The sequence below is a fragment of the Cyclopterus lumpus genome, chromosome 22 (assembly GCF_009769545.1).
Source record: "Cyclopterus lumpus isolate fCycLum1 chromosome 22, fCycLum1.pri, whole genome shotgun sequence".
In the NCBI taxonomy this organism is placed as follows: domain Eukaryota; kingdom Metazoa; phylum Chordata; class Actinopteri; order Perciformes; family Cyclopteridae; genus Cyclopterus; species Cyclopterus lumpus.
The window spans coordinates 1,674,014-1,791,513 of record NC_046987.1 but is presented as its reverse complement, the minus strand read 5'-3'; the positions used below and the strand labels follow the sequence as shown (position 1 = coordinate 1,791,513).

Here is a 117,500-nt window from a genome sequence, read left to right as displayed (position 1 = left end):
ATGTCATATGTCACATGATGTATCATTGACATTAAGGAGATGTGTTGCTCCTACTTTGCTTGTCCATCCAACCATTTCCGCTGACAGGTACCTGTCCACGCATTCTGCTTATTTCATGCACGCAGTGTCTTTTGGCCTCTCGGAAAACTGTCTAAATCTTTTCAATCCCACAACTTCTCATACTTCCATTGGGAAGTGAAGTGGGTACGGATGGATGTTAAATGGGCTGTACTTGTACAGCGCTTTGCTCGTCTTCTGACCACTCAAAACTTCAGCAGTAACGAACATTCACACACACATTCACACACAGCTACGGGAGCGCTTTGGGGTTACGTGTCTTGCTCAAGGACACATCGACATGGACTAGCGGAGCCGGGGATCGAACCCTGATCACCACTGAGCCACACTCCCTTGATGATTGTAAGAGTCGGTCGGCCCATTTTCTGCTCAAACAAGCCAAGACAGGTGATGTCACCCGAGAGCTTTTTCTGATATTTACAAAATATCAGAAACACCTGTGTCTATGAAGCAATATAGTGAAACAAAACCATCATAAAGGTGAATAAACCCCTCTCTGAAACACCAAGTGGAGGATTCATGACAGGACTGTTGCATTCAGCGGCCTCAGTGTCAGCTGGGTGGACCTAATCCACTGGAGCGGACATTCCCAAGTGAGTCTCAGGCTTCAGAGATGCAAGCGGCTCCAGCAAGAAAGAGACCAGGTGTGTGAATATAGTGAAGTGGAGGGCATGAGCTGGAATGGCAGCGGGTCATGTCTGCAAAGACTGAAACGTAGCCCGTTTTCAGCTGTGTGAGAAAGCTGCTGGATAAGAGCTCAGAAGCCTCTGTCCAGGTGTGCTCCTCTCATACCACAGAAAACAACAGGAGGCAGACTTCTGTCTCATTTCAGGGGAAACATTCAGTCACAGATTACTTTGACTACATTGCAGACTGTGCGATGACTGTTTCCCCTGTAGTCTTATCCTTTGCTCTGATGTTAGCATTCACTTAGTAGGAATTATTCAACATTTGCTCCTCATACAGAGGCTTGATCATGACTGTCACTCACTGGAAAAACTACTTTTACATGTTCCAAAGCAAAGAGACATTAGAAAGACAAGACTGCAGTATAGCTGAGGCTGCAGGTTGCTTTATTCTGCACATTGCGTGTGTGTGTGTGTGTGTGTGTGTGTGTGTGTGTGTGTGTGTGTGTGTGCTGATATTCATGCCTTGCCCTCACTCCTTTCTAACTATGATAAAGTAGGCCCGGGTCCCGTCATGGACGCTGCCCTACTCCCACTGCCCAGGCATCTGCCTCCTCTGCCTCTGCCATCAGGACTGGATCAGGTTCAGATCGCCCGTATTCAGGGAGGGGGAGGGGGGTGATCCAATGAGTGGGCTTGGATTTCGTCTCGAAGGCAGTCCCGGGGCCACTTTGGCTGGAGGAGAGGGAGGTTGGGAGGCCGCCATGCCCACATGGGTTATGATGGAGGAGGCGGAGAAGGAGGCGGATGGAGGCGAGGAGCTGAGACATCAGGTGAAGTCGGGGTGAGGCGGTTGAGTCACGTTGGCGGCCACATGCTGCCGTCGGCCCGCTTCCACACGAAACACAGGAACATCACATCCACAGCGTCAGCGAGGGTGTGTGTGATCCCCCGGAGCGAAGGCAGAGATCTCCCCTGCTAAATCCACCCTTCTGATCTCGTCTGTCAATCACGGGATCTTTCACAAGTGATGTGTAGGTGGAAGGGGGGGGGGGGCTGTGCGTGTGTTAGTCGTGAGAGTGATGCAACTGATATTGTCACCTCCAGCACAGCAGATCACACCGGCCTGCTCTACCTGCTCACTGCTAGGTCTCAGGCCCCAGCAGGAAGTGCAGAAGTCCACATCCACAGGGACACACCTGTCTGTCACTGATGTTACCTGTTACCGTGCAGGTAATGAGCATCATTTGGTCGGGGAACCATTGCTTTGTTTGATGGGCCCACAGTTGGATGCTGCTTGGAGTAGATTAAGTCACTACTCTTTGGCACACTTTAACAAATGCATGGATACATGGTTATGGATCATGGTTATCTGGATCCTGGTCCTGCCTGACACCTACTGCTATTATCATTGTTAGTATTAGTTGCATTGCTATTAGTATTGCCAATAGCATTACTGCTTTTATTATCATTATTATTCTACTATATCACTGTTGCTGTTATTTTAGTTTTAACTTTTTAATCATGCTACTACTCTCATAATATGAATAATTTCTGTCCTATTCATTGAATGTGTTTATGTATCTGTCCATCCGGGGAGAGGGATCCTCCTCTGTTGCTCTCCTGAAGGTTTCTTCACTATTATTTGGGAGTTGTTCCTGATCCGATGTGAGGTCAAAGGTCAGGGATGTTGTATGTGTACAGATTGTAAAGCCCTCTGAGGCAAATTTGTAATTTGTGATTCTGGGCTATACAAAATAAACTGAATTGAATAGATATAAGTTAACAGAACATAAAGTAACAGACAATTGTAGGGGTTGTGACAGTGTTTTTGTCTTTTGTTTTTGCTGTTTTTAAAATTAAATCATGAAGGGAAGTGTGTCTGTCTGTTACATTTAATGCAGCATATTTTTGGGGGGTTTCCGGAACCAATGAACAACTGTTATAAATATTGTATTGTAATATATTATGATAAAGAATTAAGGATGAATGTAGCCTGCCAGTGAACATGGAACACTATTGGCTCTTTATTTGATCTGCCTGCTGGCACACTGCCCACCTGAGAGCGAGCTGTCCCTTCCCGCTGCAGTGCACGGCTCAGACTCTACCGCCCCCTTTGGTGGAAAGCAGAGATGACGAGCTCCGTACACGTTCCATCTAAACTAATATATTCAAGGGGAGTCTTGGGGCCAGAAATGATCAGCTGCAGTTTCAAAATGCAAAGGAAATCTGTGAGAAACAGCGACTTGTAATTGAGAATGCAGTTTAGTTACATAAAAAGGTCATTTTGTAGGAGACAGAGTTGCAGTATGTCTGATGTCACATCATCTAACTCAGTTTGGAGGACACTGGCTTTTAGAGTTTCCCTCTAGTATTTGCCGCTGACAAATGAACTATTCCTGAAGCTACCATTGTTTATGGTGATTTGGTCAGTTACCTCCTTCAGTAGCTCCTTATATGGATCAACATGTACATGTGACTCACATAATAATCACAGAGGCAGTGTAGAGTTTGATATGAGGTTTAATGTAATCATAAACACAAGATAACAGGTGTAGTTGTGTTGAAGTGTACTCTCTCTGAGTCTGATGAAGGAGGTTGTGTCCAAGTTTAAACTCCTCACAACGATGAGTGCGTGTTGAGGAAAGGCCTCTCGATGGACAACATTAAGCATCAAACCACTATAATAACTGGAAACAGCCCATAATGCATCCTGTGTAAACAGCCCTCCTGACAGACAGACCTCTGTGTTCACTGTTGCTGTGCACCGTGCTCAATTGTTTCACTTTGTGTTGCGGCTGAACGTCGGCCTGACAATGTTCCTCTGCTGATTAATGCAGATGGAACTTGGCTGAGTTCATGGCTGCTACCTCTGTCAGAGTAATGATGCTACATCCCGACACACACACACACACACGCACACACACACACACACACACACACACACACACCTCGGAGGAGTGTTCCGCAATGCATCACTGTGAACATTAAGTGATGATGGAACACAAGCAAACAGGGATTTGCGATACAAACACACACACACACACACACACACAAACACAAACACACACACACACACACACACAAACACAAACACACACACACACACACACACACACACCCGCGCGGATCTCCAGTGTGAGTGTTGTAGGGAAGGTGGGGGGGGGGGTTGGAGTTCTCTTCATTTCTAGGTGATTCACGATTGAAGTGGGCTCGCAAAATTGCTTTATGGAAAGTGGCGAGCGGCTCGGCGGGAACATTAGGCGGAAAGCAGCGGGGAGGCCGGCGTTTCATTAGGGAGCTCCACTCCGCCTTTATTACCCGGATTTGGAGTTTTATGGTTATCATTATTTGCAATAGAATTATTATTCGCATATATCTGCTAGTCAGCTGTTTGGGTTTGGGACACTGGGACCTAGTGTCTGTGTGACTGATTCCAAGAGTGCTTTTCTGAGGTGATCTGTACAAGGTTAGACATTTTTTCTCCTGTGTGTGTGTGTCTGTGTGTGTGTGCGTGTGTGAGAGAGAGAGTTCAGGTCGTAGTCACGCCGTCAGCTGGTAAAGTCTCAGAGAGGTCCGAGGAGAGGAGGGAGCGGCTGGTGTTGGACAGGCAGCGCTGGGTGATCTCTGACTGGAGAGATCTCTGAGTCTCCATCAGAAACTCGTCCTGTAGATCAGACACAAAAAACAGCATTAATATCAAGAAAACCGACTAATTTATTTGACATCCATCAGATATAAAAAAACACTTTTTTGTTTTTTGTTTTGAAGACAAAAGAACCTCGATCATTCCCTCCCCCTCTCCTTGGAGTGGGAAGTTGAAGTGGGCTGGGATCGATGTTGAGAGGATATCATTATACAATTGTATTATACAATAAAACATACAAATGATCCCATGCGGTTTGGTTTACAGATGTAATATTTTGGAAAAAGAAGGGCACTGGTACTGGACAAGCAACCTTCCATGAGATATGACAATAGGTATTGGGAGAGTAAAAAGAACGTCTGACTGTTTCGTGATGATGTCACTTTTAAGGGGACGTTCCCATGTGGCGTCTAAAAGCGTGTGGAAAACAACAGCCTGTCCCGCCTGCCGTTACTAAGCAACCAGAACCTGTGCCCTGCGATAACAATGGTAGTTGTAGGGATGCTAGTGAAGCCCCGAACTAAAACGATTCACTTCTCCTCCATTGATTTACCGTAGACTAACATTCACGGAAGAAGGAAAAGGTATTTGCAGGCTGTGATTGGACAAAAGTTGAAATATGTTTAACTCGAGAGCAGCCATGAAGAAACGATGCTTGTGAAACACCTCTCGCTCCTGAGCCCGCGAACCTAAGGATGCCCTGATACCATTCCTTTACACGAGTACTTACTTTTGGATACTTATACCGGTACTGAGTAACAATATGAGTAACTTATATGACCATTACAATTCAAACAATGACTTTGAAAACATGTTTAATTTTCATCAGATGTTTTCTCACTTACTTCAAGAGTAAAAAAAAAAAAGACAATAAGAAAGCGTCGTGTCACCTGGTCCACCTCAAGGTCAGCCCACCGTAAGCCGGAGCTGTTGCTAACTCCAGTGCTAACCCTCTTCACTTCATCATCAGCTGGCTCACAAGACATGAGCACTTGGCTTGACTCTTCAGGAGTTTGTAGCATTTATTTGGGGACAAGTAAACTGTACACACACTGCAAGTGCTACGTTCACGGCTCTAACTGCTGATAGTTACTGCTGACTTCACACTCTCTCCATGGGTCAACTGGGGACTGTCTCTTTTTTGTATTCTCTACAGCTGGCGTTAAACAATGGATGAAACCTTGTTTGTGCAGCGGGTTATCGGTGCAGCGGGGCGGCTGACGAGGATCAGCCGACGAGAGGTTAACTTAACTTTAATCACATTATAGATCCTCTTGACATTTTGACCATAAGTTGGAACTTGGGAAACTAATCAAATGTCTAAAAAGGAGAATATATATGCATCAATATTAATAAAATCAACAATTCTCATTTCCTTATGATTTCAGCAACATTTATTGTCAAAAGATACTTTCAACAGACACATAGAACTTGAATTGATCTTGATTGGGAAACAGACAGCTGTCTTTACTGTATCTTGAATTAGTCCTACCACACAATTAACCTTCAATAAGACCAAATCAATTGAATTAAATACATTAAAAGTGCTCCTTTCCGAGAGAGATAAATGTTGTTGGCTTTATTGGAGTTAGAGACACTCTAATGCACACGCTCACTGGTGAGCCTGGAATGGTACTTGGTTTTAACAATGTTCATAGCAAAGGAAGTCCCAAACTCACAGATATAAGTTGATTCAAACATGGTGGTGTTGTGCTACTTTGGGTAATCAGTCTCAGACACAGAACGAGACTGCGGCCCACCACTGTGGTCTCAAGGAAAGGTCATGGAATCATTACAATCATTCAAACTAATCCTCTGGGGAGCCTGAATGTCACACGACCTGACTGACATCACAGGGTAAAACTCTGCCCTGAGATCTACACCTGGGGCCTCATTCATCTGCAATGCCCATTTCACTCCAAAAGTTCCCCTGTGACTATATATTGTAATATACTTTTATGGTTCCCTTTTTACCTCAACCTGCTTTATCTGCTCATCTTCCGTTAATGATTTATACATTTGGAAAAGCTTGACAGAAAGTCCCTCATCGTAAAACGTACACGTGAGCTCGCAGTCACTCACAGACATGAAGAAAAGCACCTCCAAATAACATAGAAAGGCCGCTGCATAATTTAGAAACTAAATATGGTCGTGAGGACGAGAGGGTCAGCGCACGCAGTACAAGAAAAGAGGAGAAGTGACAGAAGGCACCCATGAAAGGGTGGAGAATGAAAGGACGGAGCAGAGGACAGGCTCCTGACTCCTGGCTCGCTGCTGGTCGCCAGAATCACTGATGCACTTTCCCGCCTCATAAATTATCGCTACGATGACGGGTGTGATGCTGTCAGGAAAGCCCAGCATCCCAAAAAGCAACAGCCAGCCAGCCAGCCAGCCAGCCAGCCTCTGTTACTCCTGTCACCACTCTCTGCTTTGTCTTTTTAAACACATGGAAATAGGTTCTGATGCCAAGACAACATTTATTTATTTTTAATCCCTTTATGATCGTCAAAAATGCTGGCTTAGCAAAAGGAGGAAAAACGTATTTCCTATATCCGTATCTTCTGGACAAGCATATCCTGTATCATGTGTGCTGTGATAAATAAATAGAACAATAACTAAAGAATGTGAAAGAGGTCACAAGTTGAGTAAAACATAGACAATAACGGGCGCCATTGTGTGTCGGCATCAGACGGCCGGGACCAAACGTGGGTTTAGACGCCCTGAGAGTGGACGGTGTGACGGCCTGAAAACAGAGCTAGAAGAAGAAAACAGAGACAACTCAATGTCGCTGCAAAGACTGTTGTTGGTCCACTTCAAGAAATCATAACACGTACATCTGAATATATCTTTGAATGTCTCGTAGCCACAGCTCCCATAGCTAACGAGGCTAACACTAGCACCATTCTACACGGAATGAATGAAGGAAATGAAATGCCAACTCAGTCTGGTTATCGTCAGACAGGAGCCTCCTACCAGCTGTGGGAGAAGAGCTGAGAGACAGTCCAAAACAGCTAAAAGGAATATTGGAATACTAATATATGGAGGCACATCCCAAATGTGTTGCTGCTGGATGTGGAAATAGATAGTTGTTTGCTAACGTAATTACGGCTATAACAACTTAAAGTTATACTGTATGAAGCAATAAACAAATAAACATTGTGGCTCTCGACCCTTTAGGCTTGTGTGGCCTGAAAATGAAGCAATCTCTATTGCTAACCCACTGATATCATTTAATTTAAAATATAATTTTAGAAGAAGACCTAAGCAGAAAAAAAAACATTAAGAAAAAATATATTGAGTGACCCCTCGGTGGGGGTCCCCACCCACATGTTGTGAAACCCTGCCACATTTCCTTTGCATCATTAATAATAATTTACTATTGCTCAGCAGTCATGAAACCGCTCCAGCTGCCTTGAAAATTAACCTTTTCCTTTCCAAGAAACAAACTCAACTTTGAAGCCGCAGCATGATCTTCTCTTTTCTCTTCTCTCCCTCCTTTCTGTTCACCTCCTCCCCCCTCCTCCTCCCTCCTTCCTCCTCCCTCCTCCCCCCTCCTCCTCCCTCCTTCCTCCTCCCTCCCGCCTCCCTCCTCCTCTCTGCAGCAGAGCAGTTAATAAAGAGATTGATTATCGGCCTGTCAGGAAGTGACAGTTGGACAGGGCTGCTCTGCGTGAATGACAGAGGGCACGCTCACCACGCAGCAGCTCGCCTGACACACACACACACACGCACACACACATGCACACGCACACACACACGCACACACACACACACACACACACACACACACACACACACACACACACACACAAAAGCACACCTTTGCCAACACCGGGGGTAGATGAGGTGGTGGAGGAGAGGAGGATGTGGGGGGCTGGATGGGTGAGAGGCAGGCATGTGGAGAACAGCAATGCAACCTTCTGCTACTGGAAGTTGTGAGTTTTGTCTATGTGTGTGTGTGTGTGTGTGTGTGTGTGTGTTTGTGTGTAGGAGTGTGTGTGGTGGTGGTGGGGTAGGTCAGAGTTCACAGCCACCGCCTTCTGTAGAGAGAGGAAGAGGGATGCCAATGCTGCCACACATACGAACCAATGAGGTCAGAAGAGAATCAAGAGTATACACACACACACACACACACACACGCACACACACACATTGCTGACTGCTGACCAGACAAACCCAGGATAGGCTCACATCCTATACCAGCACACCCTCAGGTACCCTGGTAAATGACAGTGGGTAACCACGGCAATCGAAAGGGTGGGAAAGGGGTAAAGTCGTCAGAAGAAAACACTGTAGTAGCAACCTGCCAATCACAGTAAGCCCACCCTAAAACATACCCTGCGTTATGGTCTGTTTGACTCTAAATGACCATAATTTACTAAACGGACATCATGCTTTATTGAAGAAGACTTGAAACTAGAGATTGAGACCATAAACTCATGAGGGAATAAATCAAGAGAAGTAGAGTCATTTTATATAGACTTCTATACAACCAGAGGAGTCGCCCCCTGGTGGTCAGGAGAGAGAATGCAGCTTTAACACATGAAGCATAGACTTCTATACAACCAGAGGAGTCGCCCCTTGGTGGTCAGGAGAGAGAATGCAGCTTTAACACATGAAGCATAGACTTCTATACAACCAGAGGAGTCGCCCCCTGGTGGTCAGTAGAGAGAATGCAGCTTTAACACATGAAGCATAGACTTCTATACAACCAGAGGAGTCGCCCCCTGGTGGTCAGGAGAGAGAATGCAGCTTTAACACATGAAGCATAGACTTCTATACAACCAGAGGAGTCGCCCCCTGGTGGTCAGTAGAGAGAATGCAGCTTTAACACATGAAGCATAGACTTCTATTCAACCAGAGGAGTCGCCCCCCGGTGGTCAGTAGAGAAGATAAAAAGGACACTTGTATGAACAATTCCATTGGTTAACTACACCTGATGGAGATCATATGATCGGAAGCTCTGGAAAACCTACAAACTGGCCCTCAGGGTGAGACGGCTTTCTGCTGCTGTTCTGAGCAATTTTTAAAACCACCTTTTGGAAATTCTGATAGAGTACAAAAGAACAAGTGAGTGGACCGTTAGAAAAGATTCTTTTGTCAAACTACTGTTCATGTAATAAATGTGTTTTTAAGAATAAGTGTGGCAATATCTACAGCAGAACTGGGGCCCTGAGCTGGTAATATACATATTTTTCTGGCTTTTTAATATTTTTTAAAATGAATTTATCATTTTACATGTTCACTTCATTTTTCCCTAATTATGTTGTGTTTACAAAGAAATGTTATATGTAATCAACAATTTCAGTTTCCATCCATCTGACAGCCTGGCTGCTGAATTCAACTGAACTCTTGACCTTTCAGTGCAAAAAGCACAGCTGGGGAAATGTATTTAAAAAAGCAACGACAATAAAAAACACATCATTTAATACAATTTAATAAAATGTCATATGGAGAAGCATATTTGACAGCGCCTGTTCATTATTTCTGTGTTCCACTTTCTTAACATGTTTGATTGCTATTAACAATATGCTGGTCTGATGTATGTAACATTGCTCCACATCTCATGGGAATGTCCTCCAGTAATATCGTACCACAGGAGAGAAGTGGCAGACCTTCAGCCAAGCAAAACTCATCCACGGACCCGTAAACACACACGCTGCGTCACTGAAGACACTCTACGTTCTTTTGGACCGCTGAGCCTCGTATCAAGATGGTTTCTCTCCTCCCCATCTTTCACAGCCAGAGGGAGGGAATGAGAGTAGGAGAGGGGGGGGGGGGGGCTGGGGGAGACGCAGATGGACAAGTGCTTTTACAGCTGAGTCTTCCTCTGGCTCGGTTCCACGGCCACAGACTCTCTTTGTTTGCCCGGCGACTAAACTAATAGAGATAAAGGCAGGTTCCTGCTGGCCCTGAATTAGAAAAAACATTAAGGAGTATAAACACACATGGGAGAACACACACACTCACACACACACACACACACACACACACACGCACTGAAATTCCAAACAAACTCTTTCCCGATGCCAGGGGAACTCCTTTTTTTGTAACCAAACAATTACTTCTTTACTCACGTTCTCCTCCATTTTCTGCCACGTCGAAATGCTCATGAGTGTGACAAAGGTTCTGTTTGACTGGTTGATATATAAGTATGTGTGTTTTCTTTTATTAAATGATCCCGTTCTCATTCCCACGTTGTCACATACTTGGTCAGGACCTCTTGGTGTCACTGAGGTTTACTTTACGTGAAGTTACCTTGGCTTCAAATGGGACAGGAACAGCGGTCTCCTGGGTGAAAGTCTCTTTAAACCTGACTTCTGGAGTAGATGCTCTGAGGGTGTACTATTGTCGTGGATGGGTTCAGTCAAGACTTGTCAGTATCAGGCCCAGGGCTGTGACATCACGGGTTGTTTCTACACTTTGAAGCCCAGGAAATTTCAAAGAGGTGTGATTTCCCAAAAATAGTATTAAAGGTTAAAAAAAAAATTGAATAAAATGAGATCAATAAAATATTTGAGCGCCTACATTTTTTTTTGAAGTGTACGCTATATTTAGACTATGTTCTTTACTGTGCCGTCAAACACTCCTTTGATGAATACAGATGTACCTCGAAGCACACGGGAGATGCTGGTCTAGCGCCGCCCCTATCAGGGAGCTTGTTTGTGCCTTTTGGATCCAGACTAACACGGGGTCCACACAGCAGCGCTTTGCTTAGCTTTGTGACCACCTTGGCTCTCCAAACCGGTAGCTTCTTCTTTGGTCCTGTAGATAAAACACTGGTTATGGATCAGTACCTCATACAACACCAGAAGTTGATATGGAGCAACAGCAACATGAAGAAAAAGACGTCAGGTCTTGGGCTTGGATTGACGCTAAAACATATGCACTTTGAGCAAAATTAGAATATTTGGATTCAAATACATAAGGGAGACTACGGGAAAGCTCCAGCAAAAAGCTAATGGTTAGGTAAGAATAAACTAAACTCACTCATCATATGAAAGGGGAAAGTACTCGTTGAGAATGACCTCATTTAGAGTATCATTGCAGGTAGCTTTGGTGGCTCTGAAGAGGGGTTTCACACTTTGACCGTAACTCTCTGTCAAGACCCTCCAGATGGAGGAGCCTCTGATTGGTGGAGCTGGAGGCAGCGCTGGGTGGGCTCCAGCTCCACCAATCATCCATGTCTGCTGCTATATTCTGGGCAACATTGTGGACCATTCAAGAGCTCACAACCTTTATGTTGATGTTCTTCTTCTTCCCTTCAATAACGACTTTAACAGGATAACAAATTGTCCCCGGGAGAAGAAGGATGAAAGGATTCAAACCTCCACGTCGTCCCTGTGTCCCCGCCGTGTCACATGACAGCCAGAACACTGCTGAACCTGGATGTTGAAGCTGTTTTCCCATCCACAAAACCTCAGAGACCCTCGGTCCTCATCGAGCCACAACGCTGGCCGTGGGTGGTTCTCCGGTTAGAGTGTGCACTATTCTGTGCACTTGACTCTGAAACAGGAAGCTGTTCCCGTTTCAATGCAAGCTTCCTGTGTCTTTTACCATGACTGCTGATTGATTGTCTTCTTTTTCAACTGTTGCTCACAGGGATATTTCTTTCTTTCTGTAGTCGGTCCATGTTCTGAACTAAAGCACATGTATTAGTGAAGAGACGTTCTCCAGATGAAAGCTTCAGAGAACATTCAGACAGGGAGAGACGTTGTGGACATTATCAAGCTTTGTGGCAGCACATTACTATTATATATATATTATTTATAGTATTATTGCTGTTAGACTAATACAAATAGTATTTGTTATTACTATAAATATAGATATTACTGGATTATCATGACTAATGCAGTATTTGAATGTTGTTACTGTTCGTGGTGGGGCTAAGTTCAGCTCCTTTATATATATATATATATATATATAGTTAACAACACCTCGTATTTTAGAAGTTGATCATATGCATGTGTATTTTTTGTAAATGTTAAATGTACTTCAAAATCCTTCCACTGCATCACACTTTACATACTTTTGTTGGAAGAAGAAGTAAGGAACGAGCAGGGAAAGGAACAGCAGAGGACTGCTGCTGACAGACAACAAGATGGCAGCAGAAGACAGCGAGTATCCTCATCTTCACTGTTGTTTTCTGCATCTGTGGTCAACAGAGAACCCACATTCACTCACAGCACACCGGGGAGCTTCCTCCTCGCCTGGTGTTTCCACGTGGGATCCAACCCACCATCTCTCTCTCTCTCTCGTCCCCACATTAGTTAAGATGGCTGCACAGTAGCGTTTTAAAGCTGTCCGAGGTGCAGGCGGCTTAAACTGGCTCGTTTGTTAGCTCTGCATTCTAGAAGACAACCACACAAATGCAATCCAATTAATATAAGCATGGAGGGGAAGAAACAACGGCTCCAATCTTTTGGCTCAGGACGGGCCGGTACGCTGAAACACACACACACACACACACACACACACACACACACAGAGTCAACACGGTCAGACTGAGGCTGGTACATGAGGAGGCGTGTGTTGAGTGAAGTCTTATTTTTAAAATCAGCCAGCAGATAACGCCATAAAGAGGGAAGAAGATGGGCTTTGTCGAACGTGAAAACATGTGCAGGTTATGAGGCGGATCAATTTGAACATTTACACACGCACACACACACACACACACGCACACGCACACACAGACACACGCACATGCGCGCACGTGAACAAAACAATACCTGAGCCTAAACCAGGGCTCGCCGAGCATTAAAATGTGTTCAGAAAAAAAAGGGAAAAAAAGAGGAAAACAGCATATGGAAGCCCCGGCAGAGGCATTCTTATTTCTATCTGTGAAAATTCATTACGCATCCTCAGAATGAGTGTGTGTGAGGATTCTCCGTTTGTTCCCGTCTCGGGCTAAACAAAGGCACATGTGCTCATTTTCAGAGCGGGACGTGGCGCGGCCCCATTTCAAAGGCACAACTTGAAAGACGACAGACAGCTATTTACAATATTTATACATTTAGGATGCTGATACTATGCATATTACATGTCTGTCTTCCAATCTGTGTGTGTGTGTGTGTGTGTGTGTGTGTGTGTGTGTGTGTGTGTGTGCTTGAGAGACGACAACAGTGGGGAAGGGAGTCGCTGATGAAAAAAGGTTACTTTGGAAATTCTCTGATAATTGGTGCCTTAAAAGGAGCTCATTTTTAACTATGTCACCACGACTGCTCGATGACAATTAATCTGTTTGCGGCTGCTTCCTTGGCATCTGTGCCAATTACTTTATATGCTAATATATGTAAATGACATCTCAGATGCCAGTTTCAAGTGTTATGCGAGTGGCGTATTGTGTCTTTTTTATTTTTTTTTAAGTCACATTGTTGAGGCGAGTGCTTTATATTTGGAGGTGTAAGTTATTGATTTCCTCCCTGGCTCATAAACATTTACTGACTCACATATGATACATTTCAAATGAATTTCACGATTTGTGTGATGTTGTTTTTTTCTCTAAATTCGTCTCTTGTCAGGGTGTAAAAGTCTTTAAATAAACTATTAATTTACGCCACGGATAATTGCACAGTTTGCATTTATAAGGCCTGGTGTTTTGTAGAGCATGGTCTTAACCATCTTCACAATGCACACAAAACAACAACATCCGTTTTAAAATCGAATTATGCAAAAGAAACATGGTTCATTTGATGAGGTTTGGTCACAACAAGCACAAGGGCTGAGCTTTTGATTATAACTCCTCCTAAAGCTTCCATAACTGTGAAGAGTTAATGCTTATGATATGATCACGCACGCCAACAAATCCTGTGTTACAAAGCGTTACAGTTTAAAGCTGCCTAAATATGTTCAAAACATGGGGAGATATGATAAATAATAATTTACAGCTACATTAAAGAGTGTAGCAAACCATTTCCTAAGAGGTTTATTAATGTTAAATAGGGGGAGTTAAATTAAAGTCAGGGATCGATTCCCTGACAGAGCAAAGTAGACATTTGTCCGTGACCTTTGACCTTCACGTGGAAGTATATTATTGTAAAACAGATACAATACTCTCTAAACAGATTCATAATTTTTGCAGTTATGTTCTCTTTTTTGCCGTCATCAGAGTGACATGATTTTCCACAAGCATCACACCCCTTCATTCAGTCAAAAAGGAGCACATGGGGAAGATATTGGGCTTTTGTATGATGGATTGGAAGAAATATACAGTCTCTCAGCATGTATTCGTGTACATAGCAGTGAATATGTTCAGATACAAAAATGAATACATAATAATACAATATGTTATACAATATAACAAATAATATTATTTATTTTAAAGTTGCCGAAATATAAAAAAAATCCAAACTAAAAAACAGTGTTAAACTTGGTATTTACAAGCTTGTCCACGCATTTGGTGTCAGAAATGTCGGTTATTAAAAACAATAGATTACATTTCCCTACAACAGAGAATCCCACTTTGACTCGGGGAGGTGTTCGATCCTCCAGAGGATGCTCTTAAATGCTTTCAGTTAGACCCTCGTCCCCAAAGAGCGTACGTAGCAGCATTAAGTCAAACAGCTCCTACTGTACAACAAACTTCATCCTTTATTAGCTGAATAATGCTAGTAAATGTTAACGAGCACATTCACAGAGCCTTTTCTCTTTCTATAAGCGGCTGTAATTACCAGTCGACAGCCTCACAGAGATGCTCCTCCATTGTTCCTCCTCTTCCTCCTCTCTGCAGCCTTCCATCACCTCGACTGAAGATGTCACTGTTGTATACCAAATATCTGCCTGCTGAAGGAGTGTGTGTGTGTGTGTGTGTGTGTGTGTGTGTGTGCGTTCATGTTCATCGGTGAGAAACAAAGCTATGTCGTATTTAAGGCGTTTGACTGTGAAGTTTTGACAATGCAGTACAACAGACAAAGAAAGAAATCCATTAGAATAAATCCAGCTGGCTGATCTTTAAATAAGAGATAAACGCATTAATGTAAACACAAATAAAAAGACATTTTTGAATTTCATTGTTGAGAGTTCAAGATAAATGGGTTGAAAGTGCAATTTTAAGGTCTGAATCCTGTCACTTTTCATTTAATCTTGATGTAATTTTGCACCTTATTTAATAGTAAATTTCCTGAAAATGACTTTCATTTTGCGCGTGGCATGCAGTACACATTTATTTATCTATGAAAATATAAAAATAGTGATTCCAGTATTACTCCAGTGCTGAAGTATTTATCACAACAATTATGAACAAGCCGCCTGGTGTTGCCGGAGTGGGAGGGGCCACGCTGTGCTTTAACATACACATGCATTGTTATCCGGCTTCACGGCACGTCTGCTGCACACGTCGGGTTTCTCTTCTTCTTTCTGGTAATTACGGCATCAACATATTTTGAGAAGTTATGATTTGATAATTATATTGAGGTTCACCGGGAGAGAGAGAGAGAGAGAGACGATTAAGAAAAGAAAGAGTCAAAATAAAAGTCACAGGAATGAAAACACGAGACTCCAAAAAGGGTGCGTGAATAACACATGAAATATTCCTCTGACCCCGTGTGCATGAACACAAACACACACATTACTCTCACTGCTGACAGTTGGTTTCAGTACATATTCTATGTGAGGAGACGGATCCAACAGGCTTTTTATAACCTTGACAGACAGACTCTGTGTGCTTTGGTCTTTTGTTAAATCGCTCTGTTGCTGCAGTTTGGTTGATGGCTTTCTGCATAAACTTTATCTGCGGATGTTGGAGAACAGGTTGAACCAGCCTGGCATCTGAATTCATCCACAGCCACTTGGCTTGCAGCCGGTGGATGTCGAGCTTGCACAAAGAGAGTGTTGAGACGTTGATGTTATTGACAGATACTGATATTTGAATATGTATTCATCAGGCCGCTGTGTTTCCCACAGGGACACCAGATCACCAGTGGCCATGCAGACCAGGACCAACTGAGTCAAGACTTATTACCAAAACAATATTGATCTTCAAATGACACACTGACGATAGTTGTTTTACTGTTACATGACAAGAAATGCAGAATTATTAAAAATGAAACGCGCTCTGGGCAGTCAACCCAATTCCATTTCAAATGCTTTCATTTGGCTGTTGGGAAAAATAGTCCCCTTCCTGTTTGTTTGATTTAAATACAGTGAGCAGCTGTTTTAGTGTTTTTCCGAAAAGTACTTATGTATGAATGTCAGAAAGAAGGGAGGGGTTCGTTGACGATATATAATATATAGAATAAAAGCAGTCATATCCATTTGAACCAATTAAATTATTTTATTTCTGAATAAACTAAATATATAACATCACAAGGTAATTATGGAGGATCTGGTTCAAGGCTCTTGTTAATTCCAGCTAATATTATAATTCAGTGGTGCGTATTCACAAACAAATTTACACTTGATTAAATTACAACACATAAACGCAGTTTTCTTGGGGCCTCCGTAGGATGCGGGTTACATTTTGTCATGTGGACCAGATTTGAAACTGACTTCTGGAAAAAAAAAAAAAAAAAAACCTGACGGGCACAAATTATTGATCATATTTTCAAAAGAGATCCATCTAAGGACAATCATACCCAGGACAAATATCAGACTCATTCCAAATGCGGTCAACCTGAGCAGGCACACGCAAAGAGAGGACAACAAATAACAACACCTGATATTTGCCTAAAACACACAGATGTATTCATGCTGACCTGCAGCGATACAGAACAGATTGTATAATATTTGTCTAAAAAGGACCCATGATGACCTCTGGTCTGTGGTTCACTTTGCTGGTCTGTGCATCTCTTTTACCGATATTGTTTAGCGCTCATTTCAGATTTTGGAATCAAAGCATGCAACTCGTATGTTTATGAAAGATATAAGTGCTGCACCAGTACGCCGCTCCTCCCTGACCTCAAAGTGCCCGAGCTCCCGGATCACACACCTAGCAGCGGTCTGCTGCGCTCTCCCCTCTCTCCGTCCTACCGGGTGACTTTCTAATCCCTCTCTTTAGCAGCGGTGTGTGAACACCGACGCTCCTCCGTGTGATTACGGAGGGCTCTGGGCTGCTGATTATCTGGAGAGACCACCGCAGAGACCCCCGGCCATGCTTTCCCGAGCCAGCGCCACTTTAATTCTGCCTAATTGATCGTCACACTGTTCACTTTTCCCTCCCTAACTCCGCACAGGTAGAACTCTGTTTGATCGTTGAGGCTGCAGGAGATTTAAAAAAAAAATTTTTTTACTGGCTCTCGTTGATGTTTTCTCTCAGTTCCTTTATTTAAATCTGAGTCTTGAAATGTGGAAGAATATTTTTGTGAAGTAACCACCCACCTGGTGATCAGGTCAACATTAGTCCAGTACTTTCGTGACCAAATACCAGCCAAACTAATTACACAGAGCATACTGTCTGTTTAGTGATAATTATGGGATGTTGTGTTTACGACGGGTCCCAGTTGAAAAGGTCTCATCGTGATTGAAGGCTTTGGGGATCAGATTCATACACGTATCAGATTCATACACGTATCAGATTCATACACGTATCAGATTCATACATGTATTGTTGGACGAGAGGAAACAGAAGAAGGTCTGGAGGGAAACCACACAAAGCTTATTGAAGGATGTCCGAGGCTCGACCCTATGGCCATTCAATTCAATTCAGTTTATTTTGTACAGCCCAGAATCACAAATTACAAACTCCCCTCAGAGGGCTTTACAATCTCTACACATATGACATCCCTGACCTTTGACCTCACATTGGAACAGGAAAAACTCCCCGAAAAAACAGAAAAAAAACTTTCACAGGGAAAAAAGGGAAGAACCCTTGAGGAGAGCAACAGAGGAGGATCCCTCTCCCTTTACTGTCGTTCCCGACGCTGTTTGGGTTTCTGTCACCTCTTCAGCTCTTTCCTCAATGCCCCCTCTGTGAGGCGGTTAATGACTTAGAGTGAGTCGACAGCGGCCGTGGCGCTACCTGTGACTGGGTCTTTACACAGGTGAATATGCAATCCAGGGCTCGGTGAAAAGCCTCCGGGTCCGTGACGTTTCCCAAATGGACTCCCTGAGGGCGAAACCCACGCCCTTACTGTTGTCCCTGTGTTGTCTATGAGGGCGGCTGAATTACAGACGGTCACACTTCTCACGCTAAACAGATCACCACCCCCCGTTTACAGAAGATGGGAATAAGAGGTGGACTTTTGTGTATGTTGTCTCCTGTTTGGACACAGCCAGAGGAGATGACAAGTGGGGAATCATCAGCTGATAGCAGCTGTTATTCATCAGCACAGCAATTATCTGAGATAGTCATTAGTAAATATATGCAAAGAGTTTTCATACTTGTGTACTAGCAGCTTATGTTGCTGGCTACCATGTAGAATACATAGGAGTGTGTATGTAGACAAACACATTGGACATGCAGATGAAGGAGAGCTTCCGCCTGAGCGGAGCTGCCATATGTTTCGGAAGCGGTTCAGGTGACAGCAGTCGGCCCGACGTGTTCTCCGAGGTCACCGCGTTGGTGCGGACGGAATATAGGTCACGTACACCTTGGTCATACCAGGTCATCTGTCGGAGAGCATCTTCATCACCGTTAATAACCGGCGAGCCATCTGTTGTGATCTGTTCTCACACCAACTGGTGCAACACGCCTTTAAATAGAGACGCGTGTTATTTTGTGTTTTGTAAAAAAGAAGAAAAATCCTTTTATTTATTTTTTTTTCACTGCAGTTTAAAGCTGTTTTGGGGGACTTTTTCCAAGCAAAGAGGATGTTGTGTGTTGTACAGATTGTAAAGCCCTCTGAGGTATTTATAGATGGTGTCAGGCACCGAGGTGAATGTCCTCTTTGACCACTGGCTCCAGGTGGATGACCTTTGCCCTCAGGGGTTGCTGGTTACCTGATGTTGCCTGCATCTTGTGATCATTTCGGTCACTTGTCCAGTGTCCTTTCCCCAATGTGGAGTTCCCTATAACTGCTGCATGTTATGTTGTACGCTACTTTAGTGTAAAGCTCATTAATAAATTAGATGGTGCATTAAATGCATATATTATTAATACTATTCATAAGGTCCCACTCAATGTGGAATTCAAACACACGTTATGTTGGCTTAGTCGTCCCTAGAACGAGATGCTGGCAACAGTCTACGTTGACATTTTAAATATCTGAACCAAAAATAGGTTTCATAAATACCGTTCATAACGGCCTCGTAGCGCGCTTACACAAACACACACGTTAACGTTGTGAAAAGTTTGGTTAGGTTTAGGAAACAAAGCGACCTGGTTGCAGTTATAAAAAAGATGATGGTTTGTGTTTAAAATAATAACACAACAACGTAACTATAATAACTGAATAACAATTGGCAATAGCAAACTTTCTTACATAACGTTACATAAAAAGCATAACAATGTTGTCTTACAAGTGCAGAGTCCCCGTTTACTTTTGTTTTCACGTGGGACCAGAATAGCCGTCTCCTGGGTGAAAGTCCTGTGTTTGTATGACTCATCTGACCCACTGGGCCTCAGTGGATTGTCTTACTTGTTATACAAGTTATTGTACCACCAAATTCTGTTTTAAACGCACGCTTGATATACTTTTCCACTTGGCCGAATGTAAAAGCGTAGAAATTTAACTGTAGAAAACGTACATGCCGTACAATGTCTGTTCTGGCCATCGTTCATATAATACAAAATAATGTGTCTTGTCACAATGTGAACCAGTTTTAGCAAAGACGTCATGGTTAGTATTTCTAGATCTTCATTACTGTTCCATTGTAAATGATATTACATTGATATATTGCATGCTGGTCTTGTGTTGTGGAACAGCAGTCAGCTGGAGGTGGACAGACTGACCTGCATGTTGATGAAATCAGATATAAAGAGATGTTAAGCACTGTTAGCCTGGACATGTGCAGTGGTGGTTTAAAACATAACTACAGTGGAGAGGCTGATTATCTAATTTGTTCTTGATATTAGTACTAAAAATAAGAATTAAAAGGTAAAATAATGAATGACATTGGATGTAAAAATAGATTTGTAGAACACTGAACAACCAACATTTGCAAGACGGAGGTTTCTTTCTGTGTTGTGTTGTACTTCGTTGGACTGTGTGCTCTCCACTGAGCATCTGATAAAGCAGCTGGATCATGAAATAGACAGCAGCTTTTCCTTGCTTTATGAAAAGTGAAATCCACTAAAATATCTCCTTCTTATTAATTACATTAAAATCCATAGTGCAGAGACAAAGGTAATACATGCAGCAAATAAATAAATAATGGCGGACTACTCTGCACTTTTGTTTCCTTAAGGGCACATGCTTTGCTTCTGCAGCGCTATTCTGGTTTTCATATAGATTTAGATCATATCTGTATTGGCCATTTGGGTTACTTTTCTTTTGTGTTTTCTTTTTGTCAAAGCATCGATAGTTCACATGTTTTCAGGTAGAACAGGCTGAAGAGAGATGAATGGTTGGATAGACTGACGACTAGCAAGGCCGCTCATTTTTATATAAACACCAGAGGCTTTGGGAGTACATGCAATGGTTTATCACAACTCAAAGGGATAAGGGTTGGAAAGACCAAATAGCTACTTATTGATTTTAGAAGGAAGAAGGAGAAAGTCTCCCCAGTCATAATTGCGGGTCAGATAGCAGATAGAAATTGTACAGTCACATAAATATCTTGGGGTCTATCTAGACAGTAAATTGAACTGGTAAAAAGAACACTGAGGCTGTATTTAAAAAGGCTCAGTCAAGACTTTTCTTCTAAGCTTCTTGAGGGATCTTAGATCAGCAGAAAGATTCTTCATGTTTTTTACCAGGGGAACTTAGCTAGTGTCTTCTTCTATGCTGTGCTCTGCTGGGGCGGCGGCATTACTGCGGATGATAAAAACAGGATCAATAAGATGATCAGAAAGGCTGGCTCAGTGATTGGCCTTCCCCAGGACTCACTAGAGGTCACTATACAGAAGAGGACAAGGGCCAAGTTAAAAACAATCATTTCTTTTGAAGGCCATCCACTACACTGTGTTTGTAATGGACTCAGGAGGCCTCAGTGTTCTACTGAACCACTCAGAAGGTCTTTCACTGAGACTCAGGAGGCCTCAGTGTTCTACTGAACCACTCAGAAGGTCTTTCACTGAGACTCAGTGTTCTACTGAACCACTCAGAAGGTCTTTCACTGAGACTCAGTGTTCTACTGAACCACTCAGAAGGTCTTTCACTGAGACTCAGGAGGCCTCAGTGTTCTACTGAACCACTCAGAAGGTCTTTCACTGAGACTCAGTGTTCTACTGAACCACTCAGAAGGTCTTTCACTGAGACTCAGGAGGCCTCAGTGTTCTACTGAACCACTCAGAAGGTCTTTCACTGAGACTCAGGAGGCCTCAGTGTTCTACTGAACCACTCAGAAGGTCTTTCACTGAGACTCGGGATGCCTCAGTGTTCTACTGAACCACTCAGAAGGTCTTTCACTGAGACTCAGTGTTCTACTGAACCACTCAGAAGGTCTTTCACTGAGACTCGGGATGCCTCAGTGTTCTACTGAACCACTCAGAAGGTCTTTCACTGAGACTCAGTGTTCTACTGAACCACTCAGAAGGTCTTTCACTGAGACTCAGGAGGCCTCAGTGTTCTACTGAACCACTCAGAAGGTCTTTCACTGAGACTCAGTGTTCTACTGAACCACTCAGAAGGTCTTTCACTGAGACTCAGTGTTCTACTGAACCACTCAGAAGGTCTTTCACTGAGACTCAGTAGACCTCAGTGTTCTACTGAACCAATCAGAAGGTCTTTCACTGAGACTCAGGAGGCCTCAGTGTTCTACTGAACCAATCAGAAGGTCTTTCACTGAGACTCAGTAGACCTCAGTGTTCTACTGAACCACTAAGAAGGTCTTTCACTGAGACTCAGTGTTCTACTGAACCACTCAGAAGGTCTTTCACTGAGACTCAGGAGGCCTCAGTGTTCTACTGAACCACTCAAAAGGTCTTTTGTTCCAACAGCAGTTCCATTTTTAATGAACACCTTTAGGTTTTTTTTTAGATTTAGCATCTTTCTGATGGTCATGTTTTAAGGGGCATTTTCTGGTTTTGTTTGTTCCTTGTAGTGTGTTTCTTGTGTGTTGTGCTCTGTGGACTGTGTCTATTGTTGTCTGTATGAATTTTTGGTGGCAAATGAGTTTCCACACTGGGGATTAATAAAGTTTTCTAATCTAATCTAATCTAATCTAAAGACACGTCAGTACGTAGCTACAGCAGTAAGTGAACGCAGCACTGCTCATATGGCCCAACGTTACCCAGAAGGCCTCTGAAGGTACATAAAGAAGTTCAGCTTTGGACCTTAAAAAAAAAAAAAAACTCTTTGAATACACCTAATGTTTGGACAGGGATTTGTGGCAATCCAAAGAATATTGTTTTGTAGAAAATGTTAAACAAATTACATTTTGAAAATGCTATCATGCATCCAGTCACTCTATCACAGCCTCAACCTGGCATGCTGCCGTTGCCCCCACGCCATCATTACAACCACATTATCACCACTGTCAGCACTGCATCTCACTGTCGTAACTACAGCCATCACTGTGATCACATAATCAGTGCACACCCTGTACTGCACAGGTGCCAGGTCAGCCTCATATCCTCAACACTCTTTTTTTAATATGACACATACTGTGATAATATTAAATTCAAACTGCTCTGCACAAACACTGACATGCATCTTAAATGCTTTCTCTTTTGTACTTCAAATTGATTCTATTTTCCTATCTAACTTATTTTGCCAAGCTACAAAAGGGAAAACATTTCCCATCTCTATATCCAAGCCACTCTAATTCTCAAAACTGGACAACTAATATTTATTTTTGCATTAATGAGTAGACTGTTTAAAGGCAACGTATTGTGCAGGACACTGAGGACATTACTCATTGATCCCTGATGGGGTGAACCAGGGGACAACTGCAGTGAAGCCTAAACTCCAGACCTTGACTTTGGCTGGCCTCCTGTCACTGCTTTATTAAGATGGCTAGCGACACAGTACGTCACAGGGAATGCCAGGACACTGGGGCCTTGTGCCAGCATTGCCCGGAACCACGGCGGAGTGTTCGGGGAGTGTTTCTCTGACCTCTCCAACAGAGCGAAGGGGGGACTGGCATCTGCTTTAATAAGGCTTCCCACTCTTCATTCACCATGTCACCCCCCCCCCCGCCCCCCTCTTCCCCGACACACACACACACACACACTCCCCAAGCCGTGGAATGGGCACTGGCACTGGAGGAGAGGTGGCAGAGGTAACAGCTGGCTGCAGCCGTGGCGGCATGGCCGTGGCATGACCACAGCTTTATTAGTGGCGTCCAGGACACCAGCTGATCCTCTCCCAGGGTCCCTGTCACACTGATGTCTTCATCACTAAGTTGAGTAGACAGGCCAGGCCTGCCAGCCAGTGGAGGTGACAACAAATCCAATTACCTCCCCTCCATGGTGCCCGGACCAGAGTTGGGGGGGGCAATGGGACAGTGGAGGATGTTGCTAGGATAGAGGATGAGGGACATGCGAGACAGGACAGTAGAACAAGAGGCGGTGTAGAGGCTTTCATTTTGGCTGATAAGTCTGGCTTACTATATTCTTTTATTCTGTAACACATCACATTCCGGACTAAGAAATGTCTAAATTGACTTAAAAAGGGCCACAATACAGACCAGAGCAATGGAGTCAACAGACTATAAACAGTTTTTCCTCTGAATTTGATCAGCAATTCGTGGCTGGTGTGGAATGTTGACTAAATCATGCCAATTAAACTTGGATCTTAAAAACGTGAATGTAAGGCCGGGGCTGGGTTTAAGATCACAGGGTCACCTAATTCAATAGGGTCCATCTTCTGGGGACTATGAATATCAACAATACCTGTAATAATGAAAATCGTACAATGTGCGTCTGGGCAAGACAAAAGCTCATTAGTGACACAATGAAAAGAGTTCATCCTCTCTTGAGCATGAATGTGCTCATTGAATTTTATGAGAACCCACCATAAAATATCTTGTGACTGACCAATGTGTCTGAGCTCTGCATGAGTTGAAAACTGAGTCCTGAACCTGGCTTGTACCGTACGGTTCCAGGCACGGCTCAGGTAGCAGAGCTCTGCTGTCCACAGACACAACGTGTCCGCATGAGAGGATGACGCTTGTGCCTATTGCTTTACAAACAAAAGTCTTTTAGGATATTCCACTGTCCGATTTATCGGCATCAACTCTGCAAGGAAACAAAACTTTCTACACATTTGTCGAATTAGGGCAAGCATACCTGGGCAACTTCTACGTTCTATTTGGTAAATCCATATGTGTGCTATGGGAATTAATTAATGAGTTTCATAGTCTGCAACATAACTGGTGTAGGAAATTTAGAGAAAAAGAAAGAAGTCGCTTGTTTTTCTGACTCTGATTGACAAAGCTAGATTGTGGGATATTCTCGTGGACTCTAGCATTAAACAAATTCATTACGATTTGAATATCTTGAAAGTCACTGCTCAGACACTGTCAAATAAAAGCATTTCCCTCCTTAAGGATCCATTAAGTGAGGATGTCTGGCCTTGAATGTGACCTTGAACGTGGCATTGAACGTGCCCAGACCTGCTTCCCCCCATTTAGGTCCTTCTTTTATTTCCATACCAAGCAGGGGGGTGGTGGAGGTTGGCGAAACACAAACCCAATGAGCCGACTCTGGACAAGTTTTTTAATCCAACTTTTAAACATTAACTCAATTAAATCTCCATAAACAAATTGGTTCCCACTGACAGTCTGGGATGTAACATGTTAAGTGCTGATCATCGCGGGCCAATATTGATCTGCGATCGGCACAGCTGTCGTCTTTGTGGATTGAGGTGAAGGAGAAGGGAAAGTTGTCTGGCAGTGAGGAGGTAGGGAGGGCCTTGAATGGAGATAAAAGCAAAAGGAGGCAATTCGCCAAAGCAGAACTCCTCAGCCGTTATGTTTTCCCTCACTCTGTCAGGCTCCTCTTTCCACCAGAGCCCTCACCTTATCATCCACAGAGCTTCGGTGTCGGGAGTTTTGCCTTCAATCGGTGACTTTGGAGCCCAACCGGAGAAGATCATTCACCACTTCCTCTCCTGACATCCCTCCATACAGGGATGGGATGATCGACCCGTGAGTGCAAAAAAAAAAGAGGGGTACTGGGTGGGTGAGCGTATGCTGAGAGAGTTGGAGGGGCTCTCACTCTTGAAGGTGGTTGAAGTCTTGCCAAGATATTTCATATTCATAGTTAAATATTCAGCGCGCATGGTGGACAGGGGCAATTTCTGCATTCAGCCCGCCATTCAAAAGTGAAAGGGATGTGGCTTGTGGATGAAGGGAGCGAGAGCGATAGACACGCATGGGGCTTCATGGTAGTCAGATGAGAGGCTGCCAGCTGTTGATGGGTGACTGTTTGAGCGTGGCGCCTCAGGACATGCCCGTTGAAAGGCGATGCGATCCGATACCCCCACTTATGCGGGGCTTATATACATATGCCCCCTTATGCAGAGGAGGCCCATATCAATTGCAGAACTTCCAGTGTTTGGTCATTATGCCAAGTTGTTGGAGCAAGCGTCTTGCATGTCTGAATGGGGAATGTGGACTTACTGGGCTATGACAAGTGAGAAAAGCCTCCTCTGAATAAACCACCTTGTGACTTCTGAAAGTTGTTTGTGTTGCAAAGTTGCTAAGTGAATAAAGTTTTGATAAAGGAACTTAGTCTCAGCTTTTAAACTGTACATTTGGTGTAGGCCTACAGCATGTTGGCTGGGCTCACTCTATGGATGAGGTTTACTAAATGACTATGAAGTATTACACAGACAATGACGACATCCTCTGAAGTAGGAGTCGGTCTAACGTGTGATCAAACCCTGAAGTTAAAGAGTCCGTTCAGCCCAGTCAAACAACACGTGTGCTCTCTTTATGGCGTCCAGGTTTAAAGATGTCTTGAGTCTGTATGAGTCAGATCATGTAGAAACTAAGTAAAGCACAACACATCTAGAATGGCATTTGATCGAGCAGCTTTAGTTCCTAATAAATTAATTACTAGGTAGTGTGGTTCATATTTAAGGAATAATTAACAAGCAGATACAACATGTATTTGTTACAGTGTGCAAAAAACACCTTGTAACTTAGAAGCTATGGGACAACTGAGGGACAATCATTTCTCTAGAGATTTCCAATCAACACTTGTTAACACTGTGTGCTAAAAGTTGTGTTACAGTTCGCCACTGAGCTCTTTAAAAAGAGTGTTTCCTTGTTCCCACCTGCTCTCCATCACCTCAACTCACTGAGAGGATACAAAAACACATCCCTTCTTCCCGTGATGGTGCAGGTCACACCTCTCGGTTTGGAAGCGTGGGAGTGATTAAAAATGACAAGGCGACGTGTCGAGTGTTATTCATCAAAGAGCTCCACCTCGCTCCGCATCAGAACCCGCCGGTCCACAGGGGGAACCAGGGCGGGAAGTGAATCCGTTCCCCTCCGGCCCCAATCCAGACCCCGAAATGCTGATCCCCCTTCCCCTTCCCCTGACTACACGTCCAAGTGATTACACTACACCCCCCCCCCCCCCCCCCCCCCCCCCACTCCACCCACACACACACACATACACACACACCCCTCACACAGAAACACACACAGGCGCACACACACGCTCAGAGGGGCTAATTAAGGCTTTAATATGCAAATGAGAGCCGCAGTAAATTACACAGCTGGCAAATATGCCTGTTTTTGCCTGAAAATACATCAGGAGTGCAGCGAGGAGTGTGTTGCTGCTGCTGTTGTTGTTATGTTTGCAGAGAGACAGGGGATTGCGCCCCCCCCCCCCCCCCCCAAAAAAAAAAAACCCCAACAACTCCCCCTGAGCAGCCCATGCCCCCCCCCCCACCCCTCATCTGGTGGAGTAACTCATCCAGCTTTGTCCCTTTCAGAGGTATCAGGAGGAAAAGTCAAAGTAATGATGCATTTGAGAGAGAGACACAACAAGGGACACAACAAGGGACACAACAGGAGTTTTGTGGCTTTGAAAATGAACGTTCTGTCGTCTGACAGTATGAAGCTCACATCATCGAGTTTGTAGCTTTGACAGCAGACTGGAAAACCTGACGTGACACTTATTCACATTTCAACAGTTTTACGAAAATGTATTCTTTCTCTGCTACGCTGCCTAGGTAGCGAGATCACAATGTAATCGTATGTTCAAAATGAAGGATCAAGATTTTCAAAGCATTGAAACATACATTTTTTTAATAAGATTAACATCGGTTTACCTTTTTTTAGAAACGAGCATCCTGGTTGCTCTGGGTAATCCACAGACCTCCCTGTAATCGAGGCCATAGCTGCAATTGGGGACACTGAGGTCATGTCCTCCATATTTTTTCTTGGAAATTTGTGGTTTTACAAATCTGGAGACAACACTGGATAACAACCCTGGCACAGCATGAAAAGGCCCCAAGGCTCCAGACCGGGGGCGGAGCCAGATGCTGTAAACATTCGGGGCTCAGCCCAAACCTAAGGGGGTGCGATGCGAGGGCATCCTCCCAAGGGGAGATTTCTTTCTCCTATTCATGCCAGCTATTTTCAAGCCATTTGATGATAAAATGCCAAAATAACTGTATATTATTTGGTAAAAACGTGATAGTTGCCAGGTCACAAATCAAGAGCCTCTATCCTATTATGCATCTAATTGTTCTCCAGTTGTCTTCATCATTCTGAGACCATAACACAACAAATGCCATTTTCACTCCTGCCACCTCAAAAGAAGCAGAAACCGTCTGGTGTTACTATTTTTAAGTTACATAACGTACATCGGTCAGGGCTCAACAGTATTGTTAATCTTGATATCTATTTTCTCTTTACTCTGCTGTTAGTTCACCTAATGAATGTTGAGCTGACAAATGTGCTACAGTTGAATCAAAATGCCAAAATATTCTGCAAATCAAGGATCCCCAAACATTTTTAAATTAATTAAGAGGGCTACTGTCAACATGTAGTTTTAATGCAGCTAATTGAATAAATCAAATTTAGAAATGATTACAAATAATCTTAAAATATTTATTTTCCCAAGGGGAGCTGCTTAGACTCATGACCACAGTACTTTTAATCCTTGCTGTGGCCCTGAGTGTAATCCCTATAGAATTTGTTGGCAGTAAATGACATGGATTATCCTAAATCACAGGGACAGTGTTTCTGGAAACTGATGCCACTTTTGAATTTATAAAAAGGATTTTTTTAAATACTGCAAATAAATTCCATTCACCTCCATTATTTTGGCTTGGTGGCATCTCAGGTTTTAATTTGGTTGAACTGAGGTCCTGGTATATTCAGATACTTCATGCAATACCACATTTTGTATTTGTCGGATAATGTTGTCTCATGTTTTAGATTGTGATAACACCACATATTCTAATTCTGGATTAAATACAGGAAATGTTCAATCTTTTGGTCATCAGAAGTGATTCACTTGGTTAAATGGAAGTTCTTTCCTCTATGCTCTCTGAACTATGTGAGCTGTATTGTGTGGTGTGGTTCCAGTAGGTGACTGACTGATCTGGTAGCAGTGTGAACCCTGCCCCCCCCCCCCTCGCTCGGAGCCGCTCCCCGCTGCCCTCTGAGGCGTTGCTGGGAGGTTTGTTCTGCCTGGTTGCTGTTGTCTGCCTCCGTACTCTGGTCCCCAGAGCACCGGTGTCATCATGATGCAACTGAAACCTGAGTGCCGACTACATGCATGGTCAGGCCGTCCTGTCACCCAGCCACCCTACTGGGACTGACCGTGACAGGAAGGGTGGCCGAGAACCTACCCAGAGACCTCTTTGTTTCACGCTCTTCCTAAAATAAGACTCGGCGCTCCTTCTCACGGCGTCCTCTGCGCGCGGCATTTCCCACAGCAATCTCTCCACAGACCCACACAAACACATGTAACTGTTCTCGGATGTCACTCTCACATTCACAGCGATGTGATCTCAAGCCAGCAGAATACTCTGAGGCGTGAGCAGTCAAGGTTGTTGGATGAAATACAGAATAGCCACAGCAGATCCTTTTAATGGATATCAACACATGTCAGTCATCTGATTTCTAAGGCCATGTTTCATTATGGCTACATATCCAACGCTCACTACAGCCCTTATGTGGAAGGGTACTAAATCGTAAAGATCACAAATACAACATGTTTAAAGAGGGCTGCATCCATTTCGGGGATTGAAGCAAGCCTTTGAAGTATGGTATAGAAGTGTGGTTTAATAGAAAAATAGGTCACTGTATTTCACCCTTCATATTGCTAATTTTCCATAATTTGTATCCAATATTTTTTTCTCTGCTGTTTCTCACTGTAGATCAACCGTGGTTAAACGGCCCTCTGTGAGGCTGTATTTAGCACGTGCCCACAGCTAAATGCTAACACTCTCATGGTGCTCACAAAGACACTGCACATAGAGCAATATAAATGTTTAATCCACTCTGCAATATTAACAACAGTCGGACTGTATTATATTTTATGATAAATATGTGTTTTACATATATTTATTATACTATTACTGTGTGATTACGTATTGATCTAGTCTTTTTTCCTCCTGTTTGTTTGTTTGCACCGTCTATGCTGCTGTAATCCTGTAAATGTCCCCGCTGTGGGACTAATGAAGGATTATCTTATTTTATACCATTTATTAGGGTAAATGATACACATCCAAACCACAAAACTAATACAACATGAATCCAAAATAGATGTTTATTGTATACATCTACATGTGTTTCCTGGCAATGGCCCGCCACACATTAGCTTCAGCAAACTTACGTTGACAAGGCCCCGAGGTACACTTGGTGGCAATAACTGCTCATTACTTGGGGAATATGCAACATGAAAGGACACTCTAATGAGAAAGACCTTGTCTTGAAGCCCTGGGTCTAAATCCAGTGATTTCTTTCAATTGATATTAATCTTACAGGTGCATGTTTCTAAATTACACTATTAGCACAAGTATTCTGATACACAACACATCTGGGGAAGGGTATATGACCAAATATTAGTACTGATGGGTTTGTATGGTTCCATATACACTGTATATGATGAATACTTGGGGGTTCAATAGCGGAACCTCAGCTTAAATGTGCCCTTTGGCCCAGTGCTGGGTAAGTCCGGCCCTGCATCTTGGAGCACCTGTTCCCAGACGAAGCCTGGTTGTTGTTTTTATAACCAGTTTCATAAAAGTTAAAGTTTCTTCCTGTAAATATGACCATATGACCAACAGAGACTGGTTTTAAAGTGTTTAACGGCATCAAAGTCAAGCACTTCATTTCTAATGTGAAAGGTGTCATACACACCCGGTGCACTTTATCAGGTACCTCTACAGTCTAATACAATCCAGTACACGTGTTCAGCCATTTAGTCTCCTTTTGTCAAGCATATCATGCTTTCTGTTACAGTCATAGTTAACTCAATGTTTTAGCATTGAGATCATAGGTAGTGATGGTGTGGCATTATATTTACCAGCCGCCACACCGTGTGTGTGTCTGTGTGTGAGTCATCATGACAGCATGTGGAGCCGGAGACACCTACTGCAGCCGGAACTACCACAAGGTGCCAGAAGTAGAGGGGTGGGAAGAGCGGAAGGGGCCGTTGGCCCCCCCACTTTACATGGTTTATATGGTGTTGCAATTGGTGTGATCACATCGCAAGATGCTCTCTAGTCAGAGGTGTTTCTAACATTCTGACCCCCTTATGTATGTAACTATGAAGAATAAATCATTAGGAACACCTCTCCATATAATGTATACAGTACCACCTTAATAAACACATCATTAAATGTACACAATTCTGACGGCACATTATAAACTTTGTAAAGGTAGAACTTGTAAGAGATTGCACAGGTGTGGAAACCAAGGCCTCCGAGTATAAAGCTTTATTTAACAACATCCAAGTAAAGTTAGTCAAAAATACCTTGAAGCATTAAAATACTGTTGTCCTTTTGGCTTCCTCTCTAAACCCACAACTGCTGCTGTCGCCCCCCTCCACTGGACCACTGAAACAAACCACTGAACCTCCTTCCTGATGCCTCTCCTTCCTGCACAGACACACACACACACACACACACACACACACACACACACAGACACGCTGCTGTAATTACCCCTCAGTGAGACAGCCTCTAACAGCTCCACCTTGCCGACATGCGACATTCAGGAGAGGACACTCTCCAGTGTTATCGCTGAACTCCTCTGCTGGAGGACGGCTGACAGGACGCTCACGCTGGCTAAATCCAAAGCCAAATATTGAACAGGTAAACAGGCTGCTGAGGCCGCCTCGCCCGACCCGCGATTAGGAGAGTTGGGAAGTTTAGTGCATTAGCTGGGTTGACGGAGTCCCCTGATAAGGATGTATAAACAGCTCCACCTTGCAGTGGCTACAGAGAGAACTTGCCCGTCAGAAAAATACTGCTTTCTACTAGGGCCAGGGTGCATGAATATTTTAGATGGGTAAATAATTAATCATTAACAGCAAACAGGCCAGTGATCAAATGGAGCAGCATGGCAACAGACATGAAAAATCAGACTCTTGTAAACAAAGACAAGAGGACCCAGATTTCCTCCCCTCTTGCCACCTTTTTTCCCCCCTTTTAAATATGCGCATCTTCAATCGCCCCCCCGCATCGCCGTAAAACCACACACATGCAAAAGGCGCACGTATGAACACACAAACTCCACATCAGCGACTCTGTCAAACACACACAAAGTGCAGCCATAACCCCTCCGCCACTCACTCACATTCATACCCACACTTATTTTCCTTCAGACGAATGAAATTTTCACGTATTCCTTGGCGACCCGGGGAATGTGACTGAGCAAGAACACTTGATCTGGCCACCCGCTGTTTTCTGATGGAAAGATTTGCTTTTTAATACAATCGTCACTCCTCCCACCTGGATATGCCACGCCAAGACAAATCCCAGCTGTGTGACTCCAAAACCTGACAGAGCTTAAAAATTCCCTTATTACCATCCCTTAAAATATCCAGCCACACTAACTCCCGACAATGGTGGAAATGCTAATCACGTCTCTCGGCGGCTTAAAAGGAGCATGAAAACAGAGCCGCCAATATGGAGGCTTTGGTGCGTGTGCAAACGTGAGGAAGAAGAAGACGGTGGCGACGGCGAAGAAGTCCCAGATTTAATGACACACATTCACAGAAGCGTCATGGCTCTTAAAAGCTGCTTCTCCAAAATCTGTCGCATCTTGCCGCTTGACTTTAGCCAGAGGAGACATTTCATAAAAATCAGACTTAATCGTGTAAACAACACGCAGACAAACAGAAAACCACTGCAAACAAAAATAAAACAACTTTGGAAGCTGTGCACGGATCGCCTTCAGAGTTAATTTTAAAGTAAGCATTCCGTTCCTTGGAGATTTTAATTAATGCTTTAATATGCAAATAAGTTAGCAGAGATAAAATCATGACAAACAGATGGCAAGTGTGGGTAATTATTTTGTGAATCCAGCAGGGGTATGTATTAAAGTTATGGCATCGTTTTCCTCAGGCCTCTGCAGCCATGGATGGTGGGGAGGGAACACAAAACAAGTATCACTGATGAACTGAGACACAAATGACTTACTTGTGTCTCCAAATGACAAATGAGACCACAGTGAGTCTGAATACATCACAAAAGACAAGACGTTAAGGATAAGTAATCCTCAGTCACCAGTACCCCTTCATTCTAAATTAGGACGTGAAATTTAAATGAAAGCACCAACAGTCATTTAAAGGCCTGCAGAGCTGAGACACAACGAGTATCCGTCCTACTGGCTGAGCACCATCGGTAAAGCAGGCAGGGTGGAGGTCAAACCACGATTCACAACACCAGGTCATTTTATGCCTTTAATAATCTCACCACAAGGTCTAATTAGGAGGCAGTTTTCAATTCTATCACATGCAGCAGATGGAGTTGTTATGAATGTCATAGAAGTTTATATTTCCATTTTTCTGAGCAATTCAAGGACTTGCCCTCCATGCTGGTTCACAAGTTAAAATTAGAAGTTCATTGCTTTGCACGGCAGCTGCATCCTTGTGATACCATGAGATATCATCTCATCATGCCTCTGGTAAAGGCCTTTACAATCCTGGGACGTGACGAATGAACAACCTGAAAATGCTAAATACTATTTCAAACTAATTATACCGGCACACTTTTTCAATAAAAGGTTGGCGTTGATTGGTGCAGGCAGAGGACCAACTATCAGGATCCTGTTGACCCAGCGCCGCGTCCGGCAGTCTGTCTGAGGTTAAGTGTTGTCTAACCTACGCTACTTAATGGGAGTTTCCTTTTAGAGAAACGCTCTCAGTGCACAGTTACGCATTGTATTGGTCTAGGGCTTTTATTGTGAAAGGTAAGGAAGAAAGGAGTGGATCTGGTCTTCACTGCTCTTGTAAAAGTGTAATACAGTTTGTTGTCTTGGTGCAGACTACATTGGGTTGTACACTATAACATACTAATACGCATAATATCCGCACAACGTGATTGGTTGATGCCTTTCTTTGCGAAGCGTACATTTAGAACAATCTACCTTAAAATACCGTGAAAAAATGATATATAATAATATTTGCGTTCTGTATCACCAGTGATACGAACCAATCAGCATCTGGCAGCACGTTGTGGTTTAGATGTGTGTGACGCAATGACCCCGCGAGGTGACTGTCAATGACTGTCAATGGTGGCTCCTGAACAGGTTTTCGTAGATGTCTCAACAGTACCAGGATGTTTTCGCTCTTCTCCGGACTAGTTTCGGCAAGAGTTGGATTGACAGATGAGATTCAATCCCCTATCAAGCGTTTGTTCAAGTGCCGGCCCTTTTCCAAACAGTTTCCAATGACGGCTTCTCAGATGGTTCTGTGTCACAAACCAGTCCCTGACTACTTGGCAAACTAATAAAGACAAGATGGAAAGCTCCAGAACAGCAGTGGCCCTGATGGGATTGTGCTCATAAATAATTGGCCCACATTTCGCCACCCTTCCCAAAGTGCTGGGCAATTACCCAGCTCACCTCTTTGGAAACGCCGGCGCTGCTAGAAAGCTAACTGTGGTAGAGTAGAGCATGTAAGACCTGGAACGAACCGCTACCCAACAGTACAGCTCGGTCTACATCATTGCAGACTGTGTTTCAGAGGATTCAGATGTGTAACTACAATGATAGCTGTACCTACCTGCTCCTGTGGAGGTATGTGGTCCAAATCCAGGCTACCGAGAGACCGGTTGATTCTCAGGGCCAGACACAAGGCCATCAGGCCTCCAACCTTTACTTCATTCTGACGGAGGTCCAGCTGCTGAATCTGACGACTCTCTGCAAGGAACTCTGCCAACGCCACAGCACCTTCATCAGAGAAAACGTTGAAATGTTAGAGGGGGGCTAAGGCTTGCAAGGCTAGTTTGACTGTCTTGGCTAGCTACCATAAAGAACCTACCGATGATTCTAACCTCATACCTTAGCGGCCATTTGCCATGTTTTTTTATTTTGGGATTTAAAATATTCAGGTGCAGGTCGCAGGTTTCTCTTGTTTCAGAGAAAGAATATAGTTATACATCATATATTCTAATCTGTACTTTGTGTCTCCTTCAATTGTGAATTCAAATAGAATCACAAAAATGTTGCTGCGCATGTATTGTTGTACCTTCACACGTGATGTTGGCCTGTGCCAGGCCGAGCTGCAGCAGCGAGCAGTTCACCATCAGAGGCTGCCTGATCACCTGCATGCTCTCGTTCCCCAGGAGGTTCTCACTCAAATCCAGGACCTGCAGGACCCTCAGCACGGGCTGAAAAACAGCATCCATCTCCACGTTTACGACTGCGCACTGTTCAGACTGGAACCTCCATCACTGCTTTACTTTGAATTTACCACGACAATGGAGCGCCAGACTCCGTGTAGCGGATACTTTCAGTGTGAAAAGGCTGAGACGTTTTAATCATCATTATTATTATGCGGTGATTATTATTCCTTTTCAAACTGTTTCCTCTCATGTTCAATGCTCAGAACTTCTGTTTCCACTCTCCAGAGCCACATTAGCGTTGAAGGTTGATTAGTTGGCGCATAAAGCTGGGGGTGTCTGGGGCACAAGAGGCCCTTGTTGCCCAACAGCTTGAAGAGGAATGCGCCACCCACTCTTCGGTTGCCCCCTCGCCTCGCCACCCTTGTTAAACTCCTCTGGTCAGCGTTCTGAAGAGAGAGGGAGCGCGGGGGCGGAAAGGAAGCCAGGAAGGCAACAGACAGACCCGGAGAGCCTCTTCTTTTTGGAGTTAATTTGCACCACGGTGACAACAAACACACTTGAGAGGGTCCCCCCCTTTATTTCCACGGCACACACACAGGGGCACCGCCACATCCAACGCGTGGCGAGAAGCTTCTCCGGTGAAGAGGGGAGGAGGAGAGGGAGGAAGAGCATCTCGGATGGATATGCACGAGGGATAATAGCAGACAATTAAAGAGGCGACTGCGTGGTTGAGAGTGTGTGAGAGTCGAGCATGGTTGAAGCCTGTCAAACGTAAACCACAGGAGGGTTGGAGTGAGAAGTTTGAGGGGGGTAAGAGTGTGAAACCAGCAAAAACACAGTATGCTTTCACACATGACATGCTGGCTTTAAACAAAAAAACAGAGGAACTCACAAAGTAGAACAAAACAAGAGTCCTGCATGACATACTCACCTCAGAGTTTCTTATATATATATATATTTTTTTTTTAAGAGTAAATCTAGAAATCATAAGCCAATTTCTAGACCTGCAAGTGGATTTTGGCCCACATCTGCTGCCCTAGTTGTAGTCCTTCAAAACACAGGCCGACGAGGACAGAGAGGAAGAGCACAGAGACCAACCAGAAAGGTTAATAACAGCTCTCCTTGTCATCATATTCGACACGACCAGCTACGGGTCTAATTATCATCATTACGGCCTGCAAGGACATCTACTTATCCCCGTGACTGGCAGGCCGCATGAGCACCCCTCCTTAACGCGCATCTATTATTTAATCAAACTGTTCCTTCTTTTGGTAGCACTGGAGGAGACAGGGGAAGTGTGTGCGTGTGTGTGTTGAGTGTGTGTGTGTTTGTGTGTGTGTGTGTGTGTGTGTGTGAGCGTACATGGCATGCCTTTAATTTCTAGCCTTTTGACTTCCACAGTCGCCGCTCACATGACAGGAAGGTGCAGTTTATGCTGCCAATCAGGCGGAAGGAATGCATGTTATTAGGAGTGTACAGTGAAACGTGTGGAGGCGGGACTTTTTCTGGTTCTCTGGATGAGGCGACCGCAATATAAAAAGCAAAGCAGGTACCAGTTGGCCCGTTTAACTCGGTTTAACGAAGCTATGAGGGCTGCTGTTTGTTACTCAGAACACTCTGAGAACAGCAACACCATCAGTGTCCTTATTCTATCGATGAAGAAATACTCTCCAGGTCTGATAGAACTGATGCTTATGCTGCTTCTGTGCTAACTACCTCTTCAGGAGCCGCCACTGTTGTTAGGAGCCTCCCTGTGTCACACACACACACACACACACACTTAAGCCACACCCCTAGCTGCCGGTAGCTCCTCACACTCATTGGTCTGTGCTCTGGCTAACCAGACACACGTGCATTACTTAAAGCCTGACAAGATGGAATTTAGTGTGATGTGTGATCCTGGGATTCTTCCCAGGATCACACATCACACTAAATTCCTCTGTCTCCTTCCCTGTTAATGTGTCCTTGCAGAGCTGTGGCAGATGGACAGTAACAAAAACTGTATCTCTGTTATTACCCATTAGAAGCCTCATGTTAGCTTCAGATAAACTTTGGAATAAATTGAGCATGGAGTGAGGGCTGTGGATCACTTACATTAGAATAGCATGAGGAACACGTATTAATCTTTTCAGGGTTCAACACAAAAGTCAAGTAGCCCCTGGAACAAATAATTTCTCCTTAGAATGACAAGTACAAGTTATTTTAGGAATGAGAAATGGCGGAATAGTGACTTGGATTGGAGAGTTTTTTTTAACGGATGTTTCGATAGTTTTGCCGTGAAATGCGACTTCCACTTATTTCAATTCATCACAACTTTTCTCTTGTTTGGGATTTTCAGTTCACAAAGGAGGCATGAGAGAAACACAACGTTCTCTTCTCTCAAGAACACCAGGTAACACAGTGAGTAATAGATATACAAATGGTCCTTTTGTGGGAACGTATTCCATTGAAGTTACCTGACGAGGAAAACTGCACTTAGACTGAAGTTTCTGTTGTCCATGGAGAAAATAAAAGGTCTGTTCTGTGGAATACATTAATGCTTATGCTGACTGTTGGCATTAATGGCTTCTTTTGTTTGATTCAATTCAATTCAGTTTATTTCGCATAACCCAGAATCACTCAGAGGGCTGTTACTGGGATCCTCACCAGAGCCTTGGCCAGATGGACCATTCCATCTGCAGTGATCTGGTTGTTCCTCAGCAGTAAGACCCTCACACCTGCCGTCTGCCCCCTCAGACCATCACACAGCTCCTCCAAACCTGCAGAGTGAACCAACAACAACAACAACAACCCAACAACATTACATTATAGCAATGAGCTGAACTGCTTTGCATTTGTAAGCTAAATGGCACTGACAGGTGTTTGTTGGGAATGATGGAGCTCCAGTAACTATGGAGGGTGTTGCTATATGCTTAACCTTTTCACATCTTAAAGCTGGACAGTGCACCCCTCCCACTGTGTTTATCTATCCGGGTGCTTTGCTGTGTTTCCTTGTAAGCTGCTGGCAAGCCAAGTAGGGTCATTCTTTAATGAACAGAAAGTGTTACTAATGATTAATGAGATTACGTGTCTCAATTGCAATCGAGACACGTAATCTCATCTGCCTCTCATTCACACAATGTAAATCATGGAAATGTGGGAATCCATTTCGCAGTGAAGAATGTTTGCCTCAGGTGCAACATTCTGGGAAGTTAGTCTTTAAAACCCTTTAGCTCTTCTCAGGCTCCTCTTGTCACCAACAGCACTGATGCTCAGGAGAAGGTACCAATGATGTTTTAATCACCCACCATGCCAGTTTGTAATGTTTGCATGCAGGATGTTTTACATTGCTCTTATCATGTGGCTCCAGCCCCCCGAATTACCACCGCACAGACCCTGCTCCAAATAATGTCAAGATGGCAGCTCTGATATCTGAGATATTTTTATTTAATTTACAGTAGGATGAAGTGGGGACTCGTCATCCATCTATATATACATGGTTAGCTTAGCTTAGCATAAAGACTAGAAGCAGGTGGAAACAGCTAGCCTGGCTCTAAGGTTAAAAACATGACCTTCAACACCTCCAAATACCTCTTTTCAACTTTTAAGACTGGGTCTTCGTTACTGTATATCCTTATTTTATTGTTATTTTATCATTTATGCACACATATCCTGAATTAAATACATTTCATCAATAGGATGAACCCATGGGTTCTCAATTGGACAAAACCGGATACTGTAGACACAGATTTTTTTGCATATCCATTTTCCCCTGCAGAACTTTGAATAAATATATATGTTGTGTTCTGCAACAAAGATAAACATCCTACCAGCATCTGCTACAACATTGCTGCTGAGCTCCATTGTCTGTAAAGTGGTGTTGTAGCGCAGCAGGTCTCCTAAATGCAGGGCATCCTGGTAGCTGTTCAGCAGGTTGTTGGTGAGGTGGAGCTCTTTCAAAGCCTTGTTTGACTTCAGGGCACCAACTACAAGCAGAGACACAACAAGAGACCAACCAAAAACAAGAATTTACATTAATACATTAAAGTACAATCCCGCTACTCAAACTTTTGAATTAGTTTGACAGACACATACTGGGAATGTAGCATGACTTTAAGATGTGTGTAATGTGTTTGATTAATGAATACTAAATCAACTTTGTCAGTGCTTCTCTGTTTGGAAAATCAATATTCAATGAAGATGCAAGTTGTGCGAGGCAGGTAATCTCTGGTTGTCTTGATATGACATGGGACAAATGTCCCCCTACCGGGACTCTAACCGAAGGCGTTGAGATGTGCCACCACGTTTTCACTCCCAACTCGTCAAATACCACCGCTTGGTCAGGGGTCCTAAACGTCAAACTATGACGCTCAAGGGTCCTCGACTTCCTCTCCAAGCAGACTTTCCTTCCTCTTCATACGTCCGTTGCTCTGAGCGTCTAATAATGGAATGGTTTACATTGGCGTTCAAAGGCCGGTGCGTCATGCAGACGCCAAATGGAGCCTTGGCCGCTATTTGACAAGTTGGGAGTGAGAACGAGTTAGATGTGCAACTTAACCATTGGGTAAACACATTTTATTGTGTGAAGTAGTTCTGAGCAGAGCAGGAGCAGTGGTAGTTGATGGGAAGCCAGTTGGGGACCAGTCCTTGTCACTTGGATAATGTGAAGCTCCCACATGTTACACACAGCTGTCGAAGCTCCTGGCTGGAAGGTAAAATGATCGGAGGCATATGTCTGTCTATAAACTCACAACAACAGAGAACTCAGTGGTGATGATGATGAGGACGGGTGTGTACGGAGATTTGCTCCTCTAACTTTAGATGGAACCAGCTGCCCCCACCCCCAATTAAGACATATGGATCTTTGTAAATTGATATTAGATATGATCCATCCTCGTATGTCCTCTGAGAAGCCAAACATGGGGCCTTCAGGTTGTAACTGTGATAGACTGATTGATGGCGAGTGAACTTGAGCATGAAAACGAAGCACAGCAGGACTTGCCGCCTGCTGCGATTACTGCGGTAGAGATCAAGTGGCACTCCGCCACCATCCGCACACGAACACGCCGTTGTTGGAGAGTTGTGACTCCTCAGCACAGGGGACCTTACAAAACACCAGTTAACCTCCACCGCCCTCTCCAAATGTCGGTGTGTATGCCATTCATAAGGATATTTTCACTTTGGTACTTTGTCACATATTTGATGGTGTTTGGGAGATGTATCTTGTATTCATATTTATTTGTGTAATGTGTACTGTACTGTGGTACACATGTGTCCGTGTTGCCTAGGCCCTCGCGGCCCTTCGCATACAGATCGATGCGGCAGATTTGATCAAGCCTGTTGGGCTGCATGTGGAATGCCAACATTGTCATCAGGCACAGTGGGACCCAAATGGTGGAATCGGTGGGATTGATCTGGTCGAGTCCGCCGCGAGCGCCCAATCCCGCAATCAGAGGCCCCTCCGATCGAAGGCAATGATCCTCAGCCGGGACCCCCCGCCGGGGAGGGACGGAAGGGAGGAGGGAAGGAGGGGAGGTGGCGCTGGGCTCGGCTAAGGCAGAGAGGATGGGGTGGGATGAGAGATGAGCACGGAGGGAGTTGTTGTGAGACCCTAAAATATCAAAGAGATCCAGGAAATGGCAGAACATGTTGGAGGAGCAAGTTGCTGTCGTGAAGAGTGGGCAGCATACTGCGTCCATTTGGGTCTCTGTTTGCTCCTAGCTGACAGGAGATGAGAGGCTGTGTTCACTCGGGTTTTTGTCCCAACAAAAAATCAAAAACAGAGATTGTTTTACCATGACACCTGGTCAAGTACTAGAAGATAAGAAATATTGTGATTTCTTGTTTATGTGTGTGTATGCATGTACAGCCATCAACCCCCCTCTGCGGCTCGGGTATTTATTTGTGTGTATTTACATCAATTAATTGTGTATGCGTGTGTGTGGGTCATGTGACCCTTCCAATATCCCACTCCCCCATTGCCCTTCTCCATCGCCACGGATACAGTTCAGAGAGGACAGCAGCCAACCAAAGGTCAGAAAGGACTGGATGAGTGGATGGACTTTTTTTGCTTTGTTTATGTCAAAAGACCCTTTAAATCATTTGTAGGAATCTATTTAAGTGTGTGTGTGCTGTAAGTGTGTGTGTGTCTGTGTGTGTGTGTGTGTGTGTGTGTGTGTATCTGTGTATGGGTGTGGGAGCATGTGTGTATAGTAAGCCTGGGAGTGTGTTGAGAATCAAATACAATGACACAACATCTATTCATCTAGCTATTAATATATCTATCTATATATATTTGTGTATAGTGAATATCTGTGTGTGTGTGTGTGTGTGTGTGTGTGTGTGTATGTGTGTGTGTTTGCGTGTATGTCCTGGCTGCCACAGCCTTTATAGATGAGTCTAGCGGTGTGTAAAGCGACAGGTAAGAGATTAGAACTGTAATCCGGGTCCAGACCTGCAGAGAGGGTCACAGGTCAAAATCTGGTCCTGCTGGCCACAGAACACACACACACACACACACACACACACTTACAGCACACACACACACAGTCCACGCACAAAAACATGATGAAACAAATAAAAGCAAAAGATCAGGAGTGTTCAGTGACGATGACCTGCGTGTGTGTGTGTGTGTGTGTGTGTGTATGTGTGTGTGTGTGTATGTGTGTGTGTGTGTGTGCTACATACCCAGTGTGTATAGCGGCATGCCGCTGAGCTGGGCGTTGTGAAGGTGCAGCACTGTGAGCCGGCTGGTCAGCAGAGCTTTGGATAGAGACCGGGCCGGGTAGTCAACCATGGGAACGTTACACACGTCCAGTCTGGACAGACGCACACTCTGAAACAGACACACACTCTTAACAGAAACACAGTGAACACAGAGACACACTATGGAACGGACACACACTCTTAACAGACACACAGTGTACACAGAGACACACTATGAAACAGACACACAGTGAACACAGAGACACACTATGAAACAGACACACACTCTGAAACAGACACACAGTGAACACAGAGACACACTCTGAAACAGACACACAGTGAACACAGAGACACACTATGAAACAGACACACACTCTTAACAGACACACAGTGAACACAGAGACACACTATGAAACAGACACACACTCTTAACAGACACACAGTGAACACAGAGACACACTCTGAAACAGACACACACTCTTAACAGACACACAGTGAACACAGAGACACACTATGAAACAGACACACAGTGAAACAGACACACACTCTTAACAGACACACAGTGAACACAGAGACACACTATGAAACAGACACACAGTGAAACAGACACACACTCTGAAACAGACACACAGTTAACACAGAGACACACTCTGAAACAGACACACACTCTGAAACAGACACACACTCTGAAACAGACGCACACTCTTAACAGAAACACAGTGAACACAGAGACACACTATGAAACAGACACACACTCTTAACAGACACACAGAGACACACAGTGAAACAGACACACACTCTGAAACAGACACACACTCTGAAACAGACACACAGTGAAACAGACACACACTCTGAAACAGACACACTGTGAACACAGAGACACACTATGAAACAGACACAGTCTTAACAGACACACTGTGAACACAGAGACACACTATGAAACAGACGCACACTCTTAACAGAAACACAGTGAACACAGAGACACACTATGAAACAGACGCACACTCTTAACAGAAACACAGTGAACACAGAGACACACTATGAAACAGACACACACTCTTAACAGACACACAGTTAACACAGAGACACACTCTGAAACAGACACACACTCTGAAACAGACACACACTCTGAAACAGACACACAGTGAAACAGACACACACTCTTAACAGACACACAGTGAACACAGAGACACACTATGAAACAGACACACACTCTTAACAGACACACAGTTAACACAGAGACACACTCTGAAACAGACACACACTCTGAAACAGACACACACTCTGAAACAGACACACAGTGAAACAGACACACACTCTTAACAGACACACAGTGAACACAGAGACACACTATGAAACAGACACACACTCTTAACAGACACACAGTGAACACAGAGACACACTATGAAACAGACACACAGTGAAACAGACACACACTCTGAAACAGACACACACTCTGAAACAGACACACACTCTTAACAGACACACAGTGAACACAGAGACACACTATGAAACAGGCACACAGTGAACACACAAAGGAACCTATCAGAACGTGTGTGAAGGAGATCCCTCCGGCCTGTGGAGGTGAGTGTTACACTCTAACCTCCCTGACTCACACACTGAGGAGAAACCACGAGGACATACGTTGGGATATTGCTGCTGGTTCGTGTGGGAGATTTGAATCGGTGTAGAATGGTACTGGAAGTAACTGAGCAGAGATGTGGGGGCGATACAAGAATGTTAATTATTTTGTATGATTTGCTTTGTCTTATTTCACTTATCCAGTTGAATGCTCACTACTTCCTAAACACATGCACGCTAAAATAATCAGATTTTAATTTCAATTCAGTTTATTTTGTATAGCCCAATATCACAAATTACAAATTCTCCTCAGAAGGCTTTACAATCTGTACACATACGACATCCCTGTCCCAGGACCTCACATCGGATCAGGAAAAACTCCCCAAAAATAACCTTTCACAGGGAAAAAAGGGAAGAAACCTTCAGGAGAGCAACAGAGGAGGATCCTTCTCCCCGGATGGACAGATGAATAGATGTCATGTGACCAGATGAACAGAGTTACAAAGTTACATAAACACATTACATGAATATGACAATGTATGAATGGGGGGGGGGGAGCATCAGCAGGGCCAACGCGGGACCGGCTCACCAGGCAGGAGGCATCAGACACCGCCATGATACATGAAGTCAAAGACTCTGGGGAGGAAGCAGAGTTAATAAGGTGCAATGGAGAGATGTAAATTCATCCATAAGTAGAGAGAGAAGATGAGATAGGTGCTCAGTGTATCCTAAAACATCCCCCAGCAGCCTATACGCCTATAGCAGCATATCAAGGGGATGGACCAGGGCAAACCTGATTCAGCCCTAACTATAAGCACTTTTAAAGAGGAAAGTCTTAAGTCTATTCTTAAATGAGGTGACTGTGTCTTCCTCCCGGACTGAAAGTGGAAGCTGGTTCCATAAAAGAGGAGCTGATAACTGATGTGCTGTCCATCCGGGGAGAGGGATCCTCCTCTGTTGCTCTCCTGAAGGTTTCTTCCCTTTTTTCCCTGTGAAAGGTTATTTTTGGGGAGTTTTTCCTGATTCGATGTGAGGTCCTGGGACAGGGATGTTGTATGTGTACAGATTGTAAAGCCCTCTGAGGCAAATTTGTAATTTGTGATATTGGGCTATACAAAATAAACTGAATTGAAATGCAATATTATAAAGTCATAACGTTATGAGGAAATAACTCATAGTGGGGTGCAGAACGTTGGTAATTAAATCTAGTGGGGGCTTTTGGTTAAGACGCCACATCGCTTCACTTTACCTCATCAAAACGATGAAAAGATAACCTGAAAGAAAGACGGTATATGTATCTTCCAGGACCTTTGTCTTGCTCCGAAGCCCTTCCTCACCATAAGAAAGAGACAGAGGGCGTTACCGCGGTTTTCAACTCCACCATCGTTTTCCTCATAAATGCATGACTTTATCATCTCATATATATTATTTATATATATACGACCCCCCCCCTCCATCCCCCGGCTCCGTAAGTCTGCTATGGTTTGCCTACAGTGCCTAGTGTTGCCCTCCAAACGTCAGACAGCACATTGAGCTTGCCAACCTGATGAAGCAAATGTCAGCGCTCCACAATGCCAAAGGACTGCAGCTACCAACATAGTGGAGAGAAAACTGTTTGAAAGTAAGTTTATATCAGGAGAGAGAGAGAGAGAGAGAGAGAGAGAGAGAGAGAGAGAGAGAAAGAGAGAGTCCTTACATTTGTGAAGAAAATAATCTTAACTGGGGGTCATGCTCAAAGTCTTGTATTGTGTTCCCTCATCCTGTCCCGCTTTGATCGCACCGACACGGAAGTCAGTCGCTGGTAATATTCGGGCCGATTGCCCCCCCCCCCACAGCTAATCAGTTATGCTGCTAATGCTATCTGTGATGCTGCAGTGATGCGGCGTGCGGTGGCGTTTTGATGTGTTTGTGCTCGTGTTCGCAGTGGGAGAACTTCTCACCCGGTTTGCTCTGCCCTGCATCTTCAAACCATGTAATGTGCCACAAACTCACTTTCTAGGATGTACATTATCCCCCAGAGAAGAAAAGATTACTATTCCACGGCGTCAGCCAACCTGCTTTATCAAATGAGCGAGGGCCCTCCAACACAATGTTCCCATACTGCTGTTGTCAGACATGTCAAGATGGGTTGTAGATTCATAGTACAAAATCATATCCAGCAAGGACGATGCTCCCTGCAAGAGAACAAGAAATAGGGATGGAGAAAAAAATGAAGAAAGCCAGGCGCCAAATTTGACAGGAATGTTATGAAGTTCTTTTGGAAGGAACAAAATAACCTCTAATCTGATACAGGGGAAGGCCTGAATATGAAACTGTATTGGAAAAGCCAAGATGAGGAAAATAAGTTTTGCTCATAAAACTCACATTTTCTTCCAGTTGGGCTGCCTGCAGATTGATGAAATCAAAGTGCAGCGATTTCAGAACGACTTCCAGAGCTTCACAGGAGCGCTGGTCTAATCGCTCACCTTGATAGAGGCAAGCAATCAAACGGGAGATAATTGGAAGGCTGTTTGCTAACAGGCAAAATTGCACGGCTCTAAATGCGCTTTTTTTCCTTTTTTTTCTTCTTCCTGAAAATAACATTTCAGCAGAAATCATGACAAAACAACTTCCTTCATAGTACAAGTTGATCTGTGTGTGAGTGTGTGTGTGTGTGTGTGTGTGTGTGTGTGTGTGTGTGTTTTCTCTTGATAAAGTTCTGAGACTTAATGAGAAACACAGAAAGAGAAGTAATGCTGGCTCCAGTTAGAAGAAAATGATGCTGTTCCTGATTGGACTTCTACGATGTGAGTGCTGCCGCCTTATTGATTACTGTAATCAATTAAGTATTTGTATACAGAACTTCCAAAACCTCAACATGTAGTCGGATTACTTTACCTACAAAGTCACAATTTAACATTTGTCTTTTTAACATTGATATAACTATACATGCTGTATATACATAGACATATATAGTTATGTATACTATATTTGTTTTTTTTACCAGACCCAGATGTAGAACTAGTACATTTACTTAAGTACAGGTCGAAGTTACTTTGATGCTACTTTATCCCTCAACACTTTTAATGCTTTTGCATAATGGGAAGACATATTATTGCTGAAACAACCCATTAGAATATATCATAAATACAGTAATAATATACAGGAACATTGGGTTGGTGTGCATATTTCACTTTTGAAAGTATGATAATAGTATAGATACAAAATAGTTCAAATGTTGAATGCAGGAGTTTTACTTGGAATGTAGTATTTTTTACTTTGTGTTCTTGCTTTCCGTACTGCAGTAAAACATGGTAAATGTTCCATTATTTAATGTTTCAAAATAAAAGACAACAACATTTATTTTCTGAGTTCTCTATGAGTACGATTGATTTCACCACAGTGTGTCTGCACACTGTCTTGTAATAATATGAATAAAGTTATGTTATTCAGACTTGTTTTAAGCCGTTTTCTTTCTCCTTATTCTCTTGCACATTTTTTATATATTAGTTACATCGACATTATTTTCTACCACTAACCCCGTCCTAGAGTTATGATTGTGTTTTCGGAGAGATTATCGTTCTGTAACCTGCTGACTGACCAACATCTTTGTAAAGTCATCTTCGGCGTGTCTGTTGATGCATTGAAGGAAAAGAGATTCAGTAATCTGAGAACTCCCCAACCCTGATGAGGAGTCACCACCAAATATAACTGGGACTCCCTGACCCCTTCCCCTCTTTCTCCCTCTCCTTCTCCTTCTTCCCCTCTCCCTCTCTCTCCTTCTCATTCTTTCTCCCTCTCTCCCTCTCTCCCTCCTTCTCCCCCTCTCTCTCCTTCTCCCCCTCTCCCTCTCTCCTTCTCCCTCTCTCCCTCCTTCTCCCCCTCTCTCTCCTTCTCCCTCTTTCTCCCTCTCCCCCTCCTTCTCCCCCTCTCCCTCTTTCTCCCTCTCGCCCTCCTTCTCCCTCTCCCTTTTTCTCCCTCCTTCTCCCTCTCTCCCTCCTTCTCCCCCTCCCCCTGTCTCTCCTTCTCCCCTTTTCTCTCTCTCTCCCTCCTTCTCCCCTGTCCCTCTCTCTCCTTCTCCCTCTCTCTCTCCTTCTCCCTCTCTCCCTCCTTCTCCCCCTGGCCCTCTCTCTCCTTCTCCCTTTTTCTCCCTCTCTCCCTCTTTCTCCCTCTCGCCCTCCTTCTCCCTCTCCCTTTTTCTCCCTCCTTCTCCCTCTCTCCCTCCTTCTCCCCCTCCCCCTGTCTCTCCTTCTCCCCTTTTCTCTCTCTCTCCCTCCTTCTCCCCTGTCCCTCTCTCTCCTTCTCCCTCTCTCTCTCCTTCTCCCTCTCTCCCTCCTTCTCCCCCTGGCCCTCTCTCTCCTTCTCCCTTTTTCTCCCTCTCTCCCTCCTTCTCCCTCCTTCTCCCTCTCTCTCTCCTCCCTCTCTCCCTCCTTCTCCCCCTGGCCCTCTCTCTCCTTCTCCCTTTTTCTCCCTCTCTCCCTCCTTCTCCCTCCTTCTCCCTCTCTCTCTCCTCCCTCTCTCCCTCCTTCTCCCCCTCCCCCCCTCTCTCCTCCCTTTTTCTCCCTCCTTCTCCCTTTTTCTCCCTCTCTCCCTCCTTCTCCCCTGTCCCTCTCTCTACTTCTCCCCTTCTCCCTCTCTCTCCTTCTCCACTTCTCCCTCTCTCTCCTTCTTCCCCTCTCCCTCCTTCTCCCCTGTTCCTCTTTCTCCTTCTCCCCTTCTCCCTCTTTCTCCTTCTCCACTTCTCCCTCTCTCTCCTTCTTCCCCTCTCCCTCCTTCTCCTTCTCACCCCTTCTCTCTCTCTTCTCCTGCCCCTCTCTCTCCTTCCCCGTGTCTCTCTCTCTCTCTCTCTCTCTCTCTCCTGGGTTAATTCTTATCTCCCCGGCCAAGAAGGGGGAAATGATAATTACTATCATAATTATTTCCAAAATGATTTTTTTTTAACAATAATCACTTAGCTGAGCGATGGCAGAGGGCGTGTGGTGGAAGGGAGAGCCATCTGAAATCCCATTTTTCTAATCCGCCCTGCGTCGGGAAGATAATAAGGCAGCGACACCCGCAGTCAGATGTCATCAGTGCGTGACGACATCACAACTTCCCCTGCAGCTGTGTGCAGATGTGCTGCTGCACTTCTACGTGCACCTCCAGAGGACACTGCTCTGGATCCCAGGTGGGGTTTAGGATTACTATCTGGGATTAGGTTTAGTTTCATTTAAGGACTAGATACTGATTTGGTTTAGGTTACAGATTTGAACTAAGATTAGGTTGAGTTTAATGTAAACCTATAGTTTAGGATGTGGGTTAAGGTCCACATTCAAATTTAGTTTGGGATTAGGATTTAGATTTAGGGTTACAATTTGAACTGGAATTTGATTTGGTCGCATGTAAAGGCTGAGGTCCAACTGGGTCTGGGTTCAAGGTTTCAGGTCTGAATATTGGTTATGCATAATTCAGCTCTAGATTAGGCACCGATTCAGGTTTCAGTGAGATTAACATTGGATTAAGGCCAGAATAAGCATTCGGTCTGCAATTGTGGTTAGAACATTTTATATTTCAAAGGATTTTCTTACCAATGATAGGCCATATTCTGTGTTGTTGCATATATATTATCATATAATCACGACCATATCAATAAAAAGAAACAAGGAGAATTGTCCGCTGATAGTGACATTTTATTAAAACAACCCAGTATCTTCCAATGGGGATTTATTTCCATTGGAAGTTCTGCACATAAGTAAATAACAATACAGGTCACTCATTTCACATTCGGCTAAATCCAAAACATTGTGTGTGAATCTATCCAAAATATACATTTATATGTGAAACTATGTTTTTGACTGTCAATCTGAACATTATAATTTGTGCACAAATTGTCTTCATTTATTTTCTACTTATTCTCTACAATTCCACGTTGATCGAATATGTAAAAGATTACAAAATCAATCGGTGTATCATGGATGTCACATAAAGTCCTCAATCATGTTTAATATTGCCGGAGTGAGGCGTTCGGCTTACCTTGGAGATCCAGACATTTCACACCGCCACCTACACACACACCCTGCTGAGAGAGAGACAGAGAGGGGTAGAAGCAGGAGGTGTGAGGGAAAGGCGCGAACACACACACACACACACACACACACACACACACACACACACACAGATATTTGGCAACAGCAGTGCACCATCCACCCTCCCCAGCCTCTTTCCGCACGGCCTCTCCATCCATGCCACGCTGTACCGGTTTGATCAGGGAGGCTTATTGGACGCCAGAGCATGAATTATGAATTTCACACAGTTTACCGCCGCCGTTGATGGTGACACGGCGTCCTAATTAACCAGTGTATAATAATTAGAAACAGCTGGTCATCAGTTGATGTGTTCATTTGCCAGAGCCAGTGTTCCACATACATCTAATTTGACTGCATCAATCACCGGAGGTGGCAGATTTGTGCGCATGGTGGAAAAACACAGATTATTTTTTTTTTCGACTGACAAGCAAAACAAGGAAAGGGAAGATGGATTTTTTTAATTTTTTTAATTTGTTTTAAGCCTGTTATGGTCAAATGATATTCTGTGACATGTGACCAATGTGAGAAGGGTTGAGCTGATACAAGAAGCTGATTTCTTTAACAAACAATATCAGCATTTTTCACCTCTGACCTGGTGGAGGTTTAGCGACCAAAAGGTTATTTATGTGGATATGTAAAGGCCGTAATGTTTCATAAACCCACCTGATCATGGATCAGGGCAGGCTGAGGGTGAGCTGCTGCCCTGAAAGCGTCCCCAGTCTGCACATGTTGCCTGATGGAGCGGCTCTAAAGAACCGTCCCATCAGAACCAACGTAAGGGAGCTAGTTGGATGTTTAATGACAACTGTCATACGTGAAAAAACAACCACTTCATATTCATTTAAAATATCTCTTGATGTAAGCATTAATTAGAGGCCGCCCGAAACCACCAGGGGGCCCCAAAAGTGAGCAAATTAAAAAGGTGACGTCTCTGTGGGTTCTTCTGTGCATGTGTATTTTTTCACAGGATAGAAATCATACTTCACATATTGTTTAGGTGTTATTGACTTTATTTGATTCATTTGAATGCTTTAATCTGAAGTTGATTGTTGTTTTACACATGTATACATTACAATGCACATTTTGAAGACGTTGTTTTGTAGGGTTAATATATAAAGTGTCAAGAGGAAGTGAAGCAGATGGACGTGATCCAAAGGGTTAAAAAGGCCGGAAAAAATCATATATAAAGATGTTGTCATACATCTTTACAAAAAGGTGGATTTAGCATAATTTAAATCAAAAGGCCGCTTGCAATCCAACCTGATGAAACTGGACCTCCAGTCAGCACGAAGATGAGTCTGTGTAGTTCAACTCTTAATAGATTATGACAAACATTGTTTTTCTGATTATCGCGTATTTAGACATGAATATTTAAACATTAATTTAATGTTTGAGAGCAAGTTTTCAGGGGCTTAAATTGTTTGTTTGTTGCTTTTAGCTTTCAGTGTCACTTCATAATGCTAAATGAGTCAGTCTCTTCATCAACAAACAGTAAACCGGGTGTGGGGAGCCCCGTTTGGCTCAGGGCCCCCAAACCCTCGGAGCCCGGTCCTCTTGGTGTCATCAGACATCGGCCCCGGCCCCTCGGCCTTCCCCACCTCCACTTATCTCGGCTGGCTCCCTGAGCAGCCGCCTTCTTATTGGCGAGCAGCGCCTTGTTTCCTCTCTCCTCGCTAAATATGATTCATTGTTCAAAGGGACACCGGGAGCACAAAAGGACTTGGAAGGCTTTCCTCGCTCGCTCTCCTGCTGCCGAGAGGAGAGCGAGGCGGGAGACAAAAAGACGGCGGCCATAATGTGCTCCTGTTGAAAGAATTAGACAGATCAATGGGACATAAATTGCACTGTTTATGTATACAAGAGGCTGGTGTGTAATTGGTAGAGGTGGTTGAATTTCCCCCCGTAATCATCTTAACTGAGACACACACACACACACGCACACACACACACACACACTCACACACGCACACACACACACACACATGCACACACACGCACACACACACACAGAGACTCATGCTTAAATGTGTCTACATGCGCATAAACACAATTATACAGAGCGGGAATATGTGTGTGTGTATGTGTGTGTGTGTGTGTGTGCGTGTAATTTCACATGCAGTGCTTTTATATAAATAGAGCAGCTTTTCTGTCACCGGGAGCTCAGATAGGAAGGAGGGCAGATGGAATTTTGCCTCATTGGTGACAATTTTATTAATTTGACTAATTACAATAATCCATGGATCTGTTTGACGTCTTTCTCATATATTTTAAATTTAAACTGTTTAATGCAGGATTTTTTGTGTAATACATCCATTAAATTGAAGATGTATTAAACTACAAAACGCAGCACAGTACTCTGGACAGTTATCAAACACCACGGATATCATCTCTCATCTGAAGAATAGAAAGGAGAGCGACAGCTTTCAGAGAACGGATTGGCCGATGCATTGGCCCTCTTCTTTTTTCTTTCATTAATATTTCACCCTTTTAAAAAATGTGTCATATAAGAAACAAAATACAACAATTATGATGAAAAGAAAGTTGCAATTAATAAACATATGGTCCCTTGTTTCTTCATGTCCGTATTGAGTAATTAAAAAAATGTACTTGGAGCTCTGCTGTTTTGGTTGTGATATATTTTCTGCACTCTGCCAATGCATGAGGAATGTTATCCTCATCCTCACACTTACGGGCAAATATTCTATTCCACGCTGGCTCTCAGAGCTGATTGGTGGAGCCCCGCTCCCTCACTGTCGCTGTCTTCAGGTTCCCTCCACCCCTCCAGACCGGGGCCAGGATTACAACAGACCCACTAACCTGGGCCATCGTTTTACATCAGAGCTATTGTACTGGGAGCACACACACACACACACACACACACACACACACACACACACACACACACACACACACACACACACAGAGATTCATGCAGATGCCTGTATCAGTTATCCTGATTAAAGCTGTTCAACACTATGGGAGGTGTTCTGGCTCTGCTTCTCCCCCAATATGCAACTTCATATGGAGCTCCCCTTTCGATTCCTCACACATATGCCATGAGATATTACAATGTAATAGCTGCTTTATTGGGCCTAAGTGTGGTGCTTTAAAGCTCTCAGCATCACTTTACAAAGTGGTCAATGGTGCGTGTTGCTGGGCAGCCATATCCCGTCTCGCGTGCTGTAAACCAGGGGGCGGAGCCTTTCACAACCACCTCGAGCCGGTTGGCTGTTGAGCACGAGGACACGAAAAGTTTCCACATTTCCAAAAGCCTGCTTTGGGAGTCCAGCCTCATCTCTTTCACTGACTTTGTATACGTTGCAGTCACCTATTTATTCATTTATTTTTCTGTGTGGTCTGTTTTCCGGCAGCAAAAAAAAAAACTGTCAGCGTGTGCTGGCGTCCGGCTGGCGTCGACTTGTGAAACCGGGTTTGTGTGTGTGTGGCACCGGGCCAAGGAACGACGCTCGGCAAGGACTTAACGTTACAAGCAACTGGCTGGCTTCACGTATCTCACTCACACACACACACACACACACACACACGCGCCACACAACCACGCGCACGCACGGAGAAAGAGAGAGAAACACACACACACACAGCACTTCCTCCTCACAAGAAATACAGTGGCGGCTGTTTTTCATCTTAATGAATTGGTGAACTTGTTCGTTCCCTCTCCGCTCGCCGCTGCCTCGCGGTGGAAGACGGAAACCGAAGGCGCCGGCTGCCAAATCAATTGATGTGTCAGGAGGGAGAGAGGACAAAATGGAGTGATAAAAAGAAAAGCGTTCCCTTCCTGACACACACACACACGCACACACACAAAGCCGAAGAAGACAGACAGGGGGATGAGGGGGGGGGGGCTGGTTTCCAAACTTGACTTCCACAGAAGGCTTCTCTGGTGCATTCACTGGATTCTTCACTCATCCATCCAGAGCTGCTCTGCCTCTCCAGGTGCCTTTGTATTAAAAACTGTTTGAGTGCACCATTTTTATCCTCTGCCCATTTAATTAACTGACACAATATATATCTATAAATAAATATATCCTGTATGTATTTTTAAAATGCATTTTCAGAGCTCTTAAGGGTTAAATCCCCCCCCCCCCCCACACACACACACACACATTTTCCTTTCAGCATCTTTTCCGCAATAAAGGATAAATTATTTAAAATAACACGACCTTTTATCTCACACCCTTTGAAGGCGGCAAATTAAAAATGTAAATTGGGAGCTAATTAATATGCAAATGTATTCATTCGCTGTTAACAATTAGCAATTAAAGCTGCAGTGTCTAGAAAGAGCACAGACGAAATTAGTAACTTCATTTATCATTAAAAAAAAAAAGATCTAAAAACGTACATAAAATTCTAATTGACTTTCAGTATTTTCCAGCGCCACCGCCTTTGTTGTCCACACTGCTTTTGAAATACATGATCGCCTGCCTTTAGCGACTTAATTAATGCCACTTTGTGTAAAATATACTGTCCTCTTAAATGGCTAATGTTAAAAATAATGTATACATTCAAAGCTGAGCAAGTGCTTGGTTGGAAGGATGTGTGTGTGTGTGTGTGTGTGTGTGTGTGTGTGTGTGTGTGTGTGGGTGTGTGTGAACGTCTGATCCGTGTGTTGCACATCTAACCCTTGACGCAGTTTCTCTCCGTGTGATTCTATCAGCACTAATACTGGAGGGAGGAGAGAGAAAACCACGGAGCATAGGAAGTATTTAAATTTAGGATTGGGCACAGGTTGCTTGTGGGAATTATTTCTGAGAGTGTTTTTTTTTTTTTTTTAAAGATCATCCCTAAAAATAAGGAGTCAATAAAATAACAAGCTCTCACCACAGTTATCTTTGTAACATTTCCTAAATGTAGGATATATATTCTGATATTCTGCCGTGTTCTGGAGGAGGGGCGTCTGTGTTCAGGGATCCTCTGTTTATCGGCACTAACATTTGATTTGATGCGATTCATTTTTATTTTGGTCTTTTAGATCAAATTAATTAGAATCACACTGAAAACAGAAATCCAAGTTATTGCACAGCAACACAATAAAGAATGAGTCTTAAGAAAGAGATGAGCAAAAAGGTGTCACAATACATGAAGTATATATCAGACGCATGTGTGGGCCTGCTAGTCATGTGCATGCAGACATAATGACTGGAGAGGGCATGATCATTTCTACTTCATAATTCTCATATCCATTCAAACACATCTGCACCAAACTGCATATAACATGATGTCTGACTGTTTTTAATATAAAATGGTATGTTGACACACTCGTCAAAGATTGTCAAAGATTGCTCCTCCTGAGATTTAGAAAATGGCAGCAGGCAACTGGGATTTTGATTACATTTCTATTAATTGTGCAGACCCTATAGTCTTCTGTGCTTTGTGGGGCATACAAGTACAAAAGTAGACTGAACATCAAGCCTTTTAAAAAAGTAAAACACGACATGTGGAGCAGCATTTCATGGGTAGATATACATATAGACACGTGCCATTTTGTTTTGTGTGTAAAAACATCAGTCTCACGCTTCATTTCACACGTACATCATTGTTTCACACTTGGTTCAGTCGAGTATGAAACAGGGTTTGGGGTTTGGGCTGGAGAGTTTGCTGTCCTATCGTTCCCTGTAGGACAGGACAGGGGGAGTGGTCCTAAGATGACACATCCAGTTGGTGATGAAGGATCTTCTACTCAAGTGCTCTTTTCACAGCAGGCCTTTATTAACAGAGAACATAAAAAGCCTTCTTTTGCACCACGCCTTTTCCTTCTCTGCCACAGTGGACACATGCACATGCATATGTAGTATTTTCACCCTGAAGTACTACTCTTTTGGGACATAGTGTTCAACAAGCTTCCTCAGACATTCCGTGTCCTTAAGTTATTCTTTGCATTTAAAGGAAACGTCTGGTGGTATTCTACATGTTGTCTTATCTCTAAGAAATGCCACAAAAATACTGAAGCCACGCAGTCAACATTGGGGGGTATTGTATTAGAGATTCATAAGGTACATCATTATCATATCAAAAGAAATCTAGACCTGATATTGTGGCCATCTGTTGAGTTTATTTACATTTCTACAAGTAAACTTGGACAGCTGGGGTGTTTCATTTTCTCCCCTGTTCCTATATTCGTTTTCATAAAACTTACATACACAATTGACAGTGATATGGCCTCTGTAACACTCTTATTACATTCTAGTTTTCCACATAAAGAGAGGGGGGGGACACCAAGTCCCAGTGGGTCCCAGTGGTTGAAACAACACAATGCTTTCTGTGATGTGGGTGAACTGGCCCTTTAAATCCCAATGGACTCGATAAATGCGGTCGTTTGGGGGCAAGTAAAGAGGGGCAATCTACAGCAATTACAGGTAATTCTAATGTGAGCAAAGATCACATGACTGACGTATTGTGTACACATGCGCGTAAACACTCCTCATGTGAGCACGTGGCTGTTTGGGTGACGGAGCATCTCCTCTGTGTGAACCCTCAGTGAGTCCTGGGCCTGTAATATTATCCCTACTTACAAAAGCACTCATATTACTTGTGCAACCAGCCGACCATGCAAATTCAATTCAGCCTAATAGTGCACCACCAATAGTGCACATCACATATGCCATTCAGTTTAACTGCAACTGCTCAGGATTCAATTAGCAGCAGCGAATGTAAAATAGACTCTTTTACACGTAGACGAGCTTTTATCCCCTTTTCACTTCTGCATGCTGTTTCCCAGACGGCATTAAAGCAGAGCTGTGTAAGAGTACAATGGAGTCAGAGCCTTTTAAATAAAGCATGTTGTGGCTGCCACTGTGTGCGTGTGTGCGTGTGTGTGTGTGTGTGTGTGTGTGTGTGTGTGTGTGTGTGTGTGTGTGTGTGTGTGTGTGTGTGCGGAGGCCGTCTGAATGACAGACTGGAGTGCGTTAGCGGCGGGTCCCGTGGTGATGCTCATCCCGACCCCGCTCCTCTCTTCTCTTCCCCCCGTGTGATCGCCACGACCGCCGCTGTACGCCGTTTCCAATGCGCCACTAACCGCCCCGTTATCTCTGCTCTCGGCCTGTAATGAGAGGAGCGACATATGTCCGGTCCCCCTGCTGTTCCCTGAGAAGCACTCGCACTCAGATGCGTGCAGGAACACTCCTCCACTTCCACCTCCTCCTTCTTCTCCTCCTCCTCCTCCTCCGCGCTTTTATTTTGCATGCACAAACCTGGTAACAGCCACCGAGGAAAGAAAAAGTGTGGCACTTACTTAGTGACATTTACTTCGCTGCACACTATTCCACTGGGGGGGGGGGGGGGGGAGGGGGGGGCAATCAGCATGCATTTAATTTAAAAGAAAAAAATTTCCCTTTAGAATAACGCAGGCAGGGGGAGATATAGCTTTATCTCTCTCCGTGTGTTTGTGTGTGTGCGTGTGTGTGTGCGTGTATGTCTCTGTGTGTGTGTGTGTGTGTATGTCTGTATGTGTGTGCGTGTGCATATGTGTGTGTATGTCTGTGTGTGTGTGTTTGTGCGTATGTGTGTGTGTGTGCGTGTATGTCTGTGTGTGTGCGTGTGTCTGTGTCTGTGTGTGTGTGTGTGTGCGGGTATGTCTGTGTGTGTGTGTGCGTGTGTCTGTGTCTGTGTGTGTGTGTGTGTGTGTGTGTGTGTGTGTGTTTGGAAGGAGCTGTGACAGTTGTGCCGGCAGACTTCCGCAGTGCAACATTAATGCTAATCAAAAGAGCTGAGAAAGCAGCGGTGGTCTGTAAAAAACGATTTTCTCTTGTCTTTTCATTTCTGGAGGGATCTACCCCCTACTGCCCCCTGGCCCCCGCCCCCCATCCTCGAGGGATTTATCCTAGGGAAATAACATTTCTGGGAATTGAATCTGACCCTATGAATTTAATAGAGGCACGTTGTCGTGTAAGGCCGTTTTCCTCCTCAGCTGTGGGATAAATAATGAAAGTTAAGTTGCAGTAATTGATTTCTCTTCAGTCCACTCAACTGAATAATCTGCAAGGGAAACAACCGCTAAGCCATTCATTAGAAGATTTGCCAACATGCAACTAATTCCGAGCTTATTCTCCAAACATCATGGAACAAACTCAAACTCCTCGTCGGAGCCTGCTTGATTTACAATCCTTTTGTGTTTGGAAAATACTTCACCTCAAACCTAGAAACAACATTTTTCAGCACAGTAAACTTAATAAATCCATCAATAGCACGAGGGGGAAGAATAGACTTAACTTCACACTAACTGATGTATGTGATCTACATTCTGGGGAAATCATTTCATTCTATGGATTTGGGAGTAAACTGTGATATGAGAGGTTAACATACAGTAATTTAAGTACGATAAACAGAGATACTTCTGTCACAGAACTAATGGTTTGATATCCCATGATAGAGGGCCATGCAGACACAGACAGACAGAGAGATTTAAAATGTATTGTTCTCCGTTAGAGGACATTTGGTTTGCTTTGTCTACTTGATGAATTCAACCTGAGTCCACTTGTTCTTTTCAGGGACAGAGCTGACTCTGGTACACCCTGGAGGTCGAGAGGCATTCACATGTGTGAGTGGTTGAAAGAAAATAGTTCCTTCATGAAACTGCTCACAAGGTCTGGATTATCTTGAGTACCCGGGTCATGACATCACTGTTGGCGCTTTGAGTACAAGCTGAGTGCCATACAGTTCCATTAGATTCAAGAGAAGGGAGACATCTCTACGGCCGATATCTCCAGAACTACGTAAATCACACAGAAACAACCTGCATTGTTGAAATCTCTTTGCAGTTGTTTAGTATCTCTTTGCAGTTGTTTTGCATCACTTTGTAGTTTTATGTTTTTTGTTCTGTTGTTTTGCATCACTTTGTAGTTGTTTGTCTTTTTTCAGTTGTTTTGTATCTCTTTGGAGTTGTTTTATGTCTTTTTTGTATCTCTTTGGAGTTGTTTTATGTCTTTTTTCTGTTGTTTTGCATCACTTTGTAGTTGTTTGTCTTTTTTCAGTTGTTTTGTATCTCTTTGGAGTTGTTTTATGTCTTTTTTGTATCTCTTTGGAGTTGTTTTATGTCTTTTTTCAGTTGTTTTGCATCACTTTGTAGTTGTTTGTCTTTTTTCAGTTGTTTTGTATCTCTTTGTAGTTGGTTTGGGTCTTTTTCCAGTTGTTTTTTATTTAACCTTTATTTAGCCAGGCGAAACAGATTAAGAACAAATTCTTATTTTCAACTGTGGCCTGACAAGAGGCGAAAACCTCTTGAGGGAAAGGAGAGGATAAATAAATAAATAAATAAATAACAGGGTTAAGGAGTGGAGAAAGCAACATGCTAACAGCCTGAGAAACAGCTGCATTCTTCTTTCAGCAAGTCCGTGATATTGGCTTTAAAGGCCGACTTGGAGACGTAGTTGCAAATATTTCTGGAGTTCATTCCAGGTTGTAGCTGCAGCAACATTAAATGAAGACAAACCAAGTGCAGATACATTTTTAGGGACATCCAACAAAATACGGTTAGCAGAGCGAGTGTTGTAAGCAGGGGATGAGATGTGCAGCATTGTTTTTGTATCTCGTGTGTTAGTCTCTTTGTGTCTCTGTGTAGTTGTTTTGTGGTCATTTTGAGTCACTTCCTGATTGGTGCACGTCTCTTTGAGTTACATTTTATAGGGGAAGGAAAGGGAGGCCCCTAACACTTTGGGCCCCTGTGCCTGTGCGGTAGGCCCATTCAGTAATCCATCCACGGCTTGATCATCTCATTACCTTTGTAATCGCAGAGCGAAGCAAACAGAAACACACAGACGCACAGGGACATCAGAGAGTTAAAGCATGGCGGCCTTAGACCCCGCTGGCTCCAACCTATTATTGTTTACCACTCCTATGAAGATGTCACCGACAGCAATCCTGTTTTATCCACTTTCAATATTTCAAAGCAGTGCAAAGGGGCCCAAGGGTGCAATAAAAAAAAGCTTTAAATAGTCTTCATCGCTGGTCCTCGGGGGAATCGCCCCTTGCCTGAAAAGACCTCATTTAATAAATTTGCTCTTTAGGCGTTCCTCTTTTCGTTTTGCATCGTCTTATTATAGATTAATTTGCATGCAGCTCTTTTGGTCTAAATATTGCTCCTCTTAGCTAATACTTAACCATACATATTTTACTCTTTCAGGAAGACCACCTACAACAGTTTCCAATGCATCTGGGTCCATTAGCACCTCGGAGATAATACGGCGGCTGTATGCTTAATGTAAGCACTGCTAAGTCTCTAATTTTCCACAAATAATTCCCCTTGATCTCAAGTCAAATTATGCAAAGGTTGGGGGGGGGGGGATAGACAGCAGCATGCTTTAACATGGTTGGTCTAAGTTAAAATAAGTATGTACATAAAATGAATTATAAATGGCAAACTGTGTGTTTCGAGTGTAGCTAAGAGAGAATAAGTTAGTTTATTTTGTTGGAGAGGGAGATAATTTGTGTGTGAGGAATATGCTTGTACTTGGGGGTGTGTCGTGTAATTCTGATGAATTCTAGTACATTATTAGACCCTTTTACAGTTTTTAAACAATGATGACATATGTGTGTGCACGCAGTTTGGTAACAGATGTACAGTGGAGTGTAATAGCTTGTCAAGCTACTTAAGGACATCCAAAATCAAGAATGCAATCTGAACAAATAAACTTTCCAGATCGATGTGCGAGTAGAACACATGAGCAAGTCGTCCAGTATTTTGTGGCCAGATATATTCATGTATCTGGTGGAGAAACCGAGTGTGTTATGTTACTCCAGCGAGACATTACGAGTCACTAGAAGCTTCCAACGATGAACGGTTATCTGTGGTCATGAACAGAGCGTCGAGCACCATGACAGGCAGCGCTTTGCCTTGATTGAGTTGAGCCTTTCGGATCAGTCCACTGGTGGTCCACACGTTTAATAGCTTGCTGTCATCGAGTGTCCGTGTCGGTGACACTCGGGGTCGCTCGTAGTGGCGGCAGCTGTTGAACACATGAAGGTGTCCTCTTAAAAGCCTTCAATCAATTTTAAATACAGACTCATCTGTGTTTATTATCTCAGCCAACCATTAACGCAAGTTACTACGAGTAACCACGGAGGCATTGGTCTGGAAGTCACCAGTTAACATGATCACTCGCATGTTGCTCTGAAACGGTCGTGATCCTGTTAGAAATATGTCAAACTTGAGTTTGCTGTTGGCGTATACATTCTGCCAGCTGAACATGCAACAAGCAGACCTTTTGATGCTGGTCACAGTTTAATTCAGTGTTTAAAGCTAACTCTTCTGGATGGCTGGGGCAAAACCACACTTCTATTGCCAACATGCATGTGCATATTTCTGAAGACGCAAATGGGTCTATACACCAATATGGGATTACCACTTAGTGTATGTATAATTAAACACAATGAGAGCAACACGTCTGCAGATATATATATATATATTGTCTTTTCTTTTCATTTCGTTTATTATATTTCAAGGAGAAATAAGCAATAAAGACAATCAGTGGGCTTTTTTAGTCACACTTTCTACAACCCTGTGTCTATGATGTACTATAATCTCCTTATAGCACAATAATCACAACACATTATGAAGCATTTTATAATAACTGAAGGTCAAGTGTCACAATAGTTCACAATTGCTGGTCACTCAATTACTTTTTTTTTCTTTGTAAGCATGATTATAATTTCCATAGTCCATAAAACATATAGTATATAAAAAAAGAAATATATATGTGACTCAGAGAGAAAGACAATAAATCATCATCACTGCTACAATACATTTTTTGCCAATCAGCTATCGCCTCTGCATCAATATTAACGTAAGTGTTGTGCACTATCCTGCACGTGTTGTTTACAGCTGTGAATTATTTGCATTGGCAAACTGACTTGAGCCCTGCTGCAGTTAACCTGCTCTTAGCCTCTTGTTCGGAGTGGAGACGCTGTAAGCGCTCTGCAGCAATAAGCCTGATTGAGGCTGATGGAAGCAAATGATTTGAATTATCCAAGGGATTTTAGTAAGTGTGTATACTCACTGTGTTACAGTGTGCATACGTAGGGCATGCTCACTGTTTCCGCCTGTCTGTGCGCTGTGCTTGAATAAAAGCTTGAGTCGGCAGTGGGAGCAAGTGGTGCAAGTGGAGCTGTGCGTTGTCAGGCCATAGTCTGACAACGCACAGCTCCACTCTCACCAAGTTATGGTGTTAGTATCGATCCTCTCTGCAGTGCTGTAATATCACTGCATGGTACACTTACTTCACGAGCAGAGTTGCTGATGTTGCATAGAAGATACACACACTTCTTCTGAGGCAATATTTCAATTAGCAGGTTCCATCTCCGCTGGGGTTTAGACCTCTAGCATGAGGATCTGCTTTTTTAACTGGCGACATGTTCGGGTTTATGGCAAACACCATGTTCAGTGGAATCAAACGAGAATAGGGCTTTTATACAAATCATAACTTAAAGTTACAAGGAACCTATTCATGGTCACCACAATCCGGCTTTGCAGCCACCTTCAGCCTGCAGTCAGAGCTCCGGCTTCTCCGCTGGTGGCTAACATCGACACGCTATTGGAGGCCCAGGCTTTATTACTGGGCCCGCTGGAGGGAAGGGGGGCTCAGGAGAACCAGAACCAGGATTGCGTGGATCAGACAGTTAGACCCTGCTGCAGAAAGATTGTTTTCTAAAGGCATTCTGGTGCTTGGGAACACAGAGACCGCCAAAATCAACTCTAAATGTGTTTTCTGGTAGTAGCTTTAAAGGAAGACTATATGGTTTATTACTACTATGGTCGTATTATTGCAGATCCAGCCATTGGTTCTACCAGGAACAACCAAATCAAACACCAGGACAACTAGGGTCTGATCTGCTGGCCACTGAGCAGCACCTCTGGAGCGGGCCAAGGGCCTTGCTCAAAGGCACCTCAGTGGTGGTAACGAGGGAGGGGAGAGCAGTACTTGCAAAGTCAATAACTGAGACTTTTAAAAGCAGCAACATCATCGGAAATGGGTCCAAGCAAGAAACACGGGCGGACCCACTTCAGGGCTCACCTTTGATGCCGTGTACCTAATTGTTTCCATTTACAGGGATTATTAGCAACATTATGCAGATAAAATGGTTCATACTGATCTAATCTTTCCAATCTTTATGCTTGTGACCCGTTAATCTGATTCTCCATGTCAGAGGGTTTATGACTATAAGATGTAAGCGGTTCAAACTAAGCGTAATTTGATTTTGAATAAATTATGAGGAATGAACTTTCATGTCGGACTAAACATGCACCGTCTGGTGAAGCCACGGTTAGAACACGCAGCCAGAAACAAGATGTGCTACTCAGGACCTATTAGATGGAGCTGTATCCAAAGGAGAGCATTACAGGTGTGATGGAGGGAGGCAGCTGACACACACACACACACACACACACACACACACACACACGCACACACACACACACAGATATTTGGCAACAGCAGTGCACCATCCACCCTCCCAGGGTAAAGAAGGTCTGTTTTTTTTAATGTCTTCTGGTCTGTCCTGGCTCTTAGTGTGAGTGTGTGTGTGTGTGTGTGTGTGTGTGGGCGGGGGGGGGGGGGGGGGGGGGGGTCAACGTTAGCTCTGAGCAGACGGTGTGCAGCACAGACCTGTGGAGCTAGCAGCTAACGGTTAACAGAGGTTGCATTGACTTTTGTTACAATATAATATACAATATGTGTTTCAGAAAAAAATTATTACGATGTATGAGATAAGTTCTAATCATATAATGTATATACGGAGTGGATGTAATCATCGTGGGCAACTGGCTCTGTGGTGAGCAGGGTCGTCCTTCAATCAGAGGATCGGTGGTTTGATCCCCAGCTCTGCTAGCCCATGACGATGTGTCCTTGGGCAAGGCACTTAACCCCAAAGTGTCTCACATAACTGTGCCTACGGTGTAAGCATGTGTGTGAATGTTAGTTAGTTGGTCCCTCTGGGCTCAGTCCTGGGTCCTCTTCTCTTCTCTCTGTACACCAACTCTCTCGGCTCTGTCATTCGCTCGCATGGCTTCACCTACCACAGCTATGCTGACGACACCCAACTGATCCTCTCGTTTCCCCAATCTGAAACACAGGTAGCAGCACGAATCTCTGCCGGTCTGACTGACATCTCTCAGTGGATGTCTGCACACCACCTGAAAATTAACCCGGACAAGACTGAACTACCAAGACACGACCTGACTTTCACTTTTAACAACTCAGTGTTAGCCCCGACCCCGACTGCCAGGAACCTCGGTGTGACACTCGACAGTCAACTCCTTGACTGCCAACATTACCGCAACAACACGCTCCTGTAGGTACATGCTGTACAACATCAGGAGAATACAACCTCTTCTTACGCAGAAGGCAGCACAGGTTCTGGTCCAGGCTCTGGTCATTTCACACCTAGACTACTGTAACTCCCTCCTGGCAGGTCTACCTGCTAAGGCCATCCAACCTCTGCAGCTCATCCAGAATGTAGCAGCTAGACTGGTCTTCAACCTCCCTAAATTCACCCACACTGCTCTGCTCCTCCGCTCCCTTCACTGGTTACCGGTGGCTGCAGCATTCGGTTCAAAACATTGGTCCTTGCGTACCGTGCTGCGAACAGATCGGGTTCCGTCATGGTCAAACCTTACATCCAGGACATGGTCTAACCTCACATCCAGGACATGGTCACATCCAGGACATGGTCTAACCTTACATCGAGGACATGGTCTAACCTCACATCCAGGACATGGTCTAACCTCACATCCAGGACATGGTCAAACCTCACATCCAGGACATGGTCTAACCTCACATCCAGGACATGGTCAAACCTTACATCCAGGACATGGTCTAACCTCACATCCAGGACATGGTCTAACCTCACATCCAGGACATGGTCTAACCTCACATCCAGGACATGGTCTAACCTCACATCCAGGACATGGTCAAACCTCACATCCAGGACATGGTCTAACCTCACATCCAGGACATGGTCTAACCTCACATCCAGGACATGGTCTAACCTCACATCCAGGACATGGTCAAACCTTACATCCAGGACATGGTCTAACCTCACATCCAGGACATGGTCTAACCTCACATCCAGGACATGGTCAAACCTTACATCCAGGACATGGTCAAACCTTACATCCAGGACATGGTCTAACCTCACATCCAGGACATGGTCTAACCTCACATCCAGGACATGGTCAAACCTTACATCCAGGACATGGTCAAACCTTACATCCAGGACATGGTCTAACCTCACATCCAGGACATGGTCAAACCTTACATCCAGGACATGGTCTAACCTTACATCCAGGACATGGTCTAACCTTACATCCAGGACATGGTCTAACCTCACATCCAGGACATGGTCAAACCTTCCATCCAGGACATGGTCTAACCTCACATCCAGGACATGGTCTAACCTCACATCCAGGACATGGTCAAACCTTACATCCAGGACATGGTCAAACCTCACATCCAGGACATGGTCAAACCTCACATCCAGGACATGGTCAAACCTTACATCCAGGACATGGTCTAACCTCACATCCAGGACATGGTCTAACCTCACATCCAGGACATGGTCAAACCTTACATCCAGGACATGGTCAAACCTTACATCCAGGACATGGTCTAACCTCACATCCAGGACATGGTCTAACCTCACATCCAGGACATGGTCAAACCTTACATCCAGGACATGGTCAAACCTTACATCCAGGACATGGTCAAACCTTACATCCAGGACATGGTCTAACCTCACATCCAGGACATGGTCTAACCTCACATCCAGGACATGGTCAAACCTTACATCCAGGACATGGTCAATCCTTACATCCAGGACATTGTCTAACCTCACATCCAGGACATGGTCAAACCTTACATCCAGGACATGGTCTAACCTTACATCCAGGACATGGTCTAACCTTACATTCAGGACATGGTCTAACCTCACATCCAGGACATGGTCAAACCTTCCATCCAGGACATGGTCTAACCTCACATCCAGGACATGGTCTAACCTCACATCCAGGACATGGTCAAACCTTACATCCAGGACATGGTCAAACCTCACATCCAGGACATGGTCTAACCTCACATCCAGGACATGGTCTAACCTCACATCCAGGACATGGTCAAACCTTACATCCAGGACATGGTCTAACCTCACATCCAGGACATGGTCTAACCTCACATCCAGGACATGGTCTAACCTTAAATCCAGGACATGGTCAAACCTCACATCCAGGACATGGTCAAACCTCACACCCAGGACATGGTCTAACCTTACATCCAGGACATGGTCTAACCTCACATCCAGGACATGGTAAAACCTCACATCCAGGACATGGTAAAACCGTACACCTCAGCCCGTTCACTCGGATCAGCATCTACCAATCGACTTGTGACTCCATCACTGCGAGACAATCACTCAACAAAATCACGACTGTTTGCTGTCCTGGCTCCTCAGTGGTGGAACAAGCTCCCCACTGACAGCAGAAAGTCTCTACATCTTCCGCCGGAAACTTAAAACACATCTTTTCCCACTATACATTGAATAAAAACAGATTAGCACTCACTTATGGTATTACTTATAGCACTTTGTAGTTTGGCTTTCTTGAAGAAATGTTACTTTCTTGATTCTTGTTGTTAATGGTTGTGCACTTATTGTAAGTCGCTTTGGATAAAAGCATCAGCTAAATGATATGTAATGAATGTGTGTGAATGTTAGTTACTGCTGATGTGCAGGTGGAACCGTAGCTCCTCCCATCAGTGTGTGAATAGGTGAATGATGTCATGTAAAGTGCTTTGAGTGGTTGGAAGACTAGAAAAGCGCAATACAAGTACAGGTCCATTACTATTTACTATTGTGACATCACCCATTGGTTTGTGGACTGCCTTTTGAAGCCGTCACCATGATTTAGTTTTTTTGTAGCCAATGAACGAAAGTGATCATATTTAGAATGCAGAGGAGTGAGGTAGAGACGCTGTATACAATATACTAGCTCTGGTAGTGGCAATGACCTGTCAATCTGCCCCGCCCTAAAGCATCCCCTGCTTTATGGTCTGGTTGACTCGAAATGACCATCATTTACTAAATGAACATCATGCTGTATTGAAGAAGACTTGGAACTAGAGATTGAGACCATAAACTCATGTTTACAATGTTTAGTGAGGGAATAAATCAAGAGAGAAGTAGAATAATTTTATATAGACTTCTATACAACCAGAGGAGTCGCCCCCTGGTGGTCAGGAGAGAGAATGCAGCTTTAACACATGAAGCATAGACTTCTATACAACCAGAGGAGTCGCCCCCCGGTGGTCAGGAGAAAGAAACCAGCTTTAACACATGAAGCATAGACTTCTATACAACCAGAGGAGTCGCCCCCCGGTTGTCAGTAGAGAGAATGCAGCTTTAACACATGAAGCATAGACTTCTATACAACCAGAGGAGTCGCCCCCCGGTTGTCAGTAGAGAGAATGCAGCTTTAACACATGAAGCACAGACTTCTATACAACCAGAGGAGTCGCCCCCTGGTGGTCAGGAGAGATAATTCCGCTTTTAAGACACTTTTGCATTGGCTTCATTCTGCAGAATCGGAGGTTGCCGCCTGGTTCTAATATTATCATGTTGTGTTCAAATGTAGTCTTGTAAAATGTATTTTTTGGCGAGAAACCTGAATAAAAATATGGGAGATGTTTTCACAACAATATAAAATAGATTAGAGAGGCAATTTGAACCTGTTTATTTTCCTGACAATAGCTCAGAGTGTTTATTGATCTGTTTTTTTTACCGTGGTATGAAATTGGAGAATCGTGGAATTTCACGAGTGTTGGTATCCAAAACAACAGTGTATTGTGACGTCCCTACAGTTTGACACAAATAACTTAGTGCGCTGCAGTATGAGCAGTGAGAGTCTCTGAAAACGGCACCACCCACAGAAACAAACCCAACAAAAAGACTTGCCTCGTGCTGCTTGACTGACATGTACAAAGACCAGAAGTGATATGTGAAGCTGTGTACCTGGAGCTGCTGCAGGATGTGAGCTCTGGGCTGGACCTGGTGTCTGCTGCAGCTCTGCTGGTACGCCACCATTACCTCCGTCAAGGTGAGGCAGCTGTCAACTAAAATAGAAGAACACACTCAGTCACTGCTTTATTGTCTCTGCATCCCAGTGAGCCACCAGCAACCATTCAAAAGTGCTTAAGGGGCTAAGAAATGCCATACGGTAAACTGTGCTGTGCTCTGAGTGTGTGTGTGTGTGTGTGTGTGTGTGTGTGTACTACAAGGAAGATGGCAGTCATCGAGAAGTGAGAAGGACATGAATGTCTGTCTGAGCAATAAATCAACCAATCAGGCATCTCAGTTTATCATCCACAGCCTTATGGGATAGGAAGTTCCAGATGTGAGGGACTACAGAGGATTTTATGATGGAAACACTTAAAAATGTTGATCCTTGTGTATCCTTCAAAAGCTGGATTGCATTTTAAAACGTTTCTTAGTTGAATACATTTTAGGGATGATAAAACAAAGATAAATAAAGACCTGGACAGCTTGCTTATAGCAGTAAGGTTAAAAGAACTAGTTATTGAAATTAAACATGAACGGATTAAATGTAGACAAAGTATTTATTTATGTGGCAATAAAACAAAATCTCTGGTGTTCTAGGGAGGATTGTTTTTACGTTCTATTTCTAATTATCTTCTACACTACTGGCTGAGTGTAGCATTAAGACTGGAAGGAGAGGGAACAGAGAGCCAAAGTTCAAACACAGAAACACTTCTAGCTGACCTTTAGAGGGAGCCATGTTGTGTAACTTGGCTCTGAGACATGTTCCCCATTGTCTGGAAATCTCAAGGTGACAAAGAAACTATGGGATGTTAGCGCCCCGGCCTTTAATAGATACAGGAGGTGACTTTTACATCTATGTTTACTTACAGATTAACAAATGATATCAAATGTAAATGATCAGTTTACAGCCGGATAAGCGGGTGATAATGGATGGATGGATGGATGATCAGTTTAGCCTGCTACCAGTCTTTATGCTCTCTCAAACTAATCCCATCCTGGCGTAGAATCGTCTATTACACCAAATGTCAAACTAGGAAGAGGAATATTAATTAGGACATTTACCCAATCAGATGAGGATATTAGTTGATTCAATATTTGTGAATCCATAATAGTTCTGGGACCTCATAGCCCAGCTTGGAACACAGACTGGGACTCAGCCTGAATGATTCAGCAGCAGTTTGAACTTGATCAACAACATTTGGTAGCATCGACTGCAAGCATCTCACAGGTCATCAGGTTTACAGGGATAGCTGGGGTGTCTGAGTGTATCAGCTACAGTATATGATGGTCAGTCTGAAGGAACAGACAGGAGTAGCCCTGTGCTGGGGCAAAGGAATGTACTGCTGGAGATGGGGGCAGCAGCCAAACATATGTTGGACACTTAAAGAAATAGATAGTGTATTCATAATATTTTCACTGCTTTACCTTGTCGTCAGACCGTCCTTTTGAATGAACAAAACCATTATCTATGGTTCCACTTTCAGCTATTCACATCCATTCATACACCCCAGGCACACAGGTTCGATCCCCGGCTCCACTCGTTCGATGTGTCCTTAGGCAAGACACTTAACCCCACATTGCAGTGTATGAATGGAAATGAATGTTAGTTAGTCCTGATGGGCACCTTCATGGTAGCCCCTCCCATCAGTGTGTGAATGTTAGTTAGTCCTGATGGGCACCTTCATGGTAGCCCCTCCCATCAGTGTGTGAATGTTAGTTAGTCCTGATGGGCACCTTCATGGTAGCCCCTCCCATCAGTGTGTGAATGTTAGTTAGTCCTGATGGGCACCTTCATGGTAGCCCCTCCTATCAGTGTGTGAATGTTAGTTAGTCCTGATGGGCACCTTCATGGTAGCCCCTCCTATCAGTGTGTGAATGTTAGTTAGTCCTGATGGGCACCTTCATGGTAGCCCCTCCCATCAGTGTGTGAATGTTAGTTAGTCCTGATGGTCACCTCTCATGGTAGCCCCTCCCATCAGTGTGTGAATGTTAGTTAGTCCTGATGGTCACCTCTCATGGTAGCCCCTCCCATCAGTGTGTGAATGTTAGTTAGTCCTGATGGGCACCTTCATGGTAGCCCCTCCCATCAGTGTGTGAATGTTAGTTAGTCCTGATGGGCACCTTCATGGTAGCCCCTCCCATCAGTGTGTGACATGTAGTGTTATAGAGCCCTTTACCATTCCAATCTGTTCAGCAGTAGTTGGAATAGCTTACTCTTTACCAAAGCCTTAACTATAACTTAAAAAACTATTTTTTGCATTGCAAAGTGTATTCTTGAAGAATATTAGCTTTTAGTTTGTGTATAGTTTGGAAACTAATATTACATGTAATTGACATGGTCTTAATCTAAAACAAGCTACATACTAATATCCTGAGATAATAGTGAATGGGTATTTACTGTGAGAAATTCACCAAATGCTACATTTCCAGATCTTGAAGGGACAAGTTGTTCATATTATACAGTATACAGCAAACAGCAGACATTCTTTACATATGTGGATGTTTATTTTTTTAATCACATATAAGTGAAAACAAACTATTTTCATTTAATGGCAACTTTAATGACCAGCAGGTCACCGGCATGACACTGTGATATGAAATCAACTTGACCCAAAGTCAAGCAGCAGCTTACCCGTTCTGTCTGTGTCCCTGTGCTCAGCGAAGCCGGACACTATCTGTCCATCAGGGGGGAAAGACACGTGCTTTTCTCCTTTACTTCTCTTCTTCTGGCCCTTGTTGTGTTTTTCTTCTCCGTCATCGCTCTGCTCATCATTGTCACTACAGTGGGTCATTCCTCTGTTCAGGACTCCACCGTGGAGCTTACAATTGGGGTTTGGAAGCAAAGGGTCTGTTCCCTTTGAGCAGGGAACACTCAGCGTGTCAACAACCACCGCATCTCCTCCAGCAGCCACAGCAACAGTTACTGAAGAAATACTAATAGAAAGAGGCAGCGGAAAAATAAATGTGTGCTACAGTTGACGTATAAACAGCTGTACTGTCTGCCCTCTGGGATGTGAAGTGCTGCTCTCCACTCTGTGATCACCCAGAAAGACAAGACACAAAATAATCAATATCTTATTCATGAGTTGTGCACCAGGTAGCAAGAGAAACCCAATATGTCTGTATCAAATGACACGTTCAAAATAGGTAAGGCTCTTCACATTTACATACAAACGTATGGTACAACGTATGGTACAAGTTTTTTTTCCTGGTTCAAAATGAGGCTGGCCCCTGTAAAGAAGTATAATATATAATAATATATATTTTTTATATTACCAATAGTTGAAATGACTATGTGAAATGTGTCACTCATGGTGACTAATTCACAGATAACCATAACCCGATGAACCAATGTTGTAGTCTCCCTCAGCACTACTGAGCTTTTTAGTCTATTTCAGCTCATTGTTTTGGTTTTCTGCACCATACAATCTGCTCTCATCACATTTTGAGAGTGGTTGTTGAACGTATTTGAGCATTTAGCAGAAAAAAAGACATACGTATCCCTCAGGAGTTGGTGGAGCCCAAACCAAGGGAAAAAAGAGAGTGGATATTGGACTTGCGTCCATGGAGTGGACACAGACATGACTCCAACTGAATGCTAATGTTGCTCTGTGTCTGCTGGTTGTGTAAAAAGACAACTGTTTGCTAACAAATTAGCCATAATAACTATATACGGTGATGATATGACAGATATTGTGTTTACACTGCCCCAACGTGGGCAGGAAATGAATGAATGCAGTTATAACAGGTGTTTTATGTTTATGTTGCAGAGGAAACCTCTTATTGTGATCACAGCTGTCTGGGTAAAATGGATCACTAAAAGCTTTTCTTTATTTATCATGCAGATTACCATCTAATTTACATTTGTATATTTATGACATACACAAAGTAATGAAATGGACAGATTCGCTAGTTAGAGAATTTTATTGAATGATTTTAAAATGCACTACAACAACAAACGTATTATAAAATACAGTATACCGTATAAAAAAAAGAGGATTATAAGTGTGTTTTCACTGCACAGTGCAGACCGTCAAAAACTGTCAGCTTTCAGAATAAATACTGTAGATTATTTTCTACTATTTGTTTTTCTATTTTACGGTTAATGTTGGAGTTGTATTCCATATTTTACCGTATGAATACAAGTGTTTACCACTAACACCATGTGTCAGAGTGCTGAGGGCACAGATGAAGCTATAGCTGCATCCTGAGTGTCTAATTAAGACACTGTTTGTCTCCTTTTTATCAGCTGTTGACAACCAAAGAAAAGAACCCGAGGCTACAATCACATTTATCAAAAACTCTTGAAGCATGAAGGACAAGTCAACAGCAGAAGATGTAAGGAATGTAACGTCCACACACACTAACGTTATGTTCAGACACAACTGTTAATCACATTTGCATGTTTATAAATCGTTAATGAAATACAAATGAAGTCAACTAATGTGTGTAGCAGAGTTATCATATACTGGCTTTACCACTGACTTTGAAATGTATTTATGGAATATGTAATGTTACCTATGAGTTGGAGCAAAGGCTCTACCTGCTCAGAAAACCCCATAGACTGGACATAAGAAGGTAAACCCCAAACGCCTCATGTTCCCTCCAACGACTTCAAGCACATAACGTTACACTTACTATGAATCTGACGTAAGATGCGCAGCGTACCTTCGACCAATAGAATAGCAGAGCGTCGTGACGCTACTTCCTGGCCGGTAGTTTTGCGGGAAGTTTGGTCCTCTCACGGCTTAACATACGATAAAGAGCAAGTCGAGGTGCGTATTCATCTTATCATTTAATCAAGCACGGTGGTGATTCTTAGGTCAACTGGCAGCGTCGCAGATATCCAAGAGCGTTTCTTAATAAACGTCACGTAGCAGCTAACGTGAGATGTGGAGGCTAACGTGACAGCGCGGTTAGCATTACAGCTAACTTTAACCGTTGTTTACGGAAGCGTAACGTTAACTTAACGCAGCCTTACTCGACCTACTCTCCCCGGTTACGCTCTTTAGTCACAAGGCAGCAGACTGCTCTCTTTGCACGCGCGTCACACATAGTGTTGTGTATCGACAGTGTACGTGTTTTTAAAAGTAGTTACGTTTATCGAACGTGAAAGCTTGTAGATACCTTTTAACGTTACTGCTGAGTAACGTGCTAACCTAGGTAGAGTTTAGCTAACACTAGTAACTTCACTAGTAACACCCGGTCACATGCGTCACATGCGGTTAGCTCCGTGTAACTAGTTAGCTAACTTACACGTAGAACACCTCCTCATCACCCCGTCAGGCTGCACGCAGGAAGGTAACCGGAAGTATAACGTTAGTTGGCCGTGCGTTGCAGATGCCACCGAAAGCTAAGGCGGCGGGGAAAGGCAGAGCTCCAGCAAAGAGGAAGCTGGCAGAGGAGTTCCCACCCGGAGAGGTCCTGACAGACACCGGGAAGAAGGCCTGGAAGTTGGGTGCTCCAATCGGCCAGGGTGGCTTCGGCCTCATCTATCTGGGTAAGAACAGATGTAAAGGAATATGTAATGTAAAAGAATCTGTTCAACAGTCAAACATGTCATGTGAAAAGACTTCCAGAGATGATTTGACGGCAACCTTTTTCTCAAACTTAATCAATACAACATCATTTATAATATCCTGCAAAGCCTTCCATGTTTTCAACATTCCTCTAACTTGATGCTGATTCCTTTTCTGTCCCCAGCTGATGAGAATTCTGCAAAACCTGTGGGTGCTGATGCTCCTTATGTCATCAAAGTGGTACGACTCTGAACACCCTCTAAAATGTCTTGTGCAGAGGAACATACTACATCCTAGATAGGATTACAGCCCGCTGCAATTGAGCAGTGTGATGACGCTTCAAATGTTACTCGCATCACATACATGTGTATGTTTTCATTGTTTGAGTGGACAGTAGATGGAGTGGGTTAGCACAAGGGCCCAACAAGTGGTCAGATTGTACTTTGGCAAGATCAAGTTAGAACTGTTGTCAAATACATTCTCAGTAACTAACACTCATGAAATCTTGTTGACTCACCGATTAGTTGATTTAAATGTCAGATCTGTAAAAACGAGTTTCTCCTCAAAGAATCGCACAAAAGCACCACTTAAAATCTTGTGTTTCCCAGAGATGGGCTCTTGGAAATAAGCATTCGGCGTGAAAAAATCCATTCAAAATGACTAAATCTTGGTTAACTAATACCCAAATAACTGATTTGTCTAGACTGAAAGGGGGCCGCCCTAGATCATGCCCGTAATTTATTTATTTATTTATTTATTTATTTATGATGTATATATTTAGGTATTGGATTGAAAAAGTAGACTCTCAACTTTACAAAAATGACAAATTAAGTGAAAGAAGTTCTTTACAGAAATAGCCCTCAGTGTTATCCTTGTGATTATCTGTTTTCTATCAAGACTAGTGGTGTACTGGATCATAGTTGATCCATGATCCGTACGGCTACCCCCTTACACACCAAGCCAACAGGCAGCAGGCAGCTTCTCATTTTTAGTTGGCATTGATCCTCACTTTCTTCATCAGGCCATATCAGCTATCGCTGGTTGATGTTAATTGAGTGATTTACTAGATGACAGACCAACATTTAACTGGTCTGTCGTCTGGTTTGTGTGCTCTCTGAAGCCAGTGTCTCTACTCAGTCAAAGATTGTCTATGAGGTAAGATAATCACTTTGCAGCAACTCTGTTCTGTCATTCCAACAACTCAAACCAAAGATTTACGGTGGCAGATAGATTTTCCTTCTATTCAGAGATCCCTTTTTTTAAGCAATTCATTAGTTAAAAATAGTCAAGGGTTATGGTTACTTGTTTCCATATTTCTACTGTTTCAGATACACTTCTTCAGCGTTCTCTGGTAAATATGTTCTGCTACCTGCCACAGTGACAGGTGAGGGAAAACAAAAGCCAGGCCCGACATATAACATACTTCAGAGATTTTGCTGTACTGTTTGTCCTGAACGAACAGTCAACCATCCAAAGATATAAATGTTACTATCAGAGATCGAAGAAGATCTGCAAATATTCACATTTGAAGCAGTACATCAAAAATCCTTCCTTCATTTCAATGAGAGCTCTGTGTGTCATAGTATTTTACATCACTGTCTCATAAGACATCATTGAGTTCATAGATGTCAACTTGTTGTAGAGGTCGGGAACAGTCATACACTGGACCTTTTTGAATAGTATTTCATTTTTTCACCTGCACCTGTAGCAACAGTCCCCTGTTTTCGCAGTCCTCACGCCTGTGAAATTGAATCCAGACATAAATGCAGTTGTTATTGTGTCCACAGGAGCCCAGTGACAATGGACCACTGTTCTCTGAGCTCAAGTTTTACATGAGAGCTGCTAAGCCTGACCTGAGTAAGTCGACTTATCCTTACACACACACACACACACACACACACACACACACACTCACACACTAGCATGATGACACAAAAATAAAGGGAGCCATGTGATCATAACACAACAGTCTCTCACCACCAGGGCAAACAAATAAAAGAAAGCCAACTTTCTTAATTAAAAAAGACAATCTTGTAGCTGAGGCACGGAGGGGCCCTGCAGAGGAAGGGAAGCTTTTGGTGGCAGCTCCATTGGCCCCCAGGCCACAGCTTTGCATTTTATATAATAACAATCCAAATGTCAATCTCCCCTGACAATTAACTGTTATATTACTAAGGAACCAAAGGCTCATATTTTATTCATGCTGGAATCTCACGTTGTTGGTAAATATTTGTCCCAGCAGCAGATTAGCTTGCGGCCACGCTGCCCGCCCCCCAACAGAAATATATACTCTTATTACTTTGAGCAACACAGCCATCACCGACTTGCTCCAGCTCCAGTTAGCTGTGTGTTCACAAGAAACCAAGCTGTCTTTGATTTGCATGATGTACATTTCAGGGATTTACACGCATGCTTTTTGGACACTTTGGCCAGAAAAAGTGCCCCAAACATTTCTGATAAATGTCATCTTGTCCTGCAGTTCAGAGCTGGATGAAGTCTCACAAGTTGAAAACTCTGGGTGTTCCCAGGTACTGGGGCTCAGGTCTTCATGAGAGAGGAGGGAAAAGGTAAGGCTTTGACCAGGATCCTGTATCATGTGTCACCTAGTTTCATCTTCCAGCACTTACTAAACACCACAACAACTCCGGTTCAAGGACTTCTTTTTTCTTTGGAAACAAACCCCACATGCACACACCAGTTTCAGTCTGAGGAGTTGCAGTTCATGAAAAGTAATTAAGTCTTTATTAATTTAACAGCTTTTGGATGCACAGACTAAATGCAAGTAAGTAGATCATTTATTAATTTGCACATAGCAATTTAGCCATCCAAATATAAATATGAATTGTATGCAACTAACTTGTATATCTGTTGTTTACCAAATTGAAATAAAAATGGAATTTTCTTAACTATGACTGGCGATAAGGTCACATAAATTATTCCCACAAAGTTCCCCATAAAAGGCAGTATCAAAATAAGAGCACATACTAATGGTATAACGTATCTGTATCTTTCTGATTTAAAATGAGCTACTTCTTAGCTAGCTGGTGGCAGAACCAAACCCTCTAGTTCCCCATCTGCCCTATGAAGAGCAGCATGTGGTGGCTTCACATCTAGTGTTTAGGTGGGCACCTCCTAGAGCAAAGTAAGGAATCTCTAGGAAATTAAATGGATTCATTCACATTTTTTTACAGATGCTCTTTTGACCTCAAAATATACATTCACCCACTATCAAATCAGCAGGTTGCAGTAAAGTGTCGACTTGTATATGTGGACGCATATGGAAAAGTATAACCACGGCCATAAACGGAGTTCAAGTACAGAGGACACAAATGCATTACAGGCACTATGCAGGGAAGGCAAGTCAGTAGAGATGGCCGTTGGATATTTGTTTATTCTAGGAGAGGCTTTGAGTTTGACCGTGACCTCGACGTGACCGACCAGTAAACTATTCACTGCCATTTTTGCATACCTTTTTTTTAATTTTTTCAGTTTTTACATACCTTTTTTTAAAATCATGTACAATAACTCTGTCTCAAGACACAGATTATAAGAGAACAAGAACTTAATGGATCCAGCATGTGAAACTGGGGTTATTGTTACATTGGCCTCCAATTCCATTCTGAGTGACATTAAGAAAGCCTCCTCTAACTTGCCTTAAGCTGAACCCCGTCTATGGTCCTGATCCATTGGAAGGTTCTGCTGTTGTGCAGTGTCATAGCTCTATCTTGTGAAGTAAAGAAGGGTTCTCCTCATATTCCAGGTACAGGTTCATGGTGATCGACAGGCTTGGCACAGACCTGCAGAAGAAGTTTGAAGAATGTGGAAGGAGGTTCCCCAGGAAACTGGTCCTGCAGCTCGGTCTTCGACTGGTTGGTCATGTCATCATCACATGGTTTCTTTTTGCTTTCATGTTTCCCACTGAATTGCAATGGCTTCCACAAACAGCTGTTATTCATAAATGATTGTAAACGTTTCAGTTCTGAATCTGAAAGACGACCGATCAAACTATTAAGAACAAATATCAGCTGATAACCATCGGTGGCCACCTGTGACCAGATCGATATGCGGCAATGCACTACAACACACGAGCCTTACAATTCGATCAATGCAGCACTTTAAAGTCAATGATGCGCCGGTGTGAAAGGAAAGCCTCCTGTATGTCAAGTCATTTGCTTTTTTGTCCTAATAATTAACGGGTTAGTTACCGGTTAACGGGTGTCAGGCTGTCAAAAGTAAAATGAACCAAAACTGACATCCCTAATCTGGGCCATTGCATTTCTTTATACCTCGTATTAATGAAGGTTTTTGTTCTCCTCCATTATGTCCATAATGTGATTGAGTTTCTGTATGTCAATGATGTCATTCAGACCGTTATATTAGAACAATGTAGAGGATCAGAAATGCGGTTTATTTCCTTTTCAAAATGTTTCTGTTAAAATTATATAATAGGTGAGTTATTTTTAAAGGGTAAAATACCCACAATACTAACTAACCATCATTTATATATTTAAACATAAATTTTAAGAGAACAAAACAACTTAAAATATCACCCTAATATAGGTTATCAACTATGGTTAATGTCATTTTACAACGCATCTCTTTAAGGCTGTTTTCTCTTAAACAGAAATCTCCACTTCAGCAGCACTCACATCCACCAAGCGGTCCACTTTCATGCCTCTCTATAATCTAAAGGCCTGGTTTATTAACAATGGTACAACTAAAATCATGGCAAACAGTATTTATAATGGTTCTTGAGTATGCTCTGATGTATGGAGTAATAAAAGAGATATCCAAAATCCCCCCTGTAAAAACATTGACTCTAATATGTCAACTAAATGAAACAAGGATAATTGTCTTGACACAAGGGGAAGTTTTCTGCTATGGCCCCTTCCTGTGACCACCTCCAGGTGTGGTCTGAATACATTCTGATAACAAGAGTCACTCGTGCATTAACACCTCTTTTTTCTTTTCCTTGTTTAGCTGGAAGTTCTGGAGTACATCCATGAACATGAGTATGTGCATGCTGACATCAAGGCATCCAACCTCATGTTGAGCCACAGTGACCCCAACCAGGTCAGTAGAAGTTAGAGCGTCCTGAGTCTCTTCAGGGGAAAGGAAACCCCAAAGAAGCTTTGACAGCCTGAACCGTTTCTTAATGTTGTGAATCTACGGTGCTCCTCTGACCCCAGCACCGCTGCCTGAAAGCAGGGAGGTGATTGGGTTTTTGATCGTAACACGCTGGTGCTGCTTCATTAGATTAATTAGGTGTGTGTGTGTGTGTGTGTGTGTGTGCGTGTGTGTGTGTTCCAAGCGGGAAGATTAGATGGCAGCAGCTAAGCGCTTTTCTAGCAAACAAGGCAGGGACAAATATTTAATTTGAAGATTAATAATGTATCATTGGTGGTGTTATTAAAGAGCTATTTATAAATGACAATTTAAAAAAACCTCCCCTCAGGATTTTCATATTAGGTACGGTTGTTTTCTTCTTTATCTATGCTATTTGTATGTTTTCCCCTGGAGTTACTGAGATATATGTTTGGTCTTATTTCTGCACGTCTCTTTATTAAAGCCAATAACCAACTCTAGTATAAAAGCACAATGCAGACATCCTAATAACAATGAAGCTTTTGTAGGTGTAATTCAAATTCTAAAAGTGCATAATGATCTGCTCTAAATGTTTTTTCCGTGTGATTCCTGGAGACAGTCCACATGTTTTTGTCTCAATGTACAACGTGTTGAATGTGACTGTGTCCCTGGCCTCTGTGCATGTCTGAATCAGTGTCTTCTTCTAGGTTTACTTGGTAGACTATGGGCTGGCATATAGGTACGCACCTGAAAGTGTCCTTAAAGTGTACAAGGAAGATCCCAAGAGATGTCACGATGGTACCATTGAGTTCACAAGCATCGACGCCCACAAAGGAGCAAGTAGGTACACGTATACTACTAGTAGCTCTATATCATCAAATCCAGCTGGTCACACACACAGGATACACATTACATCTGTTATTCTTCATGTGAGAAACCTTTGACTTTGAAAGGTTCACATTGCATCGACACTATTGGCTTCATTGAGCTGCTTCTGGTCACAGATGTGTTTCCTTACTTTGAGGATCATTTGTGATTTTGGGCAATACTAAATGAATTGAAAAATGACCTCGGAGGGCTTTACAATCTGTACACGTACGACGTCCATCGGTTCAGGAAAAACTCCCACAAAAAAAAAACGTATAGTCATAAGATTGATATGAATCTTCAATCGTTTTCCAAAATGTTTGTTGTGAGAGAGAAGCAGTCACTGGTAACAGTGCATTTCCTCTCGTATTGCTGCTGTTGCCACTGGTGCCGGTACAAGCTGCTCACAGTGCCGTGGTGCTTGGTCTCCAGCTGCATGTAGGCGGAGCGACCTGGAGATCCTGTGCTACTGCATGGTCCAGTGGCTGTGTGGACGGCTGCCCTGGGAGGACAAGCTGCAGGACCCCCTCTACGTCAGAGACTCCAAAATCAGGTGGGAGAGGCACACCTGCATGCTGAGCTCACATCGCCACAGAGTTCACTGAATGCATGAGGTGGTCTGCTGCATCTAGGCAGGCACACGTTTGGAATGTGGGGATGAGGTGTGAGGTGTGATGAAGCTAAGACTGTGCAAACTTTTAGAGTAAAAATAATCACAATGCTTGTCTTTTCTCTTCCAGGAGCCAAGAAAATATATCGGAGTTTATGACCAAGTGTTTCTCATCTCAAGACAAGCCAGGTAAGACACACTCACGCAGAAGGCAACACACGGGGGTTTCTTTGCCATTAAGAATAGACACCAGTAAAACAATTGGCTAATATTACCAATGACCCTCCAGTTTCTCCAGCTGCTTAATAGCCCAGTAGTACATAGCTGTCTGTAGCTTCTAGCTGTGTAAGGATTATACCAGTCCTTTAGCAGAAAGAGCATCAATAGAAAAGAGTTCAGACCAAAGCACCTCACTGTACCCAGCCAGCCTGTGTGTGTGTGTGTGTGCCTACATTTTCCTCCCCAGATTTAAGTCAATTTTATTCATCTAGCCCAATAATCACACATATGCCTCAAGGGGATTTACAATCTGCTCATCATACGAGTTGTCCTCTTCGACCCACAACTCAGAGAATGAAACCAAGGGCCTTATGCTTTAAACCGACACCTATAATTTTTACTGTACCACAATATATATTGCTATCACAATTTAAAGTTGTTGTATCCTCATTAAGGACATCCTTGATCTAATCATGGCCCTCTGGAGCAACACAACTTGATTGTCATTAGCTAGAAGTCTGATGACGCGCTGCAGGGAACATGCGGCGCTCCGACTGTAAACGTCTCACGGTGGTAAGAGTTTCCATGTGAATGTTGGCACTTTGACCTGCAGGCAGCAGAGACGGAGCACACCTCCTTCTTTGAGTGTGTTTGTGACGGTCAAGTCTGAGGAAAGTCACACAGGATCAGGAGGGATGTTATGGTGACGACAGCGTGTTGGAAGAGGGAGACGTTCGCCTCCAGTCGGGGTCATTCGTGTAGTCCCCGTCACAAGACAAGGGGCCATGTCACTAAACACACTGGGCATATGCAGTGTACAAAGGAAAAGATGACAGACTTAGCATTTGGTTTATGATGACCGCCATGCCGTTGTGTTGCAGCTGAGATCCAGAGCTTCATGGAGGAGGTTACGTCTCTGGGCTACGAAGACAAACCGCCGTACGAGAAGCTGCGCTCCATCCTGCAGGCTGGACTGGAAGCCATCCAGGCTAAAGATGACGGCAAGCTGAAGTTCACTCCTGTCAGTGCAAGCGTTTCACCCCCCGCCCAGGTACACACACACACACACACACACACGCACAGTATGAAGTACAGTATTTATGTTACTTTGCTCTGCTCATCATGTCACTTAGCTAAGCTACCGCCGAGGTGTTGATCAGTAGGATCAAAACCACAGTTTATAAATACTGCTACGAGGTAAAGTCCAAGTAGAGAAGTATAATCAGCAAAATGTACTCCAAGCAGCTTGAATGAATATCTTCATAGTGAGTGTTGGCTCCTTGTTTAGCTCGCTGGCTGTAGCGCTCATTGGCGTCTCTAAAGCCCACTGCGCTCCCTGCTCAGCAGACAGACCCGTCAGAGGAAGCTGAGCGCGGTGGAGCATTTAGAATGTTTGACACAACATTGTTTAACACATTGTTTTAAGTGGCTTAATCTGTTATAAAGTATCAAAGGGAAAACTACTCATTATGCTGAATGGCCCATTGCTGATGTTACAATATTATATTTTATTTTTGGATTTTGATTAATGAAGTCAAACTTTAATGTTGCAATGAGAGGTGGGATTAATTTAAATAACTTCACATACTGCTGAATTTATAATAATGCATATTCATTTATCCAATCATATTTTAAATTTTTTAATCTCCATACTGACTCGTCAATTCAGTTTATAACGGAAATAAATGTTCGATGTCTGAGACTAAAAATGTCTGCTTGGTGGGCCGATGGAATAAGAGCATGGTGTCGCTCTCACTGAGCTACAGTCAAACTACTGCTGGACCTCCAGCCTGTTGAGGACCCGTTTGTCCATGATGCCTTGAGGTTCTCTTCCACCATCTCCGCTCGGCTCTGGTAATCACAGTAGAACGCTCATTGGGTTTGTTTCCTAGAAAGTCCATGTGGTGGTTTTTTGGGGTAATGAAACATGACTTTAATCCAATAAGTAACAATAGCCAATAAACAATGGCTGGTGTGTGTGTGTGTGTGTGTGTGTGTGTGTGTGTGTGTGTGTGCGCACATATATATACATGTATGTATACGTGTGTGTGTATATATATATTTTTTATTTATTACACACACGCACACTTATTTTTATTTCCCCCCCTGCTCTCGGTGCATATGGAGGATGCCACTGGGGACATGGATTTGCCAGCTGAAAGGTTACCGGGCCCCGGCGCTGGTTATTGTATGTAATTATCCCGCCAATCTGTTCACCTCAGCGGGCGCTGCGTGTTGATCATGAGGTAGCAATTGTCAAAATGGAAAAGGGGGCCGAGTGAGCGATGGTTCAGGCTGAGAGTGTAGCTTCATTATAGAGGCCCGTGAAGAAGGGAGGGAGACGGGCGGAGGAGTGGATCGCTCTGTGTCCCGTATATATTTGTGCAGCCAGGACAGAGTTCATGGGAACCTCTGCACTGGTTCTTTCATCTTCCTCTGGTCACTAACTAGTTAATTTTTCTTTCCAGAAGACCAACAAGAGAAAGAAGGTAGCAGATGAAGCCGATGAGAGTGAGACAGATGGAGGTCTCATCAAGAAGAAGAGAGTCCCAAAGAAAAGAGGTAAATAAAACTGTTGTCCAGTTTCCTTATCGAGCCGTTGTTCTCTCCTCACTTTATTGCCGGGTTAGTGATACCCTATTCCAGCTCGAGACACTTTCCTGGGTCGGTCAAGCAGATGTGACCAAATGCAAAGCCCATTTAAAACAACCTGCTGAACAACCAGTTGATGTTTTTATGAAAAACCACTAAACATGAAATTACATCCAAGTCTCTTTTTCCACGATGAGCATTTGAAAGAGCTCCATCTGTGCTCCGTGTGGTAAATGTCTTTGTGCTTTGATTGAAATGAGCACGTGGCCTTTAAATGGACGGATAATCCAACATGCGTTCAGTGATGGAGTTCAGACTGACAGAAGGCTTGTAGCAGGTAGCAGAGTGTTTGGCTTTAGTGCGTAAACATGATCTCCTTCCTCAGCAGTCAAAAGTCCTAAAAAAACGGCCCGACCAAGGAAGGCACCCAGCACTGTAAAACTGAGCGACCCTGAATCCAGACTGGTGGAGACGGGCACCCAGACGTCACCCGGGCTCGTCCTGAGATCCGCAGGCAGACTCAAGAAAAGCAGAGCCTAAGCACCCACCTCCTCCTCCTCCTCCTCACTCCTCCTCACTCCTCCTGTCCTTCCTCTGCTTCTTAAGTCTCCTTTTCAACTTTTATATGGTTTCTATCTGTTACACACTGCTACATGTTGACGTTTGATTGTATTTGGTGTGGTTGAAGCCAGATCTATTGAAATAAAGAGGAAATTAAATTGTCCGACTGTTTTTAATTGACTTTCAATGTCCACCTTCTAGTGATTTTTAACACACTAAATAAAGTTTAACTTTAGTTCCAGTATAATCTGTTTTGGGTTTGGCTGATTTGTTGATATATGACATGAATAACAACTCTGAGGTTGCCAGTTTGTGAAGAATCCCTCTGAAAAGGGTTTGTTTGTTCTCAACAATAAAACTGTTAAAGATGTTGGTTATCCATTAAGAAATACTTTGTAATAAGCCTCCATGTGTCATTGACACATGTTATAAGCTGTTTATGAGCCAATGAAACGCGTCAGGGCTCTGGGTGCAGACCTGTGAAGGGTTGGAGTGAGTTGTGATGCATTTACTTGTGTGGGGAAAAGAGGCTTTCTGAAGATGCTCTTTAAACACTCGAGCAAGATGAACGTGAATGTCACGTTTTCCCCCAACCTTTATGGGAATAAATGCACCGCCGCTGAGCTAATGCATATGTTTAAGAGCAGATTTTCAGAATAGCCCTGGCCAAATCTTGCATTTGCAAATAAGTGCAGCTCTTTGTCCTCCTGTCCATCTCGTTCCTGCTGCTGAAATGTCACATGTCTGATCGTCCAGCTCTGACAGACATCTTTTCAAATGGTGCGAGTTGTTTCCATTACAGTGAGTGTACAGGAGGACATTTCACACATGAAGAGCTGCTGACAGGCTGTCCATCCACACTTGTCCTCCAGCTTCTGGACCGTCCCCGATGGTACCCTCCACCTCCCTCATTAACTCCCAACAGCCCCCCCCCCCCTCCCCTCTGTCCCCATGGAGGAAGACATCTCCACTAATGTCAGTGTTGTGAGGGCCCTCAGGGGCCCCCATGGCGGCTGGTGGCTCACCATCGATTGTTCCAGCCTCTTCAGGAGTAAAGAGCCCCCCTGCCTGGCTTCCCCCCCCCCCCCCCACTCCCCTCCCCTCACACAGACACTGACCTTGGGGGCGCCACAGCCACGGTCCCGCAGTAGGGGGCAGTAGTACATAATGATGGCAAATGGATGTAGGGGGGTTGGGTTGGGTTGGGTTGGGTTGGGGGGCGGGGGGGCAAAGGGACAGCACTTAGACAGAAAACATGGTGGTGTTGTGTTTTTCATTGAGCATGGCCGTGTTATCCAGTGGCCGGCCTGCCAGGCAGCTGTTGGTCGTGTGTCGGCTGCGGTCGGCCTCCGACCGGCGGAGCGTGACAGCCTCGCAGCGGTGGCCTAACCACCGCTCTCGTGATACGGGCGCCACCCCTCCCCGGGCCAACGCGCCAATATCTCGATAACCGCTTCCCCCGGGCCGCTGGCTTTTCCAGTGTTTGTGACAATTGTCAGCGTTTTGGTTGGGAGGAGGGGGGGCGGGGGCAACAGTATTGAAACTGAAAAGTAAGGTACAGGTTTGGTGAAGGGTCCAGAAAAGCAGCCTTGGAATGTTTTCCCATTGCATTCTCACAGCTGATGTTTTTCAGGTCGTGTTCAAATGCATGGCGCCCGTGAGAGAGCGGAGGCGTGGACTCAAAATGTAAAACAACTCGCAGCCCGACTTTGACTTCAACGCGGTGACTTGAGCCTTCTGTGCACGAAAGGAACTCCAATCCAACAGCAAGCAGCTACACCGGTCGGTGCAAACCAGCAGGCCAACACATGTTCTTTGGTGTTCTGTCTGGATCTCCAGGTTCACACGTCGGTGTCGACACTCACATGCTGATATATTCTCATAAAACACATTGTAGACTTTTCTGTTGGCTTCTCTCTGAAAATCGCTTTTCCGTTTTTCCAAACGTTTGATCATATTTCTTCAGAGTGCAGTTAGTGACAGTGTGAACTCCACGGTTTTGTCGCTCTGACAGCCTGACGGAGTAGGGGGCGGGACTTAGCGAAGGGTCAAGTGCATATGGTGGATTTAAGAGCTTCAAAGGGTGTAAAGGTGTGTGTAAGTGTGTGTGTGTGTGTGTGTGTGGACAGTGACGTGCTACTCGGACTACACAGGATGTGAGAAGGTTTTCTACTGTTTCTTTAAAGTCTTTCCCCGACTTTAACCAATTTATTTTAATTGGCTGACCTGAATGATGCAGCTCCTGATGGTGTTATTATTGTGGCCAACAGTATTACGTTTCCAATGTGAAGCTGGCCACTTGAACATAGAGCAGATATTTCCACTGGGACTTGGGGAATTACCTCAATTTTCTGAATCACTTTGAGATGGAGCCGTTTCCAGCTGCAGAAACACCAGGAAGCTTCCAGTGTCTTCACAATGTGGCTGCTGGAGAAGCAGTAGCCAGACCCAGGCTCTGATTGGTTAAGCTGGTTGTGGACATCTACTCCTGTAGAGGAAGACACCGCCCAGGGTCAAATAAACTATTGCCTCAGCATGTTCAGTATGTCAGGAAACAAAAACTACCTATAATATATAACTTGGTTTATGATTAATGTTCTCCTAAAAAGACGAGGACCTTTTGTGTCTTCTTTATTCGTGAAGGTGATTTACTTAAATACAGACATTTACAAAGCATTTCTTATGTGCCTGTTCAATTGTTCGACTGCACCACAATATTTCCATCATAATGTGTTTTTTTTTTGCATTCCCATAGTTTCGGGATTTCTTCATTTTTTTTTTTTTTTTGGAAAGGAAAAATGTGTTTTCAATTTGTTCGAAAAAGTAAAAGCGACTGTTATGACGGATCGCGCCTGGAGTTGTTTGTGGCCAAACAATGTGTAAGTCATGCTTATGCTTCTGAAAGTTACCTGGAGGCTCAGTGAGGAACTTTGAAAGTGTTCAGGCACCGTGTACGTTGAAGACGGCGGAGGTGTTTGAAGGTGTGTGGAGGCTGCAGCCGGCGCCACGTGAGCCTGAACATCTGCCGGCTGTGTTCTCCCTCGCAGCTCGGCAGCCGTCACACTGTTATTCCCGTTTCCTTCTCTCTGTTCTTGGCTTGTTTGTGTGTTTGTGTGTGAATGCACGGGATATGTGGGTGTACAGAGGGCCGCGTGTGTCCGTGGAAGGCTGCCGTTCTTGTACCTGCCGTAGTTCCCGTTGAGTGTTTAGCTCTGGGTTTTGATGGTGCCTCGCCTCCATAACTCTGCTTTGGCTATTATGCGGAGCTTCACTTCCAGCCACTACTTTCTTTTATTTAATAATTTAACTATTGAGGTTCAGAATCTAGAGGCTTCGGCGGCGGCAGTACAAGTTTCTCATGAAAGAACAAACAGCAGACGGTAAAAGCAGTTCAATACAAAAGTTTAGAAAATCACATCCAAGAAAAACATCTAATTGCATCACACACGTTGTTTTGGAGCTGATGGAATCATCTGCTTCAAGGTGACTTCAGGTGTAGCCTGTCCTCCACCTGTCCAAACATCTGGACTGTGGTGGCCGAGCAGCAATGCTCTCGTGAGAGGAACAAAGAAAGGTTTGAGAGCAGGGCCGTCCCCACGACTCCATGTCGGCACTTTGTTTGTCAACACATGAGCAATAACGACTTATTAAGATGTTTTCTGCTCGTGACGCTGTCCTCGTGTGGCCCAAAAAAAGAAAGGAGCTAACTGTAGCTTTAAAGTTGATGATTTCACCCGACGGAAGAAATAAAGTATAAATGTAAATCGTGCAATTTTCTAAGATGCATTCCAGGAAGTGTTGGCATTTTAAAGAGAGAATGTTTTCCATTGTGTTTTAATCTGAGTCATATGGGCTTCTTTGTCTTGCCGTTGTGAATAATACGCTGTGTCAGTGGCCTCCTGCGTCTTCCCTCTGCATTCCCTGGCTCGTCAATTTTCACAGCTCAGACAGCAACATCTGCATTTCACCCTCCACCCTCGCCTTGAGAACAGTCAAAGAAAAACTCGGTCTTTCTCCCATACTGCCCCCCCCACCCCCCCCCAGAAAAAGTAGAATAAAAACTCAGCTGCGATCCTCCACACCTACCTCCTCCTCCTCCTGGAACTCCTGGATGAAAAGATGCGCTGGAAATGTCATTTCATGTGATTTGGCCCTCCCTCTCCCCTTTTTGTACAAAAAAAACAAGAACCAGACCCCGTCTCCCAAAAGACAAAAACACACACCGATATGCACAGTGATTCCAGGTGTGTGTGTGAGTGTGGGGGGGGGGGGGTGAAGTTACGGTACATTTGCCATTGTAGTTGTGTGTAAATATTAGAAAGCAGCAGGTTCCTGGCGTGAGGAGAAGCCAGCCAAAGCGGCGGCACTAAGACAGGCGTCCTTATCGGTTTTGTGTTCAGACTCCGGCGTGCTCCTGCTGTTTGTAATCTGCAGCCGCCGCTGTGAGCAAAACTGGACAGGCATTTATTGTCCCAGCAGGAGGACGCTTGACAAGAGAATGTTAAACACTCCGCTACCTGCAATTTTCAAAAGGCGATAGCAGTCATGATAAAATGTACACACATTTAATTTCATGCTTTCTTTTTCTTTTTCAGCGGAGGGAGAAGCAGCAGAGAAATGGGAACTTGTAGAAAAGAGTGAGCAGTGTTTCTGCTGGTTCTCCTCTGTGTGTCCAAGAGGCTGTTTGTGTTCAGGGACGATGAGCAGGACTCGTGTCAACAACTCTTCCAACACAACAAGAGAGCCAACAGACCCACCGCAGGCCAAATGGGAGCTTTCGATTGAACGAGTGCTGGTGGTGGTGTTGGCTGGACGCAGCGGTCATCAGGAAGACATGCACGCACGCACATTTAACATTTAACTTAATTAAAATAGAACAAAACACGGCGGTGGGCTGACCAACAAAGACAAAATTAAATCAAATACATAATTAGAAACCCTGGGGTTGTAAATTCTTTTCAGAACACGTAAGATGCCTCCCAGATTGCACAACTCAACACACTCTGACTCACACAAATGAGGCGTTATGTTGGTGTTCTCAATTTGGTGACAGCTGAGCCGTAACTCTCAGCTAACAGAGCTAACAATAGCAGTCAGGGTTAAAATGTTACTGTTGAAACACTTTTCTTGTCTCTTGACCACTCAAAGCTCTTTACAATCTGTACACATGCGACATCCCTGACCTTTGACCTCACATCGGATCAGGAAAAACTCCTAAAGAAATAGAAAAAACCCTTTCACAGGGAAAAAGGGGAAGAACCCTTCAGGAGAGCAACAGAGGAGGATCCCTCACCCCGGATGGACAGATGCAATAGATGTCATGTGTACAGAATGAACAGCGTTACATAAACATTCAATGAATATGACAGAAATTATGAATAATGAGTAGTAGGCATGGGCCACGATCCAGACCTCCACAGTCCATGAAACAGGAGGAGATGAGGGGTTCCAGTGCTTTTGTCAACATTGAAGAGGACCAATGCACCAAAGCCTCATGATATAGTTCTAGGTCTTTAAGGTAATCGGCGACACGCTGAGCGAAGCGTTCTCCGCAGCCCGACGGCGTGTTGCTATGTGCGGACGCGTTGGGCAGCAGAGACTCGCTTCTCTGATTTGGCTGTGTGAGCAAATTGGGCCACAGCGACTAATGGATGCCATGCTGGCAAAGCCATTAAGAGGAAATAAACCTATGTGGACGTGGTTATTAAGTCATTCGCACCAAGGGCCATGGCACATCCATTAGAGGCTAATCAGGGAAGCTTGTGGACTGCACTGGATTTCTTACAATGGTTCAATCAGATCAAAGACGCACGGTTGTGGTTACAAAAAAGAACCTGCGTCGTATTCTCATAGTGCTCTGACTAACTCATGCTAACTTCAGACATGTTGTTAACAAGACTGCATTAAAGCTCTCCAGATGAACCTCAACTTAACATGGATCATCCAAACACTGTCTCTGGTGGACATTTCCCTTCACTTCAGACTACGGAGCACCGGTTCCCCTCTCGAGTTCGCTGTGGACGTGTCAGGGACGGGATGTGGCAGTCTTTAAAAAGAAAAAGAACAGAATAAAGTTAATGTAGGTTTAAAGCTTTGCTAGGTTTAGTAAAGTGTGTTCAGTAAAATGAGTTGATTATGTTAGGCGCTAATTAAGTATGTAAGTTACATAACCAAAGGAAGATAACATTAGTTAACCTTCTTTTGGGGTTTCACACAGGATGAAAGCCCTCTTGTGAAAGTCCCACTCACCCACACACACACACACACACACACACACACACACACACACACACTTTAGACCACATTAGTGGCTCTGGCCGTCTAATAGTGAGCTGGTTTTGGTTCATTGGTGGTCAGCTGAGAGCTCGGTAGGTTCCAGATGTTTTCCCCTTATGAACCTGCCGGAGTAACTTCACCCACAACAGCAGAGGCAAGTGCAAAGTGACCTCCAGCCCGAAGGGCCACAATCATAAGAGAAAGCCAACCAAGGTTGAAAAATAAGAACTCCCCTTTAATCTTTCATCTTTCTTCATGTTCTGTATGTTCCTGTCACTCTTCACCTCACAGTCCTGTACATCACACAAGGCCTTCATATAGCTGCCTTCTTTCGACACAGACAATATGTGTGTCATGAGGGAGGGCCACTCGGTCCTCGGGGAGCCCGCTTTGTTGCCCTGGATGTCTGAAAGTGCTGGGGGGCGGTGGGGGGACAGGGTCCGGCTGGTAGACTGGCCCCAGGCGGGGCTCTCTGAGACCAGGCTCGGGCTGCGGTAGCTGGGAGGTGGAGGAGCTTGTCAGCGGTCCGTGGGGAAGTCGCGCTCATTCAGCGAACACTGAGGGCCGGTGGGGAGCCCCGGGCAACGGCCCACACCGGGGCCACAGAACAATGTTATGGTGGAACATCAGAGCTGCGGTCAGCTGGAGAACAGATCCTGCGTGACTTCCCTTTTGTCCCGTCTCTTATTCAGGCCTTTCGTTTTTTCGGAGTCGTTGCTGATTAAGGAAACGTGTCAAATGCTTTGATCACTTACATTTTCCCAGCTGGTCTAGGTCCTGAAACTAGACCAGCCGAATCCGACTGAACTCTGAGAGAGTAAGGGGTTTGATATCGGCTTTAGTAATGAATATAATGTGAATATATAGTGTATATATACTTATTCATATTAATATACAAAGTGATAGAGACAGAGTTTTAAATGTGTTAAATAACTGGGCTGTGATATTTAAGAATGTTCATAACTGCATTGGATGAATATGTTTGTTTCATCAATAAATGTCTCCACTTTTTTTTTTACCTACTTTTTCAAGAAAATACAAAAAATGAGTAATGGTTATACTTGTTAATTATTTAACTAATTACACATGAATGATTATTTTCTTATGGAAAAAAAATGGGAATGAATGAATGAAGGCTTTTTTTCCAAATCATGTATTATACCTGTAGCAGAGCACTAACTCTCACAGTGACGTATCATGGGGGCAGGAATAAGGCGGACAGGACAGGGTCATTGCATTTATGATGAATCAACCTACGTGCCTTATTAATATCACTACCAGCTGTAATGGAAATCTATTGAGATGTGTTAAGCATATGGACTTATTCAATCGAGAATGAGGCCCTTAAGCCAGAAGGCACAGAGAAGGAGGCAGGGCCATTGGGAAGTAGGCCAGGTCCAGGCCAGAGGCTGGATGCAGGAAGCACGGGCAAGGAGTCAGGACCCAGGAGCCAGGACCAGCTTCAGATACAGCCAGGTCCAATGGACCCTATGAGACGTGAAGTCACAAAGAGTAGAGTTAGTAATGTGCAATGAAAAGACGTAAAGGAGAGAGAAAAGAGGAGATAGGTGCTCAGTGTATGCTAAAACATCCCCAAGCAGCCTATAAGCCTATAGCAGCATATCAAGGGGCTCGACCAGGGCAAACCTGATTCAGCCCTAACTATAAGCGCTATTAAAGAGGAAAGTCTTAAGTCTATTCTTAAATGTGGTGACTGTGTCTGCCCCCCGGACTGAAAGTGGAAGCTGGTTCCATAAAAGAGGAGCTTGATAACTGAAGGCTCTGGCTCCCATCCTACTTTTTAGGACTCTAGGAACCACGAGTAGCACCTGCAGGGAAATAGCTAATGTTATGTGGAGGTTAATCTCTGGAGCAGCATGGTGTCTGTAGTTGGTGAGGTTTCTGTGTCAGGAGGCCTCCGTCCTTCTGAAGTGCCCTTGAGGAAGTCCTGTGCTGCCGGAGTCAAACACTGAATCTGCTTCCTGTTCTGAGAAGAATTCCCATCCGCAGTGATGGAGTTGCAGCAGAGTAAGTGGAGAGTGCGCAAAGACTTCTTCCTCTGGGACTGTATTAAACAGATCTCATAACTGATCCTAATTATGTTCATATGATTCATATTGCTTTCAAACCAACCGATATTCTACTCATGAGTGCAATGCATAACAAAGCATTCAACTGTGTTATCGTAAGGAGACATCAGAGTGGATACCATGTGTGCTTGGCCTTATTCCCTAAATCACTACATATTTCACATTTACATGGAGGTCCGTGAGATAAACAACAGCTACCAGAGAGCAACGTTTCAAAATCTATGCACAAAAGTGTTCCAGCAGCTCGGCGAGCTCGCTTCCCTGCCCTCGATGCCGGCGCCCGCTTCATCCCACTTTCCATTTAAACTGGTAGCTACACACTGCGATGCCACTGATAGGCGGTAATTAAATGAGCGAGGCTGGTTCTTTGCCCTGTAAAGCAGCTCTCCTGGGCCCGATACGACATGGAAATTCAGCTCTGAGGATCCACTTTCAGATGTCTGCCTGGAAAACATGCCTGCACAGCCCTCACTGTGTGTGTGTGTGTGTGTGTGTGTGTGCCTGCACTTGTACATGGATGAGCTGGATTTGGGGAATACACTTAATGAATCTTTTAACCTCAATATTTTCTCCCACAAATGTATGCATACCATGATCTGTGTTTGAGACGCCGGTCTGATATTCATGATTTATTAATCTGTGAAAAAAAGAAAAATCAACAAAAACATCTGGGCATTCATCCGGGACAAACCCTGAGAAATATTGTGTGGCCACACATTCACACTTTTACAGAGTTTCACTATAAAAACATTGATAAATGAAACACAGACGTGCATCAAGAGGATTTGCTCAACAAATGATATTTTGCACAAGTGAAGATCGATAGAACTTATTATCTGTGTTAAAGGTGCTGAATATGAGATTCAGTGCATCTCTACTGGCAGAGTGGCAGCTAACCAGTGGGGCACGCTCACGTGCACTAACATGCACTAACCACACCGCACAGAGAAGCTCACACAGGGAGAGAGACGTCCTCCTCCTCTTGACATGGAGAGGAGTTGTCTGAACAAGGCAGCACAACAGTGCTGATTCCTAACCCTAACCCTAACCCTAACCCTGACCCTAACCCTAACCCTGACCCTAACCCTAACCCTGACCCTGACCCTGACCCTAACCCTAACCCTAACGCTGACCCTAACCCTAACGCTGACCCTAACCCTAACCCTGACCCTAACCCTAACCCTAACCCTAACCCTAACCCTAACCCTGACCCTAACCCTAACCCTGACCCTAACCCTAACCCTAACCCTAACCCTAACCCTAACCCTAACCCTGACCCTAACCCTAACCCTAACCCTGACCCTGACCCTAACCCTGACCCTGACCCTAACCCTAACCCTGACCCTAACCCTAACCCTAACCAGGAAGGAAGCGCTTCGAGGATCGGAGATCAGTTTTATTCGTCTCCCCCACATTTTTAACCCCCAGAGTAGAATCGGTTTTAATGTGGAGCAGGTCCTGCTACCGACAGCTTCCAATGTTATCTATGCTGTCAGGTACGGGGCCTGCCACAAGCTGTATGTGGGGGAGACAGGAAACCAGCTGCAACTGAGGATCAAGCAGCATATTTACAAGATCAATAGTGTGAATGGCACAAGTGTCCTATATGCACATTTTAAACTCCATGGCTCGCACGTCCTTCAGAGTGTGGGCCTGGAGGGCAACAGGCGGTGGACTACGGCCCAGCGACAAGCAGCGGAGAGGAGATGGATCCACAGACTGGGTACCATAGACCCTCATGGGCTAAATGAAAAGTACTAGTACCCAGTCTGCTTTTATTCCCCCCACCCCCCCTTTTCCCCAAGGTCCCTCTCAAAAATAAATTATTTCCACCTCCATGCGTCAAAACCTTTTTTAACCCCCCCCCCCCCCCCCCCCCCCCCCCGTCTCTTTTTATCAAGGGGCCTCGTCTGCTATCTTTCCAGCTGGACCTCCATTATGGGAATGTTTTATTGAGATATTGTCTTATTTTTAAATACTTGTTATTTAATACACATGCATGGCTTGTATTGTATATTTTAAAACCTTATTTATTCTAATTAGTATGTTTTTTAAATTTATTTATTTTTTATCTCATGTCAATTAGTTCCCATTTTTTAGTGACCAATGTTTGCTTCCAGACGAGGCCCCTTTAACCCCTTTAGAACTGTGATATATTTATATTTGACATGTTTATTTATGTTCTCCCCCCCCCCCCCCCTTTTATATCATATTTTTATTAATTCTTTTTTATATATTTATGTTTTATCAAGGAAACATCTGTGTCTTATTTTGCTTTTACTCCGTCTTCCTCCGTTCTGTTCGTTTATGAATTTTTTACCCTCACAGTCCTCCAGGGCGGAGGTACCTGCTACCCCCTGGGTTATTCATGGAGGCCCCCTCTTATGTCTTCCCCTTCAACATCTTCTCTCCTACTGCCCCGCTGGTGATCGTTCTGCTGGCCTGTTTTAACAATTTTTGTTTTTTATTATTTCTTGTTTTGTTTGCTTTATTTATTTTTAGGTTTTTTTAAACTGCCTTTTAAAACGCAGCCTCCCTAGTGCCAGTGCCTCTCGGGGCCCTCTCCGGAGGGCCACGTCCCCAACCAAACCTGACCCTAACCCTAACCCTGACCCTGACCCTAACCCTAACCCTGACCCTAACCCTGACCCTGACCCTAACCCTAACCCTGACCCTAACCCTAACCCTAACCCTGACCCTGACCCTAACCCTAACCCCGTTACCCAACCTAAATCTAAATGTTAGTTCATGGCGTCCTCGCTAGCATTATCGCTAATCAAATAGAAAGAGGAGGAAAACACAATGTCCAGAACAAAGGACATCTGTCAACTGCTGGCTTTGCTCACGGAACATTGTGGACGTAAATAGTTTGATGGATAGAAAACTATTACGTTATTGGTTAATTGGTTGAGTTTTCCTTCTTTAATCAAATGCACGTATGTGCACAGATTGTAAAGCCCTCAGAGGCAAATTTGTCATTTGTGATTCTGGACTATACAAAATAAACTGAATTGAAATTGTATTGAATGTTTCTGAGATGGCAGAAAAAGCTTTGTGGGTGTCAAAATCCAACACTTGTGGCCTCCGTCCCGTTGTGCGAGCATGGACGCCTGGCCAATCCTTGTGCTCGTCTTGGAAGAAGAGCAGTGTGGATTCATAATAAGGCGGTTAGCATAGCTTAGCATGAGGACTGGAGCCAGGGAGAACTGCCTGGTTCAGTGTACAGTAGACTCGGATGATGGCCTCACAGTGTGAGTGTGTGTCTGCGCACAGATTGCCTCCAACTGCATATGAGGCATTCTGCCTTTTTATTTGTGTATACATATTGAAGCGTTTATGTAGTGTCTTGCTGTGCGTCCGTGCAGTTTTTGCCTTTACAGTTAATAGGACGATCCCGATGTGGAACTTTGCAGGTATTCAAAACGCGTGAAAAATATTTGTAAAAATCCTGAAAAAGATCGTCCCATTTTTTAAAATGTTTTTAATAACAATTTATTTTTGCAACATAAAAACATATAAGGATGAAACTGATTCCTGTCCTTGTGCTGAATATTTCCTCTGGGGATCAGAAACAGGTTTATCTTATCTTAAATATGTCTTTGGTCTCCACCAACTCCTGACAAAGATATCTGTCTAAATGCTCCTCTCTGTTCACCGGCTAGTCACCGGCTCGGTAGAGACCGGGGTTTATCGGACCCGTTTCACTGGACACAGCCGCTGCTGCTGGGAACCAGGTTGATGAGAGCTGGGAGAGTGAACCAAAGCCTTAAAAAGCAAAACGATGAGCTGAAAGAGGCTAAATCTCTCTGCAGAGTCACGGCAGGCCTCTCCTTTCACTTCACACACTGTCATTTGATCCACTGTGAAGATGGAGATGTTTAGTGCAGCTTTAAGATTATTTCAGGAGATATAGTTTACAAAAGATCATAATCAGGTGAAGAAACTGAATCCGCCCCACTCCACCAGCTGTTCGTCTCTCCTCCTCCTCTTACTGTGAACTGTGTCTCCTTCAAACGCTCCCTCTCCCCATGGAGATGGATGGATAGATGAAGGAGGGAGGAGGAGGAGGCCAGCCCTTCCAGGCTCAGGTTTCCCCCCTCCACCTCCTTTTCTCTGCCACGGCCTCGCAACCTCGCCTCACCCTGCGCCCTTTCTCACCCTCCCCCCGCCCCTTCCTTGCCCTCTCTCACCATTATGTCCTCGTCCTCACTCGCCCTGCCCTCCAGATTGGCTTTGCACAGGAATGGCAGCGGAGGAGAGCGAGAGAGAGAGGATGTGACGGGCCCCCGTCCATCTGTCGTGACTCCAGGATCAAATAATAGGATCCTGTCTGAGAATAGAAGATAATTGCAGTCTGTATTCTGCTCCCTAAGTGTATGATATTAACCCCACGCTCCCCGCTAGCCCTGCAGTAAGAGGCAGATGGTTCTGTGTTTTGATATCCGAGCCAGGGAGAGAGAGGTCAGAGGTCAAGTTGAAGTTCAAATCCAAAGGAGTGCTGTTTTTCTCACTCCTTTAACCCAGCCCTCACTGATCCCTGAGTCCCCTCCCCTTCTCCTTCGTCTCCCACGCTGGTGAGAATATGGATGTCATTCAAAAAAGGACATTCCCTAAGACCTCTGCTGCGGCTGACCCTTCGCAGCCGGATGGAAGTGAGAGGCAGGGAGGCTAAGCCGAGCGCTAACCCACTTACAAACACGGCGAGTGGCATGCAAAGGTGTCGGGGGTTCGGGGCAAAGGTGGGAGGGAGGCCCAGAGAGTGCACTCTGGATTAGGCAATAGATTCAATCGTCAGGCTGCAGTGTAGCAGAGGTCACCGGCAGCTTGGAAGAGTTATGGAGAGAGCCATTCAAATACACATCTTTATTCTACCATTTCTGTATGACTGTCCGAGAGCACAGGATGAGGGTATGGTGAGGAAGTGGAACAGGTCAGAGTCAAAGTCACAGGGAGATGGAGTAAGGACATTTTATACATGGTGTATTCCAAGTATTATTTTGGATCAGTTGTCAGAATTAATTAAATAGGATATAGGATAGGCTTTATGAGAAAAGTCACATTGAAAAAGCAAATGAATGGAGGACACTGGCTCAGCTCATTTCAGATCATTTCAGAGCTTCAAGTCACCACGAGAGTTCAGCATCATCTCTGAGCCATTGGAAATAATGTGTTTCAGAGAGCAGTGGAGATGTATCTGTGTTCTGTGCGAAAGGCCCATAAGAGCACAATAGTAGCAGATCTCATAGAAGGCCTCATAAGGCCTGAACAGTTCAGTAATGGAACCACTTTCAATGCTTTAAATTAGCTAGGAAGATTTATAGCCGTTCCAAAATGAACAGAAAGAGGCATAATGTGATCCGAGCTATTAGTTTTAGTTAAAAGATTTGCAGCTGTCAGTCAACGGGCCTCGCAGTCAGACATCGATTGATCAGAACTGCAGGATGGAGTCCATGTATCCCCGCGTCTGCATCGCGAGGGCCTATAGATCTGTCCACAGATGGGTTAGAGAGGGACTATGGGCCTGTCAGTGTTGGCTGATCAGGCAATCTCATAGCTTAACTTAACTTTATGCATGTCGTAATAATCAGCAGCATTTTCTCCACTTAAATCTTGCAGCCTAAAATTCTCTTCCAGCGATAGATGCTCAATGATTTAAACACTCACCTGAGTCGGTGGGTGGGTTAAAAACACACGGGACTTCCACCCAGGAGACCGCCGTTTGTGTCCCACACGACACCTTTACGCGTGTACGTAACTTTACGCTAAGGGCGGTTGGGCAAGTTACATATACTTTGATTATTACGCCATGGTTTTAATGGTTTTATAGAACACAATCTTTCTTTTCACCTTAACAGAGTAGTTTTGTGCCTCAACCTTTCCAAACGTTTCACAACATTCATCACGTGCGTTTCTGCCTGCTGAATGCGAGGCTGATATGAAAGCATTTAACGCTCCTGCTGTCAGTCTTGGATACTTTAATCGCTGCAGTGTTTTCCAGTGAAAGTATTTAGTCATTGGGTAGGTATGATCTATAAATAAATAGTCAATTATTTTGTAACCATTATGAAGCCATTTGTTGCTTCTTAACTTAAAAAAAAAATGGAATACAAAATAGTCCTTACTGAGCATTCTGGGTACGTTTTGAAAAGAAGATGAAAAAACAAACATTTTGGGATGAAGTCCTCATGAAAACATATTAGACCTTTGTTAAACAAGTCCTCTGATATGGAGTCCTCCCAAATCCCATACGATCATATGCACATTTTTATAGTGTAATTATAGAGGGACACCGTTGCCTTATTTAATGATGCAAGCTGTGGACGGCTTAATACACAAACTACAGCTGGCCTTTTACAAGAGAAATGATGGTGTGTGTTATTGTTTTACAACACCTGAAGACCCCTGAAGTCGATGTCTTGGGAAAGGTAAGTACGAGCTGAGTGAGCACGAGTAGGTCGGAAGGAATTTTACGATGTGTTTCCCCTTGATGTATGGGAAGGATGTACAGTGAAAGAAGCTACAAGTGTGTGTTCATCTCTGGATTATCACTCATCAGTCCATTAAACCCCCGTACTGTCTGTCTCCGGCTCTCAGAGGACAGGAAGTAGCAGGCCTCTCTCCCGCTAACCTGCACTCCTCTGCGGCTCCAGACAGCAGATACGGAAGGAAATGGATTAGAATAATGGCTCATGTAAAAAAATCCAGCCGTCTTATCAGCCAAAGTCACAGCATGGGGCCGCAAAAGAGGAGAGCCAGCCTTCCTCACTAATTAGACTCAAACTACTGGTCCAAATTTAGTTTCAGTGTTGGGTACGGTCACTAGCAGGTACTCTTTTCACATTGTGACAGCCCCGTCATGTCATTTATTGTCTTCCATTGTTTACCATAAAATCAATAGAATCCTGAAGGAGGGTCCATCAGTCATGTCATACTCACCTCTCCATTGAGCCCCTGTTTCATTCAGAAACCTTCTACAGTTCCTGCACAGATGTTTCACAATAAAAGCTTTCCACAATCCCTCTTTTCCCCTCCTCAGTCTTCTTAGGAATTCCATCCATATCGGACGATTCCACCCCTCACAATGTAAACCCATTGGCAACGAAGTGGCATGTCCATTATGAAGCCAGGGGGACAGTACATGTGAGGAGGTTGGCGTGGTAGATGTGGCTGTAGCAGCTCTTTTACAGGTATGCTCTGAAGTCTGTCTGTCATGTTATAATTGCCCTAAAACTTATTCTGTTATTTGAACATTCTTTAAAATGTTGGTCTGTATAAAACAATTCTTGTCTGGCAACAGCAAAGCATTTAATGAGACATCTGCTGGGAGTTTTGAGCTCCATTGACAACAGCTTACCAGAGAAAAACAAAAACAGCAAAGTGGAAGCAAATGTGAACAATAAGTGAATGAGTTTGTTTGTGGTCAGAGGGGTGAGCACGGCCCTGTTGGCATCATGTAAAAGACAAATAGGTAAACATGGGGGAAGTGTTGGGTGTGCATTAACAACAAATAAAAAGAGAAGCAAAGTACTTTAGTGTAGTTTAGTGTTTGTCCATATTATGATGTAAATATAGGTCTGGTTCTGCCTACAGTTTATGGTAAACAATAAATATTTGAGAATGTACTGTACTGAAACATTCAAATGCTGTCATTGTTTTAGGCTTTAATTTTGAAAGAGCAACAGAGGAGGAAAACATCTGGAACAGACCCATCACTGTGCATTAGTGCAGCTTTGATACCTTCTCACCATGTGCAGGAAAGCTGAAACAAACTATGCCGCAACTGGTACAATGATTTGCTTTTGAAGTGGCAACTTTACTCAAATGCACTATTTTAGGATGAATGCAACAGAGATTTTTTTCTCTTGGACACTTTCACTGGACTCGACGCCAACACATTGCTAACGAAGCGCCGCAGAGGACCAGCTTTCCTGGACATCAAAGGCAGTATTCCCCAGTGGCTGACGGTTGCAGGGGAGTTTGTGGAAGCACAAATACCATTAAAAAAAAACTTGCTGTAATCTTGTCCTCCTCTTCTCTTCCTCTCCCTGCTCTTCTCTCGCAGCCAGGACGTAATAAACTGAGTTCAGGGATGATTCTTCATTGTCACTTCCCTCACGGTGCCCACTTTGTCTGGAGATAGAGCCAGAGAACGAGGGGTGGGGGTGAGGAGGGTATGAAATGGGGTTGCCTGTCACAACCAATCACCCATTAATGGGTGTTAAATCTGGGTAATTGTAATCCACTTGCAACAACCACAATGACGGACGGAGCACCTCCCTGTCATTTAGGGCCGATGCACATCGTTACTCTGCAAATATTAGCACAAGATATTAGCTAGCGGACGAAATGAAAAACAGAACACAATGACGAACCACATGTGGCTTTGACTTGATCGTGAATTCTCAACTTAACAAAAACTAAAAAAGACTTGATGAGTGACTTGATCCCCTCCCATAAGGGAATGGGCCTCATGGCATCAACATGTGATCCTGGGGCCTTGTCTTGTTCACTCAATCAATGTGTGTTAGTCAGATTGCTTCAAACTAACCGACACACAGAAACGCCTGTTCCAGGATTGCTAAGGGTTGATTTGGACGGGTGGAGTTGCGTTCTATGTGGCGTCCTCATGGCATCATCACGTGACATCATCATGTGACATCTATGAAGAACATTCTATCAGTGAACCAGTACCTGGACATGTGGACACCAGACCAGAACACACAGCATTCACTGGGAGGAGGTCAAAGGTCAAGGACCGGGAGAAAACATGAGTTTATGGTCTCAATCTCTAGTTTCAAGTCTTCTTCAAAACAGCATGGTGTTCATTCAGTAAAATATGGTCCATTTCAAGTCAAACAGACCATAAAGCAGGGGATGCTAAATGATTTGTCTCAGACTCTGAGCCAGAAATCTCTCCTTCAGTAGCAATCACATACACCAGACTTTCCACTTTCATTACATTTTCTACATTTTTTACAAGGTCCAAAGCAGGATTTTCTGATTCAAGAGATTTCCAAGATTCCCTCGGTACAAACCTTCGACTCTAATATGTCAACATGAAAACAAAAAACAAGAATTTAGAACCTGGCTTCATATCATTTTGAGATTTGTGTTCTGGAAATTTTTGTAAATTAGCACATATTTCTGAACATAAGGCTTAATTTTCCTATATAAAACTTAAAACAACTTGTAATTTCACAAAACAAAATTATTAGTGTAAGTAATCAACATGGTGATATCTGGGGTGCCTCTTCTTCAACCTCACTGTGCTCAGTTTCTAGTGCTAATCTTTGCTGATCAATACATTGCATTTCATCTTATCTTATCCTATAAAGTTGTTAGTTCTAGTCCACTGTATTGCAGACTTAAGTTGGTGGCACTACAGGATGAGAGTTGCATTTAAATAAGTATGCTTGCTAGTTAACTGGCATGAGCTACGTAAGTAACAAAAGTGAAGTAACAAAAGAAAGGTCCCACTGGGATGCGTCTGGTGGCTCTGCAGTTAGCAGTTAGGCTCCAGTTGGGGGAAGAATCTCATCAACTCCTCGTACCTGTTGGCTAGTGGGGACCAATCAAATAAGCAAATCAATAATCTTTGGACACAAAACCTTTTTCATGCCAAGTCTTATATTGTAACTATCAAGCCGTTAAAAGGAGTAATTTAAGTCGCAAGCAACGATGAACGGGTCCTCGTCGGGGGTGACGCCGGCGGGACGCCTGCTTGCTCGGCCGAGAATGTTCACCCGCCAGGTATACATATTATTTGTATAGCCTGTAATAGCCTGTATACTGTTATTTGATCTCCAACATTATACCCCAGTACTCTGCTCACACTTCAGTACACCTGAATGCAGAATGAAAAGCAGCAGTGCTCATCATTCAGGCTGGAGAGGTGATTTAGTGTTGGCTCCGGCGAGGACATAAGGAAGGAAGGCGCAGGTTCATCTCCCTCTCTCACACACAAAACAGCTCGCATACCAACGCGGCGGCTCCACACCCCTCCAGTCATATCAGCGATCTTAAATTTCACTTACATTCCAATTGAATACAAGCTATCATCGCGGGCCGGCTTTATCTGCTGTGATATATGCCCAGGCTGCGAGAGGGAGGACCACGGTGAACCTATTTGTGTTTATGGCTTTGCAGGGAAAGAGATAAATGACCTCCCGTTTTTATTTGGTTTTAATGAAGTAGGGACCGAGGGACTCCCCAGCATCCCCTTCTCTCTCCACGCCTGTCCTCTTCCTCCACCAGCCTCCCCCTCCGTTCACTCACTGCTCCTCCTTGTTTGTGACCCAGATGCAGGACAGTCGACAAAGGACACAGGTTGGAAAGGAAACATGGCCCTCTCAAGGTGCGAAGTGTGAGGTGTGAAGTGGAGGGGACGAGGCGCCAGACCCGTGCGGTCTCGCAAGCTAAGAGGAGGTCCCCTGGGCGTGGGTCGGGGGAGGGGGCAGGGTTCGGGACAAAAACATTATATTTGGCCACCGTATGTTTGCCGTGCCAAACGGCTGCGCCGGCTCGCAATTAATTGGACGCTCGGGCTCCCAATTAAGGCCACGGCTCAAAAGGCAACCGGGGAGAAAAACAAGTGGAACACACAGACGCATGCATGAACAGCACACACATACACACACCTCCCCCCAACACCATTCTTTCCATGGGACTTCATTATGAGTGTGGTGAAGGGCGTCCTGTGGGAGAAGGGACATGGACTCACACGTGCAGTACACTCTAACACACGTGTCCGTAGCGAGGCTGTTAACACCACGTACTCTAACCGTTTGGGACAAACAGACGGTGCCCTGGTGGTCTACAGTCGGAGACCTAAACACACACAAATACCGGCGCTGGGACAGCAGCCCTCGGCTTCAAACTGCTCTAGGTTCTCATCTCGCGTTACTCGTTACATGCAGAGTAATACACTTCCAACGTAGGTTTACTTAGCCTTGAAGTTTACTTTTGCAATAAAAGTACTTAGCTAAGATGGGGTTTAAATAAGAATGCTTGTTAGTTAACTGGCATAAGCTAGGCACGTTTTGTTAAGTGAGGTAACAAAAGAAAGGTCAATGTCACACAGGACACAAACAGCTGTCTCCTGGGTGAAAGATGACGAGTTGGGAGGGAGAACGGGGTTAGCCTTTGTTCTGATGGTCCATCCTCAAAAGGGAGTCCCACTGGGAATGCGTCTGGTGGCTCTGGAGTTAGCAGTGTCGGTTCCAGTCTCCATTTAGGGGAAGCATCTCATCAACTCCTTGTTCCTGTTGACCTCACTCACACAAACCAGTATCTCCAGTATCTAACAGATCAAACGTAATAGATCTGAGGTGAAGACCCTCCTACACAGAGCACAACATTGTATCAGTTAGGGGAGGCTTTACGAGGTTTTATGAATTTGATCTGGTTTTATTTATATTCTAGGTGGGTATTAGATGTTTTCTTTGTTTGTTTTGGGTCGGACTTTGGCTTTTATTGTTGTGATTTAGACATTTCTAATGTGTATACTAACTACAGGATACTAACAACTGCTACGGTGGTTTCTGGTGGAGGCTAGCGGGGATCCAATAAAATAAGCAAATCAACAATCATTGGACACAAAACCATTTTAATGCCAAGTCTTATATTGTAAAGTCTTTTTCCAGTGTGGAGTGCATGACGCAGGACAATACACAATACACAACAACATGCAACATGAAGTGTAGACTTCATGTTGCATGTTGCATGTCCATTTTGCACGAGACATTTTTGGTGGATTGGATGATCTTGGAATTACAACAACTTTCTCTAACAAAGCGAACTGCACAAAACTCACAAAGGTCTAAAGACCATCCTGAGTAAATCTGAAGTTGATCGCATACTTTTTGTAGGAGGGGTTCGTAAGAGTACAAATGCTGAAAACGGCGAACAATGGCAAAAAACCCCCCAAATTGGTTGAATTACTGTAGCGCCCCCTATTGTTTAAAAGGCATGAACATGTCAGGGTATGTTACAGGATGCAATGTGCACATATGCTGCAAATTTGGGGATACTAGGCCAAATAGTTTTGAAGTTATGAGTATTGAAAAGCAAGCCACGCCCATAAAATGTGCATTTTGATCATATAGCACCAATAATGATCCACAGCAAATTTGGTATGAATTGAAGTTTGCAATTATGTGTTTTTCACAAAATACAAAATGGCGGAGAATGTTGGTAGGTGGAGCTTATGATAGGATCTGAGAGGTTTTTTTGTAGAGCAGACATGTGTGTCAAATCTCAAGTCAATCGGACATACTGGCTGAGGGGCGTTGCCTGTCCAACTTCTAGGTGGCGCTAGAGAGCCATGTTTTAATACACAAATATGACACCTACATCAGATGTCTATTTTCACCAAGCCTGACAAGCGTGCACAAGTTGTTAAGTTTTGCAGTATGGCAAGTACCCCAAATATGCGCCCAATTGAGTCCCTGACTGACTACGCCAGTGCTCTGACCCTAAACATATATAACTATAGTAAAGAGATTAAGAACAATCCGGAGTCTTTGTGCCTTCTCGCCTCATAAGGTCCATTGGACCTGGCTGTATCTGAAGCTGGTCCTGGCTCCTGGGTCCTGCCTCCTTGCCCCTGCTTCCTGCATCCAGCCTCAGGCCTGGACCTGAGGCTGGTTCCCAATGGCCCTGCCTCCTTCTCTGTGCCTCCTGCCTCAAAGGCCTGGCCTCATTGGTCCGGCCTCTTTCGCGATGCCACCTGCCTGGTGGGCCGGGCTCCTGCCTCCATGGCCCTGCCTCCTGCCATGGCCCCGCCTCCTGCCATGGCCCCGCCTCCTGCCATGGCCCTGCTTGTGCTGTGTCATATGTGTACAGATTGTAAACCCAAGATTGTAAAGAGGCAAATTTGTAATTTGTGATTTTGGGCTATACAAAATAAACTGAATTTAATTTAATTGAATGCCGATGTGGGGCTGCACGGTGGTGTAGTGGCTAGCACTGTCGCCTCACAGCAAGAGGGCCGCGGGTTCGATTCCCGGTCGGAGCGGTCCTTCTGTGTGGAGTTTGCATGTTCTCCCCGTGGCAGCGTGGGTTCTCTCCGGGCTCTCCGGCTTCCTCCCACAGTCCAAAGACATGCTGCAGGTTAATTGATCTCTAAATGTCCCATAGGTGTGAATGTGAATGGTTGTATGTCCCTACATGTGCCCTCGATGGACTGGCGGCCTGTCCAGGGTGTCCCCTGCCTTCGCCCTATGTCAGCTGGGATAGGCTCCAGCGCCCCGCGACCCTAATGAGGATAAGCGGTATTGAAAATGGATGGATGGATGGATGAATGCCGATGTACTCTGTAGGATCAAGACGTGCCATAGGAAATGAGGACAAAACTCTATGAATATGACTGCTCGGGCAATTTAACATATTATAGAAACTTAGCAACAAGTTTGATCAGAAGTCCAGGAGGTCTACTGATGTAGTCAGCTGATGCAGTTTATTTTATTAAAATCTTAATTTAGGAAACATGGTACTATACGCTGAATAACAAAGAAACCGATATTAACCTGTACAATATTACCCTGAAATGAATACTCATACTACGAGTCAAAACTCAGTTTGGAGTATTTTCTGCAATCCATCATCTCTACTCTGATTTTACACTCCTAATTATGTTAAAATAAAATATTTAAATACAATAAAAGACTATATTGAAGACAAAATCACGAATGGAAGTGATTTAGAGTAGATACCTCATACAGGTAATAAGAGAGCAAGTTATGAACATATGATTCCTTTCACTCCCACAACGTGACGGTGAATGAAAGCAAACAGAAGGAGGAAATGTTAATATTTAAATAGGTCGAGTGTCTCCAGGAGCGTTACATGTCTGAGAGGGACGATCCTCGGGGACAACAGAGCCGTCACTCTGCTGCCTTCTTGACTGTATGGAAATGAACAAAATACTCTGGTGGTTAACAGAAGGAAACACACACACGCGCACGCACACACACGCACACACACACACGCGCACAAACACACACACACACACACACACACACACACACACACAGGCAGGCTGTGTTTTTGTCATCTGGTCATGTGACAGTTTCATAAGTGAGAGTGAATGGTGGGTTATGAAGTTGGTGTTAATGCTCTTCTGCCTTTTATCTGACTGGCTGACTGTGTCAGAGTGAACTGGAGGACTCGCCAACAGTCATCTGTGACATACCAGTAACCTCCAAACACACACACACACACGCACACGCACACACACACACCTACATACACTCACTCACTCACACACACTCACTCACACACGCACACGCACACACACACACACAGACACACGCACACACATTCACCCACACACATACACACACACACACACACACACACACACACACGCACACGCAAACGCATACACACACATTCACCCACACACACACACACACACACACACACACACACACACACACACACACGCACACGCAAACGCATACACACACATTCACCCACACACACACACACACACACACACACACACACACACACGCACACACACACACAGGGGTATAATCACAGGGGTATAATGAGTGGTGGAAAGCAGCTAATGCATTTACTCAAGTAGGGTACTCAAGTCCATTTCTTTCATAATGACCCACCAGTCACACATTCTCCTCAAGAGGCTTCACAGTTTGAACTGCATATGACTCAAAGGGATATGACAAAAGGTGTAGAAAGACGTTTGCTAAACCTTTTGTTCTGATCTGGGATTTGCTCTTGATTCGCCAATCTTTTCCTCTTTTTGACAAGTGGTCAACAGCTCTATTCCAGACCATAATTTGTCAGACGCAAGGAAAGATTTCAATGAAAGAAAAGGGGACAATGAAAAATGATCATATGATTCCATTGATATTGTTATATGTTTTAGAGTGATTATAATGATTATTAAAGAAATACCATGTGTCTATTTATCCCAATTAAGACAATAAAAGGTATTTAGCATTCAGCTTCTTAATAGTTTACGACTGCTCTTCGATGCTTTTTCATTTTCCTGTAGCATCTTTACTGACTCACTCTTTACTTTGTTTAAGGTTATTTTATTTTATTTCCCCACGGCTGAAGTTCTTATTCTTACAGGTATTCTTTTATGGCATATCTTTCTTGATCACATGGCAGAGCATTTGCACACGACACAACACCGGCTCATGTAAGGGGGCGTTACCTCTGGTGATAATAAACAATCGGCCACATGCCTCCAATTCATGATCAATTCAGCACAACTTATGATTTACTGGAATTATGTGTCATAGTAGAGGAGCAAAATGCAAATCATTTATTTTGCAATGTATCACAATTTAGCACACACCATGAGCTCTCTCGTGCTCCAGAGGGAGGAGGGCGTCTGACAAGGGCTGTGCTCTGTCCAAACGTTCATATGATTATATATATATATATATATATATATATATATATATATATATATATATATAAAATATAGTGTCTGTAAGGGCTACTGGCACGGCTTACGGCTTGTCTTCATGATGCATGAAGAAGAACAGCTGGATTACAAAGGTGTGTCTGGAATGTTTTCATGATTTGTGGTGCGGGACAGCTAAGCCACCGCTACGCTACTTTTTGAAATGTATGCAAATGAAAATGGACAGCAGTCACTGACTTGAATGGATCATAGTCCACAGCGTGTCATGGTTACATAACACCTTTGTCCCTGCCATCTCTCTCTCTCTCTCTCTCTCTCTCTCTCTCTGACAACTGTAAAACACCAAATGCCGAATAAAGAATGCACAACAAAAAGCAGTAAAATGGCCTACTTTGAGTTTCTGCATCCCCACATCTGTGCGTCACCCTATATCACTCCTTCCACAACTACCAGGGGGACAACGTGTCATAAATCCCATTTATTACACATTCAGCAGTAACCCTGGAACATGTGTTGGGAAACCTGGCCTCCCACCATGCTCCCCAGTCCTCAATTAAAAGCCCATTATAGTGCTGGTCCCTGGGCCCTGGTCAGACCGTCAGGGTGCTGCTGAGCGAGCACTTCCTCCTGGAGTGGCTGCAGGCCTCTCCTCCCTCATGGAGGTGCTCCCCCCCCCCCACCCCCCAACCCGGAGAACAAGACACACAAAGTGTCCTGCTTGTCTGTATCGATCCGCCTGTCATGCTGGGACACACTGGGTCATGAAACCAACCCGTAAGATCAAAAACATAATGACTGATGATGTTTCATAAAGTCTAACTGCTATTATTACACAGCTTTGTTGAATGCTGGACTCTGATTGGTCAATTATTTAATTCTACAGTCTGTTATTTCATTATAGCCGATCACTGCTGTAAATAAGAGACCATTGATATGGACGCAGTTCTGAGCTCCGTACATGATCTTTTTGGGAAAGCAATAAAAGTATTATTAAAATCAATGAAATAGTTTTTATAATCATATTTGTTGGTGTTCCTTAGTAATTAGCCATGTAATAAATGGGATAATGTACAGCTAAAGGTCATTTGTTATGCCCTACTTGGGGTTTATTTTGCAATATCATTATATTGATATTAATGATCCTGCTGCTGATACCAGTACCAAGTACCTTATTACTTATTACATTACTGGAGATGTAAAAAATAGCTCCATGTTGATATTTTCAAGAAACAACAACAAAAAACATAGTGGTATCAGAAATTATAATGAATAAAATAAATAATACAAGTACAATGTCTCATTTATTCATGGCAGGACATCAAAGGAGTATCATAGTCAAAAGCACCAGACAAGGAAACAATAGAATCTAGATTAAAATTAAATATAACTCATGAATAAATACATCATTTGAATACACATTTTTACAGTCGGTGTCATCAAAAATATGTGTGCACTTGTTGCAACAGATGAATTAAAACTGTGACCTGCATCAAAAGATGTGGTTAGTGCATGTCCAGTTGTCAGAATCGATATTCCAGCAGCGGACTCAAGTTCTACAGAACATCAAGTGTTTCAGTTTAACGAGTGACCGTGTTAACTGGTGACCTCCAGCCAAAAGCGTCCGTGGTTGCTGGTCGTGGATAATAAACACACATCAAGCCTACATGTTCTGTGTGTGTGCCTACACACCGGTCAAAGGGTTCCCTTGATGGACCGGAACACTGGTGGCAGCGATGGCTGCGAGCTGTTCAGCGCGTCGGCCCACTGGACTGATCACAAATGCTGTGTTTGTCTCTGAAAACTCAATATGAGTCTGTATGGGGGTCTTCACGTGTGTGACCTCAGTCACTGAGGATGTTTAACTGTATCTGGAGATTTGTATGCTTGCAATGTCTCGTTGGTGTAACGTTACACGCTAGGTTTCTCCACCAAATACATGTACATACATATTGGTGTTCTAACCACTCACTAATAGTCATCATAGTTTACAAACTGTAAAAGGGTCTAATGGAAAGTAATAATAAGCAAAAGGCTAACGCGACAGCAGATATTTGCAATACTAATAATGAGTCATGTGATCACAACAGTGATAAAAGCCCAAAAAACATAACTGCATTTTGGCTCCCTTCCTTCAATAACTTCACAGAACATGGCGTCTCAGCCTCTTCGTCTTCATTGAGCTCCCTGGTCCTCCGTACATTCTGACATGATGCTCATCCTCACTGCTCCACTGCTCTGCTGATGGGCCGGGGTTGCGTCATGTTCAAGAATGCTTTCAGTGCATATTCATGTTGGTGCTTGCAGGTAAGCGCCCCCCCCCCCCTCCCCCCTACACACACACACACAAACACACACACACACACACAATCATCACTGCTTTTGTGATGCAACCCTGCTCTTTTCTTTCCACACCACACTTGCTGATGCAATCTCGTCGGCTGCAGAACGCGTTGCTGTTATTACTGCTCGGCTTAATTACATCCTGTGTGCGTCCATGTGCGGCGGGGCACCGTGCACATGTTCGACGGTGCACTTTCATTGTCGCTCATAATGGCATCATGAGTTCATGCTCCGAGCCTACTTTGCACACATTGTTCATTTAAGCGTGTGTCTTACTGGCTGTGCTGTGTCCGAGGTGTCCTTGGAGATTATTCCTCTGCATCTCGTCTTTAATGAAGGCCCCAAAGAGAGAGCGAGAGAGCAAGAGAGAGAGAGAGAGAGAGCGAGAGAGACACGGAGGGAGAGGGAGGCACCACTGTCCTGGCCCCTGGGGTCAGAGCGAGCATTTTCATTGGCTCTGAGTGGCCGGTTAAAGCTGCTGGCTGAGCCTCGCCACCTCCTGTGGCCACTTTACAATACCTAAACTGACAAGGGTGCGCGGGGCCGCGGCCCGGCAGCATGGAGATCACACACACACACACACACACGCACACACACACACACACACACACACACACACACACACACACACACACACACACACACACACACACACACACACACACTGCCATGATGACACGGTGGCCATTAGAGCAGGCTCCTCAACAGGGGGAGGGAGGCGGAAGAACGCAGACTGTCTGACCTCATGGGAAATGTTGACTCATTTATATGAAAACTAATGCGCTCATTTTGATCTCTCTATTTAGAACCACGCAATTTTACATAGAAGTCAGGGCGACCTCAAATGTAACTAGTGTTAAAAGTCTGTTATACATAAGTGTGAATTCAATATATTTGGGTTTCAGACTGTTGGCAAAACTAACAATTTGAAGATCTATGTTCAGGGATAATTGATCTTTTTTTAAAATGTATTAAAAACTATATGAATACGATATTCCGTTTCTGCTAATAGATGCCCCTGGATGGGGATGTTGTGAGTTTTGCAAGTTTCTGACACATTTTTTCCTTATGATATTTTAAAATTACAATATGTGGCATAACTCCGCTCAGTTAAAGCCTCCATTTCATGTTGACAAAGACCTCTCTCACTCTCCAGACGTATCAGCCAAAGTGGAACAAGCGAGAGGGAGCGATGGCGGCATCAAAGCAGGCCTGTCAGCTCATAGGTACGGGCCTCATCAGGAGACAGATAGTCTTCCTCCCTTTCTTCCATCCTTTCTTTTGTTTTTCAAACAGACATCTTGAGCCGATGGCAGGGTGTTGTCTAATTAATGACTGTATTTGTGTGTGTGTGTGTGTGTGTGTGCGCATGGAGTTGACCTAAAAAGTTATCGTCACTCATTGCTGAATCTCACTCCCATCACATTTTAATATGAAGGTTGTCAGACTCCCTCCTCTTCACATCCTTGCCTTGGTAACTCTTAGCAAAGAGTAATAATACTACTACTATGTTGTAGTTGACCCTGCAGAGACTTTAACTGGCCCTGAGCGTGGACACACACTTTTATTTGCACACAGGTGAGACCAAAAGGTTTGTGGAGATGTTGGAGTGCTTTGGGCTCCAGTCCTGAAGGGTTGCTATGAGTTTTATAATTCTCCAGATGTCAATGTGTTTGATGACGAGGGAGGAGTCAGCAGTAAAGGGCTGGATACAAAAGTCAATAAAGTCAATAAAAAGTGTTTTTCTATATCGTCGCAACCATAACAGGTGCTTGAGCATGAAGACATAAATGAGTCCAAAAAAGATTTGGGCTCAATTCGTCTTGCTGAGTTTTGGGAATAAAATGTCCTCACATTAAGAAAACTAGCTAAACCACAGTCTCTTTTGCTCATAATCACCAGTGTCTTATTTCCGCTTACTCCTCGTAACATTTCTTGGTGTCAACCTGCAATTTGATGATTGTTGGGCCTTATTAAAGAGAAACAGAGGATGGAAGAAGTCCAACACTCGGCCATCCAACAGCGTTACTTCACCACTCGTCCACTCAGCAGGGTAAATGGTAAATAGACCTGTACTTGTAAAGCACTGTTCTAGTCTTCCGACCACTCTAACGCTTTAACACTACATGACATCATTCACCCATTCACACCCATTCATACACTGGTGGGAGGAGCTAAGGTCCCACCTGCACATCAGCAGTAACTTTGCTTCAGGATAGCAACGAAACTCAATAAAGAACCCGGAGAAGTACAGGACTGTACACAAGTTCCCCCATTTAGCAAATATGTTCCTCAGCTTGAGCCACCAAACAGTGTCACTGATCTGAGAAGGATCCTGGGTATGATACACTACTTAGGCAGGTACCTGTCAAACCTGTCTGAGGTCCGACTCAAAAACCATGTGACATGGGCATGGAGTGCAGTGCAGGAGGAGGCCTTCGAGAAGGTCAAACAACTCATCAGTCGTCTGTCCTAGCATTCTATGATGTGAGTAAGCCTACCACTATCAGGGCAGATGCTAGTAGTTATGGCTTAGGTGGAGACCTGCTTCAGAAACATGATGAACAGTTAAAACCAGTAGCGTTTTGTTCGAGAACACACACAGGTGCTGAGCAGCGCTGTGAGCAAATTGAAGAAGAATGTCTTGCTGCAGTGTGGGCATGTGAGAAGTGTTGCAGGTACCTCTATTTACTTTATTGCAAGGTAACTTACTATACATACCCAATTTACTCAGGTTCACATTTTATTAATGTGAAGCATTTTTGTAACGTGAATGTTATATGCGTTGTAGCTTAGTGGTAGATCACAAGACAGTGTTTCAAACTGTTTTTCTTGGCATAGTTTATTGCTCTCTTTATTGATTTGTAAACAGCTTGCCAAAAGTCTGAAAAGTGAAGAAAAGAATCAAACCTGAAAACAAATTTTCACCTTAAAAAAATCTGATTCGAAACCGTAAAAAAATATGGAAAGTTGAAAATATAAAATCTGCTACAAAAAAATATTAAAAAAATTACAAAATCTGATTCAAAATTATATTTCACCCCAAACAACTCTTCATACACTTCGAATACATTGTCTTTTTCTCAAATGATGAAAACTATTGGCCTGGATTTGGCTCCATGGTCCTCCTTTAACAGATACATTTCTAATCACATTCCTATGTTCTTGTTGTAGGTTGTGAGTTTTTTTTGCTACCCGGTCTTTTATTGATGGAAGGCTGAAATGTGTGGATAGTCTGAGCAGAGCCAGCAGGGAGGAGATGGCAGCTCTGGTACATGATGGGAGCTTACAGAGCAAATATATTCCACACAAATATGTTTTAAAGAAAATCAGACAGGAGGCTGATGAGTGCACTGGCTCAAAGAGCACAGAGAGAAAATGCAATATATCAAATTGCTCTCAACATGAAATATTGACAAGATGCACTGCATCGGCTACACCCGCACAGCCCCTAACCCTATAAGTGAGTTAAATACTGCAGGCCCTTGCTGTGGCGTGATTTACTTACTGGTGTAGTCTTCCATGTGGAGTGTGGACACTTCATGGTTTACATTGCGTGGAACTTATTGAGCCAGTGAACAGCTCATAATGCTGTGTGTTTATTTGAGCTTTACAACTCTTGTAAAATTGATTTCAGGGTCAGGGTTAGGGAAACGACTACCACGCTCGTGGTGCTGTGTCTTTGTTTTGAAAAGGTTTGCTAAAGTAGTGCGAGGATAATATCTGAACTTACAGCTTCTCAATTGCTTTACAATTGATTTACAAAGGATGCAGAGGTAAGACGTACAAGAAAGAAATGCCAACAAAGGAGCGAAAAACTGGGGAGGATAATATTGCTAGATGAAAAGTAACATCACCAAAGTTTACAATTCACATTGAGGGGAATATTAATGAATACCAAATGTAACGATCATCCATCCAATAGGCATAATGTCCACCTCATAGTGGCACTAGAGGGATATATCATCTGGGAACCATGTCAAACTCTCAGTGGGGACAATGAATACCTGGACCATATGACATCCAGCAAATATAGCTATCAACCTCTTAGTTGTGCTGCAGGAAACGTCTTAAGATGCATCCTCTGGATACTATATCTGTTCAACTTCCATGGCATGCTTCTAATACTCAACCTCGTCAGCAGACGGAACATGTTGTCATTGTTCCTTCCTGAAAACCAGACACATTGAATGTTCTGCCGCTCTGCGCTTGTTGCTCTGAGTCGCTTGTTGCTCTGAGTCGCTTGTTGCTCTGAGTCGCTTGTTGCTCTGAGTCGCTTGTTGCTCTAAGTCGCTTGTTGCTCTAAGTCGCTTGTTGCGCTGAGTCGCTTGTTGCGCTGAGTCGCTTGTTGCGCTGAGTCGCTTGTTGCGCTGAGTCGCTTGTTGCGCTAAGTCGCTTGTTGCTCTAAGTCACTTGTTGCTCTAAGTCGCTTGTTGCTCTGAGTCGCTTGTTGCGCTAAGTCGCTTGTTGCTCTAAGGCACTTGTTGCTATAAGGCGCTTGCGGCTCTAAGTCGCTTGTTGCTCTGAGTCGCTTGTTGCGCTGAGTCGCTTGTTGCTCTAAGTCGCTTGTTGCTCTAAGGCGCTTGCGGCTCTAAGTCACTTGTTGTTCTAAGTCGCTTGTTGCTCTAAGGCGCTTGCGGCTCTAAGTCACTTGTTGTTCTAAGTCGCTTGTTGCTCTAAGGTGCTTGTTGCTCTAAGTCACTTGTTGTTCTAAGGCACTTGTTGCTCTAAGTCACTTGTTGTTCTAAGGCACTTGTTGCTCTAAGTCGCTTGTTGTTCTAAGGCACTTGTTGCTCTAAGTCGCTTGCGGCTCTAAGTCACTTGTTGCTCTAAGTCACTTGTTGTTCTAAGGCACTTGTTGTTCTAAGGCACTTGTTGCTCTAAGTCACTTGTTGCTCTAAGTCGCTTGTTGCTCTAAGGCGCTTGTTGCTCTAAGGCGCATGTTGCTCTAAGTCACTTGTTGCTCTAAGGCACTTGTTGTTGAGTATACTTGAGTATGAACCTGAAAATGAGCATAATAATAATATAAAAAATCTTAAATAATTTATTTAAGATTTATTTCTAGTCAATTCTTCAGTTCTTCCTTTGATACAAACAGACTCTGTCTGTCTGTCTGCCTGCCTGTGTATCTGTCTGTCTGTCTGTCTGTGTGTCTGTGTGTCTGTCTGTCTGTGTGTCTGTCTGTCTGTCTGTCTGTGTGTCTGTGTATCTGTCTGTCTGTGTGTCTGTCTGTCTGTGTGTCTGTCTGTCTGTCTGTCTATATGTGTGTGTGTCTGTCTGTCTGTGTGTGTGTGTGTGTGTCGGTCTGTCTGCCTGTCTGTCTGTCTGTGTGTCTGTCTGTCTGCCTGTCTGTCTGTCTGTCTGTCTGTCTGCCTGTCTGTCTGTCTGCCTGTCTGTCTGTCTGTGTGTCTGTGTGTCTGTCTGTGTGTGTCTGTGTGTCTGTCTGTCTGCCTGTGTGTCTGTCTGTCTGTCTGTCTGTCTGTGTGTCTGTGTGTCTGTGTGTCTGTCTGTCTGTGTGTCTGTGTATCTGTCTGTCTGTGTGTCTGTGTGTGTGTGTGTGTGTGTCTGTCTGTCTGTCTGTCTGTCTGTCTGTGTGTCTGTCTGTCTGCCTGCCTGTCTGTCTGTCTGTCTGTCTGTCTGTCTGCCTGTCTGTCTGTGTGTGTGTCTGTCTGTCTGTCTGTGTGTCTGTGTGTCTGTCTGTCTGCCTCTCTGTCTGTCTGTCTGTGTGTCTGTGTGTCTGTGTGTCTGTCTGTCTGCCTGTCTGTGTGTCTGTCTGTCTGTGTGTCTGTCTGTCTGTCTGTGTGTCTGTGTGTGTCTGCCTGTCTGTCTGTCTGTCTGTCTGTCTGTCTGTGTGTCTGTCTGTCTGTCTGTCTGTGTGTGTGTGTGTGTGTCTGTCTGTCTGTCTGTCTGTGTGTCTGTGTGTCTGTCTGTCTGTCTGTCTGTGTGTCTGTCTGTCTGTCTGTCTGTCTGTGTGTGTGTGTGTCTGTCTGTCTGTCTGTCTGTGTGTGTGTCTGTCTGTCTGTCTGTCTGTGTGTGTGTCTGTCTGCCTGTCTGTGTGTTGGAGGGAAGACTGATTTCCCTGAGGAATAACTCCTTCTTTGAGGCCAAGTTGCTGCCATCTGTACCTCAGATCCCTGAAGCTTTATCTCCTCTCACTTGTTTCCATCCAGTGACACTAAATATATCCACCAACACACATTCCACATGTAGCATGCGTAGCTTTGAATGGAGGAACTTTCCAGAACAAGTTGAGTGAATTGTTTCAGTGGCACACATTTCAGTATTTTACAGTTGGAAGTTAATTTGTTCTTCAATTAATGCTGCATCTAATAATAGAACAGATAGATGTGATAGTACCAAGTATTTCATTACTCATTGTCGGTATTTTATTCATTATTCATGGTGCAAAGCATCAAAACAATACACACTATTATGTTCACGTTTTAGTATTTACATTACTGTAAGTGAGGAACTATTCTTCAGGTCAACCAACTTACTTGTCCTCTACCTTGTGTTAGTGGACATAGTAGATCAATTGGAGCTATTTTTGACTAAATAGAACTATTATAAAATATATATATATATATATATATATATATATATATATATATATATATATATTTATATAAATACATAATGATTGAATAATTTGAAATGTTTGGAAAGTGTTGTTAAGATGATAGTGAATAAACAGCATATACAGCCTTTATTCAATGTTCTTATTGTATGAAGAGTATTTAGTGAACATCATCATTCAGGCCGAGTGTTCATTTTTTGCAACTAAAAACGAAATTAGGCTATTAATAATCATATTTTGTGAGTTGCTTTATTTCAAAGGTGGAACGGACTCAAATGGGCTATAATATGTCACAAAATAAATAATAAATACTTAAATCAATTCATTTTAAAATATAAAGAATGATATGGTAGGAGCTGTAATCACTTTTTTGGCAGGTGGAAAGCTGCATTTATGGTTTGTTGGGAAAAAGGACCGTTAATAATCTAGGGCACAGAGCAGGTGAAACAGTTCGTAAAGCAAAAGACATCTATAAGCCACACAAATAATTATATTATATAATCATTATATGTACAGTTCAGTTTCAAAACATCTTTACCGAGGAGGAATACATAGGTACCTTTGCTATTACCAGGACACAGTTGTGTGTGTTGCATGTCATGCCTGTTTGATCCAGATGAAAGAAGCCTGAACAGGATGCACTCACGGCCGCAAACTGCAATCAATTTTTGGCAGACGATCACTTTTTGTAAGGACACGCTATGAGATGACTAAGAAAGACATGGTCGCTGCATCCGTCTGTACAGTTAGATAAACAACAATCCAGCAGTCACATTCAAAACTCAAACATCATGCAAAACTTTTAAGATTATTTTATTTTAAGAAGGAGCGTGGCGTTTCATATGGATCTTTTGATGGTCTCCTACTGATGAGCCCTTTTCAAAAACAACGAGCACACCAAACAACATCAGGAGAAAGAAAGGTTTGGGTTGGCGGATGGGAATGAGCTGATAATAAACACAATAATTACTATTAGTGTAAGATTGAAGAATTTAGGAACAAATGTATTTCAATAATGAAGTAGGCTAAGTATGGCTAATGTGTTTATGGTTAAAAGGCCGTTGCGTGTTTCCCTTGTTGAGTGACATTGTACTGAAGAGACTTCATATATGTTTGATTGATATATTTTATGTTTCAATGTAATTCATCTCTTCGTGTGCAAAATGTTCAACATCAGTGTTATTAGTTTTTGGGGACTTTTAATTCACGGCACATGAGCCACTTATTGCTGTCATTGCCTCACATTACCAACTGCTTAAATATTGTGCATTGCTCTTGTTGAGCACAATAATTGATTTTACTGGGCAGAAGTATGCTTGTAAAGGCGAATCAGTTTACACAGAGATTTGTAAATTGTAGATATTTTTTGTAAATATCATACAATGATAAATACACCAATGTTGGTATGGGTGCAAAATGGTTCATATTATGATGACTTTATTGTATTTTTCATCGTATTGAGCTTTGTAAGTGCACTAGAAATATACGCTTTCAGTGGGAACTATGGAAATGTCTTCATGTTTCTCCAAATCCTGCATATATTTTTACTCTTGATTATTATGCAATGATCGACTTTCCAGTGTTCTGTAATACTACATTTTTATACTATGTGTTTTACAGACCAACTGAGAGAACATCTTCTCTGTGCTGATGCTCTGAGGTAGGCTACTTTCTCTCATTACTATCTGTATTTTGTTTAATGATAATTATTAAAACCATATAAAATATTCAAATTGAGTGGCCTCTTTGTCTTCATTATGAACTTCAAGTGTGATTTGCACTTCCCTAGAAAATCATTGTCTTTAATGTCCACATTACCTGAAGCGATTTGAGAAGCCCATTTGTCATCATAGCTGATTATCAGACAAACGACAGATACATATTTGGGGGAGGAGCTGAAAAACA

At 43.8% G+C, this 117,500-nt stretch overlaps 2 protein-coding genes across 5 annotated transcripts; one reads left to right on the top strand and one right to left on the bottom strand.

The window, feature by feature from the left end:
- Positions 1 to 4,236: 4,236 nt before the first annotated feature.
- On the bottom strand, positions 4,237 to 70,248 carry si:dkey-288a3.2 (protein phosphatase 1 regulatory subunit 37). The gene is made up of 11 exons (XM_034563438.1): positions 70,089 to 70,248; positions 67,409 to 67,509; positions 49,350 to 49,395; positions 45,723 to 45,823; positions 45,413 to 45,532; positions 41,760 to 41,907; positions 38,903 to 39,058; positions 37,740 to 37,852; positions 34,997 to 35,138; positions 34,532 to 34,698; positions 4,237 to 4,371 (listed from the first exon to the last, which is right to left on the bottom strand). Exons 1-11 carry the CDS (start codon positions 70,246 to 70,248, stop codon positions 4,237 to 4,239), a joined length of 1,389 nt encoding a protein of 462 aa, XP_034419329.1.
- A 1,880-nt stretch (positions 70,249 to 72,128) lies between these two features.
- Positions 72,129 to 83,072, top strand: vrk1 (VRK serine/threonine kinase 1). 4 transcript variants are annotated; one of them, XM_034563685.1, is made up of 13 exons: positions 72,129 to 72,231; positions 72,797 to 72,956; positions 73,160 to 74,359; positions 74,763 to 74,832; positions 75,455 to 75,542; positions 76,736 to 76,844; positions 77,956 to 78,048; positions 78,768 to 78,900; positions 79,360 to 79,480; positions 79,668 to 79,726; positions 80,638 to 80,807; positions 82,225 to 82,318; positions 82,734 to 83,072. In XM_034563685.1, the coding sequence occupies exons 4-13, from the start codon at positions 74,808 to 74,810 to the stop codon at positions 82,886 to 82,888; spliced, it is 1,047 nt and encodes a 348-aa protein (XP_034419576.1). In that variant the 5' UTR covers positions 72,129 to 72,231; positions 72,797 to 72,956; positions 73,160 to 74,359; positions 74,763 to 74,807; the 3' UTR covers positions 82,889 to 83,072. The 4 variants fall into 4 exon arrangements, with proteins under 4 accessions (XP_034419576.1, XP_034419572.1, XP_034419575.1 ...); XM_034563681.1 differs by having other exon boundaries at positions 72,135 to 72,231; positions 73,160 to 73,215; XM_034563684.1 differs by having other exon boundaries at positions 72,154 to 72,231; positions 73,160 to 73,215; positions 82,228 to 82,318.
- Positions 83,073 to 117,500: the final 34,428 nt, after the last annotated feature.

Bases quoted from the DNA above. Each gene is read 5' to 3' on its own strand.
- si:dkey-288a3.2 (XM_034563438.1), bottom strand. From the start codon at position 70,248: ATGACCCACTGTAGTGACAATGATGAGCAGAGCGATGACGGAGAAGAA. The intron at 49,396-67,408 runs GTACACAGCTTC...TCTCTCTCTCAG, and splicing joins ACATCCTGCAGCAGCTCCAG to CAGGGTGTGTGTGTAGGTGG. The intron at 45,824-49,349 runs GTAAGCCGAACG...GCCTCTATCAAG, and splicing joins GAAATGTCTGGATCTCCAAG to GTGAGCGATTAGACCAGCGC.
- vrk1 (XM_034563681.1), top strand. From the start codon at position 72,797: ATGCCACCGAAAGCTAAGGCGGCGGGGAAAGGCAGAGCTCCAGCAAAG. The intron at 72,957-73,159 runs GTAAGAACAGAT...TTCTGTCCCCAG, and splicing joins CTTCGGCCTCATCTATCTGG to CTGATGAGAATTCTGCAAAA. The intron at 78,049-78,767 runs GTCAGTAGAAGT...GTCTTCTTCTAG, and splicing joins GCCACAGTGACCCCAACCAG to GTTTACTTGGTAGACTATGG.